The 117754-nt window shown below is 45.9% G+C and overlaps 6 protein-coding genes across 11 annotated transcripts in view; 3 read left to right on the top strand and 3 right to left on the bottom strand.

The window, feature by feature from the left end:
- LOC309541449 (lithostathine-like) overlaps positions 1-6088 on the bottom strand; it is an 8576-nt gene extending 2488 nt beyond the window's left edge. Inside the window, exons 1-4 of one of the 2 annotated variants that reach the window (XM_082239324.1) lie at positions 5692-5845; positions 3545-3657; positions 1889-2026; positions 637-748 (exon numbers count right to left, since the gene is read on the bottom strand). In XM_082239324.1, the coding sequence (XP_082095450.1) occupies positions 637-748; positions 1889-2026; positions 3545-3657; positions 5692-5800 (472 nt within the window). In that variant the 5' untranslated portion in view covers positions 5801-5845. Of the gene's footprint in view, positions 1-549; positions 749-1888; positions 2027-3544; positions 3658-5691 lie in introns of those variants that run through there. The other variant, XM_082239325.1, reaches the window with a different exon arrangement.
- A 3194-nt stretch (positions 6089-9282) lies between these two features.
- On the top strand, positions 9283-17237 carry LOC309541457 (lithostathine-like). The gene is made up of 6 exons (XM_082239336.1): positions 9283-9433; positions 9866-9944; positions 11151-11263; positions 12704-12841; positions 15146-15257; positions 16663-17237. The coding sequence occupies exons 2-6, from the start codon at positions 9878-9880 to the stop codon at positions 16734-16736; spliced, it is 504 nt and encodes a 167-aa protein (XP_082095462.1). The 5' UTR covers positions 9283-9433; positions 9866-9877; the 3' UTR covers positions 16737-17237.
- Positions 17238-18412: 1175 nt separating this feature from the next.
- On the bottom strand, positions 18413-39448 carry HDAC8 (histone deacetylase 8). Of its 2 annotated transcripts, none has more exons than XM_082239193.1 (11): positions 39305-39448; positions 36348-36400; positions 35430-35560; positions 33504-33645; positions 31080-31192; positions 26478-26555; positions 24650-24758; positions 23442-23614; positions 22535-22629; positions 20953-21058; positions 18413-18796 (listed from the first exon to the last, which is right to left on the bottom strand). In XM_082239193.1, exons 1-11 carry the CDS (start codon positions 39416-39418, stop codon positions 18774-18776), a joined length of 1137 nt encoding a protein of 378 aa, XP_082095319.1. In that variant the 5' UTR covers positions 39419-39448; the 3' UTR covers positions 18413-18773. The 2 variants fall into 2 exon arrangements, 1 of the variants encoding a protein (XP_082095319.1); XR_014223706.1 differs by having other exon boundaries at positions 18769-18796; positions 22535-22633.
- An 8571-nt stretch (positions 39449-48019) lies between these two features.
- Positions 48020-62926, top strand: LOC309541429 (ciliary microtubule associated protein 1A-like). 3 transcript variants are annotated; one of them, XM_082239298.1, is made up of 8 exons: positions 48020-48181; positions 51667-51755; positions 52347-52463; positions 53730-53933; positions 56224-56325; positions 58107-58228; positions 59362-59502; positions 61680-62926. In XM_082239298.1, the coding sequence occupies exons 3-8, from the start codon at positions 52355-52357 to the stop codon at positions 61758-61760; spliced, it is 759 nt and encodes a 252-aa protein (XP_082095424.1). In that variant the 5' UTR covers positions 48020-48181; positions 51667-51755; positions 52347-52354; the 3' UTR covers positions 61761-62926. The 3 variants fall into 3 exon arrangements, with proteins under 3 accessions (XP_082095424.1, XP_082095423.1, XP_082095422.1); XM_082239297.1 differs by lacking the exon at positions 48020-48181 and adding an exon at positions 48827-48958; XM_082239296.1 differs by lacking the exons at positions 48020-48181; positions 51667-51755 and having other exon boundaries at positions 52233-52463.
- Positions 62927-71304: 8378 nt separating this feature from the next.
- On the top strand, positions 71305-98333 carry TYMP (thymidine phosphorylase). Of its 2 annotated transcripts, XM_082239127.1 has the most exons (10): positions 71305-71448; positions 73163-73365; positions 73574-73672; positions 73812-73941; positions 87652-87770; positions 89938-90100; positions 90879-91109; positions 93261-93401; positions 96763-97855; positions 98134-98333. In XM_082239127.1, exons 1-9 carry the CDS (start codon positions 71331-71333, stop codon positions 96930-96932), a joined length of 1374 nt encoding a protein of 457 aa, XP_082095253.1. In that variant the 5' UTR covers positions 71305-71330; the 3' UTR covers positions 96933-97855; positions 98134-98333. The 2 variants fall into 2 exon arrangements, with proteins under 2 accessions (XP_082095253.1, XP_082095254.1); XM_082239128.1 differs by lacking the exon at positions 73163-73365 and having other exon boundaries at positions 71313-71448.
- A 2297-nt stretch (positions 98334-100630) lies between these two features.
- On the bottom strand, positions 100631-112623 carry LOC309541428 (ciliary microtubule associated protein 1A-like). Its single transcript, XM_082239295.1, has 7 exons — positions 112510-112623; positions 110996-111136; positions 109828-110031; positions 109368-109469; positions 105640-105761; positions 103533-103673; positions 100631-100777 (listed from the first exon to the last, which is right to left on the bottom strand). Exons 2-7 carry the CDS (start codon positions 111102-111104, stop codon positions 100697-100699), a joined length of 759 nt encoding a protein of 252 aa, XP_082095421.1. The 5' UTR covers positions 111105-111136; positions 112510-112623; the 3' UTR covers positions 100631-100696.
- Positions 112624-117754: the final 5131 nt, after the last annotated feature.

Raw genomic sequence — 117754 nt, 5'->3', positions numbered from 1 at the left:
CCCCAGAATCGTCCATGACTGGACCTAACTGTCAGGGGTCCCTTTACCTTTATTATCAACCAGTCAACACACTTTTGCAGGGCAATTTCCCCATATACAACGGACCTTTGCATGATACTTTTGCAGATGCTAGCATTTTAAAGCACACTGGTCTAAACCACTGAGCCTTGGGCTTGCTGATCGGAAGGTCAGCGGTTCGAATCCCTGTGATGGAGTGAGCTCCCGTTGCTCGGTCCCAGCTTCCGCCAGCCTAGCAGTTCGAAATCATGTCAAGTGCAAGTAGATAAATAGATACCACTCCGGCGGGAAGGTAAACGGCGTTTCCATGCATTGCTCTGGTTCACCAGAAGCGGCTTAGTCATGCTGGCCACATGACCCGGGAAAACTGTGGACAAACGCCGGCTCCCTTGGCCAGTAAAGCGAGATGAGCGCCGCAACCCCAGAGTTGTTCGCAACTGGACTTAACTGTCAGGGGTACTTTACCTTTACCCAAGTGTATGTGTTTTTGCGCACACTTGGTTGGAGAACTGCATTGCAACATTCAGAGTTTCTGAGGATGGCTTTGTTTTAGTTCCCCTCAATTCCTTGAATGGAATGGGGTTTCCTCCTCCTTTCCCAGTCTCTCTTCCTGCATACCTGAATAAGAAACGGAGACACATTTGTATGAAGAGATTGAGTTGCTGATGCTCCGGCTGTCCCAGAGGGGTTGACAGAATTCAGATCCATCGCTCCATTTCCAGATCATATTCTGGAGAGAGAGGAGAAAGGAAGGTCTTGTGATAAAATGGGAATGCAAGCCCATTGCTCCCCACATCCCCAGAGATGACACAGCTGGAGAATCAGCACAACTGACAAGGCCAATGAGTTGGTTTGAGTCTCCAGCTTCTGGAGCCATAAAGATGAAAGGGGACTGACAATTTGTACGGTGTTGGGCAGAATCTGTGCCATTATCTATGCAATGAGAGTTGGGAAGGAGGAAAGACAATGAGGATCCGAAGCTGGAGTTCCAGAACCTCCCACAGAGCCACTCCAAGAAATAATCCCATCTCCAAATGAGGACTTCAAGGTTCAACGTTTGGGGAAGTGAAGGAATGGGTTTCCCAAACCCAAAACTGACTGTGCAGGCAGTTTGAAACTGCACCAAAATCCCTATTTTTCCTTAGCTAAAATGCTTTAACTTGAACTCTTGAGCCAAAAACCTGGCTGTATAAACAAGTGCTCAGAGCCCTCTCCTTTATCAGTTTGTGATGGCAAGGATGGCCTTGACTGTACCAGTAGAACAGGGAAGACACGTCTGTGCCTTATCTTATACCCTGACCACAAAGACGCACAGACCTAGTCTGGGAACAGCGCCAGAGGGTGTTCTTGGAGATGGTGACCTCTTGCTCCAAGATAAGAGTAGGAACAGGAAGATCCTTTTATGGTCAGAAGTACAGGAAGGAATATCCTTTTATGGTCAGAAGTATAGGAAGGAAATCCCTTTTATGGTTAAGAGTGCCGGAGCAGGAACATCTGTGATGTCAACCTGCGTATACAAGCTGACGTGGCTGGATTCCTGGGGAAGGGGGGAGAGGGTGCCTGGAGGATATATATACTGCATGAAATTTATCATTTCTTTGGACTTGCTGTGGACACACCACGCAGGTGCCTTTCTGCTGTTCCGGAGAGCAGAAATAAAGAACTTTTTCTCTGAACCAACCCTCGGTGTCATTTGACTTCCTTCCTCCTGTCCGGGAGCAACGCAGACCCAATCGGTGAACCCCAATAAGGTTACAGAAGAAAGTGGTTTCAGAGTGAAGTGAGAGCCGGTGAGCTACAGCTGAAGGAGCTCAAGGGAGCTGAGGAGCTCATACAGTCAGCATCTTCAGAGAGTCCTAAAGGCACCTACCGTGGTACCACGGTCAGCTACCAGGCCGATCCAGACGTTGCTGGAGCCATATTGTCGCAGGTAACTGTAAACCACATTTGCTTCCCTTGCAGAAAGAATGGAGGCCAGCTGGGACCCATGTCTCCTTTGGCAGCTGTCCTGCAGGGAGAAGAAAGGGGGGAAACCAGTGAGAAACAAGAGAAACCAGTGAGAAAGGGAGAAACCAGTGAGATGCTGCCCAGAGCCAGGATTCCCAAGGAGTCGGCCATTGCTCTTCTCTCTCTCTCTCTCTCCCTCTCTCTCTCTCCCTTACAACTCTTTTTTATTATTATTGCAAAGTAAATATATCAATACCAAACTATACATAAAGAATAATATAAAGGGGGAAAAATAAAGCAGAAAAAGAAAAGAAGACAGTAAAAGAATAAAGAAAAGTCTAATATTTCAATACAATAAACACTATTTTACAAAATAAAAGTAGTAATAGACTCTCATCAATCTCACAACACTTCCTTTCACATTTCATATTTTATTTACATGTAAGAGCTGTTCGACAGTGGAATTTGCTGCCAAGGAGTGTGGTGGAGTCTCCTTCTTTGGAGGTCTTTAAGCAGAGGCTTGACAACCATATGTCAGGAGTGCTCTGATGGTGTTTCCTGCTTGGCAGGGGGTTGGACTCGATGGCCCTTGTGGTCTCTTCCAACTCTGTGATTCTATGATTCTATGATTCTATTCTATTCTATCTGTATTTCAGTATTATTTTCATCTTAACATATAGATATGCATATATGTATGTTTCCCCTTTTACATTCATGAGGTCATTCTTTGTTGTTGTTTAGTCGTTTAGTCATTTCTGACTCTTCGTGACCCCTTGGACCAGAGCACGCCAGGCACTCCTGTCTTCCACTGCCTCCCCCAGTTTGGTCAAACTCATGTTCGTAGCTTCGAGAACACTGCCCAACCATCTCGTCCTCCGTCATCCCCTTCTCCTTGTGCCCTCCCTCTTTCCCAACATCAGAGGTTTTTTCCAGAGACTCTTCTCTTCTCAGGAGGTGGCCAAAGTCTTGGAGCCTCAGCTTCAGGATCTGTCCTTCCAGTGAGCACTCAGGGCTGATTTCCTTCAGAATGGAAAGGTTTGATCTTCTTGCAGTCCATGGGACTCTCAAGAGTCTCCTCCAGCACCAGAATTCAAAAGCATCAATTCTTCGGCGATCAGCCTTCTTTAGGTCCATCTCTCACTTCCATACATCACTACTGGGGAAACCATAGCTTTAACTATACCGACCTTTTTTGGCAAGGTGATGTCTCTGCTTTTTAAGATGCTGTCTAGGTCATTCTAGGCACAGCCAAATTTTTACATTAGAACCTTGTCTTTCTAAATAATCATTCAAGCACTTCCATTCCTACCTGACTATATTTCTTGGCTTTATTATATCCATCAATTTGGCCTGTTCCAAATATTCACATAATTTACATAACCATTTCTTTTTGGTCGGTACCTGGTTACCCTTCCAGTACTTAGCCACCAGGATTCTTGCCACAGAAAGAATTTAGTATTTTCTCTAGAAATATCACTATTCAATATTCCCAAACGGTATATTTCTGGTCTTTTGCTATGTGAAGTTCTTAGTAACTTTTTAAATTCTTCATTTATTTCTTCTCATTCCCCCAACTTACCTTGGCATCATCCCATGAGAGGATGGAGCTAAAATACTGGTAGCAGTACTTTCTGTAGAAGACGGCTCCTGCAGGGCAGGGAGTGCGAGCGCTCTGGGTGCGATTGGCGGCACCTGTGAGGAATTGGATTGAGACTGAAATAGATGCCCCAGACCACCAACCCTTTCCTGGACAGATGGAGCCCCTCGAGGAAGCCCTGGCATTAGGAATCGGGAGGTTTCTTCTGGCTCTTTCCAAACTAAACTTTCCCCCTTGACCTGCCACCGGCTCACACCCCTCTTTATGGGAACCCAGACGTTATTGCCAAAATGGTTGCAGCACAGTGTTGTCTATGCAGCTCCAGCAGCGGCAATAATAATAATAATAATAATAATAATAATAATAATAATAATAATAAATTTATTTATTTATACCCTGACCATCTGGCTGGTTTCCCTATTGGAGGGGGATTTTCAACTGGTGGCAGAGGACAGACTGTGACTCCAGGAGACATAGGTGTAAAACCAAACTAAAACGAAGACTTTATTACAAAACAACAAACAGAAACTCTGGTGGGTGTTATTCCTGCAGGCAGAGTACAAACGGCAGCTTTTTTCCTTTTGTAGCCACAGCCAGCTGCAGCCAATTAACCCAAAGCTTACAGAGACTTCTTAAAGGTATACACATGTTTCTGTGCAGAATGTCTCCCAACATTCCCCAGCCACTGGTTTGGTAGAGGCAGAAGGAGAAATTGCAAGGGATAATAATAATAATAATAATAATAATAATAATAATAATAATAATAATAATAATTTATACCCTGCACATCTGGCTGGGTTTCCCCAGTCACTATGGGCGGCTTCCAACAAAAGATAAAAGTAAAATAAATCATCAGACATTAAAAGCTTCCCTGAACAGCCTTCAGATGTCTTCTAAAAGTCTGGTATTTATTTTTCTCTTTGATATCTGATGGGAGGGTGTTCCACCACCGAGAAGGCCCTCTGCCTGGCTCCCTCTAACTTGGTTTCTCATAGTGAGGGAACCACCAGAAGGCCCTCGGAGCTGGACCTCAGCGTCTGGGCTGAACAATGGGGGTGGAGACGCTCCTTCAGGAATTCTGGACCGAGGCTGTTTAGGGCTTTAAAAGTCAGCACCAACACTTTGAATTGTGCTCAGAAATGGACTGGGAGCCAATGTCCAGTGCAATTGCGACAGTCGTCCAGCTAGCATGGCAAGATAAGACACTTTCAAAAAAAATTGTTATACTTTTTTATCTACATAGTTTTTTCAAAGTAAACATTCCCCCCCCAAAGTAAACATATATTTTTTAAAAAAACAACAACACAGACATATACACTTAAGTGTAAAATGGTTATATCAAGCTGAAAGATTTCTATTATTGCAAAACAGCACTCTTTCTGGATTAATGGAAAGAAGGGGAGGGAATGATTTATGGTACTTAGTGATGGTGAAGGAAGAAGTGCACTGGTGATTTAACAAACATGCACAGGACGAAAGCAAAGACCCAAAACTTATGCCAGAAGGGGACGGATTTCAGGAGAATGGGAGGCTGGTGCAGCCCCCCCTCACAGCCTTTGAGTGCTGTTCTTCCATCATTTTAAAAAGGGGCAGAGAGCAGGTGCAGACAGACAGCTTATTGGAAGAGACTCAGTGCTTTTCCCAGTTAGGAACAATAATTTCTTTAATTCTTTCATCCAAGCAAAAGTGGTAACTCATGCCTTCTATTAATTTACAATATACAGAAGTGCTGTAGAACTGCCTCTTTAAAATAAACATGCAGCAAAGTCTAAAAGCATAAAGCAAGAATATTTTTTATTTCCACGGGGGGACCAAATAAATCCCCCCTCTGGGAGGAGATTCCACAGATGGGGAGCCACTACCAAGAGCAGCAAGGCCAGGAAAAAGCTGTCAGCTTTACAAAGGGAAACCTACACAGATCTAATGAACTGATTAGAAACAGAACCACAGGATTGTAGAGTTGGAAGAGACCCCCCTACTCCCTGAGGTGCAGGATCCTGCCCACAGTTGGGCTCGAACCCCCAACCTCCTGCTTAAGAGCCAGAAGCACCAACCCGTTGCACCGCACAGCAAAGTTCCAAAACCAACAGCTGCAGCAGCTGGATCTGCCCCTTTCTACTAATGCTCACCTTCCGCCAAAGGGTTCAGAATCAGGCAGCCCAACAGGCAGAGTCCAAGGTAGACCACTTGCCCCATCTTCTGCTTCTCCTGGGAAAAGAAAGTGTCAGCAACATTCATCCCAGCTAAGGGCCTGGCATTTCCAGAAACGATGGGTCCATTGTGCTGCGCCGGGTGTGTGTGTCTTTTTTGGGCTTTGAGCTTGTGATCATTCAAAATTCAAAAAACAGGCAATGCTAAGTTGCTTATAAGACCCAGACTATCTCATCTGCTTTGACAACATCAAATATTGCTGTAGCACAGCAGCCAGGTTCAGTTTTTTCCAAGTCATACGGAAAGCAAAGTTAGCTGCGTTGCGGTTTGTAAGAAAAATCTCCAGATCCTTTTGCGGGACAATACCATTTTGAACACCAGGACCCTAAACTGGAAGAAGAGGCTTTTACACCCCCTGAATATGGTACTTTATATTCTACAAGAGAACATCTGCTGAGAAAAGTCACCCAAGAGACCACAGTTGCCCCATCTTCTGGTTCTCCTGGGAAAAGGTGTCAGCAGCATCTCAGTGTATTCTCTCCTGCCCCACATTCTAGAGTCCCTCGATCCTATGCTCTGGTGGGACAGGATTCTGGAGGGCAATGCTTAATTTCTCTCCGCCAGGGCTGGCATCAAACTCCCCTGAGCCTTGCCCACCCCTCCTATCACTAGGGTCTTGCAGCGATGGCTTTCAATGAGATCCAGTGCCGGATTTACATACAGTCATTCCTCGGGTTACAGGCGCTTCAGGTTGCAGTTCTTTTTCAGGTTACGGACCTGCCAAAACCCGAAAGTACTGGAACGGGTTACTTCCGGGTTTCTGGGGTTGTGCATGCGCAGAAGCACCGAATCGCAACCCGTGCGTGCGCAGACATGCTGCTGCGGGTTGCGAACGCTGCAGGTTGCTAACGTGCATCCAACACGGATCACGTTCACAACCCGAGCATCCACTGTATAAGCTAAACAAGCTCTAGCTTAGGGCCCCACTCTCTTGGGGGCCCAAAGAAAAAAATTAAGGGGGGGGGACTGGATGTACATTTCCAAAATAGAAGCTAAAAAACAAATAAAATAAAAGCTACACACAGCAACAGTGTTTTGTGTTGTGCAGGCTCCAAGGATGTAAGTCATGGGCCCCGCCTGCTCCCTAAAATATCCCTGGTTTGCTCCTTTCTATATATAGGGTGCCTACATTCTGCATGGACTGGTTGAATGGCAACATGTGGAAATGGCTTGAGATACCTATTGGGTCCATAAATTACCATATAGCATATATTCCACACAAAAAACAGCGAGCATTTCTTGTTGACAAAGGACAGCTGGACATATCAAGGGCCCCATTACCTTCAGTAGCTCAGGGCCTCATCAAACCGAACTCTGGCCCTGATGAGATCTCACCGGAACCTACCATGATGAGACCTTGAAAAGTGAGGCGGGGGGGGGGGCTTGAATCTGCACCTGCTACTCATATAATATAGGACACTGGCAATTGTTCAGTGCAGTGGCCAATTTGTAAGGTTTGCTCTCAGAGTGGGACAAATGTTGATCGGCCCAGAAATTGAAATTTGAAATCGAAATACTTTATTGTCACTTGTACAACTTGTATACAGTGAAATTACACAATGTGGGAAATTTGGTTGGTCTGGTTTCTAAGGACGTTGGGAATGACAAATCTGCCCAATTTAGTTCTCTGTTTTACTTACTTTCCCAGTCTTAAATTCAGTTCTCCAGGACTGCACAGTTTACATTGGGGATCCTCGTGAAATCTCTTCTGCGTGTTAGTGTGACTTTCTCCCAATAAAGCTTATTTTTGCATACAGTTCTGAATAATGTACACATTTTTGTGGGGCAGATTTCCCTAAACAGTGTGCATTTTTTGCCTCTTATTTCACTAATAGGTTTCTTTGTAGACACACTTTCCACTAATATATGCATTTCTCTACACACAGAATCATGAAATTGTAGAGTTGGAAGGGACCCCCAGGGAATCTCAACTAAAGCATCCTGGAGAGAATGGTTATGTAAGCTTTCAGAATATTTAGAATTAGCGCTCACTAGTACCAATAGGGAACCAACTTAAGGACTCTTTACGGGCTCTTGGATACCCCATAAGGGAGAAGGAGCAAAAAATAAATAAAAAAATTCTTATAACAACAGTCTTCCTCTTCTACTTTGGTGATCCCTCTAGCCAAGTAAGATTATCTTCCATAAACACGGTTTTAACAGTGAGTCTGTAAGTGACTGTGGAGGCCAATTCTGGGGAGCCAGTGTGGTGTAGTGGTTAAGAGCGGTAGTCACATAATCTGGGTAACCAGGTTCACGTCTCCGCTCCTCCACATGCAGCTGCTGGGTGACCTTGGGCCAGTCACACTTCTGTGAAGTCTCTCAGCCCCACTCACCTCACAGAGTGTTTGTTGTGGGGGAGGAAGGGAAAGGAGATTGTTAGCCGCTTTGAGACTCCTGAAGGGGAGTGAAAGGCGGGATATCAAATCCAAACTCTTCTTCTTCTTCTTCTTCCACAGTGGAGACATAGGTTTCAGGGCAGGAGTTGATCCTGGTGAGGGTTTCCCAAGCATGCCTTCCTCTTAGCACATTTCTCCCTTCCGTCCTGAGTTTGAGTGTCTTCAAAGCCCATGACACCTTTGGGAAAGGCTGTTCTCCAACTGGAGATCTCGCAGGCCAGTGTTTCCCATTTGGCAGTGTTTATAGTACATTTTTTTAGATTTGCCTTGAGACAGTCTTTAAACCTCTTTTGTTGACCACCAGCATTACACTTCCCATTTTTAAGTTCGGAATAGAGTAGTTGCTTTGGAAGACGATCATCAGGCATCCGCACAACATGACCAGTCCAACGAAGTTGATGTTGAAGAAGCATCGCTTCAACACTGGTGATCTTTGCTTCTTCCAGTACACTGGCATTAGTTTGCCTGTCTTCCCAAGTGATGTGTAAAAATTTTCGGAGACACCATTGATGGAATCTTTTGAGGAGTTGGGAGATGGCGTTTATAAGTGGTCCATGTTTCACAGGCAGACAGTAAGGTTGGTAGAGAACCTACATAAGGACTCTACACAGGTTCTTGGGTACCCCATAAGGTAAAAGGAGCAGATTATTTTCTTATAACAACAATATCTGTTCCTGGAAGGCAGCAGAATTGGGCAGAGAAGCCTTTCATCGTCCCTCTCAACCCAGGACAGTGGAGTTTCCTGAGATGAAAGGGCTTTTGAAAGAGCTCAGATCAAAGGGGAGGAGAGCAGGTGGAATCCACAAAGAGGGATTAGCACAGCTGGACAAGAATGATAAGGGAAAGGATTCTACACATCCCATCTGTGAGTCTCCAAGGTAAAGGAGCATTGTTTGCCAATTGCATTTATTGCTCTTTCTTTGCAATATTTCCTGTAATTCCGAGAAATGGAACATATCGTTCCCTGCCACAAATCATTCCCAGCTTATCTCCCAGCTGGTACCTCTGAAAGTGAGCCTTGCATGTTGTCTCACCATAAAACGGTGTTTTTCAAGAGCAAATTTTCCTGCTGGTATCAATCGAGTGGTTTCTCACCTGTTTGCTTTTTGACAGGTGGGATGCTCGGGTTTGTTTGCTTAGAAGCCATCATCACCGACCCCCTTCCTTTAAAATTGTCCAAGGGTGGGTGAGTATCCATCAGAATTTGGTCCTCGGACTGCGCCACTCCAGACCAGCCGCCCAGGAAGGGACAAGCAGAGAGGTGAGTCTTGTCACCCCCAAAATTCCCTCCTTCCTCACTTGACAACCTTGCGTTTCTTGTTAAGGCACTGGTAGAGAAAACAGGTAAGCAATGAGCTCCTTGCTTGCGAGGAGTAAGAACGGTGGGAGGGAGATCTCTGTTCTGGAGATCTTTCTTACAAGCCACAACGCAGCTAACTTTGCTTTTCGTATGACTTGGAAAATACTGAACCTGGCTGCTGTGCTGCAGCAATATTTGATGTTGACAAAGGAGATGAGATAGTCTGGGTCTTATAAGCAACTTAGCATTGCCCGTTTTTTGAATTTTGAATGATCACAAGCTCGTAGCCCAAAAAATACACACACACACCCTGCGCCACACAATGGACCCATCGTTTCTGGAAATGCCAGGCCCTTAGCTGGGATGAATGTTGCTGACACTTTCTTTTCCCAGGAGAAGCAGAAGATGGGGCAAGTGGTCTACCTTGGACTCTGCCTGTTGGGCTGCCTGATCCTGAACCCTTTGGCGGAAGGTGAGCATTAGTAGAAAGGGGCAGATCCAGCTGCTGCAGCTGTTGGTTTTGCAACTTTGCTGTGCGGTGCAACTGGTTGGTGCTTCTGGCTCTTAAGCAGGAGGTTGGGGGTTCGAGCCCAACTGTGGGCAGGATCCTGTACTTCAGGGAGTAGGGGGGTCTCTTCCAACTCTACAATCCTGTGCTTTTGTTTCTAATCAGTTCATTAGATCTGTGTAGGTTTCCCTTTGTAAAGCTGGCAGCTTTTTCCTGGTCTTGCTGCTCTTGGTAGTGGCTCCCCATCTGTGGAATCTCCTCCCAGAGGGAGGATTTATTTGGTCCCCCCTGTGGAAATAAAAAATATTCTTGCTTTATGCTTTTAGACTTTGCTGCATGTTTATTTTAAAGAGGCAGTTCTACAGCACTTCTGTATATTGTAAATTAATAGAAGGTATGAGTTACCACTTTTGCCTGGATGAATAAATAAAGGAAATGATTGTTCCTAACTGGGAAAAGCACTGAGTCTCTTCCAATTAGCTGTCTGTCTGCAGCTGCTCTCTGCCCCTTTTTAAAATGATGGAAGAACAGCACTCAAAGGCTGTGAGGGGGTCTGCACCAGCCTCCCATTCTCCTGAAATCCGTCCCCTTCTGGCATAAGTTTTGGGTCTTTGCTTTCGTCCTGTGCATGTTTGTTAAATCACCGGTGCGCTTCTTCCTTCACCATCACTAAGTACCGTAAATCATTCCCTCCCCTTCTTTCCATTAATCCAGAAAGAGTGCTGTTTTGCAATAATAGAAATCTTTCAGTTTGATATAACCATTTTACACTTAAGTGTATATGTCTGTGTTGTTGTTTTTTAAAAAAATATGTTTACTTTTTGAAAAATTGAAAAGAATATATAGATAAAAAAGTATAACAATTTTATTTGAAAGCACCAGCGGCGTCTTATCTTGCCACACTAGCTGGATGGCTGTCACTATTGCACTGGACATTGCACTGGACATTGGCTCCTAGTACGTTTCCAAGCACAATTCAGTGTTGGTGCTGACCTTTAAAGTCCTAAACGGCCTCAAAGGCCCAGTAGACCTGAAGGAGCATCTCCACCCCCACTGCCAGAAGGAACCTCCCGATTCCTAATGCCAGGGCTTCCTCGAGGGGCTCCATCTGTCAAGGAAAGGCTTGGTGGTCTGGGGCATCTATTTCAGTCTCAATCCAATTCCTCACAGGTGCCGCCAATCGCACCCAGAGCGCTCGCGCTCACTGCCCTGTAGGAACCGTCTTCTACAGAAAGTACTGCTACGAGTATTCTAGCTCCAGCCGCTCGTGGGATGATGCCGAGGTAAGTTGGGGGAATGAGAAGAAATAAATGAAGAAATAAACAAGTTACTAAGAACTTCACATAGCAAAAGACCAGAAACATACCTTTTGGGAATATTGAATAGTGATATTTCTAGAGAAAATACTAAATTCTTTCTGTACGCGACACGAGAATCCTGGTGGCTGAGTACTGGAAGGGTAAGCAGGTACCGACCAAAGAGGAATGGTTATATAAATTATGTGGATATTTGGAACTGGCCAAATTGTCGGACATAATAAGACTAAAGCCAGTGATTACAGTCAAGAAGGAATGGAAATGTTTGAATGATTATTTAGAAAGACAAGGTTCTAATGTGAAAACTTGGCTGTGTCTAGAATGACCTTGTGAATGGAAAAGGGGAAACATACATATATCATAGCTGCCAACTTTCTCTTTTTCTTGTGAGGAATCCTATTCGGAATAAGGGAATTTCCCTTTTAAAAAGGGAAAAGTTGACAGCTATGACATATATACATATCCATATACAGTGGTACCTCGCAAGACGAATGCCTCGCAAGACGAAAAACGCGCAAGACGAAAGAGTTTTCCGTTTTTTGAGTTGTTCTGCAAGACAAATTTCCCTATTGGCTTGCTTCGCAAGACGAAACGTCTTGCGAGTTCTTGTGAGTTTGTTTCCTTTTTCTTAAAGCCGCTAAGCCGTTAATAGCCGCTAAGCCGTTAATAGCTGCTAAGCCGCTAAGCCGCTAATAGCCGTGCTTTGCAAGACGAAAAAACGGCAAGACGAAGAGACTCGCGGAACGGATTAATTTCGTCTTGCGAGGCACCACTGTATTAAGATGAAAATAATACTGAAATATAGATAAAATATGAAATGTGAAAGGAAGTGTTGTGAGAGTGATGGAAGTCTATTACTACTATTATTTTGTAAAATAGTATTATTGTATTGAAATATTATACTTTTCTTTATTCTTTTACTGTCTACTTTTCTTTGCATTCCCCCCCTTTTTCTTATTCCCCCCGCCTCTTTATATTACAGTTCAGTTGCTTGGGTTGCGAATGTGATCCATGCGGGATGCACATTCACAACCCACAGCATCCGCAACCTGCAGCTGTGCATCTGCACTCATGCAGGTTGTGATTATTGTTTCTGTGCATGCGCAAAGCGCGATTTAGCGCTTCTGTGCATGCGCGACTGCTGAAACCTGGAAGTAACTCATTCCAATACTTCCGGGTTTCAGCGGTCTGTAACCTGAAAAAACGCAACCTGAAGCGTCTGTAACCCGAGGTTTGACTGTATTCTTTATGTATGGTTTAGTATTGATGTATTTACGGTACTTTGCAATAACAAAAAAAAGAGTTGTAAAAAGGAGAGAGAGAGAGAGAGAGAAGAGCAAGGGCCGACTCCTTGGGAATCCTGGCTGGGGGCAGCATCACTGGTTTCCCTCTTTCTTCTCCCTGCAGGTCAGCTGCCAAAGGAGACATGGGTCCCAGCTGGCCTCCATTCTTTCTGCAAGGGAAGCAAATGTGGTTTACAGTTACCTGCGACAATATGGCTCCAGCAATGTCTGGATCGGTCTGGTAGCTGACCGTGGTACTTCGGTAGGTGCCGTTAGGACTCTCTGAAGATGCTGACTGTATGAGCTCCTCAGCTCCCTTGAGCTCCTTCAGATGTAGCTCACCGGCTCTCACTTCCCTCTGAAACCACTTCCTTCCCCAAACGTCAAACCTTGAAGTCCTCATTTGGAGATGGGATTATTTCTCAGAGTGGCTCTGTGGGAGGTTCTGAAACTCCAGCTCCAGATCCTCATTGTCTTTCCTCCTTGCAAACTCTCATTGTGCTATCTATAATGCTACAGATTGTGCCCAACACCGTACAAATTGTCAGTCCCCTTTCACCTTCATGGCTCCAGCAAAAATAAATTAACACTGAAATCCTATACATGTCCTGAGTAAAGCCCAGTTGAGTCCAGTGTTACTTACTCCCGGGTAAGTATACATGGGATTGCAGGTTCTGATCATGAAAATAAAAATATATGCAAATTCAGATGAGTGGAAGGAGTGTTGGATGAGACCTTTTCTATCATCTTTGTGGTCTTTTATATCAATGTGGGACAATATAACTCTACTGTAATTCACATTGCAATTTATAGCTTGCTCCGTTTAATACATTTGCTTCTTCTATGATGCACACATTGAAGGGGGCCACCAGGGGGCGCATTGGAAGATGGCCGACAATAACATCTCTCTGACCCACACGAGGTATTTAAGAGGCTGATATGGGAGTATGCAGCCTCCCAAGCCCCCCCCCCCAAGGGAATGGGGGGGGGACTGCCTTGCCTGCTGTGTCCATAATTCACCCCCAGATTCGAAAGAAGGGGGTGAGGGCACTAGGCACAAAGCCCTCAAGTGGAGTCCGGCTCTCCCTGACGCTGTCTCTGATCGCGCACTGGTTTGCATTACTTTGAAATATATATAATTGGAAAAAGAAGCAAATGCACATACTTCAAGTGAAGATCGGGAGTAAAGACTGCTGATTAATGGGATCTCTGTGATGTGGACTGACGGGCTGGATAATAAATCAAGTGAAGACTCATCATTAAAAGACTGGTATGGCGGAGCGAAACGGAAAGGGGGGGAGGAAAAAACTTTTCTTTTTTTGTCTTATGTGAGTACCCAATAACCCTCCCCCCCAGAGAGAAAGAATCGTTGCAAATTACTAATCACAAGCAGGAGATTAAGAACTGTGTGGAAATGAATTACTGAACAAAGAGAGGACTGGTGGGAACATCGGGAACGGAAAGAAAGCTTTGTGACACAGTTACAAATGGAATTCGTTAAGAGGACAAGGGGAAGGAGGACCATGGTCATTGGAATGTGAATGTATGTTTATCGGAATGTGAATTTGACCTGGCAGGACCCCCTGAGATACAGACTGGCAGGCCTGTGGAAATCTATGGGCAGACTATGGGAATGTTCTTTACGGAGGTGTGGAAATGGCGTCTGTCCTTTATGTGATATGGCTCTTGGAGAGTGTAAAATCCACACAGGAGATGTTTGTTTTCAACCCGCTTGTGAAGATTATCAGAGATCACAAAGAAAGGCATATATGATAACAAGAAGAAGATGAGGAAAACAACAAAGAGACTATCTGGACAGAATTGGACAGAACTGTATAATTAAGGCAGTAGCAAGAGTGATCTTTGGACCCCTTTCGGAGCTTGAAGTATGGGTACCCCCAACAAAATTTTAAAAAATTTGGCTGTATATCTTGGAATTAATGTGATTTGGAATTAATGTGATTTGATTGGCCTGTTAATAAAAATTATTATTATTATTATTTTTAAAAAATATGATGCACACATTGAAGTATGCCCAATATCCCAATCAGGTACTGACCAGACCCAGATCCTTTTAGCAGCTGCAATGTGGGTCTTCTTAGCACGCCCTTAGACCTTATCCTGGGCAAAAGGTGTAATTCTGCTGACTTGTAGTTCATAGCCATATGAGAGCTGGTGTGGTGTAGGGACTACACCACAAATCTTTGTGGATATTCAAAATTTCCTGACCATAAAGCTAACTAGTTGGCCTTGGACAAGTCACTTCTTCCAGCCTACCTAACCAAGCGCTTGTCAAGCTAAAATGCTGCTCTGACCTCCTGCAGTGGAGGCCAGGACAGAAATAACAACATATAAAGTTTAAATAACTCTAGGCTCTGAGGGGAAGTGTGGTGGTTCAACAATATGTTCTGAAGGATGCAGCAACCTTCCTGAAACTAAGATGGGAACCCCTTGGCCTTGTCAGTTGCGCTGATTCCCCAGCTGTGTCCTCTCTGGGGAATGGGGAGCAATGGGCTTGCATTCCCCTTTTATCACAAGACGTTCTTTTCTCCTTCTCTCTCTCCAGAATATGATCTGGGAATGGAGCGATGGATCTGTCTTCTCTCAACCCCTCTGGGATGGCCGGAGCATCAGCCACTCAATCTCTTCAAGTGAATGTGTCTCTCTTTCTTATTCAGGTATGCAGGAAGAGAGACTGGGGAAGGAGGAGGAAAACCTATTCCATTCAAGGAATTGAGGGGAACTAAATAAAAGCCATCCTCAGAAACTCTGAATGTTGCAGTGCAGTTCTCCAACCAAGTGTGTGCAAAAACACATATACTTGGGTAAAGGACCCCTGACAATTAAGTCCAGTGACAAATGACTCTGGGGTTGTGGCGCTCATCTTGCTCTATAGGCCGATGGAGCTGGCGTTTGTCCGCAGACAGTTTTTCTGGGTCATGTGGCCAACATGACCAAGCTGCTTCTAGCGAACCAGAGCAGTGTATCGAAACGTCGTTTACCTTCCCACCAGAGCGGTATCTATTTATCTACTTGTACTTGATGTGCTTTCGAGCTGCTAGGTTGGCAGGAGCTAGGACCGAGAAATGGGAGCTCACTCCGTCGCAGGGAATTGAACCGCTGACCTTCTAATCGGCAAGCCCAAGGCTCAGTGGTTTAGACCAGTGTGCTTTAAGATGCTAAGGTCTGCAAAAGTATCATGCAAAGGTCTGTTGTATTTGGGAAAATTGCCCTGCAAAAGTGTGTTGACTGGTTGATAATAAAGGTAAAGGGACCCCTGACAGTTAGGTCCAGTCATGGACGATTCTGGGGTTGCGGCGCTCATCTTGCTTTACTGGCCGAGGGAGCCGGCGTACAGCTTCCGGGTCATGTGGCCTTAAAATGCTGGGGAATGATCAGGAGGAGATAAAATATGGTAACCAAACCCACCAAGAATCACAAACTGATGTGGAAATATAGAGAACTCAAGAATGGGAAAATGGGAAACTGGCAAAAAACGAAAAGGACAGACTTACTTATTCCTGTGCAGAAAGGACTTGGCAAGGAAACTGAGGACGGGGAGAGATGGGGCTCCAGAGAGAGAACCCCACTAGTTTCCTCTTTATACTTGGCACTTCGTATCACCTGGGCTGCATTTTTGTTTTTGAACTGTCACCTCCACTGGGGTTGGTGGGCAAAGTCTAGAGTGGTTCTTTGGCCCAGAATAGGGCACAGGGAACTCTGCCCTATGGAAAAAGTTGGAACTTAATTTAAATGCAGAATTCAGCTTTTTGATGGGCGGCTTCAGTGAAGTTTCATTCATGCAGGCGTGGGGAATGCTAGAAAACATCTCAACCATCACAAAGATCTCACAAACCAAGGGTTCCGTATGACACACAAACACACCCTACTGGCAAAAGCAGAATGGCTTGTTCAAAATACTTCTGCTTACGTATTTATCAAATCTCTTTGTTGCTTTTGCTTGTAATTGTCTCCCTCTCCAAAACAGGGAAGGAAATACTTCATTTACTCAAAAGGAAGTCTACATTCTCTCCCAACTTCTGGACACTCCCTAACATTCTCTCTCAACCTTCTGCTCTACAGGTTCCCAGAAATGGATCCAGCGTTCCTGCACAACTACCTTGCCATACCTTTGCAAATACAAGGCCACCTATTAGGCCTGAAACCCTGGGCCTGAGAGGAACACCCAAAGACCTCCGGCTTCCCAACAGGTCCAAGGCCAGCCCCCTTTCCCACCTGCTCTGTCCACCTGCAGGAAATCTATTCCCTCCCCTCCTCTATTGGCCTGGAGCAGAAAAAACAAGAGGGGCTTCCCCAAGTAAATCCAGTTTGGACTCTTGAGTCCACTAAGACCTAGCCAAATCCAGAGCCTGAGGCTGTGAGCAACAGTACATCCCCCCCCCCAAACTGGGAAATTTGCCCCATGAGATATGAAACCTGTCTCCCTTTTCTGCAGAGATGAGATGCTTTTGTGGACTGGTTAGCTGAGTAAACGAAGCTTTCCTTGTGCTTTGCAAAGTGATGGGGCCAACTTTGGAACCCCCTTTCCCAGACCACATCATGGAAATGCAAACCTTTGCAAGCTGTCTGCTCTCCCTCTCTCTGGCCAGCTCCCGTCTTCCTCCGTAGTGACAATAAACCTCATTCTGTGCATGCAATTCTGCGATCATGTCCTCTGTATTCTTGAAATAGTTGTTTATTGTGACATTCAGATCCTACCTTTCCCCCAAGAAGGTCCATGTGGCAGGCATGGTTCTCCCCCAACCCTAGTTTGGAGAGTCACACCAGAAGGATATCTCAGTTGATGGTATTGAAAGCCACTGAGAAGCTGAGGAGAATTAACAGGGACATGTTTCCCTTGTCTCTCTCTCGACGGAGGTCATCATACAGGGAGACCAAAGCAGTTTCTGTGCTGAAACGGGGCCTAAACCCCAATTGAAATAAATCCAGAAAACCAGTTTCTTCCAAAAGTGCCTGGATCTGGTCTGTGAACATTTGCTCCAGAACCTTGCCTAAGAAAGGGAGATTAGCAAGTGGCCAGCAGTTGGTTAGGTTTTCTGAATCCAGGGAAGGTTTCTTAAGGAATACAGTGGAACCCTGGTTCTCAAACCATTTTACTATCTAACGAGACCAGATCCATAAAATGAAAGCAATAAGCAATGTACTGCAGTCACACAATCAATCAATCAATCAATCAGTAGCTGAATTGGGTTCCACTCAGTCACACAAACAAAACAAAAAGAACCATAAAAACGCAAAATAAATAGCAAAAGCAGACAGACCTCAGCGTAACACTCAAATCGGAAGTGTAACACTCAAAACGGAGGATGTTCGGCTACCGAAAACAGTTCACAAACCGGAACACTTACTTCCGGGTTTGCAGTGTTTGGGTTCCAAGTTGTTTGAATACCAAGGCGTTTGAGAACCAAGGTGCCACTGTAGTTTTACCACTGCCTCCTTCAAACAGGCAGGGACCTAGACCTAGTACTTACAGGAATTAAGAGGACAAATTTCAGTCAGGTTTTTTGGGCAGGAGTTTGAGACTCAAAAGGGTTTGAGAGACAAAATGTTTAGAAAACAACAACAACAAAAAACCCTAAGAGTTTTCCAACCTCTTTTTATCAGCGCATTATTCATATTCTAAACCTAAATCACTTAGGTCTAAACTAGATGTTGGAGGCAAGCATGTAACTGTAGCCTTCCTTAAAAGTTGAAAATTCACTTTGGGATGAAGAGAGTAGAAACGGGAGATGCTTAGACTTTTCGCTGCTGCAAATCATTTCCCCAACCAGCTGGGGAAACGGCAGGGAACTGAGGAAGGACAAAAAGGAAATATATCAAACACTTTTATTTTCAGAGCAGACAACCAACAACAAGACACAACCCACCTCGGCTGCGCAGGACATTTTAGTTAGCTGAGGGGGAGAGAATGCTTTTCTAACAGCCAAACCAGGCCATGGAAGGAAATGACCCCTCTGTTAAAAAAAAGAACCAGCTCCAACCCCACCGAACTCCTACCAAGAACCAGCCGCTTTATAAAAGGGGGCAATGAGTCGGAGCCATGATGGGTTGGTGGCCAGGGGGCTTCCTGAGACCCCCAGAGGATTTCTTCAAGGATCCGGCAGTGGCAACCAGCGAATTTGCTCTCCCAGGAAGCCTCCGGCAGGAGCAAAGACAGGATCCGTCCTCTTCCGCTACACCACATTCTTCAGGTTGCCTGCAAACATTATTATTATTATTATTATTATTATTATTATTATTATTATTATTATTAATTCAACATATACACCGCCGCATACCCGGAGGTCTCAGGGCGGTTCACAACAAGACGACAACATATAAAACCAAACCAAAAGCAATAACCCAATAACCCCCATTAAGCCACATTCCAAAAGGGTGTTGGATGTCAGTAAGATCAACCAAAGGCCTGGTTAAAAAGGAATGTTTTTGCCTAGCGCCTAAAGGTGTACAGTGAAGGCACCAGGCAAACTTCCCTGGGGGGAGCATTCCACAGACGGGGAGCCACTGCAGAGGCGGCCCCGTTCTCGTGTTGCCATCCTTCGGACTTCTTGAGGAGGAGGCACATGAAGGAGGGCCTCAGAAGATGATCTCAGGGTCTGGGTAGGTTCATATGGAGAGAGGCGGTCCTTGAGGTATTGCGGACTTGAGCCGTTTAAGGCTTTATTGGTCAAAACCAGCACTTTGAATTGGGCCCGGAAACTAATCGGTAGTCAGTGCAGCCAGACCAGGATCGGTGTAATATGCTCAAGCCGTCTTGCTCTGGTTAACAACCTGGCTCTGAATTCTGCACCAGCTGAAGTTTATGAAACATCTTCAAAGGCAGCCCTACATCTAACGCATTGAAGTAATCTAACCTTAAGGTTACCAGAGCATGTTGTTGTTGTTTAGTCGTTTAGTCGTGTCCGACTCTTCGTGACCCCCTGGACCAGAGCACGCCAGAGCACTCCTGTCTTCCACTGCCTCTCGCAGTTTGGTCAAACTCATGCTGGTAGCTTTGAGAACACTGTCCCACCATCTCGTCCTCTGTCGTCCCCTTCTCCTTGTGCCCTCCATCTTTCCCAACATCAGGGACTTTTCCAGGGAGTCTTCTCTTCTCATGAGGTGGCCAAAGTCTTGGAGCCTCAGCTTCAGGATCTGTCCTTCCAGTGAGCACTCAGGGCTGATTTCCTTAAGAATGGATGCGTTTGATCTTCTTGCAGTCCATGGGACTCTCAAGAGTCTCCTCCAGCACCAGAATTCAAAAGCATCAATTCTTCAGCGATCAGCCTTCTTTATGGTCCAGCTCTCACTTCCATACATCACTACTGTGAAAACCATAGCTTGAACTATACGGACCAGAGCATAGACAACAGTAATTTGGCTATCCCTGTCCAGATAGGGCAGGGATAGCCAAATTGAGCCCAGAAACTAATCGGTAGCTAGTGCAGTCGGATCAGGATCAGTGAAACCGTCGGGTAAGCAACTTGGCTGCTGAATTCTGCACTAGCTGGAGTTTCCGAACCGTCTTCAGAGGCAGCCTGGCATTTAAGGCATTGCAGTGATCTAACCTTGAAGTCACCGGAGCATAGACACCAGTAGTTAGGCTGTCCCTGTCCAGATAGGGGCGTAGCTGGGCCACCAGCCGAAGCTGATGGAAGGCACCCTGGGCCACTGAGGCCACCTGAGCAACATTCGCAAAGCCCTCCCTTTTACCTGGAGAAGAAAGGTGGGAGGTTTTTTAAAGGAGGGGCTGGAGCAATAATTTAGCTGAGATTCCTGCACTGCAGGGGGTTGGACTAGATGGCCCCTGGGACCTTTCCACCTCTACAATCCCATCTGGAGACACTGGTGTCAGGAGTGCGTGCAGGAGCCAGGCCCTGGGACCAGTAGGACTCTGCAGGACTGGGGCCTTCCTAAGATTGTTCTGGAGAGGCAAGGTGTGGCTGCACAGGTGAGGCCAACTGGTAACTCACAGCACCTGGTGGCAAGAGCTGGGAAGAGAGATAAGGTCAGCATTTCCCTTCAGCTCTTTGCCACAGCAACATGTTCCCTGCCTTGTTGTGTTTAGTTCCTTGACTCCTTGATCCTCAGACCCCTGACTTCTTGCTTCCTGACCCTCGGACTCTTGACTTCCTAACTCCTGGCTTCTAGCTCCCCGTTCCTGCTCCCTCCCCACCATCTTGCCCCCGGGTCCCGACGTCCCCAGCCAGGACTTCCATCACCCATGAACCGGACTGTGACAACTGGGACTTGATCCCTTCTGCGCATAATTCAGGTGCTCTGCCAGCGGACGGCGCCCCTTCGCTGGGAGCCAGGCTCACTGGCACCCATCTCTGCACCCTCCTTCTCCCAGGTGAGGAGGGCAGGACTCACCTTTAACGCAGCCCAGGATTTCTTGGATTCTCTGCGGCTCGTTGCGGTCCAGCCTGCAGCTTGGTGTAACTTCCAAGACGTAATCAGGGCCATATTCCGTGAAGTACTGCCGGAGGAGGAAGGAAAGGGTGAAGGAAGGAAACGGGAGCTGCTCCTGGCAGATCTAGGTGAGGCAAGGCACACCCAGGGTGGTAATGTTGGGAAAAAGCAGGAATGCAAAAGCCAGCTGCAGGTGGCTGGAATGCAAAACAGGATGTTGTTGTCTTGGACTGTACTGTTGGAAAAAAGGGGGAGTCTATTCTCTGTACTGAGCACCGGATGTTAGCTCAGAGTGTCATCTGACCTGTGCTGGAAGTACAGGGGTGGAGTTGTGACTCTTCTGATGGAGTCTGAAGGGTGCGGTCACGTTTCTATGTACTGCTGAATGACAGGAATAAAAGACATGTAAATAGACTCCTGTCTGTCTCATTTCCCCTCCCTGGGGGGGGGGGAAGCTGGGAGAGAGAAGCAGAGGGTGTGTTCTTCTCACGTCTGAGGAGAATCGCCGGTTTACGACCTAGTCTGCCGGGAGACGCAGACGGAAGGTAAACAAGTATCTCACTCAGTTTGCCCCGGGGGAGGCCAGTTACCTCTGACTGTGAGCTGAGATACTGACAGGTAACCCATGTTGCATGTGAGCCTCTGAGTTCACAAGCAAAGGGCTGGTTCCTCTCCCTGGGAAAAGAAACATACCCTCCTGCCCTAATCATCCACCGACCTGACATACGGCAAACTCTTATACAATAATAATAATACTAAATTTATTTACACCCCGCCCATCTGGCTGGGTTCCCCAGCCACTCTGGGCGGCTTCCAACCAAATGTTCAAAACATTACAGCATCAAACATTAAAAACTTCCCTAAACAGGGCCGCCTTCAGTTGTCTTTTACAAGTAAAATAGTTGCTTATTGCCTTGACATCTGCTGGGAGAGCGTTCCAGTGGGCAGGCGCCACCACTGAGAAGGCCCTCTGCCTGGTTCCCTGTAACCTCACTTCTTGCAGGGAGGGAACAGATTAATTCATTTTGCATTACTTTCTATGGGAAAGCGGGCCTCGGTTTTGGAACGCTTTGGTTTTTGAATGGTGTTCCGGAACGGATTAAGTTTGAGAACCAAGCTACCACTGTATTATTACTGAGGTCCACTTCCAAGAGCCTTCTGGCAGTTCCCCTAATGTGAGAAGCGAAGTCACAGCGAAACAGGCAGAGGGCCTTCTCGGTAGTGGCACCTGCGTTCTGGAATGCCCTCCCATCAGATGCCAAGGAAACAAGCAGCTGTGTTACATTCTGAAGCCATCTGAAAGCTGCCCTGTATTGGGAAGTGTTCAATGCCTGACATTTCACTATTTTTATATATGTTCTGTTGGAAGCCGCCCAGAGTGGCAGGGGCAACCCAGCCAGATAGGCGGGGTATAAATAATAAGATTATAATATTATTATTGTTACTAGAAGGACTCTTAGCAAAAGGCTGGGAGGGGTTTCTGCCCAAGAGGAACGGATCGGTTCTTCTGCGCAGCGAAGGGACCGGCTAGCCAAGGCCTCACCTTATGATCCGGGATTTCGGAGGGCAGCGTTTTCCCTAAGATGACCGCCGTCAAATACGCCCAGCAGCGAGCCGTGTTGGCAAGATGGTAGCCTCCTGCCTCCAGGAGCGAAGGAGCAGGAAGTCCGGAAAGGGAAGAAAGAGGAGTTAAATAATGAGTTAAAGAAATTGTATAAAAGCACATTTGTTTAAAAAACCAGAAGCATTTCTATTAGGTATGGTAGTAGGTGAAGAAATTTCAAAGTGAGACCAAAAACTGTTCATGTATGCAACAACGGCAGCAAGGACTCTTTAGTCCCAAACTGGAAGCAACGGGAATTATTGACGATTAAAGACTGGCAAGTAAAGATGACTGAATATGCAGAACTGGCGAAACTGACAGGGAAAATCCGAAACCAGCGCGATCAAGCTTTCCAAAAAGACTGGGGTAAATCTGCACAATATTTGTTTTTGGTTTTTTTTAAAATAAATCTTTTGTATTAGTTTTCTAATAAGAACATCCAATTAACAAATCCATCAAATCATAATCCAATTAAAAAGAATAAAATAAACAGCCAAATTATTAATTAAAAAAAATTGTGCAATATTTGAAGGACAATTGCAAACAATTAACAACATCAGCAGGGTTGACTTGTGATGTTAAGGATTCTTACCTTTTTATATTTAATTAGAAACGTGATAATTGGAAGGAATGAAATGTAAATAAGAAGAGGTACAAATGCTATGACAAAGAATTATGAAAACCACGAGGCAGGAGGGAGGGAAGTCGACCAGCTCGTATGAGCAAAAACCAATGTGATTAACAAGGATGTATTCAACTATCATGAAATGGAAGCCTGATAAAAATATTATTAAAAAAGGTTTTTCATGTGTGCTAAAACGCAGCCCTCCCGGCCTCCTCCACTCACCTCCTCCCAGGACGAGGGTTGGACGCTGCCATTGCAACACATACTTCAGGCACCGGCCGACCCCTTCGGGGGTCAAGTTGAAGGAGCACATGGGGTCACCAGCGATGGTGTCCGCCCCCAACTGCAGGACGACGGCCTCAGGGCTGAACGCTGCGTAGACCTCCTTCAGGACACTGCAGGGAAAGGAATGAAGGCCCCTGTTACCCGGAGAGCGGCCAGGCAGGGAGCCACTGGCAGCAGAGGTTAATGTTAATAATAATAATTTATTATTTATACCCCGCCCATCTGGCAGAGCTTCCCCAGCCACTCTGGGCAGCTTCCAACAAAACACTAAAATACAATAACCTATTAAACATTAAAAGCTTCCCTGAACAGGGCTGCCTTCAGATGTCTTCTAAAAGTCTGGTAGTTGTTTTTCTCTTTGACATCTCCTGGGAGGGCGTTCCACAGGGTGGGAGCCACCACCAATAAGTCCCTCTGCCTGGTTCCCTGTAACTTGGTTTCTTGCAGGGAGGGAACCACCAGAAGGCCCTCGGAGCTGGACCTCAGTGTCTGGGCTGGACGATGGGGGTGGAGACGCTTCTTCAGGTCTACTGGGCTGAGACCATTTAGGGCTTTCAAGGCCAGCACCAACACTTTGAATTGTGCTCCGAAACGTACTGGGAGCCAGTGTAGGTCTTTCAAGACCGGTGTTATGTGGTCTTGGCGGCCGCTCCCAGTCACCATTCTGAAGCTGACCGGACACGGGTTAGAGCTCAATGTTGAGCCTACCAAGTGGCGGTAGCGACGGTGAGTAAGACTTCCCAGCAGATGTGAAGGAAATAAGCAGCTATCTTATCTTTAAAAGACATCTGAAGGCAGCCCTGTTTAGGGAAGTTTTTAATATTTAATGCTGTATTGTTTTTAACACTTGATTGGGAGCCGCCCAGAGTGACTGGGGAAACTCAGCCAGATGGACGGGGTAAAAATAATAAATTACTATTATTAGTTATTATTATTTATGCTAAATATGGCCCTGCTTCCTTGTGGAGCCCAGACGTGTTTCAAAAGCCGCAGGGCCGATTCCAGCAGCTCGGCTAGAACAATCTGATTGAGAGACAGAGCGAGCCCCAAGTGCGAGTTATGCCAGGTGCGGCAGAAAAGAGGAACGGCAGGAGAACCACCGAAAACCTTTGCTCCCAAAGGGCCACCGGGTGGTGGGTTCTTACGTCTCGCAGATCTGGAAGTATCTGTCGTCCTGGATGCCGTCTTGAATGGGGACGTTGACGCTGTAGTAACGCCCCTTTCCCAGGCCCACGTCCGTCACATCTCCTGTTCCTGAGCAAGAGGCAGAAGAGAGGTTTTTTTACTGACTTGGGACCAGGAAACAGGACCGTGAAGGATGCTTTGTGCCTCAGTGTAGTGATCAGGTGAGAGTGCTATGAGGAATTATGAAAATATGGAGCAAGCCATTGTGTGCGCAATGAAAGCATTGCGTTGACTGGGCTTGAGCCATTGTCAATAATTTCTGATCAAATCCCTCAAGCCTCTGCATCTCTGCCATTTTCTCCACTGCCTATTTCTCTACACCTGACAGGCACGTATAAGCATTCTAAAACACAGAACAGTTGCTTCTCCAGGCATCCTCAGTACATAAAGATAGTAGTTAGCTTTGATGTACCTTTCCTTGGTTTTGTTAATCTTAGGGCCAGGAAATAGTTTCACATAGAGGTGACAATCCTTTTGAATTATGGTGCTGGAGGAGACTCTTGAGAGTCCCATGGACTGCAAGAAGTTCAAACCTCTCCATTCTGAAGGAAATCAGCCCTGAGTGCTCACTGGAAGGACAGATCCTGAAGCTAAGGCTCCAATACTTTGGCCCCCTCATGAGAAGAGAAGACTCCCTGGAAAAGACCCTGATGTTGGGAAAGATGGAGGGCACAAGGAGAAGGGGACGACGGAGGGCGAGATGGTGGGACAGTGTTCTCGAAGCTATCAGCATGAGTTTGACCAAACTGCGGGAGGCAGTGGAAGACAGGAGTGCCTGGCGTGCTCTGGTCCACGGGGTCACAAAGAGTTGGTCACGACTAAACAACAACAATCTTTCCTTGCCATCCTTCCTCTCCTGTTTACGGCCTCTGGGGTTCGCTAAAAGCATTCCTCATTGATTCCTATTTTATTTACTCTGAACTACGTATGCATGCTTAAGTAGGAAATAGTTTCTTTGTAGTTAAAAGGATTTCTTTGATCAACTTTGTACCCACATGGTAGGTTTTTTTAAACGCTCAGAGGACATCTGATCGGTTCTTACAAGCACTGAGTTAAAAGTTCTTTTGTTAATAAAAGGGACCTTGGCCGGGGTGTGACAGATTATTATTGGCACTCCTCCCAGAGTCTTGCTGGCCAAGCCTTGTGTGTATTTTATTAATCAGGGTCCAATCCTTCCTTTGCCTTTGGAATGCAACACCTCAGGTGCTGCCTGCGGACTGCCCATCGAGGGGCCTCCGGTTGGCCATTATGATAGCAGGATGCCTCTCAGGATTCAGAGAATGATATGAACAGAGAACAGGGGATATTAACAGTGGGTACTGTTTGTGTATTTATATACACAAAATATAAATATATAAGGTGTATAAAAAACTAAAAAGGTAAAGGGGGACGCGGGTGGCGCTGTGGGTTAAACCACAGAGCCTAGGACTTGCTGATCAGAAGGTCGGCGGTTCGAATCCCCGCGATGGGGTGAGCTCCTGTTGCTCGGTCCCTGCTCTTGCCAACCTAGCAGTTCGAAAGCATGTCAAAGTGCAAGTAGATAAATAGGTACCGCTCCTGCGGGAAGGTAAACGGCGTTTCCGTGCGCTGCTCTGGTTCGCCAGAAGCGGCTTAGTCCTGCTGGCCACATGACCCGGAAGCTGTACGCCGGCTCCCTCGGCCAAGAAAGCGAGATGAGCGCCACAACCCCAGAGTCGGCCATGACTGGACCTAATGGTCAGGGGTCCCTTTACCTTTAAGGGAAGCAACACTCAAGCACAGTAAAAGAAATAAATAATAATCACTTGCCTGGGAAAAACCCTGGAGAGAACTTATGTAGAGACACCGTCATCACTTTGGAAGTGAAGATGAAGGCATCTTCTACACCTGGGTGGAAAGAAAGAGAGAGAGAGACGTGAAATAATTTTGACAGGCTCCTTGCCATAGAATCATAGAGTTGGAAGAGACCCCAAGGGCCATCGAGTCCAACCCCCTGCCAAGCAGGTCCATCAGCCACAGAGTCTAGTCCTGGAGGCCAGAGACCCTATTGCCAGAACAGAGGGGGGGCTTATCAGGGAAGGAAGCGGAAAGACAACACAATCTCATAGCTTTTTTTTGACAGAGTTGCAAGCTTGATGGATCAGGGGAATGCTGCGGGGACATAGTGTATCTTGATTTCAGTAAGGCTCTGGACAAAATCCCCCATGAAGAAATAATAATAATAATAATAATAATAATAATAATAATAATAATAATGATAAATTATGTATACCCTGCCCTCCCCGGCCAAGACCAGGCTTACATCGAATATAAATACAGTAAAAACATTAAAAACAAAACACCCCCCCCAAAAAAAACCCCAAACAGTTGATTAAAATATAATGATACAGATGATAAAACGGCGGTTGGCTTAATCACGGCTGGAGAGGGGGAGGCAGCCTATAGGAAGGAAATTGAGCAGTTGGGGGAGTGATGCAGGGAAAACAACTTACTCCTTAACTTAAAACAAAAGAGATTATTGTGGACTTTAGGAAATGTAAATCAAATATTCAGCCACTCATTATTGAGGGGAAGTGTTTGGAACAGGTCTCAGTGTTTCGATTTCTGGGAATGGAGTTTAAAGATGACCTAAGCTGGGGAGAAAACAATAACTTATACCATATGTCTTGGATGTGACACACGAGATTTGCCTTTGTGTGGAGAAACCGAAGGTGGCGTCGCTGAGGACTTTGGATTACAATAGGAAAATAAAGAAAAAGAAGAAAAGTAAAAATATTTCATACAGAACTACAAACTCGCTTGCTAAGTGAGGTCAAACAGATTCCTCACTGGCCTTGCAGACAACTTCATTGTCCAGAAAGTGGGAGAAGCAACAAGAGGAACAGCCATTTTAGACCTGGTCCTAACCAATGTTGATGACCTGGTTAGTGGGGTAGATGTGGAAGGATCATTAGGCGCGAGTGATCATGCTCTTCTGAAGTTTACTATACAGCGGAAAGGAGCAGCCAAACATACTAGGACTCAATTTCTTGACTTTAAGAAAGCCGACTTCATAAAACTTAGGGAAGTGCTGGGTGAGATCCCATGGACAGCAATACTAAAAGGAAAGGGAGTTCATGATGGCTGGGAGTTTGTTAAGACGGAGATAGTAAAAGCACAACGTCAGGCAATACCAATGAGACGAAAACATGGAAGGTGCCTAAAGAAACCAGGGTGGCTATCTAAAGAACTTTTAACTGAATTAAGATTAAAAAAGGATGTGTACAAAAAATGGAAAAGGGGGGAAACCACCAAAGAGGAATTCAAACAAATAGCCAGCACGTGTAGACACAAAGTCAGAAAAGCTAAAGCACAGAATGAACTCAGGCTTGCTAGAGAGGTTAAAAGCAACAAAAAAGGCTTTTATGGGTATGTTCGTAGCAAAAGGAAGAACAAAGAAACAGTGGGGTCACTCAGAGGAGAAGATGGTGAAATGCAAACAGGGGACACAGAAAGGGCTGAACTCCTCAATGCCTTCTTTGCCTCAGTCTTCTCCGATAAAGAAGACAATGCCCGACCTGAAGAATTTGAAGCAAATGATTCAGCAAAGGAAACACAGCCCAGAATAACTAAGGAGATAGTACAAGAATATTTGGCTAGATTAGATGTATTCAAGTCTCCAGGGCCAGATGAACTGCATCCAAGAGTATTAAAAGAACTGGCAGATGTGATCTCAGAACCACTGGCAGTCATCTTTGAGAATTCCTGGAGAACAGGCGAAGTCCCGGCAGACTGGAGGAGGGCAAATGTTGTCCCTATTTTCAAAAAGGGGAAAAGAGAGGACCCAAATAATTACCGCCCAGTCAGTCTGACATCAATAGCAGGGAAGATTCTGGAGCAGATCATTAAGCAAACAGTCTGTGAGCACCTAGAAAGGAATGCTGTGATCACCAATAGTCAGCATGGATTTCTGAAAAATAAGTCATGTCAGACTAACCTGATCTCGTTTTTTGACAGAATTACAAGCCTGGTAGATGAAGGGAACGCAGTGGATGTAGCCTACCTTGATTTCAGCAAGGCATTTGACAAGGTGCCCCATGATATTCTTGTAAAGAAGCTGGTAAAATGCGGTCTTGACTATGCTACCACTCAGTGGATTTGTAACTGGCTGACTGACCGAACCCAAAGGGTGCTCATCAATGGTTCCTCTTCATCCTGGAGAAGAGTGACTAGTGGGGTGCCACAGGGTTCTGTATTGGGCCCGGTCTTATTCAACATCTTTATCAACGACTTGGATGATGGACTCCAGGGCATCCTGATCAAATTTGCAGATGACACCAAACTGGGAGGGGTGGCTAACACCCCAGAGGACAGGATCACACTTCAAAACGACCTTGACAGATTAGAGAACTGGGCAAAAACAAACAAGATGAATTTTAACAGGGAGAAATGTAAAGTATTGCACTTGGGCAAAAAAAATGAGAGGCACAAATACAAGATGGGTGACACCTGGCTTGAGAGCAGTACATGTGAAAAGGATCTAGGAGTCTTGGTTGACCACAAACTTGACATGAGCCAACAGTGTGATGCGGTAGCTAAAAAAGCCAATGCAATTCTGGGCTGCATCAATAGGAGTATAGCATCTAGATCAAGGGAAGTAATAGTGCCACTGTATTCTGCTCTGGTCAGACCACACCTGGAGTACTGTGTCCAGTTCTGGGCACCACAATTCAAGAAGGACACTGACAAACTGGAACGTGTCCAGAAGAGGGCAACCAAAATGGTCAAAGGCCTGGAAACGATGCCTTATGAGGAACGGCTAAGGGAGCTGGGCATGTTTAGCCTGGAGAAGAGGAGGTTAAGGGGTGATATGATAGCCATGTTCAAATATATAAAAGGATGTCACATAGAGGAGGGAGAAAGGTTGTTTTCTACTGCTCCAGAGAAGCGGACACGGAGCAATGGATCCAAACTACAAGAAAGAAGATTCCACCTAAACATTAGGAAGAACTTCCTGACAGTAAGAGCTGTTCGACAGTGGAATTTGCTGCCAAGGAGTGTGGTGGAGTCTCCTACTTTGGAGGTCTTTAAGCAGAGGCTTGACAACCATATGTCAGGAGTGCTCTGATGGTGTTTCCTGCTTGGCAGGGGGTTGGACTCGATGGCCCTTGTGGTCTCTTCCAACTCTATGATTCTATGATTCTATGATTCTATGAAATCAATTCAGTGACTGTTAAAAATAAATGAAGGATCAACATTGGAAATGTTTTATTTGGACTACTTGGACTAATTAAGAAATGCAGTATGATATTAGATCACCACTCCCCGAACTTCAGAGCATGGGAAGAGACCCAAAATATATATAATTTGGCATTGAATATTTGGTTTTTTTTATTGTATTATAATTTGGAATGTTTTATTGTGGTTTTTATTGGATTGTTAAAATGGAAATTTAATAAAAATATTATTTAAAATAAAAATAATAAGAATACCACCTTTATTGTCAATGTACAACCTGTGTACAATGAAATTAACCGAGCCTCCCCCCCCCATACACTCAATTTCATTGCACTCTGTGTGCTTGTCGCACAAGACACCAAAAGTCAGTTGCACTATATTAATTTCCATTCAGCAGCCTAACAGCCCACGGATAGAAACTGTTTTTTAGCCTATTGGTCGGCTGATTATACTTCTATATCTTCTGCCAAAGGGTAGAAGATTAAAGAGGTGCTGGCCGGGGTGTGAATCATCCCTGAGAATTTTCCTCTCTCTCTAAGGCAACAATCCCTTGCGATGTCATCTAGGACTTAAGGGACAACCCATGATATCATGTGCTGTGTTCACTACCCTCTGTAAAGACTTTCTGTCCATGGCTGTCAAGCCAACGTACCACACTGTGATACAATATAAGAGGACACTTTCTGTTGTGGACCAGTAGAAGGAGGTCATCAATTGTCGTTTAACATTGTTCTTTCGCAAGACCCTGAGGAAATGGAGTCTCTGTTGGGCCTTCCTAACCACCTGAGTTATATTGTTTTTCCAAGTGAGGTCTTCACTAAGGTAAACTCCCAGGAATTTAAAGGAAGAGACTCTCTCCACACAACGCTCCCTGATATACTATGTGGCTAGTTCCCATCTCTTCTTCCAAAAGTCCAACACCATCACCTTTGTCGTGCTAATTTTTGAATTCTGAATTTATTGTTATTCATGTTTTATACGGCATTTTATGCTGTTTTTTGTTGCATCAGTTGTTTTAAATTTGTTGTTAGCCACCCTGAGCCCAGTTTTCTGAACTGGGAAGGGCGGGCAATAAATAATTTTTATTATTATTAATATTTAGGTGTAAATTATTCTCTAAGCACCATGTAGAAAAAACCAAAGCAGCAGGAACAAGTCAAGACACGTCAACCCGTGTGCTGGAAGGAACCTTACCATCTCCGTGATGCAGATCTAGGTCCACATAGAGAACGCGGCCAAATTTCTGCCGGAGCCGCAAGATGCCCAGGACAGCGTCGTTCAGGTAGCAGAAGCCGGAAGCTTCATCCCTGCAAATAAAACATGACTGGTGAAATGTGAAGGTTCGGAAGCTGCCAAACAAACCTGGCCTCAAGCCAAGAACGTGGAACGCTCTTCGCCACTCTGGCTAGTGAGCGGGCAGATTTTGTAGAGGAAAATTAGGCATACGGATAGGAAGAAATTATAGTGACATTAATCTTATAGTGGTATAAGATTTTGGATAAAATATCCAGTTAGAATCCTGGGAATGGTTGTGGAAGGAAGGTATCAATTTTACTGCAGGCAGCGCACTTAAAGAAAATGTTATGAAAATGATGTACTGATGGTACTTAACACCAGCTAAATTGGCTAAAATGTACAAGACAAGAACCGATGAGTGTTGGAAATGTAAATAAAAGGAAGGTATATTCTACCACATGTGGTGGACTTGCAAAGAGGGAAAAAGGCTTTCTGGGAAATGGTATATAATGAGTTAAGGAAAATGTTTAAAAATACTTTTGTTAAAAAACCAGAAGCCTTTTTACTGGGTATAGTGGGTGAAGAGATACCAAGGGAAGACTGTTTATGTATGCGACATCTGCGGCAAGAATTATTTCAGCCCGAAAATGGAAATAACAAGAAGTACCAACGAAAAAGAGTGGCAGATGAAGACAATGGACTTTGCAGAACTGGCGAAACTGATGGGAAAAATCCAAAACCAGCACGATCAAGTATTCCAAAAAGACTGCAGTACCGTAAATTTATACAATATTTGAAAGGTTATTGCAAGCAATTAAACATCACCCGCAGGGTTGCCCGATGACTTGCAAGGAGAGGTTTTCTACCTTCCTATATTTATTTAAATTTTGAAACATTTTGTAACGAGTGTCATTAGAATTGGAAAATCCATAAAATGCTATGATATAAAGGTTAATTTTGAAAGCCATGAGACAGGAGGGAAGGAAGTCGACAGGATCTAGAGAGCCAGAGAGGTAAAGTGGATAATAATGATGTGATTAAAAGGTAAAGGACCCCTGACCATTAGGTCCAGTCGTGGCCGACTCTGGGGTTCCAGCGCTCATCTCGCTGTACTGGCCGAGGGAGCTGGTCATGTGGCCAGCATAACTAAGCTGCTTCTGGCGAACCAGAGCAGCGAACGGAAACGCCGTTTACCTTCCCGCCGGAGTGGTACCTATTTATCTACTTGCACTTTGACGTGCTTTCGAACTGCTAGGTCGGCAGGAGCAGGGACCGAGCAACGGGAGCTCACCCCGTCGCGGGGATTCGAACCACCGACCTTCTGATCGGCAAGTCCTAGGCTCTGTGGTTTAACCCACAGTGCCACCCGCGTCCCAATGATGTGATTAGATATCGATAAATGGAAATCTCATAAAAATTATAAATATATACAGTGACAAACCAGAAGACAGAAAATTTTTGATGGCAAGTCTCCCCCTCTGGTAGGCAAGAGGAACATTCCCAGCTGCAGAAATGACCTCAGGTTTCTAACCAGCTAGGACTGCTGGCCCTCCATCTTGGCCCTCACCCTGAGCTGCTTAGCTAGCTGAGAGGAAATATGATAGACATCTTCAGGTATCTCAAGGGGGCTGCCCCATGGAAGATGGAGCAAGCTTGCTTTTCTCCGGCTCTGGAGGGTAGGACCCAAATCAACGGCTTCAGGTTACAAGAAAGGAGATTCTGACTCAACAATCAGGAAGAACTTTCCGACATTAGGAGCCCTTCGACCGCAGAACAGCCTCCCTTGGACGCTGGTGGAGTTTTAAAAATTATTATTAGGTTTTTACATTAGCAGGATTATTGTAGTAACCTGCAGTTTTACAAGAATATCTATTTACAGTCAATTATCAAACAAGCAAGTTAAATGGATTTGGACATGCAGAAGGGATTAAAAAATAAATTTAACGAACCGTAGAAAGAGGGGGAAGGAAGTCCAGTTTTGAAATGTTTAATGGGTTGTAAAACAAATGAAATGTATAAATTTGAAAAGTATAAATAAAAAATTATTAAGTTTTTACAAGAGGTTTAAGGTGCGTAAAAGTGAAACAAACAGAACGACAAACAACCAAAACAGACAAATGAAGGACAATCAAATTTTGAATCAATGGCAAGTAGGTTCCAAATCTATGTCAAATTTAGAGGTTGGAGGGACACCTGTCAGGGATGCTTGAGATTTCTGCCTTGCAGGCGGGTTGGAATAGATGACCACTGGGGTTCCTTCCAACGCTACAGTCTTGTGATTCTGTGATTCCTCTCCCCGCAGGCCTGACGGATGCCAAGGTAGAATAGGCCCAACAGTGAAGGCTCTGGGAGAAGCAACAAGATAAGGCAGAACTTCCTTACTTCTTTGCATGATGCCAGCCTCCAGGCCAGTTGATGGCAACTTGACAGTCGCCATTCACCAAACACTGGGCGGCTGTGATGGTGGCTCCTCCCACGGCGGCCGCATAGTCAAAGATCCCTTCAGAGGTCGGGCAGTCGTAACCTGGAGGGAGCAGGAGAAAGGGGTGAGCGTGATAGAAGAATCAGAGACACCAGGTGTATCTTTTTATTATTTGGACAATTTTCCACTTTAATTGCATTTAACCTTTTACAGTGGTACCTTGGTTCTCAAACGCCTTGGTTCTCAAACAACTTGGAACCCAAACACTGCAAACCTGGAAGTGTGTGTTCCGGTTTGCAAACTTTTTTTGGAAGCTGAACTTGCTCTGTTTTGAGTGTTACGCTGAGGTCTGTCTGTTTCTGCTATTTATTTTGCGTTCTTGTGGCTCTTTTTTTGTTTCATTTTTGTGACCGTGTGGAACCCAGTTCAGCTCCTGATTGATCGATTGTGTGACTGCAGTAACATCATTTATTCCAGCAGAGGTACCTTTGTACTTCTTAATTGTATTTCAGTTCGACAATTACTTTGATAAAATACATATTTTGTTAGGTGCAAATGGCTTTATTATTATTATAAACTCCATCTCCTCAGAGTCTTGCGGAAGAACAATGTCAATCAACATCTGATCATCTCCTTCTACCGGTCCACAATAGAAAGTGTCCTTTCATACTGCATCACGGTGTGGTACGCTGGTTTGACATCAACTGATAGGAAGTGCCTACAGAGGGTGGTGAATACAGCACAAGATATTATGGGCTGTACCGTGAATCCGCTGGAAGAAATACAGTGTTGCCTCGCAAGACGAAAAGAATCCGTTCCGCGAGTCTCTTCGTCTTGCGGTTTTTTTGTCTTGCAAAGCAAGCCCATTAGCGGCTTAGCGGATCAGCGCTATTAGTGGCTTAGCGGGCTTAGCGGATCAGCTGATAAGCGGTTAAGCGGCTTAGCGGATCAGCTGTTAAGCGGCTTAGGATCAGCTGATAAGCGGCTTAGCGGCTTGGGGAGAAGGGGGGGAGGGGAAAGAACCTGCAGGAACTCGCAAGACATTTTCGTCTTGCGAAGCAAGCCGATAGGAAATTCGTTTTGCGAAGCACCTCCAAAACGGAAAACCCTTTCGTCTAGCGGGTTTTCCGTCTTGCGAGGCGTCCGTCTTGTGGGGCACCACTGCAGCAGAAGAATGTGGCCTCAGGAAAGCGAGGAAAATTCTCAGGGATGATTCACACCCTGGCTGGCACTTTCTTGATCTCCTGCCCTCAGGCAGTAGATACAGAAGCAGGATTAGTCGCGCCAAAAGGGTAAAGAACAGCTTCTATCTGTGGGCTGTTAGGCTGCTGAATGAAAAAATAACAACAGGGCAACTGACTTGTGGGTTTGGGGGGGGTGCGTCAGTAAACGAGGAGAATTACGACTAAGAAAGCTGAGTGGGGTTGCTCGTGTAATCTCACTGTATACAAGTTGTACAAGTGACAATAAAGTATTTCCATTTCAATTTAGATACCTGTTAGGTCCATAAATTTCCATAGAGCATATATTCCACACAAAAAAGTGACCATTTGTTGTTGACAAAGGACAGATGGACATATGAAGGGCCCCATGACCTCCAGTAGATTAAGGGAAGGCATCCCCAATCTTCAGCCCTCCAGATGTTTTGGACTACAATTCCCATCAACCCTGATCACTGGTCCTGTTAGCTAGGGATGATGGGAGCTGTGGCCCTCCAGATGTTTTGGCCTACAGGTTGGGGATGCCTGGCTTAGGGCCTCATCAAACGTAAATCCGGTCCTGGCTGTGAGATAAATCTCAGCGCCCCAAGCCTGGAGGCAGATCTTCCCTGGCACCTTGCCTGGAGTTCTCCAGGGGAAAAACCCCAAGCAGCCACCTGTCCTCACCTAGTCCGAATCCCACCGATTCCGGATGGTCATCGTCGCCTTCCTCGCTCACTTTCTGCAGGTGCTGCAGGTAGGCATCAGTGTGGAAGCCGGCCATCTCCTCCATGGAAGCTACTTTGGGCGGGACAATCCTATGGAAATGAAGAACTTGGTGGGTGGGGCAGACCCAGAATATGGAAGGTAGCAACCGCTCCAAGGACTCGCCCAAACATCCCCTTGCCTTCCTCCTCTGCAAGGAAAACCTGCTCTTTGGCTATAAATTGGAATAAACGGCAATCCATAAAAAACCCTAATAGCTGTTTGCTCTGATTGAGCGCCAAAGAGCATTTTTTTGCTCCGATTGAGCACCAAAGAGTGATTTTTTGCTCCGATTGAGAGCCAAAGAGCGGGGTTTTTTTGCTCCAATTGAGCACCAAAGAACGGTTTTTTGCTCCGATTGAGCACCAAAGAACAGTTTTCCCAGGAGGAAAACCATGGGACAAGAAGAAGAATGGATAATCCTCAAACCGAAAAGGTGCTGGTGCTATGGGATGGGTTAGGAGCAGAAGAGAAGTCCTCTGAGGCTGCCCCTCTGTATCTCCTGGACTACAGCAAAGTTCCCCCCAAGGCAACGTCCCCCTGTTGTCAGTCAAAGAGATCTCAGCTGCTTAGCAAGCATTCTTCCAGAGTTCTGAGAAATGTGGCCTAAAGGAAATATTTTTATCATCAATTTCATTTCTACGCCGCTTTATATTTGTCAGGAAAAAATCCGAGAGGTTTGCAACCGGCCTTAAAGCATCAAAGAAAGCAAAATGCCTCTTTCCAGAACAGGTGAAAGCTGCAGGAGCCCCTGGCAGAGACACCCCTCCTTGCCCAAAGGACCCCCTTGCCCAAGAGACCCCCACCTGCCCCATGGCAAGATGTGCTGCTTGCGCCTACCTCATGTGATCAAGCAGCGAGTAGGATTCGATCAAGGAATGCACCATGCTGGCCTGCAGGGAAAGGGAAGGAGGGAGGAAGTAAGCCAAACCAAACCATCCTCACGGAATCAGAGACCTGAAGCGCTGGAAGGGACACCCGGTGGTCATCTAGCCCAACCCCTTGCAAAGCAGGAATCTCTACCATAGCATCCCTTGTGGGCAGCCACTGAACTTCTGCTTAAAACCCTCTAGGAAGGAGAGGCCATAGAATCGTAGAGTTGGGAGGGGCCCTCCCCCCCAGGGGTCATCTAGTCCAGCCCCCTGCAATGCAGGAATTCTGTTTTAATTTTTTGTTTTCTTTTCATTTTTTATTTTCAAAACTTCCACAGAAAAGCATAAATATAAGTTGATTTTACATGAGATATTCTTAGGCTGAAATGAATGTTACATTGTACATAAAATTAATTAAAAATCTAAGATACAGTGGACGCTCGGGTTGCGAACGTGATTCGTGCGGGAAGCACGTTCACAACCCGCAACGCCGAAACCCGGAAGTATCCCGATTAGGAATTCGCTTAGGAATTCTGTTTTTAATGTTCTGTTGAAAGCCACCCAGAGTGGCTGGGGTAGAAATAAAAAATTATTATTATTATTATTATTATTATAGCAAAGGGATCCCTGACGAAGGCCCCCCCCCAACCCTCTGCTTTAAAACCATCCCACTGTCAAAAGCCTCTTGCCCTGAGGAACTTGCTGAGGACTAGCGCCTGGGGGGGGTTGTCTCCCCCCTCCCTATTCATATCCCCCCAGCCCCCCCGACAGTCCTCTCCCCCCCCCCTTTGCTGGCCCAAAGGATCCCACTGAGGACTAGCGCCTTGGGTAGGTGGGTTGTCCCCCCCTTCCTCATGCATACCCCCCCTTTCCAGCCCCCCCAGGGACTGCCCTCTGCTCCCCTCCCTCCCTCCCTGGCCCAAAGGATCTTGCTGTGGACTAGCGCCTTGGGTGCATGGGTTGTTCCCCCCCCCCATGCATATCCTCCCCTTTCCAGCCACCCCCAGGGGCTGCTCTCTACCCCCCCCCTTGCTGGTCCAAAGGATCCCGCTGAGGACTAGCGCCTTCGGTGTGGGGGTGGGTTGTCTCCCCCCTCATGTTCCCCTCCCCCCTCCCCTCCTGGCCCAAAGGATCTCGCTGAGGACTAGCGCCTTGGGTAGGTGGGTGGGTTGTCTCCCCCCCTCGCCATGCATACCCCCACCTTTCCAGCCCCCCCCCCCCCGGAACTGCCCTCTGCCTCCCCTCCCTTCTCTGGCCCAAAGGATCCCGCTGAGGACTAGCGCCTTGGGTGGGGGGGTTGTCCCCCCTTCCTCCTGCATACCCCCCCTTTCCAGCCCCCCCCCAGGGACTGCCCTCTGCTCCCCTCCCTCCTTGGCCCAAAGGATCTTGCTGAGGACTAGCGCCTTGGGTGGGTGGGTTGTCCCCCCCATGCATATCTTCCCCTTTCCAGCCACCCCCAGGGGCTGCCCTCTACCCCCCCCTTGCTGGTCCAAAGGATCCCGCTGAGGACTAGCGCCTTCGATGTGGGGGTGGGTTGTCTCCCCCCTCATGTTCCCCTCCCCCCTCCCTTTCTGGCTGAAAGGATCCCACTGAGGACTAGCGCCTTTGGTGGGGGTTTGTCCCCCCCTTCCTCATGCATATCCTCCCCTTTCCAGCCACCCCCAGGGTCTGCTCTCTACCCCCCACTTGCTGGTCCAAAGGATCTCGCTGAGGACTAGCGCCTTGGGTAGGTGGGTGGGTTGTCTCCACCCCTCGCCATGCATATCCCCACCTTCCCAGCCCCCCCCCCGGAACTGCCCTCTGCCTCCCCTCCCTTCTCTGGCCCAAAGGATCCCACTGAGGACTAGCGCCTTGGGTGGGGGTTTGTCCCCCCCTTCCTCATGCATATCCTCCCCTTTCCAGCCACCCCCAGGGGCTGCTCTCTACCCCCCCCCTTGCTGGTCCAAAGGATCCCGCTGAGGACTAGCGCCTTCGGTGTGGGGGTGGGTTGTCTCCCCCCTCATGTTGCCCTCCCCCCTCCCCTCCTGGCCCAAAGGATCTCGCTGAGGACTAGCGCCTTGGGTAGGTGGGTGGGTTGTCTCCCCCCCTCGCCATGCATACCCCCACCTTTCCAGCCCCCCCCCGGAACTGCCCTCTGCCTCCCCTCCCTTCTCTGGCCCAAAGGATCCCGCTGAGGACTAGCGCCTTGGGTGGGGGGGTTGTCCCCCCTTCCTCCTGCATACCCCCCCTTTCCAGCCCCCCCCCCCAGGGACTGCCCTCTGCTCCCCTCCCTCCCTCCCTGGCCCAAAGGATCTTGCTGTGGACTAGCGCCTTGGGTGCATGGGTTGTTCCCCCCCCCCATGCATATCCTCCCCTTTCCAGCCACCCCCAGGGTCTGCTCTCTACCTCCCCCCCTCTTGATGGTCCAAAGGATCTCGCTGAGGACTAGCGCCTTGGGTAGGTGGGTGGGTTGTGTCCCCCCCATGCCTATCCCCCCTCCCTCAGGGACTGCCCTCTGTTCCCCTCCCTCCCTGGCCCAAAGGATCTCGCTGAGGACTAGCGCCTTGGGTAGGTGGGTGGGTTGTGTCCCCCCCCATGCCTATCCCCCCTCCCTCAGGGACTGCCCTCTGTTCCCCTCCCTCCCTGGCCCAAAGGATCTCGCTGAGGACTAGCGCCTTGGGTAGGTGGGTGGGTTGTGTCCCCCCCATGCCTATCCCCCCTCCCTCAGGGACTGCCCTCTGTTCCCCTCCCTCCCTGGCCCAAAGGATCTCGCTGAGGACTAGCGCCTTGGGTAGGTGGGTGGGTTGTGTCCCCCCCATGCCTATGCCCCCTCCCTCAGGGACTGCCCTCTGCTCCCCCCTCCTTCCCTGGCCCAAAGGATCTCCCTGAGGACTAGCGCCTTGGCCCGTGCGCCTCCTCACTTCTCCGCCCCCCTCGGCCGCGCACCCGCTCGGGGACTTTGCAGAGGGCGTCGCATCGCGCCAGATACTGGGCGCTGTGCACGTAGACCGGCGGCGGCGGCGGCGGAGGCGGAGGCGGAGGGGCCGCCTGCTCGGCCATGGGCGCCACGGGAACCGCGCTTCCGGGTGCCGGTTGCAGCCCGGGCGCACTTCCGGGAGGGGATTCCTGCCGCCGCGCGGCATGATGGGAGTGGTAGTTCCCCAGTGGAGAAAGGACGCAAGCGAGCGGGGCGAGGGGAGGCGGAGCTGCTGCAAGAGAGGCGAGGCTTCGCCCCCCCCCCCCGCTGTTTCTGGCGCAATGGTAAAAGAAAGCAAAGTAAAGTGAAATAATAAAATGAAATAAATACTGCAAGCGAAGCGATGCTCTCCCCGCTCTTTCTGGAGAAATAAATTAAAGTAAAATAAAATAAATAAAATAAAAAATAAAATAATAAAATAAAATAAATAAAAAATAAAATAAATACTGCAAGCGAAGCGATGCTCTCCCAGCTCTTTCTAGAGAAATAAATTAAATTAAAATAAATGAAATGAAAAATAAATGAAAATAAAATAAAATAAATACTGCAAGCGAAGCACTGCTCTCCCCACTGTCTCTGGAGAAATAAAATAAAATAAATACTGCAAGCGAAGCGATGCTCTCCCCGCTCTTTCCGGAGAAATAAATAAAAATTAAAATAAATACTGCAAGCGAAGCGATGCTCTCCCTGCTCTTTCTAGAGAAATAAATTAAAATGAAATAAATAAAATGAAAAATAAATGAAAATAAAATAAATACTGCAAGTGAAGCACTGCTCTCCACACACTTTCTGGAGAAATAAAATAAAATAAAATAAATACTACAAGCGAAGCAATCCTCTCCATAGTTTTCAGTTTAGTGATAAATTGTAATTCAGCTCAATCTAGCCCAGCATCCTGTTCTTTCCGTGGTCTACCAGATGCATGTGGAGAAGCCCATAAGCAGGACTTGAGTGGCCTCCCCTCTCCCGTCATTCTTAAATCTGGAAGCTCAAGAACTCATCTTGAGGTCAACATCCCTACAGAGAAAAATGCAGGCAGCTGCACTGTTGAGTCTATATATTGCTGCAAGCTTGGTGTGTGTGTGTGTGTGTGTGTTAGTCTAGATGTCATCCTCTCTAAACCCATACAATGGGTATTCTACTAGGAAAAATGTACAGTGGAACCTTGGTTCTCGAACGTCTTAGTTGACGAACAAATCAGCTCCCAAATGTCGAAAACCCAGAAATAAGTGTTCTGGTTTTCAAACGTTTTTCAGAAGCTGAACATCCAATGCGGCTGTCGGCTATTGTTTCTGGGGCATCTGAGCCAATCGGAAGCCACGACTTGGTTTTTGAACGTTTTAAAAGTCGAACGGACTTCCAGAATGGATTACGTTCAAGAACCAAGCTACCACTGTGCTTCTAAAATGGTATAACCATCAACATCAGGGCTTTTTTCAGCGAGAACGCGCTAGAACTCTCAGATTGGCACCATTGCTGTTCTAAGAGAATGAGGGAGGTATTCACGATAAGTTCCAGCACCTCTTTTTCTGGGAAAATACCAGAAAAGAAAAAAAAATAGCAGTCCTTTTTCTGGGATGTGGGTGGTGCTGTGGGTTAAACCACAGAGCCTAGGACTTGCCGATCAGAAGGTTGGCAGTTCGAATCCCAATGACGGGGTGAGCTCCCGTTGCTCGGTCCCTGCTCCTGCCAACCTAGCAGTTCGAAAGCACGTCAAAGTGCGAGTAGATAAATAGGTACCACTCCAGCGGGAAGGAAAATGGCGTTTCCGTGCCCTGCTCTGGTTCGCCAGAAGTGGCTTAGTCATGCTGGCCACATGACCCGGAAGCCATACACTGGCTCCCTTGGCCAATAAAGCAAGATGAGCGCTGCAACACCAGAGTCGGCCACGACTGGACCTAGTGGTCAGGGATCCCTTTACCTTTATTGTTATTTTGAGCATATATTTTGCTCCTCCCATTCAGAGGGAACAAGGTTGGGGAAAGCTGTCCAAATTCTTCCAAAATCAAGACACGCCCCTAGCCAGGGCATGGCCTCTGTTTCAATGCCAAGTTGTGGCAAGTTCTGTGGCATTTATCTGCAATGAACAAGCCCTGGCGTGAAGCCTCTGTTCCAGGAACATGGATTGAGAATTATCACCCGACATGCACATTGGTGATTTCCTTGTTCCTGGTCCTTTATTCCTTGTGCCCAGGTGCATAATCTGAGAACAACAGAGCAGTGCCCACAGGTGCTAAAAACTGATAATTGCCTGGTCCTCCATTCTTTGCCACAGTGCTATGTGCTCTGTTCTAAAGGCTCAGTTCAGGTAAAATCAGTATACATTCCAGCTGACCTGCCCTCAAGGCCGTGTCCCAACATGACCCAGTAGATGGCTCCCGGCCAACTGTTCTATAAAGTGGCAGAGGCATAAATCAATCAAGGCCATGATTTGATTCCGAAACCACCTGCCATATAAAAGCCATTGCAAGGAACTGTCCTAAAATCAATAATATTAACTTACAGGATCACCTAAAATCAATCATATCGACTTACAGAATCACCAGGCATTGACACAGTTAATGCAAAAATCTGAAGTTTTATAAGGCCTCAGTCCAGTATACCTGAAGGATTGTCTCCACCCCCATCGTTCTGCCCGGACACTGAGGTCCAGCGCCGAGGGCCTTCTGGCAGTTCCCTCGCTGCGAGAAGTGAGGCTACAGGGAACCAGGCAGAGGGCCTTCTCGGTGGTGGCGCCCACCCATCAGATGTCAAAGAGAAAAACAGCTACCAGACTTTTAGAAGAAATCTGAAGGCAGCCCTGTTTAGGGAAGCTTTTAATGCTTAATAGATTATTGCATTTTAATATTCTGTTGGAAGCTGCCCAGAGTGGCTGGGGAAATCCAGCCAGATGGTCAGGGTATAAATAAATTTTATTATTATTATTATTATTATTATTATTATTATTATTATTATTATTATTTTTAAGTAGATAAATAAATGAGCAAATTAAGTTAATTTGGATATGCAGAAAGTATTAAAAATAAATTTAAGGAACTGCAGAAAGAGAGGGAAGGAAGTCAAGTTTTGAAATGTTAAAATGATTGTAAAATTAATGAACTGAATAAAGCCAAAAAGCATACTTTTTTAAAAAAAGAATGCAATAGTTTTAATGACACAATGGGACTCACTTCTGAGCAGACGCGTAGAGGGTTGGGCTTGAGTATGCCCGTTGTTTCCCCAGAAGGTGCATGTAGCACAGGCATAGGCAAACTTGGCCCTCCAGATGTTTTGGGACTACAATTCCCATCATCCATAGCTAACAGGACCAGTGGTCAGGGATGATGGGAATTGTAGTCCCAAAACATCTGGAGGGCCGAGTTTGCCTATGCCTGGTGTAGCACAAGCGAGTTGTGTGACCCTATTGATTTTACGGTTGTAGGATTGGAAGGGACCCCATGGGTCATTTAGTCTAACCCCCTGCAAGGCAGGAATCTCAGCTCTCGAATCCAGGACAGGTGGCCATCCAACCGCTGCTTATAAACCTCCAAGGAAGGAGAGCCCGCCACCTCTCGAGGGAGACCGTCCCACTGTCCGACGGCTCTTGCTGTCAACTCGGATGTGAGTTCATTTGCAACGAAAACGGAAAATGGCAGTTCTCTGAGCATGTGTAGAATGAATCATAGAATCATAGAATGATAGAGTTGGAAGAGACCACAAGGGCCATCGAGTCCAACCCCCTGCCAAGCAGGAAACACCATCAGAGCACTCCTGACATATGGTTGTCAAGCCTCTGCTTAAAGACCACCACACTCCTTGGCAGCAAATTCCACTGTCGAACAGCTCTTACTGTCAGGAAGTTCTTCCTAATGTTTAGGTGGAATCTTCTTTCTTGTAGTTTGGATCCATTGCTCCGTGTCCGCTTCTCTGGAGCAGCAGAAAACAACCTTTCTCCCTCCTCTATGTGACATCCTTTTATATATTTGAACATGGCTATCATATCACCCCTTAACCTCCTCTTCTCCAGGCTAAACATGCCCAGCTCCCTTAGCCGTTCCTCATGAGGCATCGTTTCCAGGCCTTTGACCATTTTGGTTGCCCTCCTCTGGACACGTTCCAGTTTGTCAGTGTCCTTCTTGAATTGTGGTGCCCAGAACTGGACACAGTACTCCAGGTGTGGTCTGACCAGAGCAGAATACAGTGGCACTATTACTTCCCTTGATCTAGATGCTATACTCCTATTGATGCAGCCCAGAATTGCGTTGGCTTTTTTAGCTGCCGCGTCACACTGTTGACTCATGTCAAGTTTGTGGTCAACCAAGACTCCTAGATCCTTTTCACATGTACTGCTCTCAAGCCAGGTGTCACCCATCTTGTATTTGTGCCTCTCATTTTTTTTGCCCAAGTGCAATACTTTACATTTCTCCCTGTTAAAATTCATCTTGTTTGTTTTGGCCCAGTTTTCTAATCTGTCAAGGTCATTTTGAAGTGTGATCCTGTCCTCTGGGGTGTTAGCCACCCCTCCCAGTTTGGTGTCATCTGCAATTTTTTTTTTTTTTAAAATATATATTTTATTCAGGATTTTCTTGTTTTACAGGAGTGTAGTGCCACGTATTTTTTTCCCCATGTAACATTTTTACAAATCCATTTCATTTGTTGAGGCATTAGGGGGAGAAGAAAAGAAAAAAGAAAAAAGAGAGGGGGTGGAGAGAGGGAAGATGGATGGGGGTTTTGATCAGGATGCCCTTGAGTCCATCATCCAAGTCGTTGATAAAGATGTTGAATAAGACCGGGCCCAAGACAGAACCCTGTGGCACCCCACTAGTCACTCTTCTCCAGGATGAAGAGGAACCATTGATGAGCACCCTTTGGGTTCGGTCAGTCAGCCAGTTACAAATCCACTGAGTGGTAGCATAGTCAAGACCACATTTTACCAGCTTCTTTACAAGAATATCATGGGGCACCTTGTCAAATGCCTTACTGAAATCAAGGTAGGCTATATCCACTGAGTTCCCTTCATCTACCAGGCTTGTAATTCTGTCAAAAAACGAGATCAGGTTAGTCTGACATGACTTATTTTTCAGAAATCCATGCTGACTATTGGTGATCACAGCATTCCTTTCTAGGTGCTCACAGATTGTTTTCTTAATGATCTGCTCCAGAATCTTCCCTGGTATTTTTTTTAAAAATATTTTTATTGCTTTTTTCAGATGCAGATGTAAAGTCAGATATATAGAAAAAGATAACAGTAAGAAGAAAAAGAAATAAAAGAATTCCATCTTTACAGAACATTTTTTCATCACCAACCGGACTTCCCCACATCTCCCTCACCTTGCATTCTTTACAATAAAAATAAAAATAACAACAAATTATTACCTTGTTTCATGCATTCCTTTGTACTTTCAATTAGTTATGTTTTAAGTTTAAAATACTTTTTGTCAATTTACTTATGCCTTGATATAATTGTGATAACACTTTAAACTTTAATCCTCTCATAATTATCACTTAATTTCCCATAACACCGAATCTTGTTGCTGAAGCTAGATTTTCCAAATCGTGCAAATTCTTAACATTCATATAACTTATAATATTTTTGTAAATAGTCCTTAAATTTTTCCCAGTCCTCTTCCGTTGTTTCTTCTCCCAAATCTCGGATTCTGCCAGTCATTTCAGCCAGTTCCATATAGTCCATCAATTGCGTCTGCCACTCTTCCAGTGTGGGCAAATCTTGTGTCTTCCAGTATTTTGCAATGAGTATTCTTGCTGCTGTCGTTGCGTACATAAAAAAAGTTCTGTCCTTCTTAGACACCTTCTGGCCGACAATGCCCAGAAGGAAGGCCTCTGGTTTCTTGGGAAAGGTGTACTTAAACACCTTTTTTAACTCATTGTAAATCATCTCCCAAAAGGCCTTCACTTTTGGACAAGTCCACCAGAGGTGAAAGAATGTCCCTTCCGCCTCCTTACATTTCCAACATTTATTATCAGACAAATGGTATATCTTAGCAAGCTTGACTGGGGTCATGTACCACCTGTATATCATTTTCATAATATTCTCTTTCAAGGCATTACATGCCGGGAATTTCATACCAGTGGTCCATAACCTTTCCCAGTCTTCAAACTTAATGTTGTACCCAACATGTCCTGAGCCCATTTTATCATTGCTGATTTGACTGTCTCATCCTGAGTATTCCATTTAAGCAGCAAGTTATACATTCTTGAAAGTACCTTAGTCTTTGGTTCTAACAATTCTGTCTCTAGTTTCGATTTTTCCACCTGGAAGCCTATTTTTTTGTCCAACTTAAAAACCTCTTGAATTTGAGCATAGTGAAACCAATTTTGCACCTTGTTCTTTAGTTTTTCAAAACTCTGCAGCCTCCAAGTTTCTCCAACTTTTTCTATAATTTCCCCATATTTAGGCCAACCCACCTCCATGTTGGGTTTTTTCCAGGCCTTAGCCTCTGCTGGTGAAAGCCACCTCGGAGTCTTACCTTCCAGTAAGTCCTTATATTTTGTCCAGACCATAAATATTGATTTTCTGACAATATGATTTTTGAACAATTTATGAACCTTTGCCTTGTCATACCACAAGTATGCATGCCATCCAAAGGCGTTGTCAAACCCTTCCAGATCTAGGACATCAGTGTTCTCTAAAAGTAACCAATCTTTCATCCAGCAGAAGGATGCAGCCTCGTAGTATAACCTTAAGTCTGGCAGGGCAAACCCCCCTCTTTCCTTTGCGTCTGTTAGTATTTTAAACTTTATTCGGGGCTTTTTGCCCTGCCAAACAAACTTAGAGATATCCTTCTGCCACTTTCCAAAACATTCCATTCTGTCCACAATCTGTAGGGTTTGAAACAGAAATAACATTTTCGGCAATACATTCATTTTTATAGCTGCAATTCGACCCAACAAGGAAAGTTTCAATCTTGACCAAATTTCCAAATCCTTTTTGATTTCCGACCAACATTTTTCATAATTGTCTTTAAATAAATTCAAATTTTTAGCAGTCAGATGGACCCCTAGGTACTTCACTTCCTTTAGCACACTTAGTTCTGTCTCTCTCTGAAACCCATCTATTTCTGAAGAAGTCAATTTTTTCCCCAAAACCTTGGTTTTTTGCTTATTCAACTTAAATCCCGCCACCCGACCAAACTCATGAATCAGTTCTAATACTCTTTTTGTACTGGATTCTGGCTCCTGTAATGTTAAAACCAAATCATCTGCAACAGAATCTTCCCTGGTATTGATGTCAGACTGATTGGGCGGTAATTATTTGGGTCCTCTCTTTTCCCCTTTTTGAAAATGCCCTTCCCTCTCTGGGTAACTCCAGCAAGCGGTTTTTGTTTCTTTAAATTTATATAGCGTTATTCACAGTGCTTTTTTCTGGGGAGGGGGGAGCATACCCCTAAACATTTTGTGAATCTTTGTACTTTTGTCCACTTACTGTATTAATTTCCCCCAATTTGAACCATAAAATGGTGGTTTTCTTGAGTCAAAAGGAGAGTTGTTGTTGTTGTTTAGTCGTTTAGTTGTGTCCGACTCTTCGTGACCCCCATGGACCAGAGTACGCCAGGCACTCCTGCCTTCCACTGCCTCCCGCAGTTTGGTCAAACTCATGCTGGTAGCTATGATAACACTGTCCCACCATCTCGTCCTCTGTCATCCCCTTCTCCTTGTGCCCTCCATCTTCCCCAACATCAGGGTCTTTTCCAGGGAGTCTTCTCTTCTCATGAGGTGGCCAAAGTCTTGGAGCCTCAGCTTCAGGATCTGTCCTTCCAGTGAGCACTCAGGGTTGATTTCCTTCAGAATGGAGAAGTTTGATCTTCTTGCAGTCCATGGGATTCTCAAGAGTCTCCTCCAGCACCAGAATTCAAACGCATCCATTCTCCGGCGATCAGCCTTCTTTATGGTCCAGCTCTCACTTCCATACATCACGACTGGGAAAACCATAGCTTTAACTATACGGACCTTTGTCGGCAAGGTGATCTGTCTCTGTTTTTGAAGATGCTGTCTAGGTTTGTCATTGCTTTTCTCCCAAGAAGCAGGCGTCTTTTAATTTCGTGGCTGCTGTCACCATCTGCAGTGGTCATGGAGCCCAAGAAATTAAAATCTCCCACTGCCTCCATTTCTTCCCCTTCTACATTTTAAAAAAAGAAATAAAGTACAGTGGTACCTCGGGTTACATACGCTTCAGGTTACAGATTCCACTACCCCAGAAATAGTGCTTCAGGTTAAGAACTTTGCTTCAGGATGAGAACAGAAATCGCGCGGCGGCAGCGGGAGGCCCCATTAGCTAAAGTGCTGCTTCAGGTTAAGAACAGTTTCAGGTTAAGAACGGACCTCCGGAACGAATTAAGTACTTAACCCGTGGTACCGCTGTACTGAGTCATTCATAAAAGCAAACTAAACCAGAGCCGCTTGCAACAATTGTTCATAAAACCATTCGATGGGGAAACCTGTTTTAAAAATCTGGAAACTCAATTGCAATCACATTGCAACAAAAGAGAAACCCCGTAAAAATGTGACAATAAGAAACCCGAGACTTACTAGGAGCCCGCCTGACACCTCCCCTCCCCGCCCGCTCTCTTGAACCCAGGACAGACTTTACGCGGACAGACCAGAGGCGCTGGTTAGGGACGCAGCGGGCGCTGCGCTGAAGCCGCCCGACGGAGCCGCCCCGGGACCGGGGAAAGGAGGAGGCGCCGTTGCCGGGAAACAGCGTACACACTGCGAGCCGGAGGGACGGAGGCTTGGGGCAGCTCCGGGCCGGATCAGTCCGGCTGCCTCTCTCTCTCTCTCTCTCCGGGATCCGCCTTGCGCCGAGCGGGGGTCCAGCAGCTCTCCCTGCCGTCCGCTCCCAGCCCCAGGTCGGTGCTCCGGGATCCCAGCCCCGTCTCCCGCAGGATCCATCCCTTCTCCGCCTCTTCAGTGGCTGGGGATGAGACCTTTAAGTGCTGGGGATCCCACACCCCGTCGGGGATCGCTTTTTCTGAAAGGCTCCCTTTCTCCTTCCAAGATCTCCCCACCCAACCCACGCTGGATCTCCTGGGATCTGTCCTCTGCTGGTTGGAAAGGCGGTGGGGTGCCCTCGTCCGTCGCCCCGTGTCTGGCTGGCTGGGATGAGTGGCAGAATATTGGGGGAGAAACTGGGGGTGGAATCGAGGCAGCTGTGTTGCCAGGGGTTCTTTAGCCGAGATTCCAGGCATCCCCAAACTCGGCAGCTCCAGCTGTTTGGGGACTACAATTCCCATCATCCCTGACCACTGGTCCTTTTAGCTGGGGATGATGGGAGTTGTAGTCCCCAAACAGCTGGAGGGTCGAGTTTGGGGGTGCCTGGACTAGCTGGTTCTTGGGTCTCTTCCAACTCCACGATTCCCTGATTCTAGCGATTCACCGGAGCAGAGGCTGGGGTTTTTAAGCTGTCATTCCCGCATTGCAAAGAGCTCGGGGTCCCTTCCGACGTTACAGTTCTTCGTTTCCTGGGAATGACTCTCTCTTGCAGGGACTCCCTCCCTGGACCGGCCACGGAAGGGACTCATCCAAACCGCTAGGCGAGTCTAGCTCAGGCTGCCCCGGCGCCAAAGCTTCCCTGCTTACTCCTGAAGACCTGGGCAGGTGATCCTCCAATAGCCTCAAGAGATCAGGTGAGGGATTCTTCGGAAACACCGCCTTAGAACTAAATTGCAATAAGATCTATCGGCACTACATAGGGGTCTATCATGTTCCCTGCGCCTCTCTCTATCCTGATTCCTGGATTACAGGGTGGTGTGTGTGTGTGTGTGTGTGTGGACACTTTGGGTTCCTTATAACCGGTGCTTTTTCCCTGGGGGTACGCAGGGGTATGCATACCCCCTAAATAATTTGCAAATCTGTCTTTTTTAAAAAATAAAATATTATTGAGATTTTACACTAAACATAGGTTTTAAAAATTAAAAATAATTAAACCAACAATTACACATACAAAATACAAAAACAACAACAACAGGTAGTTGAAAAAATAAAAAAGGAAAGAAAAAATATTTTAAAAAAGAAATAATCCATTTTTCAATATCTTTAAGTTCATTTGCCTGTTTCCTTCACCTCCTCACACCTCCCCTTTTTGTATTCCCGTTTACAAAGTCCTTTCAGCAAATCCTTACCCTCTTTCATTTATCTTTACTCTGTATTCTTAACCTATTATAACTATATATTTTCATCCATATAACTATCTATATTTACATATTCTTATTAGCCTTAATACCAAAACCACTTATTTTCAGTCCAACATCATTTTAACATTCATTAATTTTACAGTATTTCTGCAAATAGTCTTTAAATTTCTTCCAGTCTTCCTCCACCATTTCTTCTCCCTGGTCTCGGATTCTGCCAGTCATTTCTCCCAATTCCATATAGTCCATCATCTTCATCTGCCATTCTTCCAGAGCAATAATTTGCAAATCTAAGTTTGGCCTCATTGAGGGGCAGCGTTTCAATAGGAGTAGGAAAATGAGAGCAACCCTAAACATTTGTTTAGAGAGAGAAAAAGCACTGCTTATAACTACTATGCTCTCCCTCTCATTGAAACATTTCCCTCTCTCTCCCACATGCATGAAGAAGATTAGGAGTTTCTCATGGCCTCAGGCAATCACACCATCTCAAACAGGAACCTGGTGCCCTCCATTTTTAAATTTATTTTTTACAGCTTTTTTGTACTCCAGCTCCCAGAGCTAGGCTGGCTGGGTCTCTCTCTCTCTCTCTGTGATGAATTAAAATAAAATAGCACAAAATTGAAGCAACAGAAAACCCAAGGACTTAAAAATGTGAAATACCATATTTTTTGCTCTATAAGACTCACTTTTTCCCTCCTAAAAAGGGGAAATGTGTTTGCGTCTTACGGAGCGAATGCAGGCTGCACAGCTATCCCAGAAGCCAGAACAACAAGAGGGATCGCTGCTTTCACTGCGCAGCGATCCCTCTTGCTGTTCTGGCTTCTGAGATTCAGAATATTTTTTTTCTTGTTTTCCTCCTCGAAAAACTAGGTGCGTCTTGTAGTCTGGTGCGTCTTATAGAGCGAAAAATACGGTAATTGTTTTAATAATCGGACTTGCCATTATTATTATTATTATTATTATTATTATTATTATTATTACCAGATAGGATACAGATCTGACTTTGGCTTAAAAAACCCACTAATTTAGAGGCAGGAGAAGCCAAGCTGGGGTCACCTCTCGCTTACTACGCATTTTGCATCGTAACTCTCCTTCCAGGAGGGCTAGAGACTGCCTTTTTCTTTTATTAAAAAAAGAAGAAGATAGATTCCTGCATTTCTGGGCGGGTTAGACCGAATGACTTTTGTGGCCCCTTCCAACTCTACAGTCCTGTGATTCCAGGAAGTTTTAAAGGGCAGGGGTTGGGTGGTCATCTGCCAGGCATTCTTCAGCTGTGTATGTGGGTGCTTTTGTGCAAAGAAGGACACTGCCACGGCTGCCGCCAGCGCATGGTCAATCTCTGTTTTGCTGTCCCCGCTGGCATGGCAACTGGGCTAGAGAGAGGCGGGAGAGAGAGAGAGACCCACACAATGGCGTGTGTTTGCTGGTTTTGTTTGGAAACCATGCGGGAGACTAACTTGGCAGGCACAGCGAAAGAAGCAAATACAAAGCGCATTAAGGAATATCACACTGATTATGGCACAGGCTTCTCTCCACTTCATCAGATGCCTGGAATTATCTTAGGGTCCCGGGCCCTAAGGAAGTCAGACTATCCTCCACCAGGGCCAGGGCCTTCTCAGTGATGGCTCCGACCTGGTGGAATGCTCTGTCCCAGGAGACCAGGGCCCTGCAGGATTTAATTTCCTTCTGCAGGGCCTGTAAGACAGAGCTATTTCGCCTGGTTTTCAATTTGAATTAGCCTGATCTTTTATTCCCCTTCCTTCCCTCCCTCTCCCCTTTTTATGAAGATTACCCGCTCTGGGATCCCACAGCTAATTCTCCCCTGGTCTCCTCGCTGGCCCAAAGAGGACTAATTTAGCCAGCTAGCCCTGGTGATCATCCAATGTTTATTGGATTGATTTCCCCCTAAAATGAATTCAGAATTTATTGTTATTCACGTTTTATACTGTATTTTATGCTGTTTTTTGTTGCATCAATTAAGTGTTTTAAATTTGTTGTTAGCCGCCCTGAGCCCGGTTTTCTGAACCAGGAAGGGTGGGGTATCAATAAAAATTTATATTATTATTATTATTATTATTATGCATGCATAAAATTGTAGAGTTGGAAGGGACTCCCTGGGTCATCTAGTCCAACCCCTGCAATGCAGGAATCTCAGCTAAAGCATTCAGGACAGATGGCATTTGTGTGTGTTTTATTATCTGTAGTGGGAAATTGTCGCCTGCTCCAGGGCTGCTTCTGGGTCACAGCCTGACCTGACCCCGCAACTAAGAGGGAAGGGAGCTGCAAGGGAACTGTGAGTGTCAATGACTATCAGACTTTGAACAGCTGGAGCCAGCTCACCAGATTTGTTGCATTAATTAAACTAAATAGTTGGATTTTGCAGCGTTGTTTGTTGGCATCCATATTTCTCGGGAGGCAACAGACGAGTTCGCCTTGGGGTGTGTGTGAAGTCAAACTGATAGAAGTTTGTAGAGACCAATGTGGGAGAGACATGTTTTGTTGCAGCTGGGGCAGAGGAAGGCGTATGATGTACAGCTGTGCACCATGACATTTCTTATCTTTGCGCTCCTCCCAGCAGTCATTCCTCCCCTGGTCGCTGCTGTGGATGCATGACTTTGTGGGAATGTTGTGAGTAACAGGAGAGGATATATTGATTAGTATTATTTTTCCTAACTCATGGTAGCAAAGTTCTTCACTTAGCAGAGTGCATTCCCCTATTATACAGCAGGAAGAAGAAGAAGGAGAAGAAGAAGAAGAAGAAGGAGAAGAAGGAGAAGAAGAAGGAGAAGAGGAGGAGGAGGAGTTTGGATTTGATATCTCGCTTTATCACTACCCAAAGGAGTCTCGAAGCAGCTCACAATCTCCTTTCCCTTCCTCTCCCAAGACCGGAACATGTCGACAGATGTTTGGGTGGGGTCCTGGCGCCCCCACCGGCCCAGAGGGCCAATCGCTGCCCTCTACAGCAGCCCCGGGCCCAAATATGCTCTCCCATCAAACGTAGGTGAGTGAATTTGGGGTGGGGGCAAAGTCCACCTTTCAAACCCTAGAATGGGCTAAACAGGAGCAGCCCACCCAGAACAGAAACGACTTGTGGAACTGCTTGCCACTGGATGTTGCGGCGGGCATGGGAATAAAAGGTTGAAAAAGGACAGGAAGGAAATGTCAACCACTTGCAGAAAACAAAAATCAGTTCTCCAAGAAAGCATCGCTTTTGGGACAAGCAAGAGGGGGCAGTCAGTTGTCATTTCCCTCTCAGCTTTTGAGCTTTGCTGTGATTGCTCACAGGATTTTAAAAACTGATTCTTGAAAAGGGGTGGCTGGGAAAAATCTGTACCAAAGCAATATTTTATGCTGAAAATTTCCTTGCCTCGTATACTTTTGTTAGGGAGAATGCGTAAATATATTTCTCATGCAGTACCTTGTATCAAACTTAATTTTTTTTTGAATTAACTAAATGCTTTCAATTTGATTTTGAGCAAATGTGCAATTAATTGTTACTGTTTTGAATTTTGTTGGGTTATTAGCTTCCCTAGTGGGTGATGAAAGCCACTATTCTGCATAATGTATTACTACTACTACTACTACTACTACTAATAATAATAATAAATTTATTATTTGTATCCCGCCCATCTGGCTGGGCTTCCCCAGCCACTCTGGGCGGCTTCCAACAAAACATTAAAATACAGTAATGCATCAAACATTAAAAGCTTCCCTAAACAGGGCTGCCTTCAGATGTCTTCTAAAAGTCTGGTAGTTGTTGTTCTCTTTGATATCTGGTGTGAGGGCGTTCCACAGGGCGGGCGCCACCACCGAGAAGGCCCTCTGCCTGGTTCCCTGTAGCTTTGCTTCTCGCAGCGAGGGAACCGCCAGAAAGCCCTCGGAGCTGGACCTTAGTGTCCCTGCTGAACGGTGGGGGTGGAGACACTCCTTCAGGCATACTGGACCGAGGCCGTTTAGGGCTTTCAAGGTCAGCACCAACACTTTGAATTGTGCTCGGAAACATAATGGGAGCCAATGTAGGTCTTTCAAGACCAGTGTTATGTGGTCTTGGCGGCCGCTCCCAGTTACCAGTTTAGCTGCCGCATTCTGGATTAGTTGCGGTTTCCGGGTCACCTTCATAGGGTTCGGGAGGGGCCCTGGGGTGTGTTTATGGAACCTAGTGGGCAGTGGCCCCAAAATGTTTGGCAACCAATCACCCGCCCACCCCCGCCATGTCTCTCTGGCCCAACGTCTAACCTTCCTTCCCTGCTGCTGTTTCTCCTTGCAGGCTACCAACTGCATGACCCTTCTCGCACCCGGGCCCCGGCCTACAGCTTTGGCACTCGCCACTCCCAGGACCAAGAGAACTGCTCCCCCGGCCCGGGCTACCTCATCCCAACCAACATGACCACGAGGGGCAGGGCTGGGATTCCTGCTTATTCCATCTACGGACGCCCCAAGGATGTGCCGCCTTTTAGGACCCCGGGGCCAGGTCTGTCTTGAAATCTGGGCCTGAGGCACCCCATTTGTGCTGGTCCCAGGGGGGGTGTTACCGTGTGGCGTGGTCTAAGTCTGGTCCTAGGTCAAAGGTATGAAGGCTGTCTGTCGGGGCGAAGCGAGGTCCAAAGGGAGGAGTCGGGCGTGGTCAGGAACTCTGGCAGGAGAGCAGGTCAGGATACCGGCAGGAACAGGTTACCAACGATGTTGCTCCCGCAACCTGGGAATGGGTTGGCTGGCCTTTATCTCCTCTGAGGCATAGGGCGGCCCCGGTCCACAGGTGACTCGCCTCTCCTGGCCTGGAGGTGAGCTCTCCTCCTGCAAGAACTTAGTTCCCTCCACCTCTCTGCCCTGAGCCTCTGCAGCTCAGGAGAGGCTGGAGGGTTACTGGACCCAGAGACAACCTCACCTTCCCCTGACGGGGCTGAGAGAGGCACACCTGCAGGCAATGGGTCCTCCATCACCTCCGGAGCCAGAGCGGATTCAGCTGGTGCCTGATCCTGAGGATCCGGCACAGGTGAGGGCGCTTCAGGTTCAAGCCCCAGCCCAAGCTCAGCCGGCCCTGGAGGCGGGGACTCCTGTGCAGGCTGGGATTCCTCAGGTTCAGCCTCTGAATCCGATTCCCAGGGCATCACACCATTGTAGGAATGACTAGGATGACGGGAGTTTGAATGCAAGTGAGCTGTGCGGAAGTGAAGGAATGGGTTTCCCAAAACCCAAAACTGACTGTGCAAGCAGTTTTTAACTGCACCAAAATCCCTATTTTCCCTTAGCTAAAATGCATAAACTTGAGCCGTTGAGCAAATGCTTAACAAGAACACAGCTCTCCCCTTTATCAGTTTGTGATGTCAAGGATGACCCTGACTGCACCAGTAGAACAGAGAAAACACGTTTGTGCCTTATCTTATGTTTTGACCACAAAGACACACAGACCCAAGTCTGGGGAAAACGCCAGAAGCGTGTTCCCGGAGATGATGGGGTCTTCCTCCAATATAAGAGTAGGAAGAGGAATATCCTTTTATGGTCAGGAGTGCAGGAAGGAAATCCCTTTTATGGTTAAGAGTGCCGGAGGAGGAACATCTGTGATGTCAACCTGCGTATACAAGCTGACGTGGCTGGATTCCTGGGGAAGGGGGAGAGGGTGCCTGGAGGATATATATACTGCATGAAACTTCTCATTTCTTTGGACTTGCTGTGGACTTGATCAAACAAGTGCCTTCTGCTATCCGGAGGGCAGAATAAACTCTTTCTTTGAACCAACCTCGGTGTCATTTGACTTCCTTCCTTCTGTCCCGGAGCAATGCAGACCCAATCGGTGAACTCCAATAAGGCTACAGAAGCACTCTGGCAAGCATGCTCCAAGCAAGCTGCCGACTAGCTCTGCAGAGGCTCCTTTTATTAGCAGAAGTCAACAACTGGAATTAGTAGGGAGACAGGGGGTTAGAGTTAGTGAAGAGGCACTTCCCATTTTTCTTTTGGGAAGAAAGGGAGCAGCCGCAAGACCAAAACTCCCCTTTCTAACTTAGCCGTATTCCAATGTTCTTCCATTGGGGAAGATGGAGCAAACTTGCTTTTCTGCGGCTCCATAGCAGATGCATTCAAGTTACAAGAAGGGAGATTGTGACTGAAGCTTAGGAATAACTTCCTGGTGGTAAAGAACTGTTCATCAATGGAACAGATTCCTTCATTTTGTTTTCTTAAAATGATATTTATTAGAAGTTTAATAGTTACAGAAAAAAGAAAAAAGAAACAATAAAAAGTTAAACAAAACAAAACAATACCTTACAATACATCAAAAATAAAAACAAAAACAAAAAACAATACAGCAAAACAACAAGAAAAACAAAAACATTTAAAAACACATCCAATATTTCCGTATCTTTACCTTTCATTTACTTGTTTCGGCGACCTCCTCACACCTCCCTTTTTTGTATTCTAGTTCAATTAGCTATTTCAGCAAATCCTTTCCATCTTTCTCAATTTTTCCCCTATAATTTATCTTAACACAATCTAACCTTAAATTTTCCACTTTGGCCCATTAACAATCTGTTTTTACTTAATTCTTTATAACATTTCTGCTAAAGCAATATAACTTCATTCCAGTATCCTTCTAACATTCGGAACAGATTCCTTCAGAAGGTGGTGGACTCTGCATCGGAGGTTTTTCAACAGGGGGTTCGTACAGAGAATCATAGAGTTAAAGAGCTGGAAGGGACTGCTGAATGTCAACCCTCCTCTGTGCCCTTCTGCACCCTGATTAGATTGTGGCTCTCTGCTTCCAACAGGCTGCTATTCTCCGGAGAAAGCAGGGAGATGGGCTTACCGCTCTGCCCCCATGTATTCCCTTGCCTACCGGACGAAGGAATTCCAGAACGACCAGACACCAGGTGAGAGAGAGGACGCCAGGTGGGAAGGGTGTTTGCAGACAAAGGTAAAAATGACATTTATTGGTTATAAGAAAAAAAATTGCTCCTTTTCCCTTATGGGGTATCCAAGAGCCCGTACAGAGTCCTTAAGTGGGCTCCCTATTGGTAAGAGAAAATAACAGAGGCCAAGCAAAGTATATTGAGAAGCAAAGCGGCTGTTGTTGTTGTTGTCTAGTCATTCAGTCGTGTCCGATTCTTCGTGACCCCTGGACCAGAGCACGCCAGGCACTCCTGTCTTCCCGCAGTTTGGTCAAACTCATACTGGTCTCTTCGAGAACACTGTCCAACCATATCGTCCTCTGTTGTCCCCTTCTCCTTGTGCCCTCCATCTTTCCCAACATCAGGGTCTTTTCCAGGGAGTCTTCTCTTCTCATGAGGTGGCCAAAGTCTTGGAGCCTCAGCTTCAGGATCTGTCCTTCCAGTGAGCACTCAGGGCTGATTTCCTTCAGAATGGATCGGTTTGATTTTCTTGCAGTCCATGGGACTCTCAAGAGTCTCTTCCAGCACCAGAATTCAAAAGCATCCATTCTTCGGCGATCAGCCTTCTTTATGGTCCAGCTCTCACTTCCGTACATCACTACTGAGAAAACCATAGCTAGTAAGCCTGATTTTAGTCAAGGAACTGTTGCAAAAGGGTCCCCACTCACCACACGCAGGAGGGAGGAGAACCCCAAAGAATGGTGCGCAAGCCCCTATATAGATTTTTGAAATTGCCCACCCTGTAGCCCAAGACCACTCCCAGAAACATCACACATACATCACAGAAGAATACGGTCTACAGCAGAAATCCTGTTTGCCGGGATATCTGTTAATGGTCACTGACTGCATTACCTGGGCAGTCTGGCCATTCTTTTGTGAATACTTTACTTCCTGAACCCAGGTCACAGGCTCACCTTATTCATACACAAATACACCCTTCAGACAGGTAAGCAAAAGACTTTCCCCATTTCCTTCCTCCTTGCAGAGAAATATTTGAGATCAGTTTGGGAGAGTCCAAATGGCTTCAGGTTTGCTCTCCTGTACTATTTCAGATACATGGTCTATATACAGTGGTACCTTAGTTTACGAACTTCATCCGTTCCAGAAGTCCATTCTTAAACCAAAGCGTTCTTAAACCAAGACGTGCTTTCCCATAGCAGCGGGGGACTCAATTTACAAATGGAACACACTCAAATTGTTCTGCTTCCAAGGCAAAGTTCACAAACCCAAACACCTACTTCCGTGTTTGCAGCGTTCTTAATCCATTTTGTTCATAAACTAAGCTGCTCTTAAACCAAGGCACCAGTGTACTTACATCTGTGTTTGCCTTGTACATTTATGAACATTTAATTTATATTTGAGACCTTAGAATTCTTATAACATCGCTTTGGCCTGAGTGACATGGACCCAGTGGAGGACTATGGCCTCTCAAATTTCAGTGGTGCCCTGTGCAGTGTGAAAATTCAGTGCCCCCCTCGGCTTTCACTCTCCGTTCTATAGCATTATGGTGGCGCCCCCAGCAGTGCGGCGCCCAGTGCTGTCAAACCGGCCGCACTACCCTTAAAATACCTCTGTTGGACTTGGACTGGTGGTTTGGCTCTGTATGGGGTAGTTTCATACGTCTCTATTTTGGAAAGGCCGTTGCAGCTCAGCAATAGAAGGTTTCCTTTGAGTGCAGAAGGTTCCAGGTTCTCATACGCTTCTATACGTTCCCATATGCCCCACTGAATCACTTCTCTCCACTTCCTGCCCCCCACCTCTAGGGCCTGCAGCCTACTGGCTCCCTCCCATGCTGGGGCCCAATGTGGTTGGCAAGACCTCTGCCCCCAATTTCTCCATTTATGGGCGCAAGTCAATCGGCAGCTTCTATGAGGACCTCAGCAAGGTGAGTAGCAGAACGGACAGGTTTTGAAGACCGTGGAGTGAGAGATTTATGAAATCCTCTTCCCCTTTGCCGGTGACCTTGAAATTGTCTGATGAACGCACAACCAAGAAATCCCAGAAATCCCATCTGGCTGGGATTCCCCAGCCACTCTGGCCGGCTTCCAACAAAGATGAAAAATACATTAAAATGTCACATATTAAAAACCTCCCTGAACAGGGCTTTCAGATCTCTTTGACATCTGAGGAGAAGGCGTTCCACAGAGCGGGTGCCACTATCGAGAATGCCCTGTGCCTGGTTCCCTGTAACTTGGCTTCTCACAATGAGGGAACTGCCATAAGGCCCTCAGCGCTGGACCTTCGTGTCCGGGCAGAACGATGGGGGTGGAGACGCTCCTTCAGGTATGGTGGGGTGGTGCATTGACCTGGTTCTTAAACAAAAGAGTAACAATATTTTCAAATAGGAGATTATTTTCAAACACTTAAGTCAGAGGTCAGCAACCTAATCAGCCCATGAGCCGCCCCCGAACCATGCTGACCGCTTGGCCAGCCCCCACGTGCTGCGCTAAACCAGCAAAGTGCAGCGTGGGGACTCTCTTCTGTGGCTCTGGAAAACGCTTCTTCGCATGCTCAGATGCTGGAAATTGCCTCTGCCCAGGTGCGGTTTTCAGCATCTGGGCATGCGCAGAAGTGATTTCCAGTGCCGTGATGTGCCAGCCTGGCTCACGGAGGATCTCCGCGGGAGTGATCCGGCCCATGCCCGGTAAAGGTAAAGGGACCCCTGACCATTAGGTCCAGTGATGGCCAACTCTGGGGTTGCGGCACTCATCTTGTTTACTGGCCGAGGGAGCTGGCGTACAGCTTCTGGGTCATGTGGCCAGCATGACTAAGCCGCTTCTGGCAAACCAGAGCAGCACACGGAAACACTGTTTACCTTCCCACCAGAGCGGTACCTATTTATCTACTTGCACTGGTGTGCTTTCGAACTGCTGGGTTGGCAGGAGCAGGGACCGAGAAACAGGAGCTCACCCCGTCACGGGGATTCAAACCGCTGACCTTCTGATCGGCAAGTCCTAGGCTCTGTGGTTTAACCCACAGCGCCACCCGTGTGACCCTTTTTCTCCCCTTGCTCAACAGACGCCAGGGCCATGCAACTACCGCCTGGTGGATCCCAGCGTCTACAAGAAACGGCCACCGCACTTCAGCATGCTGGCCCGCAACATGCCCCCAGGAGACAACACTCTGAAGCCGGGTCCAGGAGCCTACAGCCCCGAGAAGGTGACGGCAGGTGGCAGCAGAAGGCATTATGGGGTTGGGGGGGGGACTGTCCTGCAGCAAAGATGATGATGATGATGATGATGATGATGATAACAACAACAACAACAACAACAACAACAACAACAATTTATTTATATCCCGCCCTCCCCAGCTGAAGCTGGGCTCAGAGCAGCTAACAACAGTAAAAATAACACAGTTTACATAAAACCACAATCAATTAATTGAAATACATTCTAAAATCAATTCATTCTAAAAGAGGGTTGGAGAAATTCGTGGAGGGGGAGAGAGTTGTTGATGGCTGCTAGCAATGCTCGGCCTCCACAGTTTGATGCCTAAGTTCTGCCTCTGAATCCCCAGTTGCTGGAAACTCTGGGAGGGGAGAGGACTCTCGTGACTGAATCCTGCTTTTCCACAATGGGCACTGGTTTGGCCACTGTGAGAACAGGAGCAGGGCTGGATTTAGGTTTGATGAGGCCCTAAGCTACTGGAGGTAATGGGGCCCATTAAATAGTAGTAGTAGTAGTAGTAGTAATAGTAGTAGTAGTAGTAGTAGTAGTAGTAATTATTATTATTATTATTATTATTATTATTATTATTATTATTTTATTTATATCCTGCCCTCCCCAGCCGAAGCCGGGCTCAGAGCGGCTAACAACAGTAAAAGTAACACAGTCTGCATAAAATCACAATCTATTAATAGAAATACATTCTAAAATCAATTCATTCTAAAATCAATTCAGAGTCAAATTAATGGCAACCATTGGGCTGGAGTTCTTTGAGGATTACCAAAGGAGGGGGTCAGACTGCGCCTTGGCCAAAGACCTGGTGGAACAGCTCCGTCTTGCAGGCCCTGTGGAAAGATGTCAAGTCCCGCAGGGCCCTAGTCTCTTGGGACAGAGCGTTCCACCAGATCGGGGCCACGGCCGAAAAAGCCCTGGCTCTGGTCAAGGCCAGTCTAACCTCCCTGTGGACCGGGACCTCCAAGAAGTTTTTGTTTGAATATTCATTTAAGCATTCCCATTCTTTCTGAATTATAGTTTTGGATTTATGCCTTATCAAGTCCACCAATTTTGCTAACTCCACGTAGTCACATAGTTTACTTAACCATTCCCATGATTCTATGATATCCCGCATCCCTCCAACGAGCTCAAGGTGGCATGCCTAGTTCTCCCCTTTTTTAAATCTTCACAACACCCCTGCAAGGTGGGTGAGCCTGTAAATATGCTCTCACAGCCGTCTCCTGCCACTTCTGTTTGCGCAGTGTTATTTACTCTGCTGATTAGAGCATGCTCCAGCTTCCGAAGGCTTCTGAAGCTGCGAGTCACTGTTTCAGGCTGAGCCAAGGACCGGAGATCGCCCGGCTACCCTCATCTCCGCCAAGCTAAGCAGTTGGCTCCTTACCTCTCCCGCCCTGACCTAGCCACTGTGATCCACGTGATGGTCACCTCCAGACTGGATTATTGTAACTCGCTCTACGTGGGGCTGCCCTTGAGACTGACCCAGAAACTCCAGCGGGTGCAGAATACCGCGGCGAGGCTCCTTACGGGGTCCTCACTGTGGGATCACAATCACCCGGTGCTATACCAGCTGCACTGGCTCCCGGTGGAGTACAGGATCAGGTTTAAGGTGCTGGTTTTGACCTTTAAAGCCCTATACGGTTAGGCTGGCCTCAACCAGAGCCAGGGCTTTTTCAGCTGTGGCTCCAATCTGGTGGAACGCTCTGTTACAAGAGACTAGGGCCCTGCGGGACTTGACATCTTTCCGCAGGGCCTGCAAGACAGAGCTGTTCCACCAGGCCTTTGGCCAGGGCACAGCCTGACCCCCTCCTTTGGCAATCCTCACAGAACTCTAGCCCAATGGTTGCCATTAATCTGATTTGAACTGATTTTATAATGAAATGATTTTAGAATGTTGTATCATTTTACTGTGGTTAGCTGCTCTGAGCCCGGCTTCGGCTGGGGAGGGTGGGATATAAATAAATAAATTATTATTATTATTACTGGCCGGTGGGCTGGATCCAGCTGGGTGCTTGCAAATTGCCCCCTTTCCCTTGGAAGCATCCCAACACTAACCACTGCACCAACTTTCCAGCTACTCTCCATTGTTCGGTGCCCCCACCCCTTCCTTTCCGCTGGCGGTGCCTAACCCTGTCCCTCCGTCTCTCCTTCCTCCTGCAGCACACCCCACAACGTGGCTTGACCTTCGGGATCCGCCACTCGGACTACGTGGCTCCTCTCATTGTGGACGTGGCAGATTAAACTGGCTCCATTGGTGAAGATGGTCTGGACAAGAAATATTCCTTTGGAAACATACGGATCTCTCGGTGCTTTGTGCTGTCGCTGGAGATTGGGGCCTGGGGAGGGAAGTGGGGTGGGCAGTATCTGAGGCCTGGGAGGGTCCTCAGAGCTGGGGGGCCTGGGTTCAGCGAGGCTCATAGCCTACCCTCTCAGTTCCTTTGGGAAACTGTTGCAGCTTTGATTCTCCCTGTTCCCAGATCCTTTTACTGCATTGCTCTGATCCATTCACCCCTTAGTCACCCCAGTTTTCTCTAAGGATGTGTGCAGTGAGATGGGGGCAGGAGGGAAATATCTTCCTATTTGTACCTCACAGCTATTACAGCAGAACCTCGGTTTTCAAACGTAATCCATTCCAGAAGACCATTCGGCTTGCGAAATGTTCGGAAACCAAGGATCAATGGGTGGTTCCATTGAAAAAATGGAAAAACACACACCGGAAGCCGTTTGACTTCCGAGGCGTGTTCAAAAACGGAAGCAATCACTTATGGGTTTTTGGCGTTCGGCTTCTGAGACGCTCGAAAACCAAGGTCATACCTGTACAGTCATACCTCATGTTCCGTTTGCTTCATGTTACGTCTTTTCAGGTTGTGTCCTGTGGTGACCCAGAAGTACCGGAAAGGGTTGCTTCCGGGTTTCGCTGCTCGCGCATGCGCGCAAGCACCAAATCATGCCACGCACCTGTGCAGATACGGCACTTCAGGTTGCGGGCTTTTCATGTTGCGAATGCGAACGGGCCTCTGGAACAGATCCCGTTCGCAACCATAGGTACCACTGCATCTCGGTTTTCTGTGCTTGAATCCAAATTCTGTGCCCAGAAAGGCTGAATTCTGCAATCTGTATGAATTACATAGAAAGCATTACGGATCTTCCCCAGTTTGCATCCTCTGCTCTCCTTCCGCCCACCTCAGTTTTGTGCCAAACTGGCCTCTCCAGACTCCATGCCTCTGAGGTAGACTCACATCCCAGAAGTGAAATGACCTTTCCTTGGCTCTGACTCCCTGCATTCATCACCTTAAACCCATTTGCCAGGTGCTAGCCCTGCAGACCTCTTCTCCCCAAGACTGTGCAAAGGTTGCTGCTTGTATAGTCCCCGGTTCATTGATTAAAAAGAAACGGTGCCAACAAAATACTTTGCAAGACGATTGGGATGATACAAATGGTGTGTGACTCTTTCTTGTCTTGGGGTTGTTGTACGAAAATCCTTGGGCTCACTTGGATTTGACAAACAAAGACACCAGCCAAGAATATTGGAGCAAAACAGCAGCTTGCGGGCACACGCGCTAAACCCTGTCTGTGGTGCCTACCCCTTTTCCCCAAATGATGAGATAAGAGACCAGAGTATGGGTTCAAATTGGCCACAACTTTATTGAGCTTCAGAAGTGGGAAACTTGGCATAGGCCTTGGCAGGTAACCCTCTCAGCCCACCTGGCTGAGGATATGCAGGCTGATGAGGCCCAGTGAGAGGGTACTGCAAAGCGCAAACTTACACAGCATGCCCTTCCACCACTGCTCTAGGGCCAGGGACTCACGGGTTTTGCCCTTTAATGGGCCCTGCAAACGCCACCGCATGGGGAGGGAGCATGAATGCATCACCCCCGACTTGATGTTAGACTAAAGGCTACCTTGCCAAGGCCTAAAACCGGCAAGGTTGTGACAAAATGCTATGGGGAAGGCAAAACCTGCCAATGCAGGGAAAATTTTTTCCCGGTTCTGAATACAGCAACCATCTTACGACCGCAGCAGTGCCCGCTGACCTGAAACACAAAATATTAGCCTGTAAGGAAAGAATCATTAATTTGAAGGCCGCTGACCTAGGATGAAATTATGGAGGCAAGAAATTATTAATTTGAGGGAGGGTGGGTGGGTGATCCTGGAAGGAAGAACAGCAAAAGAGTCAGCCTCTTTTCTTTTGGCCGAGGGCAGGTAGTCAAAGGCCGGCCCAAGCAGGTGGGTCTTCTACCCACCTCATGGAAGAAGCAGGAAGAAGCCTCAAACAAAGGATGGCTCCCACTTTCATAAGTTTCCCCTTATACCCATAATACACTTAGTGAAGCATCATGCATACATCACAAATACATCATGGTTATATAACATTATGGGAGGGGGTTTCCAGCAGAAACCTGATCATCAGGTTTGCCCCCATCTCTCCCTTGCCCTCCGCCTCATACCCATCAAGTGATACAATAGGAATATTGACATGTTCCTGGTTTTCCCTGTCAGGTAATCACACTTCTTTGTCCTGACCGAGAGGACAACCCACCCGCGTCCCTGCTCTATCTTAGAATCATAGAATTGCAGAGTTGTCCACAGGGCTCCCCAGACATTCATTTTCTCCTCTCATGAAATGATTGAGCAACGATAGCCAAGACCAGTGCAATAATTGATTGTGGCAGGTTAATCGACAGCCCAACCTCCTGGGAGCCAATGAGAAAAGGAGAAAGCAAGAGGTGGACTCCTGGCCACAGATGACCTTTGCTTTGTAAGTGACAGGATGGAACGAAGGCACTCTCGGGGGGTCGGTGCTGCAAGAGAAACCACTGGCTTTTGCACTTTGCAAGCAGACCAACTTGCAACCTTCTTTCCGGGTTGATGACCAGCTTGTGGGAGAGGGAATCTGGGGCTCAGGGAGGCTGAGAGAGCTACAATGGGCCCCAGAAGGTCCTGGTGGGCAGTGCACTTAGGGCTGCTGCAGACTTAAAGCAACACCCTCTCCTTCCGTTGAACTTTGTGACCTCCCCAAATGAGCTGTTATCTCACAGAGATAGCTGGGATTGTTGTTGTTTCGTCGTTGAGTTGTGTCCGACTCTTCGTGACCCCATGGACCAGAGCATGCCAGGCACTCCTGTCTTCCATTGCCTCCCGCAGTTTGGTCAAACTCATGCTGGTAGCTTTGAGAACACTGTCCCACCACCTCGTCCTCTGTCATCCCCTTCTTCTTGTACCCTCACTTTCCCCCAACATCAGGGTCTTTTCCAGTGAGTCTTCTCTTCTCATGAGGTGGCCAAAGTCTTGGAGCCTCAGCTTCAGGATCTGTCCTTCCAGTGAGCACTCAGCGCTCAGAGGCTGGGATTAGCCTCTGGGAGAATTTGCCCTCATCAGAACATAAGAAGAGCTTGCTGGATCAGGCCAATGGACCATCATCTAGTTCAGTATCCTGTGTTCACAGTGACAACCTAGAGGCCTGGGTTAAACCCACAAGCAGGGTCCAAGCACAACAGTAACACTCATTCAAAGTGCTGGTACTGACCTTTAAAGCCCTAAACGGCCTCGGCCCAGTAGACCTGAAGAAGCATCTCCACCCACAACCTCCATCCCAGACACTGAGGTCCAGCTCCGAGGGCCTTCTGGCGGTTCCCTCCCTGTGAGATGTGAGGTTACAGGGAACTAGGCAGAGGGCCTTCTCGGTGGTGGCTCCCTCCCTGTGGAACGCCCTCCCATCAGATGTCAAGGCAATAAACAACTATCTGACTTTTAGAATACAGTCCTGGCAGCCGTTATTGCATGTGGAAAGACTCTTTTGTTATCCTTTGGGATGTCTGTTGTGAATATACCTAACAAGAAAAACTCTTAAGACACACCTTTCTACTCCCATTTCTGGTCCCAAATCTTGTTTGGGCCTCGAATCTCATTCTGTTTGGACTTTAGCATTTTGCGGTGCAAGGGGAGAACCTGCGGCTGAGTGGACAAGCTTGGCGCAGAGCCAGCCACAAGTCACTGACCTGCCTTGGCTGCGTGTGGAACGAGCAGCTTGTTGCTTGAACAAGTAGGTGGGATCAAGTGCAAAGAGCAATCTGTTCGAGAGCCGTCATCTCCATGTCCTGGCAGGGGAACGGACTCTTTCAGAAGGTGATGGACTTGCCTTCATTGGGGGTGTTCTAAACAGAGGTCAAATGGCCCACCATCACCGATGCTTCATCTGTGATTCTTGCATTCCTAGATGGTCCTTGGAAGTCCCTTCTGACTCTACAGCTCTGTGATTCTAGGCTGTGTGCCTAGTCCTGAATGGGTACCAGGCCTGGAGACCTCGGAGGATGACAGCAGGTCAACAGCCTTGAGGAGGAAGCAGGGCTCTCTGAAACGAGTGCTGTGGATCCCTCTGGGCTGACGTCTGGTGAAGAACCTATGGAGGTGGAGCTGCTGGAGAAGGTGGAGTCCCTACCACCCAGTCCTTGAGAGGGTGCCAGAAGCTTCAGGTCGGCGTTGAAGGGCGACCGCACAGCATGCGCCAACAGACCCAGGGTTCTGCACAAGGGCGATACGAGGAAGCAATCCCTGCCAGAACTTGTGGCCAGGGTGTGGTTCAGGATAACAGAAGATAAATGGTCTGCCTTTCGAGACTTCTAATTCTTGGAAATGCTACTGAGTCTAGACGCCCAGGCACTTTTGCCTGAATTCCCCCAGGTTCTAGGTCTTGGATGGTTGTCTCTGGCTTCATCTCTGCTTGGACCTGGACAGATTCACCGTGCTTGACCACGCTGGGCTTGGATTGGGCTTCAGTGGCAACTCTGCCCTTGTTGGTGAGTACTTTAGGAAAGCATTGTATCCTCAGTGCCTGGAACTTTATCCCTGGGGGTATCCAAGAGGTATATCACGATCTACTGGTCGATCCCCGAGTGATCGCTGTTGATTGTGGGCTCCCTTCCAACCGTGGGATCCCTTCTGATCGCTCCCATCTGATTGCTTGTTGGAAGCACCCCACCTCCATCCTCTGCCCCACCTCTGTCCTCGCTCTGCCTGTCTGTTACGTGAAATGGGCGGTCGTTATTGCTAGTTTACTTTCCTGTATCGCTGCATTTGCCTGTTACCGTCTGTGTTGGTTTTGTGCATCTTATGACACCCCCCAAAAAAGCTAGACGACTTTGTCACCCACCAAAAAAGCTCAACAACTTTGGGCTCCCCTAAAAAAGCTGAACAACTTTGGTTTCCCTCCTCCCTCCAATGACCACTGCAAGTTGTTTTATACTAGGAGTAGATCATGGTCTTTAGGGCATGGGCAGGCAAACTAAGGCCTGGGGGCCGGATCCAGCCCAATCGCCTTCTAAATCCGGCCTGCCCTGATTCCGGTCCAGGAATCAGTGTGTTTTTACATGAGTAGAATGTGTGCTTGTATTTAAAATGCATCTCTGGGTTATTTGTGGGGCATAGGAATTCATTCTCCCCCCCAAAATATATATATATATATATATATATATATATATATATATATATATATAGGTCTGAGGGACAGTGGACCGGCTGCCTGCTGAAAAAGTTTGCTGACCCCTGCTTTAAGCACCACCCACCAAGGAAGGCAACACAATAAAATTCGAAACAGTAACAATTAGTTGCACATCTGTTCCAAATCCAGTCGAACTTTAGTTTGATTAATTCAACAAAGCTGATGAACTTGGTTCAGTGATACCAGCTTTTCAAAATCTGATAGTTACCTATTTATACCTCCAGCATGCCCCCAAGGGATTTATTTATTCCATAACATTTATGCACTGCTTGATTGTTTAAAAAAATAAACCCTCAAAGCAGTTTACAAAGAGAATGCAATAAAAACATGGTCAGGAAGAATCCAGAAAGCAACTCAAAAAAATAAAACCAGCAATAAACTGAAAACTCATTCATGTTCTACATGCCCAGGTAGACTTGTCTAAGCAAAAATGGTTTTAGCAGGCATCGCAACACCTGTTTGGTGTCAGTAGGCAGGGAGATCGAGTTTAGGTGCTGCTACACTAAAATATATCATTTTCTTACAACTGCATAATGGGTATTATGTAGCGCCTGTGACAGGGTCACCGATCGAAGGGGTCAAGTGGTCAGGAAAAGCCTGGGAAGGCAGTGATTTGGAGAAGAATGTCGTGTGGACAAGGAAGAATTACTGGTCGTGAGGACAAGGAAGAAAATTACTGTCCATGTTAAATGACAGTGTGCATCAGTGCTGGATTTACATATAAGCTAAACAAGCTCTAGCTTAGGGCCCCTCTCTCTTGGAGGCCCCCAAAACATTTAAAGGGGAAAAACAAACCTGGATGTACATTTCCAAAATATAAGATAAAAAACAAATAAAATAAAACCTACCTACAGCAACAGTGTTTTCTGTTGTGTAGGCTCCTATGATGTAAGCAATGGGCCCCGCCTGCTAGCCTGCTCCCTAAAATATCACTGGTTTGCTCCTTTCTATATATAGGGTGCCTACATTCTGCATAGACTGGTTGCACTACAACATGGGCAAATGGCTTGAGATGCCTATTAGGTCCATAAATTACCATACAGCATATATTCCACACAAAAAACAGCGACAATTTGTTGTTGACAAAGGACAGCTGGACATATCAAGGGCCCCATTACCTTCAGTAGCTTAAAGGTAAAGGGACCGCTGACCATTAGGTCCAGTTGTGGCCGACTCTGGGGTTGCGGCGCTCATCTCGCTTTATTGGTGAGGGAGCCGGTGTACAGCTTCCGGGTCATGTGGCCAGCATGACTAAGCCGCTTCTGGCTAACCAGAGCAGCGCATGGAAACGCCGTTTACCTTCCCACTGGAGCAGTACCTACCGTATTGATCTACTTGCACTTTGACGTGCTTTTGAACTGCTAGGTTGGCAGGAGCAGGGACCGAGCAATGGGAGCTCACCCCGTCGCGGGGATTCAAACCGCTGACCTTCTGATCGGCAAGTCCTAGGCTCTGTGGTTTAACCCACAGCGCCACCCACGTCCCTTTTGGCCTGTAAAAGCCAATGCCAATTTTCTTAGGACATCACTTTTTTTTTACTCCAAGGGGCTCAAGGTGGCGAATATGGTTCTTCTCCTCATTTAAACTCCCAGTGCTGCTGCTGCCACCAGTTTCCACACACACACACACACACACACACACACACACACACACACACTATAGAATCTACTGGAGTTAAACTCAGGAGACGGACAAGGGGAGAAGTTAGTCATTTCTCACTAGGTTTATACTCTTTCCACTCCTATCAAAGCAGAGTAAACATAATAGGACACAGGCAGGAACTTTCAGGAAGAGACAACAGAACAATAGAAAAGAGGTTAGTCATCCCAAAAGACTAACTTCTCCTGTTCGTAACCTCTGAATAGTGTAAAATCCCTAGATTAGTGGTTGGCAAAGTGGGTGGTTCCACCACCTTGGGGCAAGGGGGAAGTCTGGAGTGTAAGCCAGGCTTTTGAAGAAGAAGGAGAGTTTTGGATTTGATATCCCGCTTTATCACTACCTGAAGGAGTCTCAAAGCAGCTAACACTCTCCTTTCCCTTCCTCCCCCACAACAAACACTCTGTGAGGTGAGTGGGGCTGAGAGACTTCAGAGAAGTGTGAGTAGCCCAAGGTCACCCAGCAGCTGTATGTGGAGGAGTGGGGAATCGAACCCGGTTCACCAGATTACAAATCCACCACTCTTAACCACTACACCACAGTGGCTCTCCCAGCTGCACAGAAGCTGGTGGTGGAGAGAACTTGTTGATATTTTGTATTTTTATATTTTTAAATGGTAATAAGAACAAGCAGAGGGGAGGACTGTTGGGGCTCCTGGATGAGGAACAGTGAGAGGGGCAGCAAGCTCATAATAATAATATAATAATTTATAATTTGTACCCCGCCCATCTGGCTGGGTCTCCCCAGCCACTCTGGGCGGCTTCCAACAAAGATTAAAAATACATTAAAATGTCACACATTTATAACTTCCCTGAACAGGGCTGCCTTCAGATGTCTTCTAAATGTCAGGTAGTTGTTTATCTCTTTGACATCTGATAGGAGGGCGTTCCACAGGGCGGTTGCCACTACAGAGAACGCCCTCTGCCTGGTTCCCTGTAGCTTTGCTTCTTGCAGTGAGGGACCTGCCAGAAGGCCCTTGGCGCTGGACCTCCGTGTCCGGGCAGAACGATAGGGGTGGAGATGCTCCCTCAGGTATACTGGGCCGAAGCCGTTTAGGGCTTTAAAGGTCAACACCAACTCTTTGAATTGTGCTCGGAAATGTACTGGGACCCAATGTAGGTCTTTCAAGACCAGTGTTATGTAGTCTCGGCTGCCACTCCCAGTCACCAGTCTAGCTCAGTGACTGCCCCGGGCAGCAAAAACCCAGCTATGCCACTGGAAGAACTTAGGTTTAGCTTGGAAAAGGGAAATTGAGGGGCGATATGAGAGCCATCTTCAAATATCTAAAGGGCTGTCCTATGGAAGATGCAGCATACTTGTTTTCTCCTGCTCTGGAGGGTAGGACTCAAACCAATGACTTCAAGTGACAAGAAAGGAGATTCCGACTAAACGTCAGGAAGAACTTTCTGATGGTAAGAGCTGTTCAACCATGGAATGGTCTCCATCGGGAGGTTGAGTGGCCCTCTATCAGGGATTCTGTAGTTGAGATTCCTGTGTTGCAGTGGGTTGGAATAGATGACCACTGGGAGTGATTTCCAGCTCTATGGTTCTATGAATCCTTGCAGGACACGTCCAGTATAAGGACTTCTACCAGGGACTACAATATCCTTTTTGACCCAAGGCAACCAGAACCGGACACAGTACTCCCAATGTAGTTGCACCATAGATTTGAAGAATGGCACTGAGATTTTCAATTCCTTTCCTAATAATCCCTAGCATGGAATTTGCCCTTTTCACAGCTGCCACACAATGGAAAAATGTCTTCATTGAGCTATTCACTACAACCACCTCGAGTCCCTGACAGGAAAGAATGCATAAAAAATATATAAATTAAATGAAAGCCTAAGGTCTCATGTTAGAATATCTGCAATTAGCAAAACTGACGGGATCAGTTACAGGAATATCAAAACAAAAAACAACTAGAGAATGGATAATATTTAAGAATTATGTAAAACTTTATTGTACAAATAACTCCATATTAGCAGAAATTGAGTGATATTTGTAAAGAAAAAGATCAAAGGAATGTATACAAAGCAGAAAGAAATGATATTATACAATGTAAACCTGTGAAAAAAAGAATGTTATATCAAACAGTATAATGAGAAGGGTGGGAAGGATTGGGCTGATGAGTACTTTTACTATGTAAATAACTTTGTCTCTTTTTTAAAAAATTGATTTCTTTGTTTCTTATCTTTGTTACTTCTTTATTTATAAATTTTCTATTTTATATAATATTCTTTTTTTTACCTGTTAAGAGATAGTACATAATGTTTGTATAGACATGCAAATCTTTGCTTTCGTAGATTTTCACGGGTACAGGAATGCAGGTTTTGGTGTCTTCGGGTGTCTTCCCGTGTAAGAGTCGGGGTGTCTGTGCGACGTTTCGACGAGGTCTCACTCGTCATCTTCAGGCTGGTGCTTTCGGCTTCTTGTTACTGGAACCAAATCTTTTAATCAATAAAGAACTGATAGTTAAAAAGAAAAAGAAAAAGTAAAGCCCAAGGTCTCGTTCCTGGTCCACCAATTCTAGTTCGGGACCCACAAGCATATTTGTGAAATTAAGATTCTTTAAATCCTCGCTTTACACTTGTTTCCACTGAATTGTATATGCCATTGCATATACCCCTGCAGTTTCTGGAGCCCCCAATTCTGGCAGCATGCTCAGCATCCCAGAAATAATCCGGAAGAAGCGGGATGGAGAGAAGCTGCAGCAGGAGGAGATCATCTACTTTGTCCAGGCTGTGTCCAGGAAGGCCTTGCAGGAAGGGCAAATTGGTAAGGAAGGTTCTGGGGCTGGGGAATCAGGGGGGTGGGATTGTGGGTGGGTGGGGGGAAAGAGGAGGATGCATTCAAGAATGAAGAGGAAACTCTGCAAACAGGCACAGCCAAGGCAACCCTTCCCATGGCTTCCTATGTGGGGATTTAGCCAGAACTTATTTTTTACTGCTCTCCAAAAATAATGCTACAGGGTTCAAATGAGGAAGCACTGGAGACTTAGGATGCCTTCATAGGGTTTGCTTAACTTACAAGGAGGCCCTAGGGGAAGCAGACTGACATTCCTGCAGCAGAAAACACAACCACTGGTCCTGCCTTCTTGTCTCTCCTTGCTATTTTTTGGAAATCTGCATTCAATTTCCTGTATCTTTCACTATTGTTTCACTATGGTTTCACTATGTTTGAGAGCCAGTGTGGTGTAGTGGTTAAGAGTGGTGGACTTGTAATCTGGTGAACCGGGTTCGCGTCTCCGCTGCTCCACATGCAGCTGCTGGGTGACTTTGGGCTAGTCACACTTCTCTGAAGTCTCTCAGCCTCACTCACCTCACAGAGTGTTTGTTGTGGGGGAGGAAGGGAAAGGAGAATGTTAGCGGCTTTGAGACTCCCTAGGGTAGTGATAAAGCGGGATATCAAATCCAAACTCTTCTTCTCTTCTTACCTCCCTCGCATTTTGCTTGCCTTCTCTCTCCCGCTATTTGTAAGGCCTCATTGGACAGCCACTTTGCTTTCTTGCATTTCCTTTTCATGGGGATGGTTTTCGTTGCTGCCTCCTGTATAATGTTGTGAGCCTCCATCCATAGTTCTTCAGGCACTCTGTCCACCAAGGAAATAATTAATTCAAAGGAATTATGGAAACCAAGAGCTGGTTGATTTCATCTTGAGCAGCTGGATAGCATTCTCCTGAAATCTTGCATGCTTTTCCTTATTATATAGTTGTAAGTAGAATATCCGATGATTTCTTTAAAACTAAAAAAAGGGGGAAACTACCTAAAACTTGTGCAATCATATCTGTACAAATATCTCTTTTTAGCCATGTCTTTACAAATAGAGCTTTGGTTGAGCAGCCACAACAGGAGACTCTCTTGTGGCCTAGAATAATCACCTTGCTAGTGATCAAAAGAATTGATGCTTTTGAATTCTGCTGCTGGAGGAGACTCTTGAGAGTCCCATGGACTGCAAGAAGATCAAACCTCTCCATTCTTAAGGAAATCAGCCCTGAGTGCTCACTGGAAAGACAGATCGTGGAGCTGAGGCTCCAAGACTTTGGCCAACTCATGAGAAGAGAAGACTCCCTGGAAAAGACCCTGATGCTGGGAAAGATGGAGGGCACAAGGAGAAGGGGACGACAGAGGATGAGATGGTTGGACAGTGTTCTCGAAGCTACCAACATGAGTTTGACCAAACTGCGGGAGGCAGTGGAAGACAGGAGTGCCTGGCGTGCTCTGGTCCAGGGGGTCACAAAGAGCTGGACATGACTAAATGACTAAACAACAACAACAAAGTGATCCAACACTTCGCTGTTCTCAGAATCAGAATGGTCGAGGTTCCACAGTATGGGCAGGTTCTTAAAACAATACAAAAACCTGCACAACCTACTGACTGAACCAAATCCAGCATGTGTGACATGCCAGGCCATGTCTGTGGCTTGTGCTAGCCCCTCTCAGAATATCTCTCTGGCTTAAGCATCTCACACTCATCACCTGTTGTCTTCTAGGAGCAATGCTGATGGCCATCCGACTACAGGGCATGGAGCCTGATGAGACTCTGGTGCTGACGCAGGCAATGGCTACATCAGGGAGGGTCCTTGAGTGGCCGGAGAAATGGCAAGGGCTCCTGGTGGACAAGCACTCCACTGGGGGAGTGGGCGACAAAGTCAGCCTTCCTCTGGCACCAGCCTTGGCTGCCTGTGGCTGTAAGGTGAGTTGAGAAGGTTCTTCCAACCTCTCTGGTTCCCGGGCAAAAATGAAAGAGGCCCACAGCCCGTTCTCAAGCCACGATGCTGAACTAGGTTAGCCATTCAGCAGACTCCTCTGAGCTTCTTAAAGAAACACCTTCTCCCCTACCCAACTTCCTATGCTGCTCATAACCTAAGACAACCCAGAGCTTCCTCCTTTCCTTTCAACAGGTGCCCATGATCAGTGGCCGGGGTCTGGGCCACACCGGAGGCACGCTGGACAAGCTGGAGTCCATACCTGGCTTCATGGTCTCCCAGAGCCCAGAACAGGTGAGGTGTCCCAGGTTGTGATGGAGACAAAGGGGCTTATGCGGTATGTGTTGAGGGTATGTGGCTGTCTGTTTCTGTCGGCCGAGAACTCTGATGACGAGTGGCCCATGCAGACAGCCCAGGACTTGTTCTCTTGCAGATGAAGCAGATTCTGGAACAGGTTGGTTGCTGCATTGTGGAGCAGAGTTCAGAGCTGGTCCCAGCAGACAAGGTCCTCTATGCCCTGAGAGATGTAACAGCCACAGTGGACAGCTTGCCCCTCATCACAGGTATGGGGTGAGATCCAGTTGCAGGAGAAATTCCGGGTGCTGAGGCCCTGGCTATGGGCTTCTTCCAATTAGGCAGCTGTCAGGGAACTGTGGGCTGAGAAGGGGGAAACGCTTGGGAAATATAGAGAGCAGCCTCCGATAATGAGTAGCTGCACCTCGTCAGAGAGAGAAGATGAGGAGGGGCTGTCAGGAAACAATGAATCAGGGAGGGAGGGGCAACTTCCAAAGCTTCGCTCTTATATAAGGGAGGAAGGAAGAGGAGAGGTTTCAGGAAGTTGTTATGCTGGAGAGGAAGAAAGGAGGGGCCAGTCTCGGCAACTGACACTGAATGAGTAGGACATGCTTTTAAGAGCTCCGTATTGTAAATAGTATAATGGACTTAATAAATCCTGGAAAGCCGGCTGGAGTCCCGGGCTGTTATCTCTTCTAGCACCCATCAATCATCCTGACAGCAGCAGTTATGTGCCTGTAGCATAACTGACTTCATTATTCTTCATAACTGAAGAATTCATTAATTTGTCTAGCGTGTACCCCCCCCAATTGCACCCAAGGCTACTACCGCCCCCTGGATTGTTCCAGCGCCGTCGCCCTCTCGCCCAGGAGAGAGTATTGCCCACTTTGGGAAACACTGGCTTAGATGAACCCAACAGTTTTTATTCTGTGAATAAAAGCCAATAGCACTTCATGTCCCGAGTCCTCTTCCTGACCTGCGGATGTACCTGCATTCCTTTTTTTTTTATTTATTAATAAATTTTATTTCCAATATGCACTATTTTAAAATCACAAACATAGCACACACAAAAAATAAAAGAAAAAATAGACAAAGTTAAACAGTAAAACATCAACGTAAATACATTTCTCCAAAAGTACTGATTATCATATCATCGTTCTAACTTCCCTCCACCACGATTTGAGCTGTATCACCTTATTACCTTTCTTGCATTTCCTTCTTTCAACCTTTATCATTACTTCGCAGATTCTATAATTCACCTACTGTTATTTTAATATTATCCAAATTTTTTTCCATATATAATATAAATTTCTTCCAATCATTAATAAAGTTTTTGTTACTCTGGTGCCTGATCTTCTGTGTCATTTTTGCTATCTCTGAGTACTCAAATAGTTTGTTTTGCCACTCACTAATAGCTGGGATCTTAGATGATTTCCAATTTTGTGCCAACAATATCCTGGCTGCTGCCATTGCATACTGGAACATGGTTTGATCTTCTTTCCTAATCTCCTCACCGACCATTCCCAGAAGGAAAGCCTCCGGTTTTTTAGGAAATGTATACTTCAGTATCTTTTTCAATTCGTCATAGATAGAACCCCAAAACCTCTTTACTTCTTCACATGACCACCACATATGATGGAAGTCACCCTCTTTTTTTTTTACACTTCCAACATCTTTTATCTCCAGTTTTGTACATTTTCCCCAGCATAGCAGGTGTAATATGCCAGCGATACATCATTTTTTCCATATTTTCTCGGAGGCTAACACATGCTGTAAATTTCATATCCTTAGTCCAAAGTTTCACCCTTCTCTCATATTCTAAATTATATCCCAAATCCATGGCCCACTTTATCATGACCTCCTTCACCTCCTCGTCTTTAGTATCCCATTCCAGTAATTGATTGTACATTTTAGATAGGAGTTTACTTTTTCCTTCTAATATTTCCACCTGGAATTTTGATTTTTTCTCATTCATCCCTATTTTTTTATGTTCATTCCATAGGGCATTAATTTGGTGTACCTGTAACCACCCTATTGACTTATCCTTTAATTCTTCGTATGACTTAATTTTCCACCCTTTATCCGATTTGATCAAGAGGTCTTCGTAGGTCCATTTTTGATTTCCCGTATTTAGATTTTTGATTGATGAGATATTAACTGGTGATAACCACCAAGGTATGCCCTTTTCCAACAATCTTTTAGTTCTATTCCATACCTCTAACAACGCACCTCTAACAATGTGATGGGAGAATCCCTTATGCACCCTTTCTTTATCCTGCCATAAATAAGCGTGCCAGCCAAATCTAGCATCAAATCCTTCCAGGTCTAACACATCCAGATTCTCCAGAACTATCCAATCCTTAATCCAGCACAAACATGCAGCCTCATAATATAGTTGTAAATTCGGGACGGCAAACCCCCCTCTTTCTCTCCTATCTGTAAGCAATTTAAACTTGATTCTTGCTCTCTTCCCCTGCCAAATAAACCTGGACAGGATCCTCTGCCAGTTCTTAAACATTGTCGTGCCTCTAATTACTGGAATATTCTGAAATAAGAATAATATTTTTGGAAGGATGTTCATTTTTATGGCAGCCATTCGTCCCTCCCAGGAGAGTGTTAATCTGCTCCAGCTGTCTAAATCTTTTTTAATCTCATTCCAAGTTCTATTATAATTGTTTTCCACTAAATTTATATTTTTTGTGGTTACCCAAATGCCCAAATACTTCACCTTTTTCACTACCTTGATCCCTGTTTGTTGTTCTAATTGAGTTCTTAAGCCATCAGCCAAGTTCTTTGTCAATATTTTTGTCTTAATTTTATTTAACTTAAACCCGGATAGTTTTCCAAACTCCTCAAGCAGCTCTAGAACTTTCCCCACACCTTTTAATGGTTCTTCTAATGTTATTACTAAATCGTCGGCTATGCCTTTAATTTATATTCTTTCACTCCTAGTTTAATTCCTCTTATTTCTTGTGTTTCCCTTATTTTATTTGTAATTATCTCCAGTACCATAATAAACAGAAGGGGGGACAAAGGGCACCCCTGTCTTGTACCTTTTGAAATCATAAAGGAATCTGTTAAGTTATTATTAATGATTAATTTAGCTCTTTGACTCGAATAAATTGCTTTGATACCCTCCAAGAAGGGCCCTTCTATCCCTACCCTTTCCATGCACTTTAAAAGAAAACACCAAGATCGACTTCCGGTTTGGATCGCCAGCAGTATGGGAGCGCGGAGAAGTTGCCGAGCGACTTCCCCGAACTGCGCGGGGGTTTTGAGGGGCAACGCAAAGGCACTGCGACCCCAAAACTTCCAGGGGGGCCCCCTGGTAGGAAGTGCTGCCAGCAGCGTCGGAGAGGTCCGAAGCCTTTTGGATTCTTCTCTATTTTGGGGAGGATTCTGAAGCAATGGGACCGAGAGACGCATTCCGGTAAGCTCTGCGACCCCGCGCAGCTATGTCTCGAGCCCCCGCTGAAAAGTGGCGACAGACTTCCGAAATTTTTCAGAACTGCTGCCTTTGGAATTGAAAGATAAATGTTGAACTGTAAAAACCAGACAAATAGACCTTAAGGTGCAGTGGATGTTAATGGATTAAGTTAAGGAGCCCGACCTGTATCTCGGAGTTAAGATGGCGCTGGGAAGCTAATCGGAAGAGCGAGACAAAGTAGCAAGCTTCACCCGCTGTAGAACAAAGAGAGGGAAGCCCCCGCCGGGGATTTCGCGGGGCAAAGTAAAGTAACTACTAAAAGAAGTGTACAAATGAAAGGAAACTTTAGAGACTTTGTATTAAAAAGTGGACTATCGGAGAGCTGGATAGAAAGTTGAAGGGGAAATCGGGAGGAGCGAACGGAGAAACTCTAGAAGTGGGGAAGATAAACAGAGGGGAAAGGGAGAGCAAGTCAGCCTGAAGGCTGTGGCAAATCCCCCCCCCACCAACCCCCGCTCCGTAAACTCACACGACGGATTAAAACTACCCCGACCTGCCGTACCTGCATTCTTTTTGGCTCTCCAGCTTTTGTAGCCTGTTGCCATATTGTTTAATATTAAAAGGAACACAGTGCGCAAGTCCCTGTGTGTGAGAAGAAACAGCCTGCTTCTGTCTGGGGGATGTCCGGTCGGACTTACCTGAAGCCGATCTCCGCAAAGGACTTAGAGACTGGGAAGGATCTTTTCGCCTCTTTCTTTTTGGATTGAACCTGCGCCGCTGAATTAGCCGCTTTCTTGCCTCTTCTTTTTGAGACTGGGATTAGACCTTTCTTTTTTGAGACTGGGATTAAACCTTTCTTTTTTTTGAGTTCAAACTCTTCCCCCTCCCCTTCTTGGAGAAACCCAAACTTGGCAGAGAAACCCCGAAACTCCAGGAATCTCTGTCCCGGCGTCTGCCCTTCTGTCACCCCTCCCCCCCACCTGTCCCTCCCCTTCCCATGCCCACCTCCCCTATTTTTTTTCTTTTGTATTTCATGCCCTTTGACCGCTGGCTGCATCTAAGGAAATATTAATAGGATAAGAACCCTTGCTTACCTATCCAGGCAGCAACACTGCACGCGGCTGATTTAGTGAAAATAGGACAAGAACCTATTTTACGGGGGAACGGATTAAGCCAAACAAGTGGCTGAAAACCAAAAGAGAAGCCTTCATATTACCTGATTTATTTAGACTGTATTAATTTTTCTATTGCTTTTCTATTGCTTCTCATTTGGGTCATACCTCCAGTATATCCTAACATTCCCCCTCCCTTTCATTTTTGGCTTTTCTACACTTTTATCACTCAGCGGAAATTCAGTTTTACGTTGACCTAAAAAACATCATTAACATAAATATTGCTTGAATCCAGGGAGCAGGTCAACGTAACTGTTTTTGTGATATCTAAAATACCTAAGATTGCATGTCCTGCCGGCGAAATCTCAAAAACCCTTAAGTTAATTCATTGTGAGGGGTGGGTGGCGGGGAGGGGAGGGGGGAGGGCAGATGACGGGGAGAGACGGAAAGAAGGTTGTGGGAACGCCAATGGATAGGAGAACTTCAAGGCAAGAGGAAATAAAAGATTTAGATGCATTATGGCTGAAAATAAAAGAGGAATTCAGACAGAATGAGACACGTATAGAAAAAAAGTTAGGAGAGATGCAGGAATCCTTTGATAAAAAGATTGAAGCTGTTACAGGGGAACTCTCAAACAAAATAAAAGATTTAACAGTCAAAACAAAGTCTTTAGAAGAATTAAATAAAAAAATGCAAAAAGATTTGAGAGACCAGAGAAAAGAAGCTGAAAAAACTAAAGAAAATTTTGGAGAATTGAGTAAAACTCAAGAACAGGTGTTAGACAACCTAGCCTTGATGGAGATGAAACAAAAGCAGTTAAACCTAAAATTCAGAGGAATAGGGGAAGAAAGAGAGGAAGACATAAAAGGGAAAATGATTAAAGAACTTGCGACTTGGCTTGTATTGAAAGAAGAAGAGGTTGCGCAAAAGATAGAAAACGCTTTTAGAATAAAAATAAGACCCAAACAAAACAGATTGAAAAAAGTCCCAGGAGATTGCCTAGTGATTTTTAAATCGATAGACATGAGAAATATGATTTTGAGGGAGAGCTACCAGAAGAAACTGGTAATCGATGGAAAACCAATTATTATCTTCAAAGAAATTCCAATCAGATTACTTCGAAAAAGAGAGGGCTATAAACAAATAGTCGGTATTTTAAGGAAAAATGGCATACAACATAGATGGGAGTTCCCAGAAGGGATTTCCTTTTTTTACAAAGGGAAAAGATTTAAGATAATTGATAACCAGGAAGTCAGTAAATTTTTACGTAGATACGAAAAGGACCTCGGGGGGGGGTGGAGGAAAGACATGGGGAGAGGGATGGAGAGAGGGAAGAAAGAGGGGGGGTGTCTGGAGGAGAGACTGGAGAGGGAGGGAGGAGCCAGGGGAGGAGGGGATGAAGATGAGGGGGAGGAGGGGGAGGAGGAGGAGGAGGAAGAGGTCGAAGAACAAACAGAAGACAAACCCACCCGAATCTAAACAGACAAAAACCAAACCGGGAAATTACTGACTCATCGGTAGACAAAAGTGATAATGAACCTTAAAATCGTAACATGGAATGTAAATGGTTTGAACGAAAAAGCCAAAAGGAATAAAATTGCAAATGTGTTGAAAAAGGAAAAACTGGATGTAATCTGTATTCAAGAAACTCATGTAGCTAAAAAGCATAAACATGTCCTAACAAACAAACTCTTGGGCATGGAATTTATAAACTCTACGGAAGAAAAAAAAAAGGGGGTGGTAGTATATGTGAAGGAAAAATGGGAACCAAAAATGATATACAAGGATGAGGAGGGGAGGATACTAGGGGTTCAAATCAATTTCCAGGGAGAAAAGATTAATGTAGTTAACATTTATGCCCCAAATACAAACAAACCTGAGTTTTTCAAGAAATTAGAACAAGTATTATTAGATTTAGATGACAACAAGACGATACTATTGGGAGACTTCAACGCGGTGTCGTCACCAGAAAGGGACAGACAAACGGAAAATAGAAAACAAAATCAAGGAAAGTTACCGAAATCATTCCAAGATTTGGAAGAAAACCTAGACTTAATAGATATATGGAGATACAAACACCCAACAGAAAAGCAGTTCACCTTCTTTTCCGAAGCACATAAAAGCTGGGGCAGAATAGATCAGATCTGGACCTCGAGAGCATTTACCCTAAGAACAATAAATTGCGAAATTCACCCAAGAACATTTTCGGATCATAATATGACAACTTTGGAAATCAAAGGGATAACACAGGGAAGTTTTAGATGGAGATTAAATGAATACCTATTAGAAAATGACGATGTTATTGAAAAGGCCAAAACCACCCTAAAAGAATATTTTAACTTAAATCTAAATACAGGAACAAGCATAGAAGTGGTCTGGGACGCCAGTAAGGCGGTAATAAGAGGTCTATTTATTCAGCAAAACAACTACAAGAAGAAGATAAGACAGCAGAAGAAAGAAGAAATACTTAAGCAGCTAAGAGAGCATGAGAAAAAATTAACAGATCACCCGAAGGATGAACAAAGTATCCGAGCAATAAAAATGTTACAAACACAATATTCGATGCTGACGAGTCAAGAAATTGAATGGAAAATCAAACTAATGAAGCAAAGATACTTTGAGTCAGCGAACAAAATAGGGAAATTTCTGGCCTGGCAATTGAGAAAAAGACAGAAACAGAATATGATAAATAAAATAAAAGTAGAGGAAGATCTGATAGTAGACCCAATTAAAATACAAAAGAAATTTCTGGAATTCTATGAAGAACTATATAAGAAGGGGGAAGAGGACCTAACGCAAATAGAAAGATATCTAAAGAGACACAAAGGGAAGACCATTGGGGAGGAAGAAAGATTTCAACTAAACAAACCCATTAACATAGAAGAGGTTCAAAATGCTATAAAAAAAATGAAAGCAGGAAAAGCTCCAGGTCCAGATGGCCTTTCGGCCAAATATTACAAAGTTTTAGGAAATCAACTATCATCGGTGCTCTGTGATACAATGAACAACATCTTGAGAGGAGGGAAAATACCTGAGTCGTGGAGGGAAGCTTTCATAACATTAATTCCAAAACCGGATGTAGATAAAATGTGTATCAAAAACTACAGGCCAATATCCCTATTGAACAACGATTACAAAATATACGCCGATATTATGGCAAATAGATTAAAAAAGTGCCTATTGAACTTAATTCACAAAGACCAAGCAGGTTTTTTACCAAATAGATTCCTGAAGGACAATGTGAGACACACTATAAACCTAATTGAATATCTGGAAATTAACAACAACATACCAGCGGCCTTGATTTTCATAGATGCCGAAAAGGCGTTCGATAATATCTCTTGGCAGTTCTTACTAAAGACTATGGAAGAAGCAGGGATAGAGGGAGAATTCCTGAGAGGAATACAGGCAATATATTCAAACCAATCTGCCAAACTGGTGATAAATAATAATCTTACAAACACGTTCCAAATTGAAAAAGGAACCAGGCAAGGTTGCCCCCTCTCACCGCTCTTATTCATTATGGTTTTAGAAGTCTTGGCAAATAAAATAAGATCAACACCGGAGATCAAAGGGATCAAAATAGGATCAAAAGAGTTCAAACTAAAAGCCTACGCAGATGACTTGATGTTATCCATAGAAGAGCCGCAAGGGAGCATCGAAAAGGCGCTGGAAATATTAGAAGAATACGGCAGACTAGCAGGATTTAAACTGAATAGATCAAAGACCAAAATATTAACAAAGAATTTGAGAAATGATATAAAAGAAAAATTAGAGAGCCAACACGGAATTAAAGTGACTAAAAAAGTAAAATATTTAGGCATTTGGCTTACACCTAAAAATATAAATTTAATTGAAGATAACTATACAATGACCTGGAATAAAATTAAAAAAGATCTGGATGTTTGGAGCAGAGTTAACCTCTCGTGGCTCGGTAGGATGGAGGCGATAAAAATGAACACTCTCCCCAAGATATTGTTCCTTTTTCAGAATATCCCGGTCATTAGAGGGACCAAAATATTCAAAGATTGGCAGAAAGTACTCTCAAGATTTATATGGCAGGGAAAAAGACCAAGGATCAGATACAAATTACTTACAGACCGAAAGGAGAGAGGGGGGATGGCGGTACCCAACTTAAAATTATACTATGAAGCTGCCTGCCTATGTTGGGTGAAAGATTGGATAACTTTGGAGAACACGGATCTGTTGGAACTTGAAGGTGTAGACAACAGGTGGGGTTGGCACGCCTACCTTTGGTTAAATAAAGGAAAAACACATAAGGGTTTTTCAAATCATATCATTAGAGGGCCATTATATGAAGTTTGGGAAAGAAATAAAAAACTGTTAGAACCAAGAACACCCTGGTGGCTGTCCCCAATAGACATTTTATCATTTAAAAAAACAAATTTGGATGAGAAAAATTTAACATACGAAGATTTACTGACAAGCTCCCATGAAAATTGGAAACTAAGACCGTACGAGGAACTGAAAGGAAAGCTGAAGGGTTGGCTACAGTACCATCAGATCAATGCAAGATGGACGGAAGACAAGAAAGTAGGAATGAGTGAAAAGAAATCAAAATTCCAAATCGAAATAATTGAAAGCAAATCTAAATTATTATCCAAATTGTATAATATTTTATTGGAAGAGGATACAAAAGATGTAGAAATTAAAGAAGTTATGGTAAAGTGGGCTAGAGACTTGGGGCACAATATAGAATACGAGAAATGGTCGAAATTATGGAATCAGGGAATAAAATTCACAGCAAGTGTGGCAATTAGAGAAAATCTAGAAAAGATGATATACAGATGGTACTTAACACCAGAAAAACTAAATAGGATGTACAAGACCGGTAACAAGGCCTGCTGGAGATGTAAAACAAATGAAGGGAATTTTATACATATGTGGTGGACATGTGAGGAAATAAAAAAATTTTGGAATCAGATATATGATGAACTAAAAAAAATATTTAGACTCACATTTCCCAAGAAACCAGAGGCCTTTTTACTAGGGATGGTTGGAAAAGAAATACCAGAAAAAGATAAAACCCTGTTCCAATACGCAACAGCTGCGGCTAGAATGCTAATCGCCCAAAACTTGAAAAACCCAACTACACCAACGGTGAAGGATTGGCAACTGAAATTATATGATTTTATAGAATTGGCAAGAATGACGCAAAGAATCAGAAATCAAAAAAATACAAAGTTAAAAGAGGATTGGAATAAATTTATGGTATATAGTGAAGGCAATTCTGGTAACACAACAACTGCAGTAGGTTCGATTTAACTCTTCCGATGTCATAAACTAAAAATTAACACCAGCTGTAACATGATTTTATTAAAAGTAGAAACCCGAAATCAGGAGGGAGGGAAGTCGATGTAAACGTGTGGTATGTGTTTTTTCTTTTCTTTCACTTTTCTCTCTTTATTTTTCCTTTTTCTATCTAATGTTTTTTTCATTGTCTAATGTCTAACTTTTAATGTTTCTTTTTGGTTGTGCCTTTTTTGGTTGTGTATGATGAAGAAAATATAATAAAAAGTATTCTAAAAAAAAAAAAAAGAAAACACCAAGATACATTGTCGAAAGCCTTTTCGGCGTCAACAAATACCAGAGCCGCAGGAATTTCATTTTTAAACTCTAAATATTCAATGATGTTAATTATATGTTTGTTTTTTCCTTTTCCTTAGCTGCCATGCCAGCAATTTCCCCGTCTTATTTGCAGACTCAAAGTATTTTTGTTTCATTGATTTTATCCTCCATTCTACCTCTTGCCCTATTAATGTTGAGTATTGGATTTGCAACACTTTAGATATTTGTTTCATCTTTTCATCCTCGGGATTTGTTGTTAGTTTTTCCTCACACTCTTTCAATTGTTTCACTATTTCTTCCTTTTTTGATTCTCTTAACTTCCTTCTATAACTATTCTGTTGAATCAGAAATCCCCTAAGAACTGCCTTACTTGCTTCCCAGACTATATCAATTTTGGTTTCTTTGTTTAAATTCCACTCAAAATACTCTTTCAGGGTGTTTTTGGCTTTCTCACTGATCTCTTCGATTTCCAATAGGTAATCGTTCATTCTCCACCTGTACTGTCCCGATTATTTACATTTTATTTCCAAACTAATTGGATTATGGTCGGAAAGTGTTCTGGGTTCTATCTCACACTTCCTTGTTCTTAATGAAAGTTCTCTTGAGGTCCAAATCTGGTCGATTCTTCCCCAACTTTGATGTGATTCTGAAAAGTGTGTAAATTGTTTTGTTATTGGGTTTTTATACCTCCAAATGTCAATCAGATCTAGATTTTCCTGTAAGTCTTTAAAGGATTTTGGAAGTTTCCCTTGGTTCTTTTTTCTCCTTTTTTCACTCCTATCCATTCCTGGGTCAGGGACTCCATTTAAGTCCCCTAATAAAATTAACTTATGATTCTCTAATTCTAGCAACATTTGTTCCAACCTTTTGTAAAATTCTGCTTTTTTTGTATTGGGGGCATAAACCGTTATTCCATTAAATTTTTCTCCTTGATGATTAATTTGAACTCCCAAAATTCTTCCTTCTTCATCCTTACATATTAACGTCAGTTCCCATTTCTCTCTAACATAAATCACCAGCCCTCTTTTTTTGCTGACATCTGAATTAATAAATGCCACCCCCAACCTTTTGTTAATCAATACATGTTTATGTTTTTTAGCTATATGAGTCTCTTGGCAGCATATCACATCATAATTTTTGTTCCTCAAAACTTTCGTTATTTTATTCCTTTTGGATTTTTCATTTACACCATTTACATTCCAAGACAAAAACTTCAAAGACATTGATAAAACTAACTTCTAATTGCTCCTCGTTCTCTTTCTAACCTTCTTCTTCTGCTTCTTCTCCGCTCTCTAGTCCTTCTTCATTCTCCCCCCTCGTCCCCCCTCCCCTCGCCCCCGCAACCTCTCCCCCTCCCCCCTCCCCTCCTTCTCTATCTCTTGTTCTGTCTTCAACCTTGCCAAGTTCCCTCTCATATCTCCTCATAAATTTTTTGACTTCCTGTTGGTCTGTCAACTTAAATTTCTTGTCCTTAAAAAAGAAGGTGATTCCTTCGGGAAATTCCCATCTGTATTGTATCCTATTTCTTTTCAGGACCGCTACTATTTGTCTATATCCTTCCCTTTTGCGTAAAATTCTGACTGGAATTTCCTTGAGAACAATTATTGGCCTACCACCAATTATTAATTTTTTATGGTAACTCGTTTTTAATATTAAATTCTTCATTTCAATTGAGTTAAATATTACTAAACAGTCTCCAAGAGGTCTTTTGGTTCTATTTTGAAGTACTCTCATTCTTATTCTGAAGGAGTTTTCAATTGTGTATGCAACATCTTCTTCTTTTAGTTCTAACCATTTTGCTAATTCTCTAATCATCTTTTCCTTTATATTCTCATTTGTCTCTTCCTCTATCCCTCTAAATTTTAAATGTAATTGTTTCTGTCGCATTTCTGTCATAGCAATATTATCCCAAATTTATTCCTGCCTTTTATTCACCTCTTTCATCTCTTCCTTTATTTTTTCAGTCTCTTTTTTCTATTCTCTCATATCTTTTTGCAATTTTTTATTAGTTTCCTCAAATGCTTTTGATTTGACGGATAATTCCTGGATTTTTGTGGAAAGTTCTCCCACCGCTCCTTCTATCCTCCTATCTATCATTTCTTGCATTTCTTCTAATTTGCTTTCTAGATGACTTTCATTTTGCTTAAACTCCTCTTTAATTTTAAGCCATAAAAAATCAAGATCTTTAATTTCCTCTTGTCTAGATGTTTTCCTATCAGCTGGCGTTCCTCCCACCTTTTTCCCGTCCCCCCCCCCGACATTTTAAACCTTCTATCCTCTATTTGTGTTGTCACTAAATCTCTCCCTGTTAGGGGCTCACAATCTCTTTCTCTCCAAATATTCAAACTATGCCTCTTTAAACGTATATATACACTAGAGGGAGTGATTAAACACTGGGCTAGGAACAGCAAGTTATCGTATCTTCTACTTAGCCTTAACGGCTTTTGGTTAGTTAGTCCAGTTCTCTCTTTTTCAATAAACAGCTAAGAGTCTCAAAAAATCTCCCAAGATTTGTTTATACTCCTTACTTCATTCTAGTCAATCTGGCTTATTTCCTCCAAACTTCAGCCACTTGCTGGCCTAATCCCGTGTAGAAAAGAGGTGGTGTGAGTCTCAATGGTAGCTCTCAGAAGAAGCACTTAATCCGTTGTTATAATAATCCACTTGCACAAATAATAAACAATTGAAACTATTAAGTTCGTTCCAATGAGGTGAGAGTCAATATACCTATTAAGGTGAGGGACAATTTTAAATTAGCAGTTTAACCAGTATTATCGTGTTAGAAGACTGTTTTTCCTCCAGTTTAAGCAACCAGACCGCTTTTTGACTTTACCTTCCAGTTCTATTTCCTCAACAAAGTAAAAATCAGACAAAAAAAGGAGTCACCAAACTGTCCATTGCATTGATTAAACGTAATAAAGAGAGCATAGAAATGAGGGGCAGGGAAGACAAAGGGGAGGAGAGGAGAGAGCCAGCAGGCGGCTTAATGCTGTGAAGGCTGAGTAAATCCAACTATGGAGGAAATAAGCGGGGGGAGCGGAACCCCAACACACGAATCCCTTTAGTGTATATCACTTTTCGCTTTAATTAATTCCTCCGTTCCTCTCTCGGAGCTCCTGTAAAAGTGTCCTCCAAAAACTCTTTGCAGCTTAAGCAATATGTTTACCGAAAATTAAAAAAGAAAAACCCATCCAACAAGCTTCTCTTCCAACTAGCACCTTCTATTGTCACTTTGTACCTCCAATTTGGGCCAACTTTATGACCAATAATTGTTTCCTGTTGTCCAAAATTGCCACAGCATTCAGTACTCACTCAGTCCGGCCGTTTTGTAAAAATTACCCTTTTGAACAGTCTGTGATATAGATGCCTGCACCATTTCTAGCTCACCATCGGGTGTGTTCCTTTTGTAAATCCTAAAGCATCCCGGATTCACTCAACTTAGGTTCCAATTTCTCTGAAAATCTCGACATCTCACACACTGAGTAATCCTTTCTTATCTGACGAAGGTTTGTCGCACTTCTCGGCGGAAGCTAGAGGCATTACAGCACGGAGTCGGTGCTCTCCCGTTCTTGCGCTTGCGGCTCCACCCTGGGCGTCTTTCCGCTGTGGCGAAAAAACTCCAAGCTGTGCAAAGAGCCGCTCCCACGCTGCCGGGAAGCCTATCCCCCAGGGTTTCCCCCCTGGGATTTTTGGGGTGTGCAGTGCCCTTGCGGCTCCCCCAAGCCTCTGAGCTGCTCAGAAAGCTCTTTACGAGGCTTTCCGCGCTTCCTCGCCTTCCGCGATCCAAACCGGAAGCCGATGTACCTGCATTCCTGACAGCCCCTTGACACTACCTCTCTCTTGCCTCACAGGCTCCATCCTGAGCAAGAAGGCTGCGGAGAACATCTCTGCCCTGGTTCTGGATGTGAAGTTTGGCAGCGCAGCCCTTTATCCCACTCTGGAGAGCGCCCAGCAGCTGGCTGAGAGCTTGGTGAGTCCTCAGAGAAGGGCCATTGGCTTCTGGAGGCTTTCAGCTCCTTCAGGGAGGAGAGGGCTATCGGGGGGCTACCAGCCAGGACAGCTCTGCCTGCCGCCATAGTCGGGGGCAGCAGTGATTCTGTTTTTTTAAAAAATAAATTTTTATTGGGTTTTCACAATTTATATAAACACACAATACACAACACAGATACAAACACAGAAACAAACATGCATAATTTCAAATCCTTACTTTCTTAACCACTTTCCCTGACTTCCCCACACCTCCCCTTCTTACATCCTAATTCCAATAGTTAACTCAGCAAGTTCTTATCTCTCACCTTTACCTTATTGTTATTATTATTATTATTTTAAACTTAATTCTTCTTAATTAACCAAATTTCACTTATACACCTCAATTAAATCACAATACTTTTCTAAGGTCGACCCAAATTCCCTTCCACAGATTTCCCAATTTTTATATTAATTACTGAACATACTAACAAAAGACAACATAAAATTATGCACCCTTTGGATTCAAAAACTCTCACCCCCCCCTTCCCGGTTTCGATCCCCAAAGAGTATCCACAATATCAGTTCTTAGCCTGGATTCCTCACGTCCGAGGCCTTCAAATCTCTCTCAGTCCCTCTCTGCCGGTTTTGTTGGTAGTCCTTTATGTTGGTCATCAAATCTCGAAGGAGCTCTGTCCCAGTAAAGTCTATGTTTCTTCCAATCAGTCCTCCATATTCAAAAGCGGAGCCCAAATCATATTTCTTGCTTCTTTTAAGTCCAAATGTCCCAAATGTCCCAAAGGCTCCAACTTTCATCTTAAACAAATTTGTAATCCACAGTTCTTCCGATCTCTGGGGGCAGCAGTGATTCTGAATCCCAGTTGCTCTTGAATCCTGCTTGTGGACTTGCCACAGGCATCTGGTGAGAAGAAGAACAACAGGATGCTGGTCTAAATGGCCTGATCCAGGAAGCCCTCCTTATGTTCTGCTTCTTGGGATGGGGATTTGGAGACCGAATGTTCTCCTTAAATCCTTCCAGTGGCAGACAAAGATGATGGACTATGCAGAATTAGCAAAGTTGACCGGTGGAATCCGGAACCAATGCGACCAAAAGTTTCAAATACACTCGAGTAAATTTATTGGGTATATGAATAATTATTGCAAAAATGGGAAGACACTAGCGGGATTGAAATAAATCCTGAAATGAAATTCAAAACATTTTATAACTTTCTAGATCAAAGAGACAGCGTTGACTATAAGGACATAAAAGTCATAAGTGGAGGTTTTAAAGTGCAATATAAAGTCTTGAAAACAAAAAACCAGTTGAAGGGATAGAGGGACGCGGGTGGCACTGTGGGTTAAACCACAGGGCCTAGGGCTTGCCAATCAGAAGGTCGGCGGTTCGAATCCCTGTGATGGGGTGAGCTCCCATTGTTCAGTCCCTGCTCCTGCCAACCTAGCAGTTCCAAAGCACGTCAAAGTGCAAGTAGATAAATAGGTACCGCTACAGCAGGAAGGTAAACGGCGTTTCCGTGTGCTGCTCTGGTTTTGCCAGAAGCGGCTTAGTCCTGCTGGCCACATGACCCAGAAGATGTACGCCGTCTCCCTCAGCCAGTAAACCGAGATGGGCACCGCAACCCCAGAGTCGGCCACGACTGGACCTTTACCTTTATCTTTATAAAGTCTTGAAAACAAAAAACCAGTTGAAGGGATGGAAGGAAGTGACGAGCTCGGCAGAGCAAAGAGTAATTTTATTTGCTATTGTAATGTTGGAAATATTGTGTTAAAAAAGAAATTAATAAAAATTATATAATAATAATAATAATAATAATAATAATAATAATCCCACAGAGGGAAGGCAGACCGAAAATGCCTCTTGCTGAGGGGAGTTTTGGCATAAGTGGAATCCAGGGACACCTTTGTTTGTTCCACATTCTCCCCTGGCAGCCCATTGAGGAGAGACAACATTTTCATAGAAGCAAAAGAATAATTCCGGGCGGTCGCGTCTGCGTTAACTTCCCATTAGTGCAAAGGAGTTTAAAAATTTTAGGGATGTCTTTTCTTTATCTAAAGAGGGAGCAGTGCTTTCTTTCCTGGGTGCCAATCATAGAACACTTTATCCTTTACCATGTTCTGGTCTCATTCATTCATTCATTCTCTCTCTCTCAAAGGTGTGTGTTGGGACCCAGCTAGGGATATGCACATCGGCGGTGCTCAGCAAGATGGACGGACCTTTGGGGTCTCGAGTGGGTCACTCCTTGGAGGTCCTTGAATCCTTGGAGTGCTTGGAAGGACAAGGACCCAGGGATCTCCGTGAGCTGGTGACCACGCTAGGTCTGCACTGGGGGGGGGCACCCGAGTGGCATTATAAAACGTTTCACTATGTTGTGTTGGGAGGGAGAGAGGGAAGTTTTCTGTTGAATGTCCATCAAGGCTGTGAACAGCGGACCTGTTGTGGCATCCAGTCCACTTCCATTGCGCCAATCTGCTTCTCCCAGCTACAGCAGAGTATCTTGAGCAGCGGTGTGCCTGTGTGGAAGGAATCTCAGCCATGCAGTAAAACTCTCCTACAACAGCTTCTTCTATTCTGTTGTTGTTGAGTCGTTTAGTCGTGTCCATTTCTTTGTGACCCCCTGGACCAGAGCACACCAGGCACCCCTGTCTTCCACTGCCTCCCGCAGTTTGGACAAACTCATGCTGGTATCTTCGAGAACACTGTCCAACCATCTCGTCCTCTGTCGTCCCCTTCTCCTTGTGCCCTCCATCTTTCCCAACATCAGGGTCTTCTCCAGGGAGTCTTCTCTTCTCATGAGGTGGCCAAAGTCTTGGAGCCTCAGCTTCAGGATCCGTCCTTCCAGTGAGCATTCAGGGCTGATTTCCTTCAGAATGGAGAGGTTTGATCTTCTTGCATTCCATGGGACTCTCAAGAGTCTCCTCCAGCACCAGCAAATAACAAATCAGCCAGGAGCAAGCAAAGGCATGATGCTTCCATAGCTGTCAACTTTTCCCTTTTCTTACGAGGAGGGCATGAGGGTGTGAGTTGGGGGTGGGGAAAGGAAGCCTTTCTCTCCATGGACCACCCAACTCATCCATTTTTCTTCCATCTCTCCAGGAGGAACCTTACTGTGGCAGTGTGGGAGAGCCAGTTCTGTTTCCCAAGGCGCTGCCCGCATTGCCAAAGCCCTGGACAACGGCTCTGCCCTGAGGACTTTCCAGGCCATGCTGGAAGCGCAAGGGGTGGAAGCCAATGTGGCCCATGCCCTATGTGCCGGGGGTCAGGAAGAGCGATTCCGGGTGCTGGGGCAAGCCTGGGCGCAGGAGGAACTGGTGGCTCTGCGTGATGGTAAGGATGGGGGTGAGCTGTTAGGATTTTTAACCACCTGTGCTGCTCCAGCAAGTAGCACTATATTCGTTTATATCATGTGAGTGCCTGAGAGCGTGAGACAGAAAGTCTCAGCACTGTTAAGTTACCGTATTTTTCGCTCCATAAGGCGCACCTAGTTTTTAGAGGGGGAAATCAAAGGGGGAAAAATCTTATTTCCCCCCCAGCCCCAAAGAGCAGAGGACAGGCGTCAATAACATCAAATATTCTCAGACGCACAAGCACGGCCTCCATCTTGAGTGCCCAGCACCTGACACAAAGTCAGATATAGGTCCTCCTTCAACTTCTCTGACTAGGGTATTTAGCCATAAAACAAGGGAGCAGGGCCTTTTCTGTGGTGGCTCCCCGTTCACAGAATGCTCTCCCCAGAGAGGCCCATCTGGCACCATCATTACATGTCAGGCACCAGGCAAAAGCATTCCTCTTTACCCAGGCCTATGGCTCTTAAATAATCTATGGCCTGTGAAAGTGTGGGGGAGAGGAATGCTATTGTGGAGGAGTTTGGATTTGATATCCCGCTTTATTACTACCTGAAGGAGTCTCAAAGTGGCTAACATTCTCCTTTCCCTTCCTCCCCCACAACAAACACTCTGTGAGGTGAGTGGTGCTGAGAGACTTCAGAGAAGTGTGACTGGCCCAAGGTCACCCAGCAGCTGCAGGTGGAGGAGCGGAGATGCGAACCCGGTTCACCAGATTATGAGTCTACCGCTCTTAACCACTACACCACACTGGCTCTCTGATGATTGTTTTATTTTTATGCTGTATTTTATTATGCTTTTTATTGTGTTTTTATTATTGATGCTCTGTAATGTGTACACACACACACACACACACACACACACACACACACACACAGCTGGTCACCCAACCTCTACTTAAAAACCTCCAAGGAAGGAGAGCCCACTAACCATAAGTCAGGCTTCGTCAAACTCTGCCCTCCAGAATATGTTGGCCTACAACTCCCATGATCCCTAGCTAGCAGGACCTGTGGTAAGGGATGATGGGAATTGTAGTCTCAAAGCACCTGGAGGGCTGAGTTTGAGGAAGCCTGCTGTAAGGAATCCACTGTCAAATGGCTCTCATTCTTAGAATGTTCTTCCCAATGTTCAGTTGGAATCTCCTATCTTGGAATCTGAGGCCATCGGTTCAGGTCTTACCTTTCAGAGCAGGAGAAAACAAGCTCGCTCCTTCTTCCATGCTAACCTTAGGTTACCAGTTTTTTTCCCCAATAGATCCAGGGACACAATCAATCAATCAATCAATCTACATGTTCAGGATGTTGATGTTGCAGCGATGCGGTGGCAGAGGTGCGCCCGCCGCCGTGACCTCAACCGCCACGTTTCCTCTTCCTCCGAGGCTTCTATCTCCTTTCTCCATGAGCCTCGGCAGCCCCTGAGTTGTTGGTCCTTTGGTGGTGGTGGGGAAGCGGTGCGTGGCGGGTCATGCATGGAAGGCGGAGAAGGAGGGCTGAGAGTGGTGGCATGCCTCCCTTCCCATCAGAGCAACCCCAATCCCATTCCTACCTTCGTGCAAGCAGGAGGGTTGCGGGGATCCCTCAGCTGGGAAGGGAGGCTTCACACTGCCTTTCAGAGCAGCCCCCATCCCATTCCCACTTTCCTGCAAGCAGGAGGGCGTGGGGATCCCTCAGCTGGGAGGGAAGCTTCCCCTTGCCTAACTGAGAGATCCCGGCCTCATCCTGCTTACACGCAAGCTCTGATAGGCAGCATGAAGCCCCCCCTTCCCAGCTGAGAGATCCCCGCCCCGCTCCTGCTTGCACGCAATTAGGAGTTGGGAGGCTGCTCCGACAGGCAGCATGAAGCCTCCCTTCACAGCTTAGTTGCTGGGGTCAGGGAAGGTGGAGGCAGCCCGGAAGCTGCATCTTTGAGCCCCTGCACCACCATCATATGGGGCCTTTTGAGCAGCTCCTGAAGCCAGCCAGAGCCAACTGCTCCGGGCTGCTGAGACTGCCACTGCTGCGTTTCCCGGGGACATTAGATGAAATCCGGGGATGGAATTTGTCCAGGGACTTATTTGCAAATCTGGGGACTGTCCCCAGAAAACGAGGACGCCTGGTAACCCTATGCTAACCGCCGTCCTGACTTTCCTCCACAGGGACAGTTCAGCAGATCCTTGGCCTCCCCATTGCCCGGGTAATACATGGTCTGGGAGGTGGCCGCAGCCAGAAGGGGCAAATGATCAATCACAGAGTGGGAGCTGAGGTGCTGGTCTCTGTGGGGCAGAGAGTGAGGAAAGGTAAGAACTTCAAGTGGGGTGTGTGTGTGTGTTTGTGTGTGTGAGAGAGTGTTCATTTTCTAGTTTGGTCTGCTCTCGTACATGGGATGAGGCAGTCAGGTGTTATAAGAATTCTAAGGTCACAAATATAAATGTTCCTAAATGTACAAGGCAAACACATACTTAAGTATATAAACCTCATGTCTGAAACAGTACAGGAGAGCAATCCTAAAGTCATTTTGACTCTCCCAAACCATTTTGACTCTCCCAAATTGACCTCAAATATTTCTCTGCAAGAAGGAAGGAAATGGGGAAAGTCTTTTGCTTACCTGTCTTAAGGGTGTATTTGCGTATGAATAAGGTGAGCCTATGACCTGGACTCAGGAACTAAAGTATTAACCATTACAAAAGAATGGCCAAGCTGCCCAGGTAAAGCAGTCAGTGACCATTAACAGATATCCTGGCAAACAGGATTTCTGCTGTAGAGCTTTTGAGATGTATGCATGATATTTTGGGGGGTGGTCTTGGGCTACAGGGTGGGCAATTTCAAAAGTCTATATAAGGGCCTGTGCACCATTATTCTGAGTGGAATGAGTGGGGGACCCTGTTGCAACATTTTAGTAAAGATCAGGCTTACTAGCTGCTTTGCTTTTCAATATTCTCTGATTGGCCTCTGTTATTTTCTCCTTCCGATAGGGGACGCACTTAAGGACTCTATACGGGCTCTTGGGTACCCCATAAGGGAAAAGGAGCAGTTTTTTTCTTACAGCACAGGGGAGGCACAATCTTGATTCAGACAGCAGAGTTTCTTGGTCCAGCCCTGCCAATAGGGTGTCCTCCAAGTGTTTTGCATCACAACTTCCATCAGCCCTAGCCAGTGTGCATAGGGGTCATGGTGTTAGAATTCCTGCTCCATGATTGCAGTCATGGGATTGTTGTCTTTCACATGACAGTATATGTTTTGACTCCACAGAGTGGGAAGTGATGGAAACAGGATGTTTGTGTTACTGTGTCCCGTGAAGTAGGACTATTGTCCTTTGTTCTTTCTCTTTGCTGTCTGATGCTAGAGAGAGGGGGAGCCATGTTGCAGTGCTCCATGTGTGTTTATATGTAAATAAAGTAGATTAGCCAAAATGCTGAGTTGCTGAGCTCCAAAGTCTGCTGGCATCGATTGCTGTGATGTTAGGGCTGAAGAAAGCTTTTGAAGCTCCCGAACGATCAACCAGGAGGGAGAGAACATGCCAGTTGGGCGTGTGTCTCTGTCAGGGTCCTGCTTCAGTGTAGGCTGAGCTCCTGATAAATGGATGATGGGATTTGTAGTCCAAAACATCTATAGCATACCCACATTAGCTAGATCAAGGGAGAGGAGCTTGTTGTTGCTGAACTACAGCTCCCATGAGCCTCAGCAAGCAGAGGATCAGCTCCTGTGACATCAGCCTCCCTTTTCTTTCTTGGCCATAGTTTCAGTACATCACCTCCGGTACGGGATCTGTGACTCACATCCAGATGGAACCTGTGAGCCACGCGTTAGCAGAGATATGCAGAAAGCGAGGCTGTGCAGATATGTGGCGTCACAATTTTATTATTTGCAGGAAATCAAAACAACAAAACATGGCGGGTGTGAGCAGCGTCTCTCGCACACGTCTTCTCTGTCAGAACAAAGAGCAGAAAACAAAAGCACAAAGAACAGAAGTTCTGTATCTGAGTTTCCATCCCCAGACTTCCAGCAGTGTGGAATGTAAATAAGGATCACATGACCCAAGCAATGGGGGAATGGTATCCTAACACATAGGACCAGGATGCCGAGTTAAAAAGCAACAACCTAGAAGGTTTTAAAACAGGATTGGACGAATCCATGGAGAGGAATATTAATGCTATTAGAACCACATTCACTATTCTCTGCCACTCGTTGCTGGAAGACTCAGGATAGGAGATTTGCTCTTGTGCTCGAATCCTGCTTGAGGCATCTGTTTGGTCCCAGTGAGAACAGGATGTTAGGCTGGGTGGGCTCTTCTTATGTCCTTACTGTGGGAATGTTTAGGGATGCGGGGGAGGATATATTGTCTAAGATATCCTATCCCAATGTAGGCTTATTAGACTTTACCAATTGGTGGGCTCTGCGTTGCTCCCGGACGGGAGGAAGGAAGTCAAATGACACCGAGGGTTGGTTCAGAGAAAGAGTTCTTTATTCCTGCTCTCCGGAGCAGCAGAAAGGCACTCGCGTGGTCAGTCCACAGCAAGTCCAAAGAAATGAGAGATTTCATGCAGTATATATATCCTCCAGGCACCCTCTCCCTCCTTCCCCAGGAATCCAACCACGTCAGCCTATATACGCAGATTGACATCACATATGTTCCTGCTCCGGTATTCTTAACCATAAAATGTATTTCTGTATTTCTGACCATAAAAGGATATTCCTGTTCCTACTCTGTAATAATCCTATATTTCTGACCATAAAAGGATATTCCTGTTCCTACTCTTATCTTGGAGCAAGAGGTCACCATCTCCAAGAACACCCTCTGGCGCTGTTCCCAGACTAGGTCTGTGCGTCTTTTGTGGTCAGGATATAAGATAAGGCACAGACGTGTCTTCTCTGTTCTACTGGTACAGTCAAGGCCATCCTTGCTGTCACAAACTGATAAAGGAGAGGGCTCTGAGACTTGTTTATACAGCTGGGTTTCGGCTCAAGAGCTCAATTTAAAGCATTTTAGCTAAGGAAAAATAGGGATTTTGGTGCAGTTCCAAACTGCCTGCACAGTCAGTTTTGGGTTTGGGAAACCCATTCCTTCACCAACTTATCTCTACAAGTTCAACAAAATCAGCAGAGTTAACATTCCCCTTTTTTAAAACCACACGCACAGCAGATAGCTTGCTCAGGCTTGTTAGAGTCTCTGCAAATATTTCCTGGTATTTCCCCCGTTCAATCCCTCCTGAAATAAGATGCTACGCAGTCTTCTGTAAAGTATAAAATGTTTACTCTCAAGTAATCATCTGTTCACACAAAGGTTCCCAGAAGGCGTACTTAAAAGCTTAGAACATAGTTTAAATGTGGTGACTATGTCCTTATGGGAGAAAGCCCCCTTTTCTTCCCTTGGCCTGGAGTCAAGGGTGCATCTTAGTAGTGCTGTTGTTAAGATGGCATCGGTAGAGACAAGAGAGACAAGATGGTCACCAGCCTGTGTGGTTCTGGTTCATTTCTACATCAGGAGAGTCCGTTTCTATCTCAAGTTACACGTAGGAAGTTTAGTCTCAATCTTGGAAAGCAGGAAGTTCCGGCTGGAGGACTGAGACAACCTTCATGTCTACTCTAGCAATGTTGTGTTCGACTGCACCTGATTCTTACATCCCACACTTACAACTGCTTCTTTCCCCTCCCTTCCAGGGGATCCGTGGATCCGGATCCATTATGAGAATCCAGAGTTGGGTGACGCTGGCCGGCGTGAGTTGCAGGAGGCATTGATCCTGGAAGACTCTGAGCCCTTCGTTCCTGGCTCAAAGGTGGCAAGGACTATTCTCCCGCAGGGCCAGTGGGCCAGGCCAGAGAAAGATTAGCAGGACTTAAGAGGGCTGAACCAAGTCAGCCCCCTGTCAACTGTCCACAGGATGTGGGACGAGATGGGCCATGCGACTGATCATGTTAGGATCACTGCGCTTAGCTCTTGAATCACCTACAGCCTTGTAATGGGGAGCTTCTTCTATTTTTTTACTGAACCCATGGCAGGATGAGAGAATGTGAGTTTTGATTTGGCAGGATTTGAGTAATACTTGTACTTGTTACGGAAATTACGCGGGGTGGGGATGGGGGGTGGAAAGGCACATCTTTAAAGTTGTTAAATGTTACAAATATTACACATAAATGTATCCTTTCGACTTGACAGCTCAGGGAAGTTATCTAGCTTTAAAAATCATATAAAACCAACTCCTTTGCCAGTTTCCTTCATTCCACCTCCAATTTGCGTCATTGGCTAAGAGCTTTGAAACCACTCGTCCCCTCCATAATCCCTCCAGCAGGAGGTCACGTACTCACAGGAAGGTACTCATAGGTGACAATCGCTGGGCAAAAGCTCTCCTCCGGACTTGCCCAGGTGCCAGACTATGCAAACCAAAGTTCTATTGTTCTTTTGCAGTAGGTGCTTAGAATGTACTTCCCAATACATATCCTGTATTTGCCTGTTCCCCTGACACATTCCTCCTATGTGAATCATGTATAACCCTCCCCTTGTCTGATGTAGTGATGATGTAGTGATGATGCTCCACGAACTGCATGCTGGGATAAGATAGAAACTTTTAAAAGTCCTTGTCACCCCATCCTCGGGGTTCAATTCCTCTTTGGACCTGTTGTGCAATAAACTTTGGTCCTCAGCTATTTGCTCCGGCTGGTGGCCGGACTCCTTCCTTTATTCTGCAGGGACCCACGGGCTCTGCCCAACCAGCAGGGGGACTGAGCAGCCTCACACCTAGATTTTTCTGTAACAGTACTAAAATAATAATAATAATAATAATAATAAGAAGAAGAAGAGTTTGGATTTGATATCCCGCCTTTCACTCCCCTTCAGGAGTCTCAAAGCGGCTAACATTCTCCTTTTCCTTCCTCCCCCACAACAAACACTCTGTGAGGTGAGTGGGGCTGAGAGACTTCAGAGAAATGTGACTGGCCCAAGGTCACCCAGCAGCTGCAGGTGGAGGAGCGGAGACGCGAACCTGGTTACCCAGATTACGTGACTACCGCTCTTAACCACTACACCACACTAAGGTAAAAATGTAACTAAGGTAAAAATGGATTTCTTTCAGAAAAATGGAGAAATTATATGATGCAGTAGACAAAGTTTGATGATGGAAACCAGGGAGGGGCGGAGGGAAGTCTAGGGAATCCTAAATGTTGATGATTATGATTACCGTTTGAATTCAAATGTATAGTGTAAAACTGAATAAAAAAAATGTGAAAAGAGAAAATGTGAGTTTTGCAATTCCCCCCCCTTTCCCTTATAGAGGTGGCACAATGCAATTTTTGTTGCATGTTTTGAAATTTGCAGTATACTTCCATGTCCCTGTGCTGTCATAACGCCCATTCTTGAATGGCACTCAGGTCTATTTCTGAGAAGTTTCTGCTGTGTATGCTTAAGAAAACCGTTATTAGGGGCACTTTCAGAATTCTGCTACTATGCGGGTGGAATTTAGTCATGTCCTGGTGTGATAAGAATTTTAAGGTCTCAGATATATATTAAATGTTCATAAATGTACCAACCAAGCACATACATAGATCAGCACAGGAAGACCTGAAATCATTTTTGATTCCCAAACTGACCAAATGTTTTCTCTGCAAGGTCAAAGGAAAATGGAAAAGCCTCCCCATTGTCTTTTCCTTCACAAATCCTGCCTTAAGGGCACATTTAAGATATGAATAGGGTGTAAGGCTATGACCTGCCTCAGGAGCTAAGTATTTATCATCACCAAAGACTGGCCAGGCTCCCCTGGGAATCCAATCAAGTGACCATTAAACAGGTAACCTGGCAGACAGGAGGTAAACAAAGCACTCAGATTTCTGATGTAGACCGCCCCTTCTGTGCTATATGCATGATGTTTCTGGGGGTGGTCTTGGACTTCAGGGAGGGAATTTAAAATGTCTATATAAGGGCAGGCACACTTTTGTTCTGGGTTCCTCCTCCCTCCTGTGCGTGGTGAGTGAGGACCCTGTTGCAACAGATCAATAAAGATCAGGCTTACTAGCTGCTTTGCTTCTCAATATTCTCTGCTTGGCCTCTTATTTTCTCCTACCAATAGGGAACCTACGTAAGGACTCTATATGGGCTCTTGGGTACCCCTTAAGGGAACAGGGCAGATTTTGGATTACAACACTGGCAAATTCAGGTTGTGTACTTCAAAGGTCTTTCTAGCCAAGGTTGTGGATAGGCCCTGGATTCTACAGAGTGAAAGGAACAGAGGGTGTCAGGCACACAGTTCAGCTTCCTAAGAAACTCGCTTTCCCTTTGAAATGATCCTGAGCACCTTGCCGAGATGGCTGTGGAGATGTTCTTAGGAGCACTGGAGCCATGGCAAGCACATTGTAGGAAGTCAGAGGATTGGCTGATTAAGGCTTCCTGCAGTCAGAGGGGTAGGACATCTGACTGCAGTGTCAGATTTATGTATAAAGTAAACTCTCTTGGGGCCCCCAAAAAAAATTAAAGAAAAAAACCTGGATGTACATTTCCAAAATATAAGATAAAAAACAAATAAAATAAAACCTACATAAAGCAACAGTGTTTTGTGTTGTGTAGGTTCCTATGATGTAAGTCATGGGCCCCGCCTGCTAGCCGGCTCCCTCAAATACCACTGGTTTGCTTCTCTCTATATATAGGGTGCCTACATTCTGCTGTTTATAATTATTAGTTTAGACCTATTATTATTTCATGTTACAGCAAGTTTCTAGAGACTAGATTACGAGTCTTGGTAAATTGTGTTTCTAAAGGAACTTTTGTTATTGCCAAATGCCCATGTGTTTGCATTATTAAGTTCGTTATGAATAAAAAAATCATTTTAAGTTAGAGCCTAATAATTATTTCACTATTAATATACTTCTTAGTTGTATTTCAGTTCAACAATTACTTTGATAAAATACATTTTTGTTATGTGCAAGTGGCTTGAGATACCTATTGGGTCCATAAATTACCATATAGCATATATTCAACACAAAAAACAGTGACCATCTGTTGTTGACAAAGGACAGCTGGACATATAAAGGGCCCCATTACCTTCAGTAGCTGAGGGCCGCATCAAACTGAAATCTGGCCCTGAGTGACTGGCAGAAGGAGAGCACATGATGCAAATTGGGAAAGGTATGTGCAGTTTTCTCAGGCTCCAGAATTTATACAGATTGCAGAATTTTGCCCTTATGGGCACCAAATTTTGATTTTGATTTTTTTTTTTTTTTTTTTGCTTCAAGCTCACAAAACAGGAAAATTAGCAAATATTGCAGTTACGGAGATCTTTGCCTCCCTGCCCCCTATAAAGCCCACCATGCAGAAATGGGAAAACCCACACTTCCCAGCCCCGCTTCAACTCACCCACACTTAAGACACCTGGATAGACTAAGGGGTGATTCAGTCAGGAGAATCCAGCCAAAGAATCCGGGAACAGGGAGACCCAAAGGCGCAGCCGCCTCGCTGAACCCAGCCCCCCAGCATCCCAGGCCTCGGATGCTGCCCTCCCCAGTTCCCTCCCCAGGCCCCAATCACCACCAACAACACAAAGCATTGAGAGATTCACGTCTTTCCAAAGGAACATTTCTTGTCCAGACCATCTCCGCTGGTGGGGCCACCTTAATCTGCCACGTCCACAATGAGAGGAGCCACATAGTCTGAGTGGCGGATCCCGAAGGTCAAGCCACGTTGCGGGGTGTGCTGCAGAAGGAAGGAGAGACAGAGGGACAGGGTTAGGCACCACCAGCGGAAGGGAAGGGGTGGGGGCATGGAAGGCTCTTGGCAGGCCAAGATCTCACATCACACTCTGTTCTGTCAGACCACACCCAGAATATGGTGTCCAATTCTGGACACAATTTAAGAAGGATGTTGACAAGCTGGAAGGTGTGCAGAGGAGGGCGACCAAGATGATTCTGGGTCTGGAAACCAAGCCTGATGAGGAGTGGTTGAAGGAGCTGGGTATGTTTAGCCTGGAGTGTGATGCAGCAGCAAAAAAGGTCAAAGCAATTTTAGGCTGCATCAACAGAAGTTGAATGTCCAGGTCAAGGGAAGTCATAGTCTTGCTCTATTCTGCCTTGGTCAGACCACACCTGGAATACGGTGGCCAGTTCAGGGAACCACAATTTAAGAAGGATGTTGACAAGCTGGCAGCTGTACAGAGGAGGGAGACCGAGAGTATATTTAATTTTTGGTTAGGTGGTCAACATGCATGCTCCCGCTTGCAGAGATTGTGGCTTCTGCTGGTTCCACAATGGAGGGATAATAATAATAATAATAATAATAATAATAATAATAATAATAATTATTATTTTTATTTATATCCCACCCTCCCCATCCGAAGCTGGGCTCAGAGCGGCTAACAACAGTAAAAGTAACACATGTTTACATAAAATCTCAATCAATTATTTGAAATACATTCTAAAATCAATTCATTCCAAAATCAATTCAAAATCAAATTAATGGCAACCATTGGGCTAGAGCAGTGTTTCCCAACCTTTTTTGGGCAAAGGCACACTTGTTTCATGAAAAAAATCTCGAGGCATACCACCATGCCAGATGGGGAAAGGTCACTTTTTACTTATGTAAAAAAAAATAAAAAATAGTAACAGCATAGAAGGTAATGGTTAGGCTAGCATCCCTCTTCCAAATATGCTAGGTTTTTATTTGCAGGGACTGTTCTACATGGGAAGGGGAAAGGAAAGTTAATAAAAGGAAAGGCGGGTGGGAGAGAAAGAGAAAGAAAGAGTGAAGGAAGGGGGGAAGAGAAGTGGAAAGGAGGGAGACCGAGGCGGGGGAGAAGCGTCTGGAGAGTTGCTCCGAAGTTTGGGGGGCCGCGGGGGTGGGCGCGCGTCCCAGGAGGCGGAGGCCAGCCCGGGCTGGGAGCCGCGCCGCGGCCCGGGGGCGGAAGGCGGACCGCGGCTCCTAGGATGTGGAAAGGGGACGGCAGCGCAGGGGGAGGAGACCCGCACAGCTAGGGCAGCGCGCAGGGGGAGGGGAGCGGGCCGGAGGTGGGCGAGGGGGGCCGCGATCCCGCGCGCCGCGAACATGGCCTCCTTCCCCGCGGGCCCCGCCGAGGCCCCCGGCCGGGGAGGGCGGCGCGCCCCCACCGCCGGAGGAGAGCAGAGGCAGCAGGAGGAGGACGAAGGCGCTGCCAAGGAGGCGCGCCAACTTCTGCCAACTTCGGTGCCCGCCCCGTCGCCGCAGGCTCCTCCCGGCCGAGAGCCAGAGGACGGCGGCGGAGCAGGAGGAGGAGGATGAGGATCGGGTTTGGCGACGGCTGCTGCGTCCTCTCCAAGCGCGGGGCTGGTCTCCGCCGCGCCCGATACTCCGCGCTCGCCGCGCTTCTCGGCGGAGCAGGTCTCGTGCGTGTGCGAGGCGTTGCTGCAGGCGGGCGACCCCGGCCGGCTGGGCCGCTTCCTGGGCTTGCTGCCGCCCGACGCCAAGGCGCCGTGTCTGGAGGCACAGGCGGGCGAGAGCCTGGCCAAGACGCGCGCGCTGCTGGCCTTCCAGCGCGGCGACTTCGCCGAGCTCTACCGCCTGGTGCAGAGCCGGCGATGGGATGTGGGAGGGAGCTCGCTCGCCGCCCCGCGTGTGCCTATGTGGGGCACGTTACAGCCCCGTGACGTCGGCGCCACGCAGGCAGCCAGGCAGGCAGACGGCGAGAGCCCCGCGCTGGGCGGCCTCTCCTCACTGCCGCCGCCCCGCCTCTCGCCGCCTGACTCGCCCGCCTCCCTCCCACGGCACACCAGGCAACGTCTCGCGGCACACTAGTGTGCCGCAGAACACCGGTTGGGAAACACTGGGCTAGAGTTCTATGAGGATTACCAGAGGAGGGGGTCAGACTGTGCCTTGGCCAAAGGCCTGGCGGAACAGCTCTGTCTTGCAGGCCCTGTGGAAAGATGTCAAGTCGCACAGGGCCCTAGTCTCTTGTGACAGAGCGTTCCACCAGATCAGGGCCACGGCTGACTTCTGGTTGAGGCCAGCCTAACCTCCCTGTCACCCAGGACCTCCAAGATGCTTTTGCTTGAAGACTGTAAGGTCCTCCGTAGGACATACCAAGAGAGGCGGTCCCGTAGGTACGAGCGTCCTGGGCCGTATAGGGCTTTAAAGGTCAAAACCAGCAACTTAAACCTGACCCTGTACTCTACCGGGAGCCAGTGCAGCTGGTATAGCACCGGGTGAATGTGATCCCACAGCGAGGACCCCGAAGGAGTCTCGCCGCAGCCTTCTGCACCTGCTGGAGTTTTTGGGTCAGTCTCAAGGGCAGCCCCACGTAGAGTGAGTTACAATAATCAAGTCTGGCGGTGATGCTAATGAAGATCACCTTGCCCATTCACATTTGAATGTTGGGGCAAGAGCTATCCGCCTCTCCCACCAGACCCATATCTTTGCTGCAGGAGAACTGCACCCCTCGCCCCAGAACAATACCAAGCCTTCTGCTGCCACCTGCCCTCACCTTCTCGGGGCTGTAGGCTCCTGGACCCGGCTTCAGAGTGCTGTCTCCTGGGGGCATGTTGCGGGCCAGCATGCTGAAGTGGGGCGGGCGGTTCTTGTAGACGCTGGGATCCACCAGGCGGTAGTTGCAGGGCCCTGGCGTCTGTTGAGCAAGGGGAGAAAAAGGGTCACACGGGTGGCGCTGTGGGTTAAACCACAGAGCCTAGGACTTGCTGATCAGAAGGTCGGTGGTTTGAATCCCCACGACAGGGTGAGCTCCCGTTGCTCGGTCCCCGCTCCTGCCAACCTAGCAGTTCAAAAGCACGTCAAAGTGCAAGTAGATAAATAGGTACCACTCCGGCGGGAAGGTAAACGGCGTTTCCGTGCACTGCTCTGGTTCACCAGAAGTGGCTTAGTCAAGCTGGCCACATGACCTGGAAGCTGTACGCCGGCTCCCTCGGCCAATAAAGCGAGATGAGTGCTGCAACCCCAGAGTCGGCCACGACTGGATCTAATTGTCAGGGGTCCTTTTACCTTTTAGGCCAGGCATGCCCAAGATCAGTCTCAGCCACCCACCCTGGACCTCTCCAGCGCCTTCTAGGGTGCTTCAATGTCCTCTGATTATGGGCATGTGAAAGCCATTGAGAAGAACCCCATTTCCCTTCTCATCATGGTTGGCATCCGTCTGTCTCGAGAGACAATGGCATGCACTTTTGAGGGTGAAGCCAAGCTGCTCCTGTAGCAGCCCCAAAGGGACCGCTCTGGGGCACAAGCCTGAGCTGGCTGTCTGGAGGTCCTGGGCTGCCCAGGCAACAAGACCTCTCAGCCTCGCTAATGTGGTCCGAAGATGCTTGGCCGCAGCTTGGCTGCAGGAGTTGCCAGAAGGAGGTGAAGAAGAAGAAGAAGAAGAAGAAGAAGAAGAAGAAGAAGAAGAAGAAGAAGAATAGTAGTAGTAGTAGTAGTAGTAGTAGTAGTAGTTTGGATTTGATATCCCGCTTTATCACTACCCTAAGGAGTCTCAAAGCGGCTAACAATCTCCTTTCCCTTCCTTTCCCTTCCTCCCCCACAACAAACACTCTGTGAGGTGAGTGGGACTGAGAGACTTCAGAGAAGTGTGACTCGCCCAAGGTCACCCAGCAGCTGCATGTGGAGGAGCAGAGACACGAACCTGGTTCACCAGATTACGAGTCCACTGCACCACACTGACCACAAGGCACTATCCAACAGTCTTGGAGTCTCCACACTGGACACCGTGATCAACTCCCACCCAGAAACCTGTGTCCCCACTGTGGAAGGACGTGTGGATCCAGAATTGGCCTCCACAGTCACTTATGGACTCACTGTTAAAACCGTGTTTATGGAAGACAATCTTACTTGGCTACGAGTGATCACCAAAGAAGGAGAAGAAGATTCTATTCTATTCTATTCTATTCTATTCTATTCTATTCTATTCTATTCTATTCTATTCTCTATTCTACAGTCATACCTTGGGATGAATACGCTTCAGGTTGAGCATTTTCGGGTTGCGCTCTGCAGCGACCCAGAAGTAAGGGACTGCATTACCTCCGGGTTTCACCGCTTGCGCATGTGCAGACGCTCAAAATGACGTCACACGCATGCGCAGAAGCGGCGAAACGCGACCCACACACACGCAGACACCCAGTTGCATCTTACATTCCTTTCAGGATGCGAACGGCCTCCGGAACAGATCCCGTTCGGAATATTCTATTCTACTTATAGAATATTCTATAGAATATTCTACTTATAGAATATCTATTCTATATCCATATTCTACTTATTCTGCTTGTGTTTTTTGTATAGCTGTTTTTTTAGATTAGTTTTCTATATCTTATTGCAGTATGAAAGATTCAGTTAAAAAATTTACATGCAAAAAAATGAAAGACCATTGAACACAAAGCATAGCCCCCCACTTTGCCCTACATATTCCTCACACACCAGCCCCAAGAAAACTTCACACGTGAGTCCCTCAGACGCCGAAGAAGCAGAAGAAGCAGAATATGACTCCTTAGCACATATTTAAAGAACCCCCCAGGTTTTCTTGATTTTGCTTTCATCAAATCGTTTCAGGGTCTCCTAAATCTCCCACTCCTGGCTGTTCGGCTGCTTACCTTGCTGAGGTCCTCATAGAAACTCCCAATCATGCTGCGTCCAAAAATGGAGTAATTGGGGGCGGTGCTCTTGCCAATCACCTTGGGCCCAAGCATGGGAGGGAGGCCGTAGGCTGCAGGCCCTAGAGGAGGAAAATGGGAGAGAAGGGATTCCATGCGTTACGGCATCTGGGAAACTTTCCTATTCCGCTACCCCCTGCAAATCGCTCTGCTTATCTCATCTCTGGAAGAGTTCCAGAGAACTTGATTGCTTGCACAGTATTTTGTCGAAATATATATACAGTCATACCTCTTGTTACGTTTGCTTCAAGATACGTTTTTACAGGTTGTGTCCTGCGGCGACCCGGAAGTACCGGAAAGGGTTACTTCCGGGTTTCGCCACTCGCGCATGTGCAGACACGCAAAATGATGTCATGCACATGCGCAGAAGCGGAGAATCGCAACCTGCACGTGCGCAGGTGCGGGTTGCATTCCTTTCAGGTTGTGAACAGGGCTCTGGAATGGAGGTACCACTATATATATATTTATAGGATATATATTCAACAGTATTTATAGGAACTCAAACACCAGACTCTGCTCTGTTCCAGTAACAAGAAGCCGAAAGCACCAGCCTGAAGATGACGAGTGAGACCTCGTCGAAACGTCGCACAGACACCCCGACTCTTACACGGGAAGACACCCGAAGACACCAAAACCTATATATATATATATATATATATACACACAGAGTCCAGTAGCACCTTAGAGACCAACTAAGTTTGTTCTTCCAATATGCTGTAACGGCAGCCAGAATCTTGTTGGCCCAGAAGTGGAAGCAAGTGGAAATACCAATGGTAGAAGAGTGGAGATTAAAACTGACAGATTACGTGGAACTGGACAAATTAACTGGGAAAATTAGATATACCAAAGACCAAAAGTTCATCGAGGACTGGGGAAAATTTGTGGGTTATCTGGAAAACATATGTGGTGTAAATACAACGCTAGTGGGATTTCAAGAGGCACTGTAAAAAAATAAATAAGTATTGTTTATCAGAAATAATGAGAGCAGGGAGGAACAATGGCAATACGAAAGAAGGGAATGTGTACTAAAGTCATAATTATGGATGATTGTCAGAGACGCTGAAGGAAGTCCAAAACAGTTATAGTTTGTTGTATTTTGGTTAAAATGTATAATTGGATGAAAACTAATAAAATTTATTTTTTTAAAAAAAGTTTGTTCTTGGTATAAGCTTCCGTGTGCATGCACACTTCTTCAGATACATATTTTGTGATATTCTTAGTTGGCTAAGTAAAGAGATCCTGCACCCAGACAGGATCCACATGTGACTGAAATCCAACAGGGGTAATTGATTTGGATCAAAAACCACCCGAGGGGAAGTTTTATTAGGAAAGGAAAACCTCTGAGACTTCTGAATTCTTCCCCTTAGCTCAAGGGATCTGTGATTCCCCTCAAGGTCCTCTTGTTGGTCAGAAGAAATCAGAGATGGCAACCAAGTATATAAAAAGCAAGGTGGCAACTAAGCCTTTGAGCTTTATTGATCTGTTGCAACAGAGGCTCTGGCACCCACACACAAGAGGAAGGGTAAGACGTCCAAACAAAAGTATGCCACGATTTTTAAATTCTTGGACAGTGTCTAAAAACCACCCATAAAACACAATAGTCGCAATAATGGGTTGTACAGGTAAATCAGGACATGCCACAGAATATATTTTTTTTTCTCCAATATTTGCAATTCTGTCATTTGAGGTGCTCGACCTGCTCAAAGCTTTTCCTGGGCTGCCCCAGACATCCTTTAGAAATGTTGAACAACCTGGCTCCAGAATCCGTTGACAAAGGCAGGTTTCATTCGAACACAGTGATCTGCCCTTTTAGACTGGTATGCTTGGATAGTTATTGATGCTTGTTAAACCAGTTTCACAGAGGGGAGGCTCAGGAAGAATTTCCTGAGGTCGACTGGCTATACATCTGTATATTTGCTTGCTTTAATCGAGTAAAGTATTGTTTCATTGATAAATTGGCCCTTTCATTGAGAAAAAGGGATTGATTGACAGTTGTTGTTTAGTCGTTTAGTCGTGTCCGACTCTTCGTGACCCCATGGACCAGAGCACGCCAGGCACTTCTGTCCTCCACTGCCTCTCGCAGTTTGATCAAACTCATGCTAGTAGCTTCAAGAACACCATCCAACCATCTCATTCTCTGTCGTCCCCTTCTCCTTGTGCCCTCGATCTTTCCCAACATCAGGGTCTTTTCCAGGGAGTCTTCTCTTCTCATGAGGTGGCCAAAGTATTGCAGCCTCAGCTTCACGATCTGTCCTTCCAGTGAGCACTCAGGGCTGATTTCCTTCAGAATGGAGAGGTTTGATTTTCTTGCAGTCCATGGGACTCTCAAGAGTCTCCTCCAGCACCATAATTCAAAAGCATCAATTCTTCGGCGATCAGCCTTCTTTATGGTCCAGCTCTCACTTCCATACATCACTACTGGGAAAACCATGGCTTTTACTATACGGACCTTTGTTGGCAAGGTGATGTCTCTGCTTTTTAAGATGTTGTCTAGGTTTGCCATCGCCTTTCTCCCAAGGAGCAGGCGTCTTTTAATTTCGTGACTGCTGTCACCATCTGCACTGATCATGGAGCCCAAGAAAGTAAAATCTCTCACTGCCTCCATTTCTTCCCCATCTATTTGCCAGGAGGTGATGGGCCCAGTGGCCATGATCTTCGTTTTTTTTGCTGTTGAGCTTCAGACAGTACCTGCAAGCAACTGACAGATAAGTGGAGACATTGTAAGTTTCAGCTCAGCTGAGCTCTTTTGCAGATTGCCTTTGCAAAGAGATTTTGTTGGACGGGGCTGTTTTGCAATAGATCTTGTTCTTTTAAGCGTAGGGAATATGCATTTATAGATCCGCATTGATGCACATGCACCCTATATTAGTATAACAGGAGGTCAGCAGCCAGATGGAGGGAGCTTCTCTTGCCCGATAACAAATGTTGGAAACGTAAAGAAACAGAAGGTACATTCTTTCACCTTTGGTGGACGTGCCCAAAGATTAAGGCTTTCTGGGAAATGATATATAATGAACTGAAAAGGGTATTTAAATATACCTTCCTGAAGAAACCAGAGGCCTTTCTCCTGGGCATTGTCGGCCAATTGGTGCCAAAGAAGGACAGAACTTTCTTTATGTATGCGACAATAGCAGCAAGAATACTTATCGCAAAGCATTGGAATACACAAAATCTACCCACTCTGGAAGAATGGCAGATGAAGGTGATCGACTACATGGAATTGGCAGAAATGACTGGCAGAATCCGAGACCAGGGAGAAGAGTCCGTGAAAGAAGAATGGAAGAAATTTAAAGACTATTTAAAGAAATATTGTAAAATTAATGAATGTTAGAAGGATGTTGGATAGAAACTAAGTGGTTTCCAGCTGTAATCCAGCTGTAGGAGATATGAAAAAAGGTTTACAAATGGGTAAAAGCTTAATGGTACTGAACTAACAAATTGAAGTGGAATACAAAGAAGGGAGGTATGAGGAGGCCCGGGGAAATAAGCGTAAGGAAGATATGTTATGGAAAATTATTTGTTTTTTAACTGTTTTTATGTTGTGTTTTGTATTTTGTCTATTTTTATTTTTCATTTTCACTGTTATACTTTAAAAACCTTAATAAATATCTTTTTTTAAAAAAAACAAACAGATGGAGGGAGCTTCTCTGCGGTTGCTGCTCTCTCACCTGGTGACTGGTCGTAATCGAAGTTCTTTGTCCGGGAAGCGAGAGAGTAGTTGGGGGCAGAAGGGTAGGCCAAATTCTTTGCTTTCTCTGGCGAATACCGACCTGCAAAAGGAAAGCACACAGGTGAAGGCTGAATTCACAACACCGCCCTCCATTTCTGTTACTATTTTTAATTGAATTTAAACACTGCTCTTCATCCTAGGATTGCAAGAGCAGTTTACAGTACAAAAACAGAAACACGCATAACCTAACAATGAACAAAGCAACAACTTCCCCCCCACAACACATTTAAAAAGGTAAAGGATGCCTGACAGTTAAGTCCAGTTGCGAACGACTCTGGAGTTGCAGCGCTCATCTCACTTTACTGGCCAAGGGAGCCTATTCTAGTGAAACGGTCCTTTATATTCATAAGCCAGTTTTGGTGCTGTTGGTTTGTTCTATAACAGATTTCAAGACTGACCTGGGCCTGGAGTCATAAAAGACATCACATCCCTGGGGCGTCCGTAGATGGAGAATGCAGGGATTCCGTCCTTGCCCCTCATAGTCATGTTGGTTGGGATGAGGTAGCCTGGCCCAGGGGAGCAACCCACTAGCTCTTGGGGCCGGCGGATCCCAAAGCTGTATGCGGGAGCCCGGTAGCGAGAAGGGTCGTGTAGCGGGTAGCCTGCAAGGAAGAGCGAGCACAGAGAGGGAGGAGGAGAACTTGAGATGGATAGAATCCATCTTGTCCATTAACAGCAACCAAGGGCAAAGTGGTAACTTCCAACCCCCCTTTTTCCCCTCCATGAGATGGAGGAGCTATACTGCCTCAGAGCAGGGACAATCTTTTCATTTTTGCAAGTAGTAGACCTTTCCACTCTCTACATCTTTGTTCAGCCTTCTACACCCCTGCTCATCACAACATCCAGTAGTGAGGAGTTCTACAAGTTGATTCGATGCTGGGGAAAGAAGCAACTGTTAAGTATATTTGTTGAATTCACACTGAAATGGAGAGTACCTGTGTGTTTTGCTGAAAGGGTTTAACTGGAAGATTCCATTGGAACAAAAGAAGAGCAAGAAGAGCTCTCTTTGCACCTAGATGGGCTGATAACTAACTGTATTTGTTCTCTGCCAACTAACACGTGAGTGTTTAACCTTAGATCAGGTGATTAAAGTATTCAATTGCAATCAGCATCTTGGGGAGTTGGTCTTTGGTCTTTTGTTCCTAGCCAAAGTGGGAGTAAGATGTAATAATGAAGCTCTCCAGGAGATGCATAGCCTTAAACAGGTGAATGCGGCCTAGAATGGGAGAGAGGCACAGTTTTGATTTCTGGAAGAAGTAAAGTTATTTCTTATAAAATGCCGAGCTTGTGCTGGACATGCTCTTGATATTAAGGAACTGTTTGGATGTATCATTTACTGCTTTTTGATCTGTTTGGAAGAAAGTTCTGCAAGTAAAGCTTTGAATCAATGTTTTACCCCCAAAGGAGTTGTTTTTTATGCATCCAGTTGCTTCAAGCTGCACAATATTAATATCTGCAAAAGCAGCAACCCAGACTTCTCCCATTCTAGGATTTTGATGCTGGACTATATCACCTCTTACAGAAATGGGCTAGGGCCAGTATCTGGACTCCTTGATTTTCACTTACCTACATTTGTTGGGAGAGCATATTTGGGTCCGGGGCTGCTGTAGAGGGCAGCAATTGGCCCTCTGGGCCGGTGAGGGCGCCAGGACCCCACCCACACATCTGCAGACATGTTGAAATCTTTGTACTATTCTTCTTCTTGCCCTGAAAGGAGATCAGGAGGAGAAAGGAGATTATCAGGGCTGTGAAACTAATGGATGCAAATCCTGAACTGGATCTGATCAATTTAAGTCAAATGCATATCATTCTGAGGCAACTACAGTTGCTGCAGAGCAGGACGAATGGACCCAAATCAACTTGTCATGAATTATGCTGATCCAGAGCTGAAAAAGCTTTCTGGGAGAAAATAAACAAAGAGTGTTGTAGTTATTAATCACATCCTGTAAGGTAAATCCTGGGGTAGGGAGATGGGGAAAAGGAGGTGAGCTGGATTTTGCTTCCAACCTAGTTTCTAATCCAGGCCACACTCTCATGAAACAACCTTGACTCACAATGCTTGCTGAAACAGATGGTAGGACCCATCTTCAGTACAAACATGTCTTTGGGATTTCTTGATTTGTACCATATAAATGAACGGTGGTATGTTGGGAATCTGAATACGTGCAGCTACTCACACAGAGTCAATTAAGGTTTGGCAGACAGCCAGAAGGCAATCTGAAGAAGTAAGTCTGCCTGGTGATAACAGAGACATGGAGACAGCCTCCTGATTGGTCAGGTTCTCTCAAGGAAGTGATAATTAATGGTCCACTAACTGGAATGTGTTGGTTCAGTAGTTCAGAGTTCAGAGTTCTGTGTGTCAGTGTAGGAGTTGTGAGTCGTGTATGAGAGAGCTAGCTAAAGATCCGTGTTCTGTTCCTGTAAATAGTCCACTGTATATAATAAACACCTAACTACAAGTTGCTGGTTCCTGCTTCGTCTATCCTGTCTGCAGCCAAGTCGCCAATTGCTTCCGTGGATTCTGCGTTTACTCTGCTAGGTCTGGCTAAGGTCCTGCAACTAGTCAGAAAGTTGCGAAACACCAATAGGTTTTGCCAGTAGATAGTGCTATCATTGCACATCATCTTTAGGTTAGGCTGTGGTCCAGAGTCACACACCACCAATGGGCCAGAGGACCACAGAGTGCTGGGATCCCACTTTGGTTTTGCTCTGTGCAGAACAGAGGAACATCAGGAGAGCCTTCTGGGTCAGGTCAATGGCCCACCTAGCCCAGAGTCCTGTTCTCACAGGGTCCAACCAGCCACAGGCCTGTGCAAGTCGGAGCCAAAGCAATAACAACTAATTGCACATTTATTCCAAATCCAGTTATTCAGAAGAGATTCACGTGGGCAATTTGCTTGCCTTTACAAGCTCTTTGGCTGCATTGCCGGTTTAAAATATTCAGCCTTCTCTTCCCCACCCACCGCCCTGTTTTTTTGGTACATAATATTTTGCTTCCCTTTTCTTGCTTGTGTTAGAATATTTCTTTTAAAAAGGGAGGGGGAAAAACCTTCAACATCTTTTTTATAAAAGAATCCAACCTCAGTCACAGCAAAGAAGATGGTTGTGTGCTCTTAGAGTTGCCCACCTCAGTTTAGAGACTGTTCCCGTCCACTCTGGCCTGTGCCTGCCTGCTTGCCAGGAGAGGTGATTTGGTCGCATTGTGACCTCATGCTGATGACACTTACCTGAAAAAGGACTGGCTTGCAAATGGACACCTGCAAGTAAAGGTAAAGGGACTCTGGGGTTGCGGCGCTCATCTTGATTCACTGGCTGAGGGAGCCGGTGTACAGCTTCCGGGTCATGTGGCCAGCATGACTAAGCCACTTCTGGCGAACCAGAGCAGCACACGGAAACACCCTTTACTTTCCCCCTGGAGTGGTACCTATTTATCTACTTGCACTTTTGTCAGTATCTTCGCTCACAGGCAGAGGTACCTGGCCTCCCCCGAGGCAATTGAGTGAGATACTGTGTTTACCTTCCGTCTGCGACCTCCCGGCAGGCTAGGTAAACAAACCCGGCGATTCTTCTCATTAGACGTGAGATAGAACACACCCTCTGCTTTCCTCTTCTTCTCTCTCCCTCCCTGCATTTTCCCAGGGAGGGGAAATGAGACAGACAGGAGTCCTTTTTACATGTTTTATTCCTGTCACTCAGCAGTACATAGAAATGCGACTGTTCCCTTCAGACTCCATCAGAAGAGGCTCAGCTCCTCCCCTGTACTTCCAGCACAGGTCATATGACACACTGAGCTAACATCCGGTGCTCAGTACAGAGAATAGGCTCCACCTTTTCCCCAACAGTACATCTGCAAAACACAACATCCTATTTTGCATTCCAGCCATCTGGAGCTGGCTTTTGCCTTGGTGCTTTTTCCTGACAACTTTGACGTGCTTTTGAACTGCTAGGTTGGCAGGAGCAGGGACCGAGCAACGGGAGCTCACCCCGTCGCGGGGAATCGAACCACCGACCTTCTGATTGGCAAGTCCTAGGCTCTGTGGTTTAACCCACAGTGCCACCCGCGTCCTGCAAGTAGAAGGTACCATAGAAAGCTGCCAGGCACTGAGCCAGACCCATTGGTCTATCTAGCTCAGTCCTTTCTATGCCGACTGTCAGGGGCTCTCCAGGATTCCATACAATATTCTCTCCCAGTCCCAGCTGGAGATTGTGGGGACTGAACCTGCAAGCTTCTGAATGCAGGGCAGATTCTCGGCTGCTGTCTCATTGAAATTCTACTCAGTATGATCCAGAGCAGAACTCTGGCATATACCGTATTTTTCGCTTCATAAGTCACACCTGACTGTAAGGCGCACCTAGTTTTTAGAGGAGGTAAGCAAGAAAAAAATATTCTGAATGAAACAGTAGCTGTATGATTTTTGTGCTTATAGTAAGACTAAACCTTAACACTAAGCATACTGTGTACACACCAGAAGGAAAAGAGATAGAAAGAGAAAGTGAAACCCTGGCTCCTTCTGGTCTTATTATCTTATTATTATTATTATTATTATTATTATTATTATTATTATTATTATTATTATTCAGCATGACCTTGATAGAAGATAACAGAACCACTTTAAACCAGCTGTAGCCAGCTTCTCAGAAGGAATAACCCAAACATCACAAACCTTCTGCTTGTTTCTTTCAGACAGTGAAGCTTCCAGAAACCCTTTTGAATTAATGAGAATAGGAAAGATCTCTACACATCAGATCAATACTTTCTGCACTAAGAAATGCAAACTGACACTATGACCTTTCCCAAATGCTGCCCAATTTAAGGAGGCAGAAACTGGGCACTGCCCCTCCTGCCATTCCAGTGCGTCTGAAGGAGACACACACTGACTGATGTGTAGGTGATCACTTTCCCGAGAAAATATGCTCTCTACTTTCCCAGTCAGTCCAATCTGGGGGCCCTGTCAACTAAGATTGCTCTCATTGGAACTGAGTGAAGATGGCGGCTGCCAGCAGCAAAAAGACCTTTGGATTGATTCGGCAGAAACACCAGCGTGTGAGGAGATGCTGTGAACTTATAGAGGGGAATCATAGACATAAAATCCACACAGAAACACATCATTTTATTTTTTTTAATAAAATTTTTATTGGATTTTCACAATTTATATAGACAATACACAATACAAACATACAAACACAAAAAACAAACATGCATAATTTCAAATCTTTTTTTCTTAAAACTTATTTCACCGACCTCCTCATACCTCCCCTTTCTGCATTCCAATTCCAAAATTTATTTCAGCAAATCCTCCCCTTAATTTTATCTAATTTTATCTCTTTCCCCTGATCTCAGATTCTGCCAGTCATCTCAGCCAAAGCCATATAGTCCATCACCTTCATCTGCCATTCTTCCAGAGTGGGTAAATCTTGTGTCTTCCAATACTTTGCGATGAGTATTCTTGCTGCCGTTGTAGCGTACATAAAAAAAGTTCTATCTTTCTTTAGCACCATTTGGCCGATAATACCCAGGAGAAAGGCTTCTGGTTTCTTAGGGAAAGTACACTTAAGTACCTTTTTCATTTCATTATATATCATTTCCCAGAAAGCCTTAATCCTCAGGCATGTCCACCAAAGGTGAAAAAAGTACCTTCAACACACAGAAACACATCATTGCTTGTTTTAACTCGCTTGTGGGAACAACTCAGAGGCTGTGAAAGAAGGAAGGTTAACAACAGAAAGAATTAGAGGAACCATCAGAAGTGACTATGAAAAGCACTAGAAATATGAGATGATCAGAACCCTCCGATCTTGAAGCATGGGAAGTCCTATTAAAGCTTTATAATTTGGCAGAATATTCGAATTCTTTGATATGTATATTTATAATTTGGAATACTGAATGTGATTTGATTGGATTGTTAAAGTGGAAAATTTAATAAAAATGAAAAAAAAAAAAGATTGCTCTCATTGGAGATTCCGATTAAACATCAGGAAGAACTTTCTGAAAGTAAGAGCTGTTAGACAGGGGAACAGTCTCCCTTGGGTGGTGGTGGACTCTCCTTCCTTGGAGGTTTTTAAGCAGAGGTTGGGTGGCCATCTGTCCTGGATGCTTTAGCTGAGATTCCTGCATTGTAGGGGGTGTGTGTGTGTGTGTGTGTGTGTGTGTGTGTGTGTGGACTTGATGACTCTTGGGGTTCCTTCCAACTCTACAATTCTATGATTGTCTGTCCAGCTTGCAGGTTTCCCATTAGGACATGTGGACAGCCAGTGGCAGAACAGGATGTTAAACTATGAGCAGGCTCATCCAGAGCCATAGCTAGGTGATCTTGCGCCCCTGGCAGTGTTGGGATGCATCTGGTGAGACGGGGGCATCTGGCAGGCCCTCAGCTGGCTCCAGCCACCGGCCAGCAGTCGAGCGAACTCCGGTTCTTGGAACAGCATCAATCAGCGACTCGAGCCTCAGAAAACTTTAAAGACTGAGCACGCTCTTATCAGCAGAGTGAATAAATCTTCACAACGGAAGAGGCGGACAGAGGCAGATGTAAGCATATTTACAGCATTTTATTCAGCAGCAGGACAAAGGAAACATGTCTGCTTCCCTTCGTGCCCAAGCAAAAAGCATAGGCAAAAGCTATATACAACGGAAGTTCCCAGCAGACTGTACTGGAAGTAAACAGACATGTGACTTACAATAACTCCACATGCCTGTTCTAAAGGTGGAATGGAACTATATCCTAACAGGTAGAACCGTCCAGAGTGTGCCCCCAACAATGAACAAATTAGCTCTTCTTTCTGCCTCTCCTCCAACCCCACATTCAATTCACTCTCTATTAAAAACCTTTTTTTACGAGGCAATAATTGATATTTTTATTTATAGACATATTTATAGGCATCTTTTAAGCCGATTTTGTGCCCCCCCTTGCCTGCGCCCCTGTGGGGGCCCCACCTCGCTGCCCCCTAGCTACGGCCCTGGGCTCATCCTAAATTCTTTTAAGGCGAAGTCTTGTCCAAATTAAGAGAACAAGAAAGGAACATAGATTCTGGCAAAGGGAATGCAAGCAGGCAAGGAAGGATGCTGATAGAAGCTGAGGACCATTTTCCTAAAAACAGAAAGGTCACAAATGAAAGCAACCTTTAAATACATTAGGAGAAGCAGGGGACTAGCTAGAGAGGCGGTTGGATCCTTGGATGACTAGGGAGTGAAAGGTGTTGTGATGGCCTGGGACTTGGGCTCAGACTCAGAGCCAGAGGAGACTCAGTCTGCACCGGATCCTCTGCCTCAGGCATCATCTGAACCGAGACTGGGGCCTGATCCTGAAGAGTCCCAGTCTGCACAGGTTCCCCTGCAGCAAACACCAGCTGGGCCGAGTCAGGAGCCTGAGCCTGCCCTGGCTCCAGATGCAGGGATTGCCTTGTTGCCTTTAGCTGGGCCATCACGTGCAGCTGCTCCACTACTGGTATAGTCAGGGGAGGCTGAGGCGGCCTCTGGGTCTAGTCACCCACCGACGTCTCCCGAGCTGCAGAGACTGAGGTCTGAGAGAAGGAGAGACCTGAGTACTCGCAGGAGGAGTGCTTGCCTTTAGGTGAAACAAGGAGGTGAGTCGTCGGGGGATCAGGACCGGCTGTTACCCCGACAGAGATAAAAGGCTTCGGACCCTGCCCCAGGTTGTGGGAGCAACATTGCTGTATGCCAGATCCTGCCTGAGATCCTGTACCTGTCCTTGCCTGGTTTCCTGCCTCATGTCCTGCCTTGGCCCTGTTGGACTGACTCCTAGCAGAACCTTCGAATTCTGGACCAGTCTTGGACCACATTTCACGGGTTACCCATGTGCCCAGCACAACTGTGCTCAAGGAAGATTCTGAAAATGCAGAGAACATGAATGTGAGCATGGAGCTGGGAGGCCCAAATGTACAGTAGCCCCCTCAGGTAGGGATGGGGGGGCCCCTCTCCATTTTGGTTCTTCTCCAATTCTCATTTTTCAATTCTTAAATTCACTTCTCTGCATGTCTGCAGCCAGTTCTCCCTCCCTCCCTCCCCCCTCTCTCTCTTATCCTTGCCTGCCCTGTGGAACGCCCTCCCATCAAATGTCAACGAAATAAACAATGACCTGACAGCAAACCAAGCTTTATGAGGAATGGTTGAAGGAGCTGGGTATGTTTAGCATGGAAAAGAGGAGACTGAGAGATGATAGCTATCTTCCAATATCTAAAGAGCAGTGCCTAATCCCATGGCACTGTTAGATTTCTGTTCCTGTGCCCCTGTGCAGTTTTTGGAATCACAACACTGCTGACATTCCAGACTGTTGGAAGTCACGGGAGACGGTTGTTGATGTTACTGGT

Source organism: Podarcis vaucheri (genome assembly GCF_965113315.1).
Source record: "Podarcis vaucheri genome assembly, chromosome: 10".
In the NCBI taxonomy this organism is placed as follows: domain Eukaryota; kingdom Metazoa; phylum Chordata; class Lepidosauria; order Squamata; family Lacertidae; genus Podarcis; species Podarcis vaucheri.
The sequence above is the reverse complement of the archived record's forward strand: the minus strand, read 5'-3'. Positions and strand labels throughout refer to the sequence as shown.

Excerpts from the sequence above, each read along its gene's own strand:
- TYMP (XM_082239127.1), top strand. The coding sequence starts at position 71,331 with ATGCTCAGCATCCCAGAAATAATCCGGAAGAAGCGGGATGGAGAGAAG. Across the intron at positions 71,449-73,162 it reads CTTGCAGGAAGGGCAAATTG|GAGCAATGCTGATGGCCATC; the intron begins GTAAGGAAGGTT and ends GTTGTCTTCTAG. Across the intron at positions 91,110-93,260 it reads ACTGGTGGCTCTGCGTGATG|GGACAGTTCAGCAGATCCTT; the intron begins GTAAGGATGGGG and ends TTTCCTCCACAG.
- HDAC8 (XM_082239193.1), bottom strand. The coding sequence starts at position 39,418 with ATGGCCGAGCAGGCGGCCCCTCCGCCTCCGCCTCCGCCGCCGCCGCCG. Across the intron at positions 24,759-26,477 it reads CTCTCCAGGGTTTTTCCCAG|GAACAGGAGATGTGACGGAC; the intron begins GCAAGTGATTAT and ends CCTCTTGCTCAG. Across the intron at positions 23,615-24,649 it reads TACTTCCAGATCTGCGAGAC|TGTCCTGAAGGAGGTCTACG; the intron begins GTAAGAACCCAC and ends CTTTCCCTGCAG.
- LOC309541457 (XM_082239336.1), top strand. The coding sequence starts at position 9,878 with ATGGGGCAAGTGGTCTACCTTGGACTCTGCCTGTTGGGCTGCCTGATC. Across the intron at positions 9,945-11,150 it reads CCTGAACCCTTTGGCGGAAG|GTGCCGCCAATCGCACCCAG; the intron begins GTGAGCATTAGT and ends AATTCCTCACAG. Across the intron at positions 11,264-12,703 it reads GCTCGTGGGATGATGCCGAG|GTCAGCTGCCAAAGGAGACA; the intron begins GTAAGTTGGGGG and ends TTCTCCCTGCAG.
- LOC309541429 (XM_082239298.1), top strand. The coding sequence starts at position 52,355 with ATGTCGACAGATGTTTGGGTGGGGTCCTGGCGCCCCCACCGGCCCAGA. Across the intron at positions 52,464-53,729 it reads TGCTCTCCCATCAAACGTAG|GCTACCAACTGCATGACCCT; the intron begins GTGAGTGAATTT and ends TTCTCCTTGCAG. Across the intron at positions 59,503-61,679 it reads GAGCCTACAGCCCCGAGAAG|CACACCCCACAACGTGGCTT; the intron begins GTGACGGCAGGT and ends TTCCTCCTGCAG.
- LOC309541428 (XM_082239295.1), bottom strand. The coding sequence starts at position 111,104 with ATGTCTGCAGATGTGTGGGTGGGGTCCTGGCGCCCTCACCGGCCCAGA. Across the intron at positions 110,032-110,995 it reads TGCTCTCCCAACAAATGTAG|GCTACCCGCTACACGACCCT; the intron begins GTAAGTGAAAAT and ends TCTTCCTTGCAG. Across the intron at positions 109,470-109,827 it reads TTTTATGACTCCAGGCCCAG|GTCGGTATTCGCCAGAGAAA; the intron begins GTCAGTCTTGAA and ends TTCCTTTTGCAG.